Here is a 144,179-nt window from a genome sequence, read left to right on the forward strand (position 1 = left end):
CTCAAACACCTTTAACCTCTGTTCCTCTCTCAAAGTGAGAGTCCAAGTTTCACAACCATACAGAACAACCGGTAATGTAACTGTTTTATAAATTCTAACTTTCACATTTTTTGAGAGCAGACTGAACAATAAAAGCTTCTCAGCCGAATAATAACACGCATTTCCCATATTTATTCCGCGTTTAATTCCTCCCTCCCCACCCAGTATCATTTATATTTGTTACTGTTACTCCAAGATATTTGAATTTTTCCACCTCTTCAAAGGGTAAACTTCCAATTTTTATATTTCCATTTCGTACAACATTCTGGTCACGAGACATATCTAATCATATACTTTGTCTTTTCGGGGTTTCCAAACCTATATCTTTACTTGCTTCAAGTAAAATTCCCGTATTTTCCGTAATCGTTTGTGAACTTTCTCCTAATATAGTTATGCCATCCACATAAACAAGGAGCTGATGTAACCCGTTCAATTCTAAACCGTCTCTGTTATCCTGGACTTTCCTAATGGCATATTCTAGAGCAAAGCTAAAAGTTACAACAGTACAGTTAACTTATTACATCATCATCACTGGGAATAAAATCGCCACCAGTTCATCACGTAGCAAAGTTTCGCCAGAGGTATAACCTCCCATATCTTAGATATTGTAGGCTGATACTCTCTATAAAATGTTATACATTTGTTTCCAGGATTATCATTTGTGTTACTGTACGGAATTAAATAAATATTCCTTAATCGTCTCATAGTGTTTTTGCTAAAAATGGATTAATGACCATTGTAGAGTGAATGAGATATACAGAAACAGAATGGGAGTTAAGCAACCATTTTTTTTTGCTTTACACTTTTAATGTGACCTACTATACGTGAAATCCTCTAAGCACATACTTTCCTAAATTGTGGTTTGCGAAATTTTGCAAGGGGTTCGCCAAAATTTTTCCCTAATGGCGGATTTCGATGTTATTGTTTTTTATTGTTATGGTATTATAATTAAAAGTTACACCTGGAATATCGAACTGTAGCAACTATAACTCCGTGTGGATGGTGACATTCTTGTTAATAGTAGTGTGAAACCTCCTCTACTGAAATGCCATTTCCACTCATTTCCAATTACAGAAAAGTTAAAAATCTTTGTCATTACCTAATTAGATTTTAGTTAAGTTTTAATAAAGACTGATGATATATAGCTAAGTGTTAAAAGTGTAGGCCTATATAGAGAATTCAAGAACCATTAAATAAAGTATTCCCAGTATTAGTGAATAAAGTCATATCAGCTTTATTACGTTTTTCATCCACATATTTGTGCCTACCAAAATAAAAAAAATGAATCCAGAAACAGAATGTGCTGAAAATGATCCTAGACTTCATCTAACTTCTTTGGTTCCTGAATTCAAAACTCTGTGCCATCGAAAGCCAGTGCATCCTTCTCACTGAATATAAAATAAAGAAGTAACTCTAGAATGAAAACTTTAAGGTTAAAAGAAAAGTTTAAAATATTGAAACTACCCTACAATTTGATATTATGTCACTATATAAAATATTTCAATGACATCAATAAAGTAATTCTTAGTGTATGTTCAAATTAAAATGTCTGAACTCTAATAATATGACTTTAAAGATGAGAAAATGTGCTACTGTATTAACTTACCTATCTAATTTTAATGAAGGATGGGTGGAGCGGAGTAAAATTCTCTCCGGCACTGGGACTCGAACCCAGGTTTTCAGTTTTACGTGCTGATGCTTTATCCACTAAGCCACACCGGATTCCAGTTCCAATCCCGGATTGAATCCTCTCAGTTTAAGCTCCACCTCTTAGTTTCCCTTAGTGGCCAATCCTCATTCACTGTGTCACAGATGTGTGACAGTGACACAATGTCCAACACACTATTTGCAGAGGTGCACTCATTAATAGTGACTAAGTGGCCGGGATCCGACGGAATGAGCGCCGTCTTAAATTACTAAGTGATTATTTACGCATATCATATTATTGTGATGTACCGAAGTACGTATGATATGTCCATGCAGGAATTCTGCATTACTATATGATGAAGGATGGTGGGTGGAGCAGAGATAAATTCTCTCCGGCGCTCATTCCGCCGGATCCCGGCCACTTAGTCACTCGTAATGAGTGCACCTCTGCACATAGTATGTTGGGCATTATGTCACTGTCACACATCTGTGACACAGTGCATGAGGGTTGGCCACTAAAGGAAAATAAGAGTGGAGCTTAAACTGAGAGGATTCAATCCGGGATTGGAACTGGAATCCGGTGTGACTTAATGCATAAAGTGTCAGTTGGCGAGAATTTTTCTCCGTTCCTCCCATTCTTCATCATAATTATGGTAATGCAGAATTTCTGCATGTAAATATCACACATACTTCGGTACATCACAATAATATGATATGCGTAAATAATCACTTAGTGGTTTAAAAAGGTGCTCATTCTGTCAGATCCCGGCAAACTTAGGGCCGAATTCATAGTCAACACATATCGTAAGGAAACACTTAAGCAGTTGCTTATAATAATTTCCAATTCATAAATCCCACTGAAGTGAACACTTATTCAAATAAGGTAGCTTGTCAGTTTACTCAAGTGTTTCCTCATATGCATTGTAATCAGCTGATTCGGTATACAATAGATGATGATTATGATTTAATTTAATTTATTGAGTTCTGTAATTAAAATGAAAATGAGTTTCGGCAAGCAAAAGATATATCAGAGATATGGAAAACCCTTTAGAGATGTATAATGATCAACAATTTAAGAGGAGATACCGTTTCGACAAGAACACTGTTGTGAATATTTTGGTGTCTCTCATTTAAATTCACAGTACAACCATGAGGCTTACCGATTTCGCCACTGCTGAAAGTACTGGTTGCTTTGAGATTTTGTGATACAGCAGCATTTCAGGTAGATTTAAGTGGCATTTTTTTCGAAAAGTATTCACGTTCCAACAACGTGTTATTTGCATTTTTGTTTGTATTCTACCCAAGGAATAAGCTGTTAAAATTTGCGTAATTATATAATTTTCACTTTGTTTAGCATAAAAATAACTGAAAAATAAATGAAAATGATTTACTTACAGGAATATTTCCGGAGTTTGCATTAAACTCAACTGCAAATTTGTTCCATGTCAATTTCTTCTTTTGGAGAGAACAATTATCAATTTTTTTTTACTTTCGACGATATCTCCATATTTCATAACTAGTTATCTTGGCTCACTTCTTTCTTTTCTGTAAAATCCTTTCTGGACATCTTGTATAATTTTTAGCTCTATAATATTTACTTCTGTATTTGTGTATGACAATAATACCGATTTAACAATTTGAAGGCGCTGGAAAACAATTGAATGTAGGAAAGCGCACACGTCTAGCCATGTTGCCATATTTCTTTCGATGTCAAGGGAATGCTCAGGGCATATGAATGATTAGCGTCTCTGCAATACGATCTGAAATAAGTGCTAAGGAAATGCTCATTACTTAAGTGTTTCCTCATTTTATAAGTGACGACTATGAATTCGACCCTTAGTCACTGGTAATGAGTGCACCTCTGCACATTAGTGTGTTGGACATTGTGCCACTGTCACATATCTATGACACAATGCATGAAGATTGGCCACTACAGAGAAAGTAAGAGATGGAACTCAAACTGTAAGGATTCAATCTGGCATCGGAACTGGAATCTGGTATGGCTTAGTGGATAAGGCGTTAGCACGTAGAGCTGAAAACCTGGGTTTGAGTCCAGGTGGCAGAGAGAATTTTTCTCCACTCCAACTATCCATCATATGGTAATAAACGGAAATATCATATGTACTTTGGTACATCACAATAATATCTAATTTTAGTTTTAATGTTTTAAATATAAAATAAATATGTACTTATTTGAACTTACGTAGTTATTATATTTTAAGAGTTGTTGCGTCATTTTTCGATGGGAATCCTAAAGTTGGCTTATTTACAGTAATTAGAGCGACTTTAAGTTAATTTAAGGTTGTTAAATTTTATTTATATTAATAAGGAGTTCGCTCAATTCAGATTCTTGTGAAAGGGGTTCACGAGTCTCAAAAGTTTGGGAACCACTACTCTAAGGGTTGTCAAGACGTGTAGACATAGGAATGTGAGCCTTCGTGAAAACAAGAAACAACAGATCCCACCCAAATCATACTTCGCAGCTTTGATACATAGGGAGTAACACAGATTACAGATTCGTAGTTGGAAGTCTACGAAATACATGTCTGAAAAACATCTGCCAATAACAACAATTCCAAATATGTTGATTGTCATTACCAGGGAAAGGATTTATATGTAAATACATATTTACTTATAAAGCTAATATAATTTATATTTTGCATTATCTTTATGTTTCACAATGTGTAGGGTTGAAAAATCCTACTTTTATTTTCCATATTTTTCCATATTTTAGAGTTTAGTACATATTTTCGTTAATTTCCATATATTTTCCATATTTCATATAAAACAGTCCATATTATATTAGGTTTAACAATAAAACAAAACAAAATTCCATTAACTTTTAAAAATACATTTCAGCAATAGAGATTTAAACACATGTTCAGTAATCCCTTTAACATCAGAGTTATTTGAAAATTAGCAGTCCTATCAACAATGGGAAAGTAAGTTACAAAACTGTATTAATTTAATTTAAAATTTTTAACAGACTTCAGTTGTGCAGCTCAACAGTTAAATGCCAGTCAGAGTACACATAGGTTCAGTTTTGTAAATCATACTATAAAGACGGTAAATATGCCAAAAGTACGTCATTCAGTCAATTTAAAATCAAAACTAACAAGTTACATTTCAGAATTTAAAGAAGATGGTTTATCAACTGACAATAAAATATTATTTTGTAATTTGTGTCAGTGTGCAGTATCATCTACACAAAAGTTCCTGGTGCAACAACACATTACAACTAGTAAACATCAGGCCAACAAACAACTAAATTCCAAGCAGAGACAATTGTTTTTAACACAACCAACAACATCGAATGTAAGATCTGAGTTTAACATCGACCTGTGCCGTTCTCTCATCTCTGCTGATATTCCTCTCTACAAACTAAAGAATAAGGTCTTCAGGGAATTCCTTGAAAAATATACTCAACATACAATCCCGGATGAGTCAACACTTAGGAAGACGTATGCTCCATCCATCTACGATGAGACAATACAGAAGATAAGAGATGAAATTAAAGATAGTTCAATTTGGGTTTCCATTGATGAGACTCCCGACAAAGAAGGTAGACTTGTTGGTAATGTAGTTATCGGTTTGTTAAGTGAACAATATTCTGAACGAATTCTTTTACATTGTGATGTTCTAGAAAAGTGCAATAACAAAACTATAGTTAAACTGTTCAACGAAGCTATGGGTATCCTGTGGCCAAAGGGTATTATGTACGATAATGTGTTATTCTTTATTAGCGATGCTGCCCCTTATATGGTCAAAGCTGGACAAGCATTATCTGTTGTATATCCTAAATTGACTCATTTTACTTGTGTGGCGCATGCATTTCATCGTGTGGCAGAAGTGGTCAGAGACAATTTCCCTAAAGTAGATTTGTTGATTTCATCAGTGAAAAAAGTATTTCTCAAAGCTCCCAGTAGAGTTAACGTGTTGAAAGAAATGTACCCTGAAATTCCATTGCCACCAAAGCCAATTTTAACTAGATGGGGTACATGGCTAGAAGCAGTTGAATATTATGCCGAACATATAGACTCTATTAACAATGTTCTCCTTGCATTGGACTCTGAAGATGCAGTCTCAATTGATACTGCGAAAACAGTTACCTGTGACATAAGTGTGAAGAATGACTTAGCTCACATTCAGCATACATTTTCATGCATCATAAAAACGCTCAAAAGTCTCCAAAATAGGCACCTTTCACTATCTGAAAGTTTTGAAATTATAAATAGTACTGTGGAACAACTGAATCGTGGTAGAGGTAAAGTTGCAGATGCAGTAAGAGCTAAGGTGGACACTGTACTTTCAAAAAACCCTGGATATGAAGAACTACAAAAGGTTGTTGCTGTGATGAGTGGTGAATCAACAGTGAAGATTAACTTGGACTTATCCCCAGCAGACATTGTGAAATTGAATTATGTACCAGTTACTTCTTGTGACGTCGAACGCTCTTTTAGTCAGTATAAATCTATCCTCAGAGACAATAGAAGAAGATTCACTTTTCAGCACTTGAAAGAAATGTTTGTAACGTATTGTTATGGTAACAGACAATAAAAATTGTGTTTTGTTGAAACTACATTGGAAGATAAGGTACGTCCATTATATTTTTTGTTTAGTTTGATTAAAATGTACCAATATTTAACGTACATAGTCATTTTTTTATAATTTTAAGTCCATATTTAATTCCATATTTTGGTAAAAATCCATATTTAATTCCATATTTTGGTAAAAATAACTACATATATATTTACATATTTCATATATTTTTAGTCCATATAAATCCGTTCCCTGGTCATTACTGATTCGCAGAGTAAAATTTTAAAACGTTTCCTATTAATTTCAATTCTAAATAACATTATTAAAACATATATTTATAGATTTTTGTAGAGGAAGCTCTGCCTTAAAGTCGTCGCTGCTACTCTTCACTATTTCTACTCTTAGCACTTTCTCTGAATCCAATATGAGTAAAATAAGTTACAACATTGTCTGTAAAAAGACGACAACCTTCACTGGTGACTATTACAATGTCTCAGCTTTGATTCCATAAAATCCGAAGCCAGTCACATGATTCATAACACTACGAAACACTTGGCAGATGACTAATGATATTAAAACCAACCATGATTAACAACTACCGAGATCATGAAAAGAGTTACTTCAAATGATGCAGCAATTTATTTCCGACTTATTGCAAACCTTAACAGGAATTTGAGTACAAAAACATGAGGTCATTAGACTTTCGTCGAAAATAAACATCACATAAATGAACCAGTGTTCATATTTCAACCTTTCGTGCATTCTCCATGTTTCTCTGTTTCTCAGTTCATGTAGTTATATGTGTTATTAACATATCCAAAACGAAAACCTTGTTCAAAGTGAAACATTTTCATCTACAAGAGATTATTTTCAACACGCGAGTTAGCAAGGATTAGCCATACTGAAACTGTTGGTATTTGCCACCTTGCACATTACTGGTAACGAGTAAATGATAAATAGTACCTATGAGAGACAATTTCGGGATTCTCAGTATTAACGCAACTCAAGCAAAATTAAGTTTTCGCACAATAAAGAAAATGCTCATCTCTGATTGAGATTCTGACTGATAGATATCGTATATCTCTTATTATCGGGCAGGACATCTCACTTGACGATATGTATCAGAGGAAGAACAATTGTTTATATACATCTAAAGTCTGATTAGTGTAACATGTAGCTAGTCGGTGATGTATGCAATGGAGGGGGAAAGGAATTCACCACCCTATTCTATTATCTCCTGGCCTAGCTGTCTCATAAGTAGTGCCTTACTGATATTACTTGTGAGATTCAGACCTGTTTTCGGACAGTTGACTAAACAACAAAGAAAATGCAAATGCGATTAAAAATATGCGTTTTCTGCACTTTTTCATACTCATTTAATATGCCAATAGTTGTTACTTAATGCTGAGTTCTTGGCAATGAAACCATTAACTCTCGTGCTCTCCAATATTTCTCACAGAGGGTTTAGAGCAATATTTCTCAACTGCCAGGTCGCGGCCCGGTACCAAGCCCTGGCATCAATTATACCGGAATGCGAGATATTCTCCTGGAATTTGTCAGTTTACTTATCTAAGCATTTGTCACGAATAAAATATATTTTATAATGGAAATATTCTTAGAAGAATAATTTTCGTAGGTGTGTCGAAAAGTGCAGATTCAGATCGTCTTTAAACTCTAAATTCTGAAATCTAAGTAAATAATACAGTGTAGCAATGTCAGTGACCAAGGCACTTATCTTTTAATGATTGGGAATTTTTCAGACTTAGAAATCTTTCAACATTCGGAAAAGGGAATACCGCTGTTTATGACCGGTCATAAAATTGCCTGCAATCGATTACAACAATGAATGGGCGGCAAATCCTCTGTTCTCAAAACTGAACGAAATAGCATCTGTGTTGTAGATGTCAGTAACTAAATAGCTAAAAAAGTATAAATAATTTTTTTTTACTTAAATTTAACATTAAAGCAGTCTCTATTTGGTTCTCGACACTGAATAATCAGTCAATACTGTCCCTTCACAATTTTGCTTTGCAGTGTGTAAATGCTTGTTTCACAACCGAAGTGTCGTGATTTTTTCTTAAGTACTAGGCTTACAGATTTAAATATTAATATGAGTAAAAGACAAAGGTCTTTGCTTAATATCTGCATTAAGAAATTTCATACTGATGGTTTTTGTGACGCAACAACTAGTGCTGCAACCACTTCAAGTCCCAATAGTGATCTCCAGCAAAAGGAGAGGGACACTATCAACATACAGAAGAATAAGTCTGCGTTCACTTGCAAGTACATGGACAACTACTTAAAATTTGCTTCATACAATGCCCTAACACTGACCAATTACCACGACGTCAATATGTCATTTGTGCTACTGTTCTAGGTATTGAAGCTATGAAGCCATCGCGACTTTTTCAATATCTCAATACAAAACTTCGATTTAGTCAATAAACCAATTGAATTCATGCGTGAAAGAAATCCACATAAACATTTTTCACCATCTCAATACAAAACTCCGATTTAGTCAACAAATCAATTGAATTCTTCACGTATAAAAGAAATGCACATAAAACAGTAAAGGAACATTTCCTACATTTCAACCACTGATACTTCACTTCTGATGGTATCCTATAAATTTTAATACAATTAAAGATAGCAGAATGTAAAAACCCGTATTGTATTGGCAAAGAACTCATTAAGCCTTCTTTGATTGCTGCTTGTCATGAAGTATTAGGCCAGGCTGCAACAAGTAAAATGAAAGGCATTCCATTGTCGAATGACACAGTTGAAAGGCGGATATCTGATATGGCATAATTACGCCATACATATTAAATTTTTAATACTTATGTTAGTTAAATGTACGAACTTTAAGGAAATTGAAAGGACATCACTAAAGAAATAATTCCAATTTTGTTCAAGTGTTTTGACAGTCATGCTCTGTGAGAAATCGAAAGTATGCAACTGCACTCTTCCTTGCATACTCAGGAATTATATTTTATTGATTATAGTTCACGTTAACACTTTGTTTGTTAAAAACATAAAATTGTTTAGTCACACGCAGAGAAAATAATGTACTGGCATCGATATGTAGATGACATAATAGTCTTATATAATGGAAACAAAAGACAAATAGAAAACCTACATCAACAACTCAACAAAATACATCCCAAATTAAAGTATACAATAGAAACAGAACATAACCAAGCTATAAACTTCTTAGACATCACCATAACAAAAACAAATAACAGACACGAATTCAAAATATACAGGAAACCCACCACAACACATATACATAATTCATCAAACCATCCCATACAACATAAACATGCAGCTTTCCGTACAATGACACACAGATTAATTAATATACTAATGAACAATGACAACTACACTGAAGAATTAAACACAATAAAATATATAGCACAAGACAATGGATATAACCCTAACATAATAGACACACTATTAAAAAAAAAGGCAAAACAAAAACAGAACCAACACAAACACCACGCAGAATAAATACATAACATTAACATATCACAATACCAATACTCACAAAATTGCAACTTCATTCAGAAAACTAAAATTCAAGATAGCTTACAAAACAAATAACGCAACACAGAAATATCCAAATAATCACATTAAACATTCAAATAAATATAATTCAACTGGGTTTTACAAACTAAAATGCAATACTTGTCCATATTTTTACATAGGACAGACAGGAAGATCCTTTCATACAAGATATAATGAACATATTAAAGCTATAACCAAACCCTACATCACATCAAATAACGCAGAACACATTATCAACAATAATCATGATTACAATAATATAGAAACAGATATGGAAATTTTACACATCACACCAAAAAAGTTCACAGTAAACATCTTAGAACAATACGAAATATATAAACATACAATAACACACCCACAACATATACTTAATACACAATTATAGTTCAATACCCACACATTATTCGATGTCGTGATACGTCATAACACACAAACAACCAGCCCCCCCCCCCCCATTAGAGCAACTCACCCCCACCCCTACAACTGACAAATGCACATCGCAGAATTCAAGATCACCAGTAGTTCAGGAGACACTGATGAAGATGTAAAATCACGTCGAAACGGGCCGTCTGTCCCAGGTATATATCTTTTTTAAAAATTTTAACACTTTTTAACGTGTGACTAAACAATTTTATGTTTTTAATTATATTTTGTTGTACAATGTAACATTCCCATCCTTTATTATTGAAATTTCGTAGAAATAGTATATTAGGCCTGTATCTTGATATTTTTTTAGTTGATTAATCTTTTAATTGTTGAAAATAATAAAGTTGACATGGGGTTTTATAAAATATTACTTCTCTTCTTACCAAGACAGTCAGCAGTTTCATTACGAGATAATCCACAGTGTGCTGGTATTTATTGGGACACTATCCTTATGTTAAGCTTCATCAGATGGTGTATAATGTTCCAACAATGTTATTTTTTTTACTTTTAGGCGGCTGATTGGTTGTTATAGCAGTTACAGCTGCTTTATAATCTTGAGTGTAACAGCTTGTTGAAAATAAGATGGTTTACAACAGATTTTGAAGTGTCGAATAGATTGCTTCAACTTCTCTATAAAAATTTTTAGTTCCATAACCTAAAGATTTATAAAACGAGAAAAGTGGACATGTAGCACCGGCACCTGCTCCATTTTGGTTGGACAGTAGAGATAAATCAATGAAAACATGATGCCATTGTTTGTTAGGTAATCTACTGCGAATAGTTTTCAATGCTAGCAATTTTAGGACATCTTTTGAGTGGCAATAAGTAAGAATATTATTATTACCGGTATATTCTTTGCTGTTCATATATTGAATTTTATGCAATGGAAGATGTTCAACTTAAAGGAAATGAAAATCATTACGTTTAAATTTCATAATAATAAAATTATTCCAATAGAAGTCATTTTATCGTCAATTTCTATATTAGGTTTAATTTTATGTACAAGCAATTTTTTGAATAGTTATTAGGATAAAACAGTTATTTCATCTCAAACCTTCCATAATGCTTGGGAATTATAAATGAAAGGGGACAGCACCATTTTTAGTAACCATCATAAATCACGTCCCAAAATTAGTATTTTTTAGGAGTGCCTGTTTTGAACACCTTAAATTTCCATTCATTCAGACTACTTCTACAATAATTATCGCAATTCCGTTAACCTGTAAAAAACAATATAGTAGGCTAAATTTTAATATCATTTATTTAAAATAGTTGGTCAGTTTTGTATCATGACTCCAATAAATTTACTCAAATGTGAAAGCATGTCTTCTCTACACAATATTAATCATTATCAAATTAACGTCACTAATAACATCACTGAATGAATAAATGAAACTAGAAACTAGTTCGATTAATTAAAATGTCTCTCAGTGAAACATACAGCAGAGTCCGTATAGGTCAGTTTCTATCTGATGCTTTTCCAATTCACTGCGGGCTAAATCAGGGAGATGCACTATCACCTTTACTTTTTAACTTTGCTTTAGAATATGCCATTAGGAAAGTTCAGGATAACAGGCAGGGTTTGGAATTGAACGGGTTACATCAGCTTCTTGTCTATGCGGATGACGTGAATATGTTAGGAGAAAACACACAAACGATTAGGGAAAACATGGAAATTTTACTTGAAGCAAGTAAAGCGATCGGTTTGGAAGTAAATCCCGAAAAGACAAAGTATATGATTATGTCTCGTGACCAGAATATTGTACGAAATGGAAATATAAAAATTGGAGATTTATCCTTCGAAGAGGTAGAAAAATTCAAATATCTTGGAGCAACAGTAACAAATATAAATGGCACTCGGGAGGAAATTAAACGCAGAATAAATATGGGAAATGCGTGTTATTATTTGGTTGAGAAACTCTTATCATCCAGTCTGCTGTCCAAAAATCTGAAAGTTAGAATTTATAAAACAGTTATATTACCGGTTCTTCTGTATGGTTGTGAAACTTGGACTCTCACTCTGAGAGAGGAACAAAGGTTAAGGGTGTTTGAGAATAAGGTGCTTAGGAAAATATTTGGGGCTAAGCGGGATGAAGTTACAGGAGAATGGAGAAAGTTACACAACGCAGAACTGCATGCATTGTATTCTTCACCTGACATAATTAGGAACATTAAATCCAGACATTTGAGATGGGCAGGGCATGTAGCACATATGAGCGAATCCAGAAATGCATATAGAGTGTTAGTTGGGAGACCGGAGGGAAAAAGACCTTTAGGGAGGCCGAGACGTAGATGGGAGGATAATATTAAAATGGATTTGAGGGAGGTAGGATATGATGATAGAGACTGGATTAATCTTGCACAGGATAGGGACCGATGGCGGGCTTATGTGAGGGCGGCAATGAACCTTCGGGTTCCTTAAAAGCCATTTGTAAGTAAGTAAGAAAGAATGAATGAATGAATGAAATTAACGTCTGCAATTGACAACATTATAGCACATGTGAATAGATGGTATGTTACCTCAGTTGCTATATACTGCTGAACCCTGCTATCGAAATTGATATACTTCATAAAAATTCTGTGTCAATTTACATAATAAAAACTGTATTTAAGACAAAAACAATCCAATTAATACAGAATTATAGTTCATCCACAAAAAACACGAAACAGCACTTTTTATTTTTTTATTTAAATAGGTTATTTTACGACGCTGTATCATCATCTGAGGTTATTTAGTGTCTGAATGAGGTGAAGGTGATAATGTCAGTGAAGTGAGTCTGGGATCCAGCACCGAAAGTTACCCAGCATTTGCTCAAATTGGGTTGAGGGAAAACCCCGGAAAAAACCAAAACCTCAACCAGGTAACTTGTCCCGACTGGGATTCGAACCCGGGCCACCTGGTTTCGCGGTCAGATGCGCTAACCGTTACTCCACAGGTGTGGACGAAACAGCACTTACACATCTAATTCTGACAAAAAAAAAAGCACATAAAGACGTCAGTAATTTTTTTTATTTCTTCACACTGCCGTGATTTTCCACTAGAGGACACTTTTGCCAGGGTGATAATCTCATTGATAGGTGGCAGGTTTATGACAGAAGATGAAACAGGGTTTATTATCATAACTTATTACATTTAAGCATGGTAAAAGAAGAACATATGAATTACATGCACATCCAAATTTAAAGAGGCCGCTTAACGGGCTTATCTGCAGAAATACCCCGACAATATTTTTATATTGTTTTAAAGAGCAAGCTTTGCACTTGTTTTCAAAACACAAAATAAAAAATCGGATTTTTGACCCTTAATCACTACCTGGTTCCCTTAAACGAAGTTTTACAAGTAGTTTAAGGTTGTAGCAGAAAATACGAGACATAATGAATCAGGAAATTAGAGAAGAATTACAAATTTTATCAACTGAATTTGGATGGAAATGCCTCCAAACAACAATGCATACACACATACATAGGATTGTTCTGTAACAATGAAGAGTCATTTAAAGAGTCTGAACCTAATTACTATAACAGAGTGACGGTAATGATTTTGTGACGTGAAAATAATTTTGTAGTCATTCATGGAGATATTTAGTTTTCAGTACAACAGAAAACGTGCATGTATTTTTTTAAGAGACTATTCGGGTGAAAGAGTGCTTAGTAGATTATTTGCACTCTGCTTAAATTAGCACCACTAACAGAGACTTTACACCTAGGCAATTCTGCTTACGCGAAAATGGCTCATGTTCTTCTTGACAGCTAAAATCTCGCGACCTCCATGAATTAAGTCACTTGAAAAGAAGTATACCGACATCTATGAGCTGCTCAGAGTCGGCACAAATAATAAGTTAAGGGTCCAGTCATTGAGAGAAAAAAACACAGTGACATGCGACAAGAGCAATGATGATTACAAGAGCAATAATGATGAAGAAAATATCATACGAAAATCGTTTATTATACCAACATAATGCAAAACATAATTTGAACTTATGGGTATCTGCATAGAATTTCGGAAATATCTTTCTGTCTTCAAGAATGTTTTTTCCATGGTTCAAATTTAGTCGTTTTCAAACTTCTTAAATAATCATATAATTTATGGACGTTTGTCTCATCACATTATTATAAAATGCACCATGATGTAAATCATTGGGAAATTATATTTAAAAAAAAAATTATTTGAAGATCTTAACAACAAATTTAATAATGCAATTAAGAAAATTAATTAAACTAAATAATACTCAGACACGATATAAATGAGCGAATTAAGTTCTTAACAATGTTGTAGTTCTGTTCAGTACCGAAATTTACTTACATTATAGTATGTCGAACATAATCTTCAGACCCAACAGGCCATGTTTTCAAATTCAGAACAAGATGTCCGAAACAAAGAAACAAGATACAATATTTGAGCATTAAATCCATAATCAAACAAGCATCGTATTTTCACATTAGCTTTGATAATAATATTCATGCGAATTCAGTTTTGTAAGTTCAGAGAAATACCATGGTTACGATTAATAAGAAAGCAATAATTAAAAATTAAATTATTAACATACCCAATTATTGACGCCTGATGTGGCCAATAAACTTCACAATGTTGAGGTCATTAGATGTTGTAAGAAGTCCAATCTTGGAAAATATTTCCACACTACATTTTTATGCACTGCCAAAATTATTTCCAATTTCGCGAAAGTTACAACTAATAAAACTGCTGTGTTCAAAATGTTCTCATGCGAATCTACATGTGGAATTAAAAATCACATTAATAACAGAACATTCATGTTTAAATATTAATAGACAAATACTAACAATTGGATGATGATGATGATGATGATGATGATGGTGGTGGTAGTGGTGATGATGATGATGATGATATTAATAGACAGGGATTTGTATTGTGGAAGAGTAATGGATATTGTGAAGTGGAGAGCAAAAATTAGGACGGAGTCAATTGGTTCACTGAGAATAGTTGACAGTCTAATTCAGTAGCAATGTGCCTTTACTCCTAAGAAATTATAAATACAAATTTTCTGACATACAATGGCAACCCAATAAAAATGAACTGTTTATCAATGAGGGAACAATTGAACGAGCATTTCTGTGCAGGACCCAACCTCTTAAATAATACATTAAATTTAATGTAACACTTTCTGACTAACTAGAGAAATGCAAGCCTCATAGCAAAGCATACTTTAAAGGTTATTCCTTAGAAATTGTACCAAAGTTAATGAAAGACAATGAGTTACATAAATGAAGTCATAAAGACTAGTTTGTAAAGTAATATTTCAATGACGAAATGAGAATTTTATCTCTCTTTAAATGATGCGTAACGGGATTCCATACTGAAGTCTTATCTGAAACACTGAATAAAAGTATTAACCAACTCACTACTTTTCGGGGTTCTACTCATTAGGTACAAAGATCAACAACTAAGCAGGTTGGGAAACATTACAGATTGTTCTAAATTGTAACAAATGCTTCGGCACAATTTGAAAACAAGGAGTGATTACATACCACTGAGATTTGTAATCGAGAACAGATAATCTTGCAAATGAAAAAGAAAGTATAGTTCTTGTAATTTCGTATGCATGTATCACTTCTTGCTGCCTTTGTCTTTGTCCTCTTCTTTGCGATCCTTCTTGTCCTTGGATAAACTGCCCACTGCCTGACGTATAGCTTCACTCTGGGGGTCTACTCCAGGCAAGTTCTCCAGAACACTCTGCAGAAACTCGGGATCGTTCATCACTTCGGAATAATCTTCTTCTCCTTCCACTTCCATCGGAATCTCCTTTTCTTTCTTTGCAGCTGCTTCTTCTTTGCCGCCTGCTTGGTCTTCTATAAAACAGAAAAAACAGTTCTGTGCAGAACTCACAATCTACTTTCCTTCAAAATAACACACAGTAACAACAATCTATTATGATTGATAACCATAATCGTAACATTATTTTTCAAACACTACCAAGAAGTGGAATGCTCTGGTTACAAAAATTACATCTCTTGTCACAGATAAGGAAAAAAAACATGTTTTGACTAAAAAGGCTATTTACAGTAGAATTCCTCGTATCTGAAAACTATGGGACAAAACCCAGTGCCAGATAACCAATTTTTTCAGTCAATTGGAAAAAAATATTATAGATTATTCAAAACATAATGGTACACTTGTGAAAAGTTGCTGCCACCTTGCAAATGCTGTTTTCAAACCCAACTAGATCGCTAACTTGCTATCTTGGAAGCTTTAGGGACTAAGGCAAGGCTGTGAATACACATGTGGCATATGACAGGAAGAACTTGGCTGAGAGATCAAAACTGTGCATGCTTGGACTTGGTTAATAAAAACCTAAACTAATCAATTCTTATTAAAGGAGAAAAATTCGCTCCGACAGTTGACGTTGACTAAAAAAACACGTCAACACATAATATGTCGAACATGGAGTATGTCCACTAGAGGAGAGGGATTCGATCCGGTGCTGTGGATTGAATTCGGCATAGTTCAGTGGTTAGAGCACTTGGTACGTAGCACCAAGGACCCAACATCAGAACGAATTTTTCTCTTTAATTACAATTGTTACAATAACAAATAAATTCTGCAGGACCAAAAAATTAATCTTTACATAAACTAACCAAACCTAATCTGTCACAGAATCATATGCAAGATGTATAATCAGAGTACAAAGGAACTTCTTGATTTGATCTCGAATGTGCACGCGAAAATAAATCCAGCTAAGAATCACGCTGGCAGTGCATGAGCAATCCACACATGCGCAGTTGTGATCTCACAGCCAAGTTCTTCCTACTGTGAGACACTGGAGTGAATACCTTTCCTGCCATTTATCAAGCAGGCAAGAAAAGTACATAATAGCTGTTACTACACCCTAAAGCAGCACATAAGAAAGAAATTACCCCCAAACTAAATTCAGCTTGTTTTGCTATTAGATCTATGCAAAAGATAGTAAATATCAATACCTTAAAAACAATATACTTTGCATACTTCCACGCGGTAATGAGTTTTGGAATAATATTCTGGTGAAATTCCACAGATAGTAACAATATATTTCTATTACAAAAAAGAGTAATTAGAATAATAGTAGGTGCGAAATCTAGGGAGTCGTGTAGGACTATTTTCAAAAAACTACAAATAATGCCCATGGCTTGTCAGTATATCTTTTCATTAATAGTCTTCCTCGTATGTAATCGTGAAAACTTTGTAACTAATTCAACAGTTCATAGCATAAATACACGTCAAAAAAAATGACTTTCATACTCCATCGGCAAGTCTATCGTGCTATCAAAAAGGAGTGCGTTATATGGCAGTAAAAATTTTTAATAGCCTCCCTATCGATATAAAAAATGAAACTCAAAACATAAAATTATTTAGGGCCAAATTAAAGAAGTACCTAATTTCTCACGCCTTCTATTCTGTAGATGAATTCATGACATTCAATAACACTTCATGAAATTGATACTAAAACTATGTGTTGTACTAGTAGACTATATTGTAAATCTTGTCTGTATATATTTCATCTAGACTGTGACTATAAATTAAGATTTTATAATAGTATTAAGTTTTTTGACTTGTTCCATATTCTAGCTGTAAGCATGTATGAATACCATGGAATGTTAATAAATACAATACAATACAATAATATCAGCATTTTGTAATAATGTCACACTGAATATATATATATTGCACATCTACATAACATACAACAGAAATCTGTGGAGCAAACACAGATTCTTGTCTGCTTTAAAAATGGCGGTTTCCGACCTCATTTTCGGATGTGAAGTTAGGAATCTAGATGGCCATTTCTTTATTTTGTTTGTGTACACATCGATAATACTGCATCTAACAGTGATAGCTTCAAACGCCTTATTAAAAAATGTAGGTTGTTACTTATATTTGCAACTTATTTATTGACTCTTCCTTGAATTTCATTTTTCTTTTCTTATTCAAAAGCGCCGTTGTTTTGGAATTGCCGGTTATCTGGGTGCTGGATACAAGGAATTCCACTATATTTGGACTTCTCTACCTGAACTAAGTCTAAATGTAATAGCTTTCCAAAAAAACCACATGCTGGACTGAAATATATTTTCAAAAGATTCCAGTGGGCTTGCAGAAAAGAACCAGGTACTAGAAAAGTCAAATTTCTTTTTGAGTGCTCATAGCCTCTCTTTAGTAAACCCTTTTATTACGTAACAGGAGCATAAATACGGTGACATATTTACCAAGTCATGGGTGTCACTGATGATCTCACGTGTATGAATGGGAAAATAAACTTTTCTCTGAGACCTTAACTGGATGGAACCAGATAGAAATGTCTTGGTAACTGTTTCTTCGATCCTGAAGCCTTGAAGAGAATTAACTCAAACACCTATATAAGTATAGACAGTAAAAACTAGTTATTTCGAAATCGGTTAATTTAAAGTAGTATACTTTGGATTTATTATTCTCCTGTTTGATATACAGGGATTTATTATGTTTTATAATATAGGGTTAATCTGTATTTCGAATGCATATGAAGACCCATCCCAAAAACACTACTTTTAATTAGAAATCATTAAATACATCAGTGTTACGTTTATATTTGAACACCTGGAATCTCACTGTTTATCGTAATATTGTAAGTCAAGTAGCCAGATTTGGGCTTCAGGAATGGTTAGGAAAGAAAACACTTGAGTTGAGCATGTTTCTTTTTTCTTTTTTCTTTTTTTCGAGATCCAGTCTTCATAATCTATATTATTAACTGATTGAGAAGAGCTCAATCACAGCTTCATAGCTATCAATGAAGTTCATTGATTGTTTGTAGCTGCGTTTTTTGTTTAATAGTTAGAGCGAATGAACACTTTTGTCCTTGTACTGGTACTGAAGTGTTATTTATCCTTATATTGCGTGTTCAGTTCAAAGTGTGTCATGGATCACCGTATGCTGTCATGTGGCTAGCCAATGAGTCTAGAGAATTCAATCTTCCTACACTTCCACAAAGGCGTATTACCTATGTGCCAGAGAAGTTGCCTAGCAAGTACGGCGTTCATTCTGAAGAGTACGTACTGATACGTAAGGTAACACTGGTAGTGGCGGGAATGAGAACTGTTTGGAAACACGTACTGAGGTCAGTTTTTTCTTACTATTGGGATATGGCGAGAGGATTAAGACATTACTTACGTATTTGTTGACATTAACTTCGACGGTCAACATGGACACGGAACATTTGATTTGTGTTGTGGAATGTTGCGGTACATAACCGATGATAACAAATACCTTGTGTACGACTTGCCCACGCAAAAGAGTTCGAAAGAGGTTATGGTAGCACACAGACTTTACAGACCGCCATCTGTTGCTACGACATTCAAGTTATACCGTATGCATACTCAAGTTCAGATTGAACGCCTTGAATAATAAGCAACTTCTCTGACATAAAAGCTGAAACTCGCTTCAAATTGCTGACTCACAACAGTAACATCATGACACACTTTGAACACTCAGTAGTTATCCATGTGTGACATAAGTAAGCTGTATCGTGTGCAATCGTATCACTGTGTAATGGCTGAAAAACTTAAGTCTGTATCAATGGCAATTAGCAAAAAAACTTGAAATAACTAGAGAAGTGGACAAAAAGCCAAGCAGTTCAAGGAGAGAAAGAGGCGAGAAAAGAAAAAAAGTATTAGGGATATTAAACATAGTGATTTGGAGGATAAACCTATGAAATGGTCTCATCACATTCATGCAAACAATATTCCTACTGAATAATTTCAAGGGAAAAATTGTTCCGGGACCGGGTATCGATCCCGGGATCTCTGGTTGAACGTACCAGCACTCTACCACTGAGCTACCCGGGAACTCCACCCGACACCGTTTCAACTTTTCCCTTTATATCCACACAACTCGCGTGGGCTGACGAAACGCCAGAGACCCACAATGAGTGCACACAATCTCTGTGTGACTTGGAATGTGGTTTTCCGTTAACGCACACAGTGACGTATATACTATTATGCAAATCTAGTCTTTCAGGTGAAGCTCCCTGTAAAGCAGATTTGAATAATTTCAAGGGAAAAATTGTTCAGGGGCCGGGTATCGATCCCGGGACCTCTGGTCCAGCGCTGGTACATTCAACCAGAGGTCCCGGGATCGATACCCGGCCCCGGAACAATTTTTCCCTTGAAATTATTCAAATCTGCTTTACAGGGAGCTTCACCTGAAAGACTAAATTTGCATAATATTCCTACTGAAATTTTTAAGGGAAAGTTCAATGAACTCACTCTTTAACTTTGTATAGAAGAGTTTTAATGTTCTAATAACTGATTCTAACTGTTTAAGCAACGCCATAATATAACATGACAAACAACATGTTGAGAGGTGCTGTATTTAATGATGACACTGTGGTAAAATGGCATGAAATTGTTGCCTGAATAATCATTCAGTATGTATCTAAGAATAACTTTAAGATGGATAAATCAGTATTGTTTTTTTAATGTACTGTACACACTCAAAAAAAAAAAACACTCACTGTGAGAGTGAAAAATGTAATTCTGGGAAAATATACAAAGACAGGGTCACAGTGTTCTTTTGTTGCAATGCTGATATTACAGAAAAATTTGGTCCCCTCATTGTAGATAATGCTTATGTGTGTCTACTATTTACATAAAACCACTTACATTTGCAACCAAAATTACACAAATTTATACTCATACAAACATTGGTGTGATACCACATTTTGACTACTGCGACATCCTACTAATAGATTTAAATTCTAATTTAGCCCAAAGATTACAACACATTCATATGCCCACATATGTTTCATTTGCAACACCTTGAAATGCTCCAATGGGTAAGATTACAGGATCGAAGATATATCCATTCCTATTCATATTTTCCTATATCACATCATCAACACTTCTTTGCCTAACTACCTCTCAGCTCATTTTAATTTCTTGTCCTCATATCACAACCTAGGCACTTGTTCTAAAAATGACCCTTTATTATCTATGCCTAGCCATAAAACAGCTCACTATTTTTCAGATCAACAATTCGTTTCTGAAACTCCCTACCCAGCTCCCTCAGAAACTATCGGATGATATTGCAATTTAAAAGTAAATTATTCAAAGATGTGACCAGTGCTAAGTCACATAACTCCTAACTTCAGATTTAATTTTCCAGTACCTTACTTTATTTTATCACGATTGTTTTATGTACTATTATCACTGAAATTATAAATCTTAATTTTAATCCTACAAATTGTTAGTACGTATTTTACTCACTATTTCTGAAAATATGTTTTCTTTCTTCCTCATTCATGTTTAATTCTGCCTTGTGTGTATGTATATATATGTGGGTCATTCCATATCAAATCAACAAGGCACTCAAACCGACCGACTCAGATTTCTTTCAAAATTTGAGGGTTTGTTTGACCTGCCATGCTAACTAAAACTGCCGAGTTTCATATGTCCTGTGCTTTTCATTTTCTGTCAGTGGCGTTTCAAACATGAAGAAAACTCACATTTTTGTAAGCACGCCGCTTCAATTAAAATTATATATCTCAACAACGTCTCCAGATAAATTTACAAAAATTGGGTGATACATTCTTAATATATGATAGTTTTTATTACTTATATTGTTTTCTGCATGTATTCAATTACACTAAAAAACATGGTGAAACAATTTTCATATATTCATATTTAAAAATGCGGGGGTTCTATTTTAATGAAAAAAATATATAGTACGCCTCAATTAGTGATATAATGAACTGATAAGTTTCAACTTGGAACCTTCATAGGTTATAAAGATAAAAATTATTATGTCACAGCAAGCGTAAGCTAACCGTATAAGTCGCGATAATTATGTCCCACACATTCGTTGTATTTAATTATATTTGATCATATTCTTGAATGTCGCTATGTAATTTAACATGTAGTACATAATTCGAATTTTTTAAATTATTACCTGAAATAAATTATTGTCACATGGATTTTGTTAAACCTGAAGTTCTGTAAGAAATGCTTACCTTTCATTGCTGAGATGAAATAGCCTGATCATCTTTCCAGACAGGATGCTGCGTTGTTTCAACTGCATTTTAAAACTGCTTAGCAAGTATAATACCCATCCTAAACAGCAGGACTGTATGAAACTTGTGTTCCAGGCACTGCGGTGGATTTTGCAAATCGAAGAGCAAGCATTTTTTCCTCTTCAGTATAGCCTTTTTTAGTCACATAAACGGTATTAATGTTTGGGAGATGATGCCTTGTCCAGTCGTACAATTCCCTAGGTGTAGTTATTTGTTTATCGGATGGTCTCTGCAAACTAGCACAAGCCGCAAACCTTTTAAGTGTCCCACCTACAACGTCGCATGCTCTTTTGCCATGCGATATGCAAAAATAATGCAATTCTGTTGGAAATCCAAAATCTTCTTCATGTAATGTGAGGTTCAGGAAATTTTTTTCTATTTTTATACTGAGCAGAGAATCCATCGGAGAAATACATAATTTTTGTGGTGAATTACAGATGTTTGTTTTAATGACTCCATTAGATATTTTTGAAACAGATGTACAGCTGCAGTGTCATATTTCGGGCAGTGTGAAATTATTACCAGATTTTTAATAGAGACTGTATCGGATGACGATTCATTATGATATATTACGAAAGTATGAATGGTTGTCTGCACATTAGTCCTGTGATATGACTGAATTTCATCTTGGATTACGAAATAATAGTTTTCAGCGAAGTCGCATAACACAACAAGCAGGCATGGCTGAGAAATGATTTCATATCACGTAGAAACTTACTTTGTTCAGATGATATAAATGAGTGAGTCAGTAAATCACCAAGTTTCTCCAAGAGACGGTCGAAAAATTTGTCTGTGGGTTTCATTATAGTCTCAAGTGTTGATCGGTCAGTCGTCATCCACTGCTTGTAGGTCACTGATTCACTGCAGTTTTATACGAAACATTTCTCTAAACTCTCTCTTATTTTGAATGGTTCAGGACATTCTGTACATTTCCTGAACAAGCAATTTATATGAGGAGGATTGCACACCATTGTAGCCAAGAAATGTTAAGTTGGAAAGTATAAAGAAAAATTTTCTTGAAATCCACGAAGACCTGAAACTTTAATAAATTGCTTCCGGCATAAGTTTTACATTCTGATAGGACACAAACACAGACAGTATAGTCCACTAACTCCAGCTAGAATACAATTTCTTTGTCAGGGTTAGAATTTTTAAACACTGCATATAATTAATTTCTGCTCATGTGATTTACTCCCTGATCCTTTAATCACAACAAATATTTCTTACCAGGCATCATTCTGCTTATCTCGTCAGAACAACAGAATTCTTTAACTTTATCGGCAACAGCCGCGAGCAAGGGTTTTCCAGGTTTTGGATTTGGTGAACACAAAATTCCCTTTCCCTTTGCCAGGACTTCGGCTTTCCGAATTATGTATTCGAAAGCTGAAAGAAACTCTTTTTTATATTATTTACGCTGCAGCTTTTAGGTAGTAGTATTAAAATGATAATTTTGTTACTTTTACCTGAATTTTGAAAATTTTTCTGCAACTGAGACAAAATTTCAGAATCAGAAAGGTGCTGGTTCCTCGGCATCTTTATATCGAAGACTTTGTCTTTCACAATATTTTCAAATTTCTGTCTCTTATATTTCTCTTGTTGTAGCCTTTCTTGTTTAATAAGGAACACACCTTGGTCAAAAAGACTTGTATTTAATGAACTTACATTTGCTGTAGAGTCGACGTATTCTTCATTACTAGAGTCATTATGAGGATTCTGCGTAACAGCATAATATTATATTTTTATTTCTTTGCGACACATAGCGCACACCTTTTGTTCCTGTTTTAAATCAGGAAATACATTACGCATCCAAGATATAACATTTCTTAAATTTTTCCTCTAATTACAGTGCCCTGATTTCTCGAAGGGATTGCAGCAAACACAGGCCTATAACTTAAAACGCGACTCCATTACATCGCACAAAACTACCACATACTACAAAAACTAACGACACTGCACTTGAAACAGATTGCACGTTTTGTATAAATTGAAGACTGTATTGTATAAACTGCCACTCATGACAGCCTGACAGATCGATGACGCAGCTTATCAGACAAGTAGGAACTCGTGTGCATGCAGTGTTGGTGTAAGACGGGGTTAAGTGCTACAAACCAATACATTGATATATTTTTTTACTGATATTCCTGAAACGTTTCCAAAATGAAACTTACACCAAGGGGAGAATACTCTTACCTCTATAACATATATTTTTCGCGAAATAATTTATGTCCTGCATTTATAGATATTCAATGTTAAAATGTGTTTCACGTGACTATTCAATAAAGAATTCATTACTTTGATGCAAACCTATTTTTATTGAAACGTATGATCCCTTAGCTTTAAAATAAGCCCAAGTTTAAGATTCTACCTCAATTAGAAGAGAAGTTATGAATTATTTTTGTTGACATAGTATGCGACATTTTTACATTTTTTTTTCGTATTGACAGAATTGCTGTAGGGATATCGTGCATTACTGAGGGCTAAAATTTTACATAATTACTTAACTTAAGGTTCTTTACCATCCTACCAAATTTAATGAAAATCTGAGGTGGTCGGGTTGAAAAGTCCACTTTTTTGTGTTGATTTGACATGGAATGCCCCATGTAATATTCCCCATGTTGTATAGTTATAATTTATGTTTGAATTTGTAATTTTTGTAATTTGTTCACTTACAACTTGCATATTCACTAAGTGTAGGGTGACCAGACGTCCTCTTTTGTCCGGACATGTCCTCCTTTTTAGGCCTTTGTCTGGGGTCCGGGCGGATTTTAAAAAAATAAAAAAATGTCCTCCTTTTCGTAACTTGTATGTCTGATATTTTGAAATTATCTGATTTGACGTCTTTTCCATGTAATTTTCCTGAAGGTGGCAACAGCATCGACAGAATATATTTTTTCTGAATGATCATAACTCTCTTTGCATACAAAATAATATTAAATTCACATTTTATGGGGTCTTTTTATGTATTTTGAAAATATAGTTCCCTTGGCTTTCATATGTAGTTAACTGTAAAATCATTTTATATTATTAAGTTTTATTACAAGTATACTGTAATAAAATAGATATCGACATAATTTTAAGTATAATATAGGCCTAGGCCTAAATCTAAAAAGGGTAGATATTTTCTGTCCTTTATAATAATTGACTTGCATATGTAACTAACTGTGAAAGCATTATTATTAAGTTTTATCATATTATTTTTGTAATATTAACATACTTTTAAGTATGATATAAGCCTAAATCTGTACTGTAAATATTTTGTAAGAAAATAGATATTAACGTAACTTATAGTATAATATAGGCCTAAGCCTAAATCTAAGCACATTTTCTTTTCTCTTTTTTTGAACCATGTCCTCCTTTTTGAAGCTTTGTGTCCTCTTTTCTATCGATGTGAATCTGGTCACCCTAACTGAGTGTAACTTCTAAACCCTATATTATTTTGTAATTATTATTTAGTATGTTTGCATTATTTTACTCTACTTGTGCTTGTATAACTACATCAATCTTTGAGTGTTCCTTAAATATTAGTCTGTAATTATTAACTTGTATCAGCTTCTTTTGTTTCTGGCTAAGTGGAAGAGAAGGTCTGATGGCCTTAACTTAGCCAGAATAAATAAAAATATTATTATTATTATTATTATTTTTAAACTTTCAAACTACTGTTGAAGATAATTTCAACTTGCATCACAAACACAGTATTGTGTGTTCCATTTGTAAGATTTGGCGATGTTGACTTTTCCTGTCAGAGAATAACTCATGCTGGCTCCAATACATATTTTTTATGGGTTTTCATCATACAAAAGTTAAATGTTCTAGAGTAAGTTATTCAACTTAGAAATTTGTATAACCACTATCTTGAATTAGTTACATATAAAACATTTGTGTTAATTATTGTAGGAAAATGTGAGGTTTTGTTGATTTTTAATCTTCAAATTTCGTATAATAATAGATTTCTTACTTACTATTTTAAAATGATATGTCAGTCACAAAACTGTTTACCAGTTTTGAAGTACTGAAGTGTGTTAACTTACGAGCATCCTGCATCGACATCTGCATGGCAAAAGCAATCTGCTCTTCCTCTGTCATATGAGCAAAGTCAGGAACCGCTGGGGTGCTTTGCTCCTCCTCACCACCTTCCAGAGACATGGCCAGAGCTCGTTCCAACATGGCTTCTTCATTGGGAGCTGAAAAATACCAACAGTTACCATATTGTAGATGAACATCTTACACGAGAAGTGGTTAATTACTGTGGTTGTCATTATACCAAGGTTTAGAAAAAGGGTTGGGTAACAGTAATGTTAAATGATTTCCACCATTGCTATGACCACCATAATTTCCATTAGCACTATCACGACAATTTCCAATGTGAAATATAGTATTAGGTGTTCAAACAATCTTGCAGAAAGTCTTAAGTGGTTTCCAGAACATTTAGATGGACATGTCGTAACTTAGAAATAAGTAAAAGAGTGTTTGCTGCCAGATCAGAGAACACATTGGTAGAGTATGAAGAACGAACATAAAATGGAGGGATAGTGTAGATCAAGATGTTACAATTCTTGCAGAAAAAAACTGAGGACAATGGCTGTTAATCTACCAGTGATGGGTTGCTGGTTTGTGCAACCACCACCTTTATTGTATTTTAACTGAATCGATACTGAATTGTTACTTCTCCCAATACATATAATAATCCGTGGAGTTACAATTATTTAAGGATCCGGGGCCCTATTTCACGAAAGTATAAGTTATTATTTACTATTGTCTTCAGTTTTGACAAGACTTGTGCAACATGCATTTCACAAAGAATTAGTACACTTGTATAAAAAAAAAAAAGATCCAATTACAGAGAAAGTGCACATGTGAGGTCATCTTTCAAGCAGTGCTGATACATACATGATCATGGTGCGCAATGGATCTAAGATTGCTGCCCTCGCTGACATTAAAGAAAATAAATACCTTTTGGTTCATTTTCCGATAAGTGCACAAAGCAAGATAAAGCAGAAGCATGGATGAAGATAAAATTATGTAATCATGTGCTCTTGGATTAGTTCCTGTGGGTAAAGATTTCACATATACGAAGGACACGTTTTGACATAACCTGAAGAAACTACAATGGTAAGTATTGTAAAATATATTGATAGTACCGGATAAAATTTATTACTGTTTTTCTCATAATTAGTTTTAACCGAATATAGGCTTAAATTGTATAATACATAATGTTACCTTGTAGCTAGAGAAGTTTTCAGATCTTGCTAAGTTTTAAATGTTATGTTTTATTTAAGAACGCTCGCAACTGCAGAGGTTATATCAGCGTTGCCGGATGTGCCGGAATTTTGTCCCGCAGGAGTTCTTTTACATGCCAGTAAATCTACTGACATGAGCCTGTCGCATTTAAGCACACTTAAATGCCATCGACCTGGCCCGGGATCGAACCTGCAACCTTGGGCATAGAAGGCCAGCGCTAAGTTTTACTTCTACATCAAATTTATACATTTCAAAGTATATAACTTTTGGAATCAAAGTTTATACCCTCCCCAATTAAAACATTTTGTGCAGACTATGATTGATTTAACTATCCAATTTTCCTATTGTTTAAAAATTCTGTGAAACACAACACACACACTTCAGTGGTGAATTCCACAGTATCTGATGCACTATTATGGTTATTATATTACAAGTGATAGTAGTAATAGTATATTAAATACATAATTCATACGTATTCATTGCACGATGTTGTAGGCCTATGATTGGAAATCCCATGCATGTCATTCACACAGTGATATTGTCCTCCAGTGCTAAACCAATGAAGTGCAGCACTTATTGTAATCTTAGTGATTCACTTCTATTTGTAGCATGATACAGTCTACAGTGATAATGATTCACTTCTATTTGTAGGATGATACAGTCTGTGTTCAAATTGGTTTACTAATGTTTGAAGTTTAACTGAAGTCATTCTAAATGTCTCATTTAACTCCAATATATTCCGACATTTCTTTGCGCTTTAATGTTCTACACTAATGAACGAACACATTGAGATTTTCTTCTCCATCAGAAGAACTATCAAACACAGTACATCGTAAAAAATATTCATTTTACAATCACTTGTACGAGGCGTGTTCTTAAAGTAAGTTCCAAAAGGGTGTAGTAAGTAAACGGGAAGATATTTACAAACTATTTTTGTTGCATTGTATTCCCCACACTTCAATTACTTCTCAACATAATCTCCACCACTATTGAGGCATTTATTGAGTCGTGGCACAAGTCTTTCTATCCCCTCATTGTAGAATTCGCCCGCCTGCGATGCGAACCACTCCCGCACTGCTGTTTTCACTTCATCATCGCCATTAAAACGTTGACCATCGAAGAACTTCTTGAGGTGCAGGAAGAGATGAAAGTCTCTCGGAGCCAAATCCGGGCTGTAGGGGGGGGGGGGGGGTGGTCAATTTGTTCCCAGCCAAATTTCGAGATGAGATTTTGGGTGTTGTCGCCATCAAAACGACACCAAGGAACTTCTTGAGGTGGAGGAAGAGACGAAAGTCACTCGGAGCCAAATCCGGGCTGTAGGGGGGATGGTCAATTTGTTCCTCTCCTCATAAATTTTTTCATCGACAGCACGCACCAAATCGTCATTGATCAAAGATTGCCGACCAGTACACTCCTCGTCATGCACAGAGACGCGGTCCTCGTTGAACTTCCTAACCCATCTCTTGACCATTCCATCACTAATGGCATCATGACCATACACCTCACAAAGTTAACGATGAATGTCAACTGGTTTGATGTTCCTCGCATTCAAGAAATGGATAACAGACCGCATCTCACAGTCGGCAGGATGCTCGATCACTTTAAACATTTCACCTGATCACAACTAACCACACACACAGACTGAAGCTCTGAAACTGCATGCACAGCTTGCCTGAGGACTGAAGAAGAAAACACGCATGCGCAAAATAACGATTGCAGCGATGCGACGGCTATAATTGAAAACGGAACTTACTTTAAGAACATGCCTCGTACATAAATTAACCTACCTCCGAAGGTGGATAGAACTATAATGGCATCTAACAAGTGTAATATACAAACTTGTACTTTTCAAGAAATGCCTGTGCAATTGTAGAACTAAGGCCTGTAATCCTGTACAAATTCACTTGCACCTACATGTACTTCAGTGAAACAGAATTTATGTCGCTTTCTAATAACTTGTACAATTGTATGCCTGTAACTTGTAAACTGTACTTTCGTGAAATAGGACCCAGCTGCTAGCCTTATGTCCACATGCCGAAGCAGATGTGGACGATCATTCAACCGAAATGGAAGTATCATATGGTTAGTATGATGATCCCCGCCAGCCACTATAGCTGGCTTTCATAACTGGATTTCACTACCTATCGTAGCTCTCCAGATGCATCACAATGCTGGATGGGCACCGGTCCCATACATTGGCCAAAATGTCATGAGAAAATTGTTTCCTCCATGAGGAGTTCTAGGCAAGATGCCTTAGACCACGATGCCATGGTACAGGACACTTCTTCCAATAACACTTTAAATAATTCATTCAGCAGCAACACAACATTAGTTTCCATTGAGTCCAGCAATTACTCCGCCCCTCAGTTGACAATAAGAATTCACTCGTTTCTGTGTGCGAGCATTTAGCATAGCTTTTTCAGAAATGAGCCCCTAACCTGACATTTTTTCGTTATACTGAAATTGAGCACAAACATAATTTTCGTTATATTGAAATTGATCAAACACAATATAAAAAACGTGACAATAAAACAATCAAGTCATGCAATGCAATAACAATAACACAGTACAAAAGTGTAAATGCAGTGATGGAATATTTCTTCTTTACACTGGGCTTCTTCTAGCATTTGTCTACTTATTCCCCCCCCCCCCCTTTAAAAAGAATTGTTTGCATTTTCTTTTTGCTGTTGCGATGAATGGCATGCTTTACCTAAGAATACTCTCTGTACAATGAATTTCTGGTCATCCAGACTCTTGTGAGATAACAGGATTAACAGGTACAATACATTGTAAAGAAGAAGTCAACAAAATCAGTGCAAGCTTGTCTCGAAAGACACTAAATCCCCAGAGCATAGAAAAGTCTAAAACTGTCTTCTAACGGCACATTTAATATTTTTTTCAGCATGTGGACAAGACATAGAAGCTCATCACAGGCACATACATACCTGTGTTGGATTGATACAATTCCTTTTGTGACAAAATAGGCATTTTCAAAACACTGGCCTAGACAAGGAAATATTATTAAGAGAGCAGGAGTAAACCTGCTCACTGAATTAGGCTAAAATATGCATTTGCAGAATTAAGGAAAGGAAATACACAAAATAAATTCGTTCAATCAGTCATATTTTGATGGTGATATTTTTCCTTTTCATTTGACAAATTCTTTAACATCACTCCTTATGGAGATTATAAATTAACCGTATTTAATCGCGTAATTTCTCCCCTTTTTTTCTCAAAATTAGGAGGTGAAATATCGAGCAGGGAAAAATTATGCGAGGACTACACATTATCGAGAATAATCTGGTCATAAGTAACATAAAACAATTCATGCACTAATCAAATCAATGTTTAATATTTATACCAACATATATGCACGATTTTGTGGCTTTTCTTTGTACCACTTTATGTCAGGTCTAATACCTTTAGCCTGGCCTTGACTAATCTCAGATAATGTTGTTAAACTTCGCGTGTAAAATAATCGCATCAAAACTAATGTAATTATGTGAAGAAAATAACCGTGCATGTATTCTACACTCCACTACCTTCATCAGGGAACAAGTCAACATCGACATTTTTCATTATTTCAAACTTCTTAATGTATCCAGCTGTTTGCTGACAACATAAACTCCACTATAGTCCACTGCAATCTATTCAGTTGTTGTTTTTCACGAGAAATGAGGGGTATTTTGATCGGTGTTCATTATAGATGCCTGTTGCTAGTAGCCAGAGTTGGGGGTGTAGTCAATATATACTGCAAGGCTGTGTCTTCTGCAATTGATACTGATGATTTTAATTTACTTCTTTTGTGGTTTATGGATGGACAGTATAGAAGAATGTGTTCCAGATCTTCATCATGATTATTATAGAAGTGATATTCCCACATTTATACTTTCCATACTTGAAATCTTCATGAAAGATGCTCTTGAAGAGAAAAGGTGTGTCCAATTTTATTTAATGGAAGAGAGGTAAATTACGCGAAGAAAATAAAATTCTTAAATAAAAATAATAATAGTAGATGATGATGATGATGATAATAATAATAGTTATTATTATTATTATTATTATTATTATTATTATTATTATTATTATTATTCTTGGCGGTAAGGTTGAGGGGGTGATTATGCAAATAAATACGGTTTTGTTGAATTGAAAACTCTTAAAGGGAGTCTTTCATCTTCCATTCTGTGAACATAGTTATTCTAATTTCTCCTGCAATCTATTTCTAGAGACTGAAAATAAATTTGTTCATTCTATATTTGCTACACTACATAAAGCATTAAAAATGTTTATTCTTTCATTTCTTATTTAGTATGCAATATCTTGAACGAAAGAGGAAAGCCAGAGTAATTACAAAGCTTTAAAAGTGTATCACTATGTAATATAACATCCCTTCTGAACTACAGAGACAATTCACAGACGTGGCTAACGAGAAAGACAGGCTATGGCGCGACATCACATTCGTAGTCATAACATGGCCAACAATGAACAAGTTTATATATAAATGCACGTTTAACATGAGTTTAATATAGCAATTCCTTTGTTTTTTTTAGAATTTTGAACATGTATTTATATTAGGCGATTGTCAAGAGGGCCATGACTAGACCATGACAACCACGTGACTCCGAATCGTGCCGAAGCCTGTCTTTCTCATTAGCCATGATTCACAGATAACAGGCAACAATGTACAAATCGTAAAATTAAAATGTCCACAGTACTAGGGAGAAAAATTACTCCATAGCTTAATCCCAGTCTCAGTACTGAAAATCTGTTATGAAGCTGAAGCTGATCAAACTGGGGATATCTGATCACAGCATCCTTTGGAAAAGAAATACAGTGAATGGGAAATAATTTATTACTTTTAATTTTGCTTTCAATTTTGTTGTTAACCATGTGTTAAATACATTTTATGATTGCCTTCTTTATTAGCAGGAATTAGAGTAAACAAAAGTGGGGGGGAAATGGAATAGGATGAACAGCATGTCCTAACGTACCACGACTCAAGTCCCTGTGACAGTTTGAAACTTAAATACAAATTTGTTTTGTTTATAATTTTTTTCTATTTCAATTAAGTTGACAATATAAAATGTCAAAATGATTCTGCTCTGAATAAGGAAAAAAAAACATTCAATGATCATTTTTCGTCCACATACAAACTCATCTCATCGAAAATTGATATAGCTGACAACTAATTTTTCATCTAATATTTTGTCTACCAGTGTCTCATCCTCAAAATTTAAATACACATTAAATGAAGAATGCAGTTTCCATGTGCCAGGAGACAGCCAGTTGTTATGCAACACAAGAAAAGTAAATTTTTGTGAAGTGGGAACACATTCTTGACTATCCAAAAAGAAAATAATGTTAAGTTATATTACCTTAAGTTAGAATAACAGAAGCTGAAATGAAGTAATTTAATATAAATAAATAAGAGTTTTGCATTTTTAACAAACCCATTCTCATTCCTGCAGGATGCAACAAAGAACAAGGATCAAGACATTTTGGTTGTTATAATCCTTGACTCACATCTTTACTAATCATCTCACGAAAAATTTTCACTTTGATATTATTCCAGTCCTTTGCTACAATGTCTGATGTTTATTAAGATAAATGTGTTATAATATTATTTTTGCCATGAACTCTGAATTCTTTAATGTCTGTCACCTAATAATGTTTTTGTTTTTGTTTTCTAATGCACTCCAATATTTTTCATAGATGCTTTTACGCTGTAAACTTAGACATGGATCACAATCACGTCACAAATGTCCACCTTATAATGTTATCTCTAACAACAACATATCTGGAAACTCGCATTATGCAGAAATACGTGTAAAGTAGAAAGTGAAAAATTTAGAAGATAATTCACGGGTTCTCATTTAAAGGGGGTTAAGTCAAGATATGTAAACTTCTCTCCTTTAGTACTGAACATAATCAATCCCTTTGTCACAAAATACGGAGCACTGTAACTGCATCATCGATGAAAGAATTACTTAACCCCTTTGGACAAGAAAGAGGTAATTATGGGAGTTAAAATCTGTAGGGATCCTGTTTTTGCCAATTCATACTTAACTCCCTTTACACGAGCACTGTAAATTATCTGCACTAATTTCTGATAAATTATGAGATTTTGCAAGGAAAAGAACTATGAGACGTTTATCACTTTGTACTATGTCTTCTGTCAAGTGAAATTATTGGCTTCTCATTCCTGTTTCTGGAAGAGGAAGGAAAGAAAATACTGACTGCCAGACTTTCTTCAAAACATTTTTGAACTCTTTTTCATAATTTTTCTAACTATGTCCATCATGTACAGAGAAAAACAATAAATGATAATTAATATTTGAGGAGAAAAATTCGCTTCGGCGCCGGGGATCGGCTATGTAGAACCAAGGACCCGGGTTCGATACCCGGCGCCAGAGCGAATTTTTCTCCTCAAATATTAATTGTCAATATTACAGATATTATTCTGTCTGACAAATTAATAAATCTATAATAAATGATAAACTGACAATCTTTTTCACATTTGAAGTTGAATATTCTGATATTCTGAGACAACTACAAACAAAATTAATTTTTTATAGATTCCGTTAAAGATAACAATATAAAATATTTTCATAACTTTATCAGCAAATAAAAATATGATTTTATCAACACAGTACTTACGAGGAGTTAAATTTATCATGACAAAGATATCCAGAAAATACAAAAAATTCCATTCTTCTTAAAAATTTAAAATACACTGCCGAGCAAAAAAAACGCAACACTTGAATAAATTTGAAATATCAATCTGTAATACAAATTATAACATTTCTGTTTGCTTCTATGGACCTGTTTGTGTTAGGCAAGTGTTAATTCATGTTTTGGGAAGAAAAGTATACCCATTGGGTCGTTTGTGACACCCTCTTTGTCACTTCCTGTCGGGTACTGTATATTTATTGCTGTGCCATTAAAATTTACAACCCTAAACCCAAGCAGCTGAAACAAAGTTACAACACTACAGTTTTCTCTTTTTGGTTATAATGGAATTCTGTGATATTGAACTCAGTTTTAAACAACATTTAAGAGAGTTAAGATACCGTTAACCCCCGAGAATGCCGCTAGAGTAGCCATGATAGAAAAAGATGACCGCAGCTTACGTTATGTGGCTCAGGTGTCGCATACATGGCTCCGTAGCTCTTGAAGAGTATCTGGAGCATGTTGACGGACATTCCTTCCTAAAATGTCCCACAGATGATCAATTGGGTTAAGATCTGGACTGCGTGACGGCCATTGCATGAGTTGGATCCCTACTTCATTGAGGTACTGGAGGATGTATCGCGCCACACGAGGACGTAATGAGCACGTAATTGTCACCAATAAATGATGCAAAAGGAAGAACATGTTGCCCAAGAATTTCTTCAATGTAGCGATGGGCAGTAAGAAATCCATCTTCCACAAAACAAGATTCGTTCGAGCAGTCAAACTGACGTCTGTCCACACCATCACTGAACCGCCCTGAAAAGCTGTCCTTGATGAAAAGTTGCATGGAGAATACCTTTCTCCAGTCCTCCACACTCTTTCTCTTCCATCTGAGGATCTGAGGCAGAATCGGGACTCATCTGAGGACAGAACTGTTTCCCACTGTTTGTCAGCCCATTTCTGATGTTCCCTTGAAAATTGTAAGCGAGCTTGACGATGTTGTTTTGTAAGTTCTGGGCCAAGGGCAGATCTTCTGGATATCAGGCCAGCATCATGTAACCTCCTCCTCACAGTCCACTCACTGACATTCACATCTCGCACTTTTTCTAGTCGATTTCTGGCTTCGACCGCAGTGGTGTGACGATTACGCAGCACTTGAAGGCGCAAGTACTGGTCATCTATAGCAAGAAGTTGACCTTTTCCTACCATATCTCGGTCTTCGAGAATATGAACCAAGTTCCTTGTACCATTGCACTGTACGTGAAAGCGTCGACAGAATTGTATGAAACACCTGAGCCCAGTGGCGATTTCTCTTAAGGAGCACAGGAGCAGTGCACCACCTCTTCAAATAACACATGTTTTTAAAGTTATATCAATGAGCTGCAATAGACTATGTGAGCAACATAATTATTTATTATAATACTATGTAAAAATAACACTGCACGTGTACTGTTCTTGTTGATGCCTGGGACTTATGTTTACCGCTCGACACTTGCGGCACACTGTTCCATTGGAGCATGCGCAGTAGTAGTGTTTCACTGGCAGGCTTTGGAGCATGGGAGGGAGCCAGTACAGTGTGCGTAGGAGGGGTTAGGAGCACTTTCAAATGTGTTCTCAAGCTGTCTGCAGTAGCTGTTGGCCCGTTCTATCATAAATATTGTAATGAATAGTGTGCAAAATCTTTTAAATATGTAATTTTCTGTAAGACCTTTACACGAAAAGATAAAAATAAAGAAGATGGGTAGACGTACACAGGAATTAAAATTATAAGTGACGAAGAATAGCAATAGAGAAGTGACAAGAAAATTCAACATTCGGACTTACGAAAAATACAATATGTGGCTGCAATATAAAAGACGCTGTATTTTGTTTTCCTTGCCTATTGTTCGGCGGCGAACATTCATTGACAAAAACAAGTAGGCTACGTGTTATGAAATTTATTTATTTTTCTGTTTGAATTTAGGACTGTGCGTAGTAACTAAATAATTTTGATTATCGTTCTGTAGGTATGATTGATTTGAAGCACATGAATGAAAGAAATAAAAAACACGATTCTTCAGCTGCACACTCAACAATAATGTTAAATTAGCAGTGTTGGGTCAAACAAACATACAGACACAATTGGATTCAATGAGACTGTCGAACTTCACAATGATAAAGTTACCAAGAACAGATAAGTGCGTGCGGATTTGTGGAGCTTCTGAGTTGGTTTTAAGAGGTCACGAAGACGGAAACTCATCTTTAAACGCTAGTATTTTTCTTGGCCTCGTCAATTTTAGTTCTGAATTAGACGCACTCTTAAGGAACATTTGGAAAGAGGAACAGTGTTTATAAGCACATCAAACACTATACAGCACGAAATCCTTGAAGCCATTTTGGATGTATGCCATGATGAGATTTCAAAGAAATAAAGAATGCTGCTGACTTTTAGCAGTTAAGGCTGATGAGACGACACACGTATCGAATGCTTGTGAACGTGTGAACTGTGTTATAAAATGCAATATAGCGAAAACAATATTATTTACGGTGTGCTGCAAAGAAATTGAACACTTTACTTTACTATTACTGGACCTTCATAGGAAACTGATTAACTGCAATTTCTTGACTAACAAAATTATGTAAATCTATACCTACGTAACATATATTAATAGTTATGTAGTAGTTAGTACCTATAATAATAATAATAATAATAATAATAATAATAATAATAATAATAATAATAATAATAGGGTGTAATAATAATAATATGATAATCATAATCATAATAAATATTTGTGCACCACCAGGATTATTTATCACCACACGCCACTGCCTGAGCCACATAACGTAAACTGCGGTCATCCTCTACCAACGCGACTGCTCTAGCGGCGTTCATGGGGCTTAACGTCATCTTAACTTTCTTACATGTTGTTGAAAACTGAGTTCAATATCACAGAATTCCATTATAACCAAAAAAAGAAAACTATAGTGTTGTAACTTTGTTTTAGCTGCTTGGGTTTAGGGTTGTAAATTTTAATGGCACAGCAATAAATATACAGTACTGAACATAAAGTGGCAAAGAGGGTGTCCCAAACGATCCAATGGGTACACTTTTCTTCCCAAAACATGAATTAACACTTGCCTAACACAAACAGGTCCATAGAAGCACACAGAAATGTTATAATTTGTATTACAGATTGATATTTCAAATTTATTCAAGTGTTGCTTTTTTTTTTCCTCGGCAGTGTATTTTACTGGACACATATATATACATACATAACGGCTATATAGCTATAACATCACTGTGCCTTCAAAATCCGTGATGTGCATTTAAACAGATTTTTCAGGAGAAAGAAAAAGACTATCATTTTTACTTTCCTTGATTTTAAAATCTACTTTCAGTATACAGTGATGCCTTATTACAAACGCTGCAATTACGAATTTTTCAGAATAACGAAATAATTTTTTAGCCCCAGCCATTTTTTAACTGCTTGTATACTTTGTGACCTGGTAGAGTGTAAGAGAAGGCCCTATGGCCTTAACTCTGCCAGTATAAATAAATAAAAAATTATTATTTTGCTATTAATGTACATGTTAAAAATGTTCAGTTTAAAGAATGCATAAGTAATGAACTATTCAGTTTAATGTAATAATTCATCCTGCTTAAAAAAAAAAGTTATTTTAACGAAATTAGACCTAATAAGCAGTTAAAACTTACTTAAAATAAATTCGAAAGAAAATAAATGAGTTATCACCAGGCATCAGTCACTGTTGGTTTCAGTGAATTTTCTGAATTCACTTCTGTAGACGCGATTGTTGTGGTTTGAATTTGTATTTAAATGAAACGTTTTAATAAAATCGAACTTTCGAAGGCAGTTTGTTCCTAAACGTATTGCAGGTATGGCAGAAAAAAAAAAAAAGACGAGAAAACAGTTTTTGCTAGACGAGAAGAGAAAAATCATTGAAGAACTAGATAGAGAAGAGAAGAAAAGCGAAGTCACAAGAAAATTACAGACTTTTTTATTACATAAGTTAAGTCAAACTGTTTAAATAATACATATTACAACAGTCTAGTACATACAGTCACGAAGCTCGATACATAGGGAATATACATCTAATGACAGTTGACCTTCAGTTGCTAGCCATTAGGATCGCTACTATTGCCTCATCACAGACAATGCAAAATAGAACTGGCACAATCTATTTTTCCTAGTACTCTCAGTTGCTAACAACTTGAAGCACTGTATCGTGAGAAATGCAAAAAATCACTTCAAGTTCCGTGACTGTATGATACTAGACTGTGGTATTACTGTATCATTCTCAAAGTTAATATTTTGAGTGATCGATTCAGAATCTAATCTCGTAGATCGTAATATTTCGAGAAATCGATCTGACAAGATGGCTGTAAATGTACCACCTAACCTAAATAACCCTGTTCAACGTACTTTTTGCTCCATAAAACTTAATTTTTGGTCCTAACAAGGCCATGATGAATGAAAAATATTGTAAAATATGCAAAAATAATTATTCAGTTATTGAATATGCATAATTATCATTATGATACCGATTCTTATTGAAGTTGGAATATAATATAGATATACAAGGGGGGACCCAAAAATAACCGGAATGTTTTTTTTTTTCTTTTCCCATTTTTATTGAACTCTACATTCACAGTACTTTAGTCCCCTTCAAAGTAATGTCCATGTGCATTAATGCACTTGTTCCAACGCTTTTGCCACTGCTGAAAACAATGCTGGAACTCTTGAGGCAGGATACCGTTCAAAGCCGTTAGCTAGTTTTCTTTGGCATCATCCACATCACTGAATTGCTTTCCTTTCAGACATTTCTTCATCTGTGGAAAAAAAAGTCCGATAGAGCCAGATAGGGTGAGTAGGGTGGATGAGGCACAAGAACCATGTTTTTGTTTGTCAAAAACTGTCGGACCATCAGAGCTGTGTGGGCTGGAGCATTGTCGTGGTGAAGCAACCAGTTCCCATTTTTCCACATTTCAGGCCGTTTTCGTCGCATACTCTCTTGTAATCTTTGTAACACATCCAAATAGAAATACTGGTTCACTGTGTGTCCTGGTAGAACGAACTCTTTGTGGACAATGCCATTCACATCAAAAAAACAAATCAACATTGTTTTAACATTGGATCGCACTTGATGTGCTTTCTCAGGTCATGGTGAATTTGGAGTTTTCCACTGCCTCGATGCTTGCTTTGATTCTGGATCGTACCCATAGCACCAAGACTCATCCTCAGTCACAATTCTTTTAAGAAAATTTGGATCGTTCTGCATTTCACTCTTCAAGTCGCGGCAAACTCTCATGCGGTTTTCTCTTTGGGCATCTGTGAGCAAGCAAGGAACAAATCTTGCAGACACCCGTCTCATGTGCAAATCTTCGGTTAAAATTCGCTGGACCGTGCTCCATGCCAGGTTCGTTTGTTCAGAAACTTCGTCAATGGTCTTTCAAGAATCTTCATCAATTGCACGTTTGATTTTGGCAATGTTTTCGTCATTTCTTCCTGTCGAAGGATGCCTGGGGCATGGCATGTCTTCAGTTGACATGTTGCCAGATTTGAAACCGGAAAACCACTCGTAGACCTGTGATTTCTCCAAAGCATCATCATTATCATCATTAAAGGCTTGCTGAAGCATCCCAATGGTCTCGGCTGCAGCTTTCCCTAACAGAAAACAACATTTCACACACACACTTTGTTGCTTGTGGTTGGCCATCTCACTAATCGCCAAAGACTTCAAATAGGAATGTGAACAACACAGCACCACAAACAAACCACCTAACTCAGACTGACGCCAGCACACTGACGGTCGCAGGAGACCCCAAACTAACACCACCTAACAGTATAACTCATAACTACAAAGCATGCACCCGTAACAGTTCGGTTCCGGTTACTTTTGGGTCCACCCTCGTACAGTATAACTTAGCCCAGGTACAGTATGTTATTCCATAATATGGGACACAATTTGTAGGCAAATTTAAATAATTTTCGATTTTACGAAATTTCACTATAATGAAAATAATTACAGTATCACCTCGAGTTCGTTATACTGGAATTTCACTGTAATTTCAATCATTACATAAAAAATGATGAAATTATATCGAAAGTCACGTTGAAAATTAAGGGAATTAAAAATGATGTTCTCCTTTTCTTTCTCCTGAAAAATCTGTTTAAATGCACATAGCGGATTTTGGAGGCACAGTGACGATATTTATACTTCATGATATACCTATGTGGATATTATGGTAGTCCAAGTTTTAGGCTCATATGACAGCAGAAAAACCACGTTGTATCAGCAAAATCCTGGATGTAACAGCTTATAGAGGACCAAAGCTGACCAGCTCAACTGCCGGTTCACTCCACGTGCTGCCTCAGCAGAAGTGAACGATTATCCAACCAGAACTGGGCTATTGTGTGGTTAACACAATGATCTCCCAAGCTGTTATAACTGGTTTGCGAAACTCGATTTTGGTACTTATTGTAGCTCCCTGAAAAACTGGTCCACGTAACTGAATTTTGCTACTTATTGTAGCTCCCCAAATTCAACACGATACTGGGTGGAAACTGGTCCCATACACTGGCCGAAATTTCATGAGAAAATTTTCTTCCGCATGAGGACTCGAATCCAAGCTCATTCCACAATGTGAGTCATAATGCCTGAGACCACGACACTATGGCACGGTATTTCATTTAATACAGTATTGCAATTTATGGATAAAACATTTCACAGGCAGCAGTGGGTTGCTTTTATTTTCAGCATTCTTTCAATTAAAGAAAGAACTGTGTTTTCTTTATAATTCAAAATTTGTACAGTATTTAATTCGTCATTTCTACATGAACTAACTTAACCTGCAGACATTCTGAAAGATATGAAGGGGTGAGAATGATATAGTCCTTAGCCACACACACAAGATTTAGCAGGAGAGAGTATTGAAAGTTCAGAGTCCAATGCTATTAGGTGCGGTGTCATAATTTCTTCAATGTTTACTTACGTTATTTGGTGAGTATATTTTATAATAGTTTACTAGTAGCTTTCCATATGTATGAGAAATTAATTCGCACAAAAAAAATATATATATTTTTTTTAAGTGTGACTTTTACTATCTCATTCTCACTCCTTCATATCTTAAATATGGAAGGCTTAAATTATAATTGCTGAAAGGCACTTCCATACCTTCTTTAATGGGAGTTGGAGCAGGAGTGCTGCCATCTGCTGCAGATGCCACTTGAGCACGTCTTGCCTCTTCTTCCTGCCGCTGTCTTTGTTCCTCCATAGACACCCGCAGAGCCTACAGCACAATCAAACTTGACATAATTATGATGCACTGCTTACAATTCAAAAATATATATATATATTTATTCAATGCAGTGGCACTTGACTACTGTAGAGTCATTGGCCATACATGGCGATAAAAACTAAAATGAAAGAAAACGAAATAAAGTGAACAATGTGCAAGTGAAACTAATAATATTTACAAAGCAACAGGCAATGAACAGAAGTGAGGCTCTATTAAATAAATCTTTATGAAAGAACAATCTGGCACCAGCCTCAAGATTGATTAAATACAATAAAAATTTAATTTCACAATCTCTGTGTCTAAGATAAAACTGAAATAAAAATGGAGTGTGACTTGCATGTGTATGCACAAACTTACCACTAAATTCTATAGCAACTAGTGGCTTGTGCAGCAAATACTGCTGCAAACTAAGTTCGTTAGACGTTCAAATAAAAATTTTTCAAATTTATTTTTAATGAAGTATACTTGTCTTTTTGATAGTTATTTGCTTCCATAATAATGAAACATACTCCCTCTGAATGGATTTTTTTTAGGCCAAATACTTTTTCTTGAACCTATCCAACTTCAGTTTTTGAGTTTCAACGCAAAAACGCAAGTATCAATGTCAGGACTATAGCAGTAGCTATTTCAGGTCATTGTGGATTATAGGCAAAAGTTAAAATAATGTCAAGTTTGCTAAGCTTTCGAACAATAGCATTTTCGTATAGCTGCTGCATGTAGAACTTGAAATGTAGAGCGTAAAATCATTTCATCCTACTAAGAGATCTTGCTGAAATGATCTGGAAACTACAAAAATTTCTAGGCCTCTTGTTTGATCAGTAAGTAATACCTTTTGATCTTTCCTTAGGAACTGTAATTTTTGCGCTCTCTCGAGCCAATACTGAAGACAATGAAACATATCAATATCTACACTACACCGCCATTAAGTATATGAAAAAGACCCAACCCCCGAATATTTGATTTTTAATAACAATATTATTATCTTACTTAAGTTTTGTAGTTATATATAACAGTCACTCAGTAAATTATAGAAATGAAGATCTAAATTAAGATGTTCTCTACATTTACTTACTTAACCTCAAAACGTTTCACTTTCATGTCATCAATATAGCATCAATATTATGTACAATTAATTAAGAACAGACGCATCATGATATTAACTTACTTACTTATAATAATATTTAATTTCTAATGGTAATAATGTCATCAAACCACCTCAAGTTTCGTAGATTTGAATATCCAATACACAGCTGTACTCAGAAAATTATACACTACTGAATCATTTTTTAATAACAAATTGACTTGAGCTCTAAATATGTTGGCAATCCTGCAGATCATGGCCTTCGTGTAATAGCCTATTGTTTATTGTAGTGTGTGTTTTGTTCTGAAATTCAATCAAGTCGGCCGTGATTGAATAAAATTAGTTCTCAAAACTGACAACAGATGGATTTTGGAAAATAGGAAAATTATGTAGGAAAATTGATATTTCACTGAAAACTATTACTTTTCCGAAAAACTTTGGATGCCAGGCATGAAAATGAGGGGTCACTCATTAAAATCCGTTCAGCCGTTTTCCTGTAATTTCCATTACCAGTTCAAATTATATATATAGATACCACTAAATTCTATAGCAATAAACTATCATATACTTTTTGTTATGTGAAAACCTTTTCCTACCTCATTCTTGAATTCATCATGCAATTATTGGTTAGAATAAACAATTTTCAAACCAGGTATGGTAAAATTTTGTAAACACGAAACAAAGAATTGTTCAGCCCACTGTTGTGTAGTAATGGTTAGCATGTCCGACTGTGAAATGAGTGGACTGGATTCAAATCCTGGTTGGGATAACTTATTTGGTTGGGGGCTTTTTCGAGGTTTTTCCCCTCAACTAATTGAAGCAGAATTGCTGGATAACTTTCGGCATTAGATCTTACACTCATTTCGTCTTCATTAAATTCAACTTCATCTATCATCATCAATAGTTTTTCAAGTCAACCAGGAGATGCAGCAGACGTAGTACTGTGATTTACATACAGATGCCGTGTATCTGAGGGTACTCCTACATCTCTGGGAGACAGAGAGGCTTTCAAAGCAGATTACATCAGACCTGGGAGCTGTATAGTAGAATCGAGAGATGACACCATGATGAATCACGATATCTATAGTAATGAGATTTTCAGGTCAATACATATAGAATGCAGCAGGACGTAGTACGTGATTTGTAAATAGATGGTATCAATATGAAGAGGTTGCAGAATACTGTTCCTGTTCACGCGGATTCAGTCAGAACTGGTTACAGTAGCTGAATTGATAAGATGACACCAAGCAATGAATCATTTACACACACGAATATGGTTCTAAAGACTTCAACAATCATCCCATAATAAGGAGGTCGGTAAAATAAGCCTTAGGCTCAAGTGTAAGTCTTTAGGCCCTCCTCAGAAAGAAAGAAGAATTGTTTAAATTTTGGTGTAAAATTAAACTTCATTTCCCGAATAATCATTACGTGAGAGTAAATTTTAGACTTCTCATTAGGAATCAGGACAAGCTAGTTATATAAAATCACCCTTTTTGTTTTGGGGCATGACAAAAAGATATACAGGTTGGACCGCTCGAATGTACCTAATTTCAATTGTATGTGACTGGTGAACGGTTCAAGATAGAACCTTACAGTAACATTTATATGAAAGGAAAACTCAACAAGTTTCAAATCCTGTCGGTAGATGGTGCGCAGATAGTTTCTTTTCGTAGATTGTATCGATTGTAAAAATGGTGACACCGCAGATGAAAGCGCAAACTGTGTTGTGATTTGCGGAGTTTAAATCAATTGTTAGAATTCAAAGGGAGTATTGGCGAGTGTTTAACCATGATGCTCCAACTGCTAAAAGCATTAAGAAGTGGCATGATACATTTTTAACTACAGGATCGGTGTTGAAGAAGTATGGTGGTGATCGTAGAACATCCAATGAAATGGTTGCAAATGTTCAAGCCGCGTATGAGCAAAGCCCGCGGAAGTCATTAAGAAGAGCTTTGCGGGAACTTCAAGTACCAAAATCAACACTGCAACGAATTGTCCACAAACGTCTCAAACTGTACGCATACAAAGTGCAGTTAATGCAACATCTAGAGCCAGATGACAAACCCAAACGAGTGGAATTTGCCAATACAATGCTAGGCCGATTTCTTTCTCTGGGGCTATGTCAAAAACAAAGTGTACGCCATCCCAGTAGAGACCTTCGTAATCTTCGGGACCGCATCATGGAGGCTATTGAGAGCATTCCAGAAGACATGCTCCAACGTGCTTGGCAAGAAATTGTTCATCGCCTCGATATCGTCACAGTGACAGCTGGAGCTCACGTAGAGATATGGTCATGTGCATATCGAAACTTGTTGAGTTTTCCTTTCATATAAACGTTACTGTAGGTTTCTATCTTCAACAGTTTACCAGCCATATACAATTGAAATTAGGTACATTCGAGCGGTCCACCCTGTATAAAAAGATGGAAGATCATTGAAGGGACTTCTCGATCTCTAATATAAGACCGGAACAGGCCAATCTTTGGCCTAATTCCTTGGAAGCTACATGATGATGATGATGATGATGACAAAAAGATAAATTTGTTCTCCTCTGTGATTACACACTATAGTAAGATTAAGATAATTTAATGACTTCTAACTATAGAACTTAATTAAATGATTTATCGCTTTCTATTTAAACTTGTGTCATTTTACCTCTATTTCTGGAAAGTATGCAGTTAAATGGGAAAAGTGAGAAAGTTTCCTTACCAATGCAAGTTCAGGATCTTCATTTGGATCAACTCCAAATTCAAAACCAGATCCACCGAGACCAGCTCCTCCCATTCCATCTTCACCCTGCAAAGAAGCAAATCATTACTCATAAATAAATAAACACATGTTTTAGTAACACTAGTCATACAATACAGATGGCAATATATGATTTTTGTTCTGCAATTCAATCCTTGGTGCAAAATTACATGAAAATTCTGCATAGGTTACCTATTCCCATGCAAAAGTCAACTCTTTTTAATTAGAGGATTCAGTAACTGATCACATGCACCACGATCTTCAAGATCTATTGTGCATTCTCCATCTTAACCTTATATCTTTAGTAGAGATTATTATTCTGTTAACTGAAATATCAAGTAGTTCCCAAACATTCGAGGTCTTAACTGTGCTATTGCTTGGAATTCATGTATATGTATTTATTTACACTGCAAGTGGGCAAGCACCCCGTGGCAGTGGTATACACAATATAAACAATACACAATAAAATTACAATACACAATACAATTATACAATACATACAATACACAATACATTTAACAATTACCTATTTCATCCATCATAAAACAAATAACGTGTATAGTGTCCATTTAACAGATCAACAATCCATTCTAGGCAAGTTCTATTTCGTTCGCGCATTTTGGAATATGAAGATGCTCTAATTTAGTTCTTTATAATCAGAATGTATGAGTTTCTGCAACCTTCAGCACTCTGTGATTAATAATCAATTTGTCGCCAATGGTTTACTTGACAGGTCTGTAAACCCATCTTCATCAGCTTGAATTAATTCAGACAGTTTCACAGGTCTGTAAAGTCATATAAAGGAAGGCTCAGCACCTACATCAGCTTGAATTAATTCAATCAGTTTCATAAATGACTCGAAGCATTTCAATACCAATTTAGATAATACCATAGAATATTTAAGAGTTTTCTAGCACTGTATTGCAATGTCTTTTTTTTCCAATTTTTTTTTTTTTTTTTTAATTTCCCCATACTCGTCTTAATGCCAAAATTAAATTATTTTATGAAGAAATTCCTACAATATAATAGTCTTTCTTTACCAAAAATTATTTTCTTTTTCCATAATTTTCCAACAGTATCTTCATCTTTTAACAGACAACACTTTTTTTTTAAGAAAAAATGGATGTGTGTAAACAGTAAACCCTAGTTTTAACCTTCACTTTTAAGGAATGTTTTGACAAGTCCAGAAGAAACTATCATGAAAACAATGTAGCTGATTCTCCATTTAAGGAACCCCAATCTAAGGAATAAAACTGAATGGATTTGCAAATACAGTAGAATTCCTCGTATCTCGCAACTGTGGGACAAAGCCAGTGCCAGATAACTGATTTTGCCGGATAACTGGAAAATACGTATATAGGTTATGTAAAGACATATTGTACTGCACAAACATTCTTTTCCATTTTGAAATTTAGTAACTGTCATATAGATATTTAAAAATAAAGTTTTGAAATATGTACAAGGTTTATTTTTACTACGGAATACAGTAATTTACATTCATCAGTTCATAATTATTGTAATACAGTAATACATAATAGAGTAAAAAATACTAATAGTTTTCGTAACCTTTATGACAATTTTAAATGGCGGCTACGTGACATGAAGAGCAGTGTAGCCAATGTCGCAACTATGAAGACGAAGTAGAATTCAATGATTTTAACCTTTTTAAAATGTCTGCTTGTTTATATATACCTACTATCTATCACTCGAATGAAACTTTTACGCACTGTAGGAATAGAGAATTTCACACTATCCCTTCGAAACGGGCAAGTTCAAATGTTAAATTTAAAGATATCATCTCTGAGTATTGTTTGCAAGGCCCAACTGACATCTTACCGATGCTACTCGATCTACTCCAGGGACATAACGGATTTTTCTGTCGTGTTTTCATGGGTGAACAATGTAAAGAGTAAACCTAATATGCAGCATGTGCAATCCACAAAAACCACTCACATCTTTTTTCGATTCTTCCCTTTTGCATGAATGACTATTTTTTTTTTTGGCCTAGCCAAAAGTGCCATTGTTTTGGTATTGCCGGTTATTTGGGTGCTGGATTTTACTGTACACAATTCTTAGTGAAATTTCGAACCTGTTCCAAACATTTGTGATCAATTTCTGTACAAGGTATAGTGGCGCTAGTGGAGGTATTTTGTCACAACTGATTTCTTAATTGACAGTAAGAAAACTGAAGCCAAATAAATTGAATTACAGTAGGTACTTAAAATAATTATGTTATTGTCAGTTTGTGAAAATACAATATTGTTAATGGGGTAACACTGACCCATTAAGAGTAACTTTGGTCCAACAGAGAATATGTAGGCTATTTAATTTTTTATATCTCCCATAAAATGTAGTATATGTTAGTAGTTTCAACTATACTGTGTAAATGGCAGCTTCAGCCAGTAAAACATAAATGTTTGGTGGTGAGAAAAATATTCTGGAAACTTTTATATGGTGAAAAGGTATTTTCAGCAGTAAAAATTTGGCATGTACCAAGAAAGTTGATAAATATGATTGGCAAAGTAATTTAAGTTTAAAATTTAATAAAATATTTGCTGTATAGATTATGTTTTAAAACATAAGAAAGACTAAAACATATAGATGTGCCAGAAACGAGGTCATATGCAAATTATTCAGAGAAGAAACTAAACCAATGCTTAGATGAGAACACGAATGGTTTCAAAACATAGACAGCAACAGCTGTATATTGTGGTACTCCATGTAGCATCATAAAAAATAAACTCTAATGCAACCAGGCTGGCCAACAATATACACAAATGAAGAGGACAATGTATTTGCAAAACATCTCGAAAAGATGGCAGAATTTTGATTTCCAATAGGCAAACAAGATCTACGAATCACAAAAAGCTATCTTGACAAAACAAGACGCACAGTGATTAATTTCAAGAACAATATGCCTGGTTACAAGTGGGCAAAACTTTTTCTAAAATGTCGTCCTAAATTGATAGTCAGATTATGCAGCAATATTAAAAAGGATCATGCAGCCATTGACGAAGAGATTATCAATAAATACAATAACACAATATAAAACACACATAATTTTCACTATGATCTCCAACTTCCGTGTTTTCCTAACAAAATATGCATTGTTCTTTTTTAAATTGTCATGTGAGTATCATTTCAGTGCATTTTATCATATCAGTTTGGTAAACAAGCACTCATATTGGGATTACAATGGTCCAAGATAATCCTAAATACAGTGTACATTATAAGTTGGAAAGTTGGGGTAAAAATACGCCATGTTCATGTCAAGTTAACATTAGTCCAATATTTAAGAAATTAACTCAGATAAACATAAAGCAACATGTTTGCAATTCTTTAGGATCCGTTATTACTTCACGCAGAATTCCTTCTAAAATGTTTCATTAAAATAAATTAACAAATACATCAATTACAAAAGTTTACTTTTAGAACAGTAAAAAATTTGGGCCTATGTTACCTCAGTTCACAGTATTGTTTGCGAAATTTGTTATTAACGTATATTTGCTATTATTAAATTTAACAGATATTAAGAATATGTAATTATAATGTAAGTAAATGGCCTAATAGTGTTTTAATTTCTGCTCTCATTCTTGCTTATATTAAATGATACTATCTCACAAGAAAAACCCGTATTTAACGGGGAAAACACAGACCTCTAGAGATTCGTTGTATTAATTTAAAAATGCATAGAAAACATTCAAATGAACCTGTACCTGAATTACTGGAGAAGAGATAAGAGCATCAGATAGATGAGGTCCTGGTGGTACCGACACAAGGTGGCTACCAGCACCATCCTTTCCATTCAAAGCATTTATGAAAGCTGTGAGTAATTCATTATTTGATACCTAAAACACACACAGTTCTCAAATAAGCTTTATTTTCCTCACATAAATTACCTACTTGGATAACTATCAATTATTATATTTAATGTATTGCAATTGCAAATGAGGTCAAATACGAAAGAAAAACCGGAAAAGTATAATAGATGTGACATGTTTAAGAGTAAAAAACGACTGCTGCCTTCTCCTGGAAATACTGTATTAGACTTCATTCTTGCATATAAAACGTGAACATTTCTCATAAATGTGCCAGTCAATGGATTACTCCAATTCCACACAGATATGTACAACAAAGCCATAATGTTATTGTCAATGATTTAATACAATTGCCGGTTCTATTTACGTTTTATTTGCTTAGTTCATGACATTATGCCAGTTACCATGGAATGTCATGGTTCAATTTTTAATGGAAATGTTATCAACTGGAGAGGACAAAGGGACTGCAACATGAACATCTCTAGTAGTATGGCATACTATTTCTTTCTCATGTCCACTGATTCAGAGTCTGAAGTAATAACAGTATAAGTGACAAAATTTTATCATGACAAAGCTTTTACGTTGAATTATTGTCGAGTATTTTTTTATTTTAATAGGTGAATAACATTCAGCACTGAAAAGACTGCACCCAATGGAAGGTCTGCCATGTTATCAAGTTGGATTCAGCATCACTGCCACTGTGTCTCTCACTTGTGCTCAAAAAGCCTGTTTTCGATACAGCAAAATGTAATTTCCCACAATATGTACTGACTGTTCTCTATAGTCGTTAGTCCATATTCTATCTTTTAAAATGTTTAGTTCGCGAGTTATAGATTAGCATCACTTCGAATAATCTTTACATGTCCGTTAAACACAATAATAAAATAAAAAGAATAGAAAAAAAAATAAAGTAAGTAAAAAAGACTGAAATAGAAAAAACAGACCTACAAGAGTACTGGGCTGGAGTGAAGTGCGGGTATAGTGCTTGTGGGGTTAGGTGTAATGTAACAGCAGTTTAGTGTCAAAAGGGGTGTTTACTTTAAACATTAAGACATACATCGTAATCTATCAGGAGTCAATAATGTGTTTCTGTACTTGTTGCACAGAAATCAGTCAGAGGTTTGTGTGTCTGTCAGCATTTTCTTACAGACTATCAAATTCACTGCGTGTGGGAGACATAATCTACAATGAGTACCAGTAAGTCAAGTGATCGAAAAATAGGTACAGGACAAGGAAGGGAGTATCATATATAAAGTTTATTTATCTAAGAAGTGAGTAAAAACAAATTTTTCAAAGAGTCAAGATTTTTCAGCTACAATCGGCAGTAAAGCGTTTCTATAGTCCAACAAACATGTACAGAAGCAAAACAATATGAAGAGTGTGGTGCACTATTATTGTATCTGCCAGGGAAGAACACAATACCTATGCCAAGATGCATGACGAATTTAGACTATTTTGAAAAGGATGTCTTACAATAAACAATTTCTGTGTTTTATAACCAGGGGAAAGTAAATGAAGACTTGGTGTGATATAGCTTATAGGTGGAGATGGGACAAGCTTACACTACGTCAAAATTTATATCTAGGGACTCTATCAGGGGAAAGGGTTTTTCACCTGCTACAAATCTATGAGACATGAGAACTCCTGGTTTATTAACTTCAATCCTGGAGGAACCCATGATTAGGATATTAAATTCTTTTAAAATCTACTGTCCTCAATCAGGTTTGAATTCGCAGACCTTCAATCCAACTGATAGCACAGTAAATGTAAGACTACCAAGGTTAATATCAAACTACTTAACCCAAGAAATAAAAGGCAAGATAAATTACCAAAGACCAGTGCCTTCTATAAATAACATTTTAAAGTTAACAGAGTTTAAATACAAGAAAACAAATAAAGGTACCAATTTCTCTTGGAAATGTACCGAGTAGTTCATACTAATGATTTAGATAAACTCATGCAAAATATAAAAAATATTGAAGAACAGGACCTTGCTAGAATGAAGTGCTTCAGCCTGTTATAATTTATCTTATATACGGCCACAGTGACTTTGGTCATTGTGAAGCTGAACCAACTGATGATGACAGTGACGAACTAGTAGTTTTGTTGCATTACTCCTGGCCAGCATTCTCAATTAATGCAGTAACACGCTATGTTTACTAAGAGTTAAGATTATTTACTTTTCTCTTCTTCAATCACAGTATTATAAGTGAGGTTATAAATACTTCCATACTGCTTATATATATTTGCTTTCACTCTCCTTTCGCGTGTCTCGAAGATTAACAACATTTAGCAACAACACATGAGAATGCTATTGAGTATTCCCTATCTGCTACTAAATTCTGCTTCATGAGACATAATGAAAATTTAACACATCAAATACAGTTATGTGATCTACAAGTTTCGATGCACTGTTCCAAAGAAGACACTTCAGGTCAATTGATGGTCAGGGAAGAGAAGGGGAGGAACAGCATGCATCATGTATTCTGGAATGCACAAATCCACTCATCCTATCACAATAGTTAATCACCGGGAAATATCAATTGTTTCTTCATTATTGTTATAAATGCATTAAAATATTATGTTAATAATTCCCTTTGAAGAGGAAAGAAGTGGGTATCCTACCCCATTATCTCCTGGCTGAGTTGCCTCGTAAGTGATGAATTATTGGTGTCATTTAGAAGTTTCAATCAGTCTTCGAACTGTTGACTAAACAAACATACAATTCCCTTTGCATAATATAAATATTCAATTTACATCAGCAAAAATAAGAGAACGTGTTACTTTTATTTTTGTTATTGTAATGCTGAGCGTTTAATTCTGAAAATAACATCTTTCATAAAGCCCTTTTCAAAAGAACGAAACAGTTACTGAATATAAAGTAACACAGCACAACACAGTTATGAAACATAGACTAACATGACCAACATATATGTGGATCAATATGGTTTATAAAATAAGTCTTATAAAAAAAATGCATGTACAATAAATAAACCAATGACAATTGCTGGACACTAACGTAAACTACAACAAAAACAACTCAATCTACTGAAATCGACTTTTTTTTAACATACATAGCTGGGGTAACATCATATGATTAAATGACAAATGACATCACAAAGGAACTTCGAATATTTAGTATGAATGAAAAGAAAAAGACGACAAAAATAACGGTCACAAATTTAAAACAATACAGAAGAGACATTCAGATAACAGTTCCACCTTCAAAGCATAATTACAAGCAATTTCAAATTCTCCGGTCAACTGAAAGAACTAGCATACAAGCTTGGATATTAACTGAGAGTCTTAGAGTTCTTCACTAAAATTTGAACATTAAGTCTAAGATCACATGAAGGACCTTACTCAACTGGAATTAACAAAAAGGTTATTCGAGAATCATCTAATTCACCTATAATTGATTCCCTCCCATGTGGGATTTCTCATTAATGAAAAGGTAGATGAAATAGTTAAACTTGGTTGTTGCCATATGGAAGCATTTGAAGAAATGTTAATACATGATCAAGCATGGTCACTGATAAAAACAGAACATTTAAAGAAATTCAAATTCAGCCGAACCATGAATTCAGCCAAACCATGTCAGTCATCCTGGCGAGGCTACATTATTTCCACTAACAAGGATATGTCAAACTACACTAATATGATTAAAAACGAGCCACAAAAAATTTAAGAAAATTATCAATGGAAGGACAACCTTCCCCACGTGCAGAAACTGTAACCAGAAAGAAGTCAACCCTCAGCATATTTCCTACTATCTAAATCTTACCAAAGAAGACTTACTGTTCAACTCACTGAAAACAGTAAAAAAAAAAAAAAAAAGTTGCACTAAGCAAATTTTATAGAACTTATGTGGATTGATTTTCTGGGAAAGAAACAACAACAAAATAAAATAATTGAAGATGACAGTTTAAGTGATGTTATATTATAAACTGAAAGAAAAAGAAACGGATGTAGACACAAAGTGACGGAAGCACAGATCAATGGGGTCGAAACAAGAGAGTCATGCTCAAAGTTGTTGAAAATTCTGACGCTGATAATGATAGTGATTATGACGACATATTTAAGTTGGACTTCTTTCACTGCTACTTAGCCTTCAGGGAAGGACACAGGAAGAAAGAGAGAAGGGAGAAAGGAAATGAGAAGAGAGTGCATCACACTGGGACTGTTAGTGATCATTTGGTGATGGTGGTGGTGGTGATCTATAAAAATATTTATATAAATTAGAAATATATCCTGCTGATATTTGGTACAGAAGTATAGAATTTAAAGACAAGACATGTCCCAGAGGCTTACGACTGACATTAGGGTTCACAAATTGGACTAATGCACCCAAAATTCTGTTAAAATCAACAGTTCAAAGCAAAAAAAAAAAAAAACGAAAATAGGTCGAAACATGTTAACAAGGTACGTTAATATTTAACTCAAGAAAGTTCTTATCATACATATTCCTAAGTGATACAGTGTTAAAAAGTTGTGTAATCAAGATGTAAAAAAAAAAAAAAATAAAAAAATAATAAAAAAAAAACTCTTGATTACATATTCATAACAGTTTATATCACTTAATATTTGTTATAGAAACGATTTTCTTCTGTTAAATTAAAACTAAGTTGGTATAATACCTTAGTTGACTAGTAAGCAAGGACCTCACTAGTTCGGAAGATGGCTAACAGTAAAACCGAAACTAGGCAACTAAGATAATGCACAAACTTAGTTTCAATTTAACACAAGAAATTTGTTTCTATAAAAGTGTGAAATCAAGATGTATAATTAAGACGAGAAAAGTTATATAATACGCAAATATTGGTCCACGTGAATCAAGCAAGGACCTCACTAGTTCTGAAGATGGCTAACAGTGAAGCCGAAACTAAACGGCATTTCTTGCAAGTTGAGAGGGCGCGAAGACATTCTTTTCCCCCTCCCTATTCCTCAGATACCGTTAGCGACCGAGCAGTAGCTGTTACTTCTTGTACCTGCACCCCCTACTCTGTACACAGAACAAAATAAAATATTTACTAAAGTACACTAGGGGATATAAAATGCAGCCATACAGATGTTTGACAATGACTTGTTTCAGTATATTTTAGTGTCATTGTTATAATATTTTCAACTGGCTACAAATAAAATTAACGAATGTTGGTTTGAATGTTGGGGAGCGACACAGTGCAGATTGTCCCAGTGTGTATGTCGCAGTGTAGCAACTAGCGGTGGAGAAAACATTTATCTTTTGCCCTGAGTGGTTTGAGATTTGTTTCGTCCTTACAGTCTACTTCGTAGTGTTTTGTGAATATCGGTATAGGAAATAGTGTACTTAGTATAGTGTTAATTTCTTATATAAGTACATAGTTTTTTTATTTACGATTAGGACCGTATTTTATCATAGGTTGTAAATTATTTAACGAACATTATGGCTTCCAGCAGTGTTAGAAAACATAAAAAAGGTAAACCAATGCGAAGTGATCAGCAGAGATGTGTGTTGAATTTATTTCAAACGTTATGTGCTGAAAATCCAACTTACAGTTTAGAAAAGGTGGCTGAGATGACGGGGAAACTGACGGGAGTGGGAAAAGCAAGTGTTTATCGCATCAGAAGAGAGGCGAAGATGAATAACAATAAATTAAAGAGTCCGGTGAAATTTCGCAAAACTGTTCCACTATTAGAAAAATACGACGAATTCACAAAATCAGCAATAAGATCTAAAGTTCACCAATTCTTTTTTCGTCAAGAACTGCCAACTTTGGACAAAATATTAGCTGCGGTGAACGGTGATGAAGATAATAGTGATAATAGTGATAAAATAAGACGTAAAGAGGTATGTTAATTCAAATTAATTCTCGATTTCCACACAAAACAGATTATGAAAGTCTATAAAAATATTTCTAGTTCTAATTTTATTATAATGCATGTCATAATACAGGCTTTGTATTATAATGTTATTATTCATAATTCCACTTAAATTCATTGCATAGTACTAATAATTTGTGTAGCTGAATGTAGAAACGCATTACTACTGGTTCAGTAGACCTATGCTTATTAAGATCGAAATACTTAAATTTAATATGTCAGTTGTACGCCTGTTTTAGTATTTATTTCTTCTTACGTTACAAGTAACTGTCGTATATTGAACTCATTAAATATTTTTAATATGCAAATTATTGATATAGACAGTAATAAAAATAGAATTGACTTCTTGGTATAGACTTTCGAAATATAGATTTTGACACTTTGTGTTGTAAGTCAATTAGTCGAACGTTTTTACGACGGACTGTAGCACCTTCCCCTTCTCTGACGGTAGAGAGTGTGAGGGGAAAGCCTCTCAACCAAACTGAAATGGGGATTAGTCAACTAAGATATATACCAACTTAGTTTCAATGTAATACAAAAAAGTTGTTTCTATATCAAATCAAGAAAAATTTTATAACGGGAAGACATAAAAATCTTAATAAAAAAATAGGCACAACATAGATCATAAACAAATAGTAATGGGTGTCTCTCCTTGTGTGTGAGCATGCACTTTTGCATGTGCATGTGTGTGTGTTTGCGTGCGTGGGTGCGTGTGTGTGTGTGTGTGAGAGAGAGAGAGAGAAATCAATACATTCATTTTCCTATTCTGGAGTTCTACATGTCATAATCAGGATTAATAAGCTCTATTGCATGACTGTAAAAAAGAAGAGATAAGACAAAATGATATGATGGTCTATTACCACCAACTTAAATGTACAATCTCTGCCTCATTCAGGAAACACTTAATTACATTATCAATCTATTGAAATAAAACCAACTTGCCTAGTTCTCACCTGAGGACTCACCTCCTCACCGAAGCTCACTATATCAACATTAACCTTCTCTTTCTTGAGTCTCTTTGCCAGCTTCACAAGTTCCTTCTCTTCAGTCTCAACTGGACTCCCGACAAAGGCAACAATTCTCATCTTGTGGTTCTTACCTTGACGATGTTTCAGAGCCAACTGCAAATAAAGCAATGTGACTCAAGATATATTGTGCAAGTGTAGCAAATTTCACATAAATAATGGACACAAAAGGTTATTTTCATCTTAGTAAAACTAAATTATGGCTATGGAAATGATTATTTAACATTTATAGTTTGACAACTTCAAGTGAAACCCCGTAAAACACGCCGACTTCTGGAATCTCTCTCTTTCTTTCTTCTCTCTCCCTCGCTCCTCGTCATTCAGTCACCAATCACCATGTAAATATCTGAGAGGGTGTGTGTGGGCATCGCGACCAACAGAAGAACCACTCTCCAGTATTACCACAATAACAGATTCTTCATTTTTGCCTCGACTGTCAGCTAGGAAGGTTCCATTATGCTAGCACTGCAGGCAACTATTCAACCTTTTAATGCTTTTGTTAGCAGGTTTGACAAACTGTGAGTGGACCTGCAAGTACATAGTGCATAGTGCTCTCTTCCTCCCCCCCCCCCCCCCGTGCTTTCTCACTTGCTCCTCCCCAAGACATCCAGCGCTCACGTAGTAACTCGGTCAGGGTTTCAGTTCGATTTGTCAATCTATACATGTGAAATATTTCTATCTAAAAACAATCATTACAAAAATTTAATTTCATCTATAATATATCCTTTGATTGAGGTTCTGGATAATGTATACATTATTACCAGCCAGTATATCTGATTTGATGATATGTGTCGGAGGGAGAACAATTAATTGTTTGTATACATCTGAAGTCTGATTAGTGTAATATGTAGCTAGTCGGTGATGTATGTAATGGAGGGGGAAAGGAACTGGTCACCCTACCCCATTATCTCCTGGCCTAGTTGCCTCATAAGTGGTGTCTTCTTGGTATCACTTATAAGGTTCAGATCTGTTTTCAGACAGTTGACTAAACAACAACTATATTATAAGTAAAGTTTAATAAAAATAAAATAACAGACTCTTTGTAAAGCAGTGAATTACGTAAGTTGCATTCACAATTACGTGATACTTGTCTGACAGCTCAACGCAACATTACGACCATTACCATGAGTAAATCAGAATGGTACGAGTCAAGCAGTAATATATCACTGATCATGATGCAACAGAAGTTGAATTGGAGAGAACTTTTATTTTCGCAAAGTAACAGAATTTTAATGTTTATAGAATAAATATTAACAGAATGGGTAAAATAGTATGCTGACCTGTATCATTTACGGAATTATTTTGTAATTATAAAAATAACGTAATTGGGCAAAAGAATTCAGTCTTTATTAATAGCGAATTAACTGACATGTATTTCGATTTAATTTAAATCTAATTACTTTACAAGTTTCAGTAATAGCATTTACACTGTTTAGTACCGAAAATGTGTCATACATTAAAAATGATTCAACATGAGTAAAATATAAAATTCCTAGCGCATTAAATATACTTATATGTATGAGCTTATGAAGTGCAGATAATTAAATTGCAAAGGTACCACATGTATGTAGTTAAAATAAGATTCGGTATCCGATAAGAACATTTTGAGAATCAAGATATGATACATCCTAAAAATTGTTATACTTGAAGGCTGGGTAAACCTACTAACAGAGGAACAAAAAGTTTACAGGCCTCTTTCTCCAAAGATATATAACTAAAAGCTTTGTAAATTTAAAGTAGATATGTTATACTTGTAACTTTACTCAGATCTATTCCAGCTACAATTTACAGTACTTCCCAAAATTTAGAGCATCCCTTTTAAAAAAAGTAAAGAAGTCTGCAAAATCGATAAAATGTTTTGTTTGACAAAACTAGCTATTGTAGCAGATTATGGATGACTTAACAAATGTTTTGAGGCCTGGTTCAACCACATAGCTGCTTTAATTTTGTTTCCATCATCTTTTTACGTTTCCGGAAATGTAGCATTTTTAAAACTGAGTCATGTATATAAACATAAAATAAATTTGAACGAAAATGAAACGCATATTAATAGTTTACTTAAAGGGACCTACGATTAAAAATAAATTTCATCACGAGTTTGTACAAAATGTTCAAACCACAAGGCTAAAATATGGTTCTTTTACGATTTTTATAATAAATTTTATATTCTTCATTTATAACTTTAAAGCTATAGCAAATACGAGATTACTTGAATTTTTTTCTTCAAACAGTTCCTAACTTCCTTTTCAGTCTTATTTAGAATGTTAACAAAACTCCCCACCCTCCTACAGCTATTTATATCCCTTGATTCGTCACTCTTTGTCTGTAACGTGTTAGGCTTTGCAATGTGAAAGCGTAATAATTTGAGTTTGGGGGGTGGGGGGGGATACATTTCATAAAGTGAGAAGTTGCAGACTATAGTACAATATAATATATTATTTATTTTTATTTATTTATATTTTGGACAATATAATACATTATTTATTTACATCATAAAGATAGAGAAATCAACGCCAAATTGCAAGATTAATAAAAATCAACAGACACAACAATAAAGAATTAGGGTAAAATTATCAACGTTTTCATCCATTGTCGCCAAGCAGATTGTTGTTGTTTTCTCATGTAGAGTAACAATATAAATGTGTAAGAAAAACCAAGGGGTGGACGACCTCGAGCTACAGCATCCAAGGTCGACTATAATATTATGAGGATGGTAGCAAAACAGCAACATGCAATTCTCAATAGCATTCAAGAGGAGGATACAGCCAATTGTTTCATCCAAATAATAAATCATTGCCTGCCGGAGAAGGGTTACTGGTTAGCAGTAGTAACCCACAAATTACTCTTACTACAGGCAAATTTCTCTGTATGACACTCCTCTTTTCCTCACATTACTTTAGTGCTGCCCCCTGGCTAAAGTTGTTGTTGTTTTCTAATGCCAAGCGTTTGACAATAAAGTCATTTGACCTCTTGCACTCCAATATTTTTCGAAGATATTATCATGACCATCCACTGAAGCACAGATTTTGAGGTGTTCCGAATCCATTTCTTGGTTTGAGTTGCACAATGGGCAGTTAGGAAACTGATATAGACTGGCTAAAGAGAGAACAGCATTTTTTAACCTTTTTCAACATGTGGCACACTAAAGGTGTAATTTAAAATCCCGTGTAACACTTATGTAGTCTAAACCAGTGGTTCCCAACCAGGGGGGAATTTTGAGGGGTTTAGGAGGAAATGAGGACTATAAAATACAATTAAACTGAGATAAATGTATATGCATTAATATATAAAATAAAATATTTCTGATTTTTATGCATTATTTTTTAGTCAACATAGGGGGGAATCACAGTGTGATTATGCATGGGGAAAAAAGGTTGAGAAGCACCGAAACAAAATACAGATTATTCACAAATAAAATTAACATGCTTCTTTGCATTTTTATATGAAATTTATGATACAAATGTAAAATTTAATGGCAGAAAATTATTAAAATGCAATATTAGTGTAATAATGATGGTATTATGCATGTTTTGTTATTTTGTTACTGTATTTAGTACAGTAAGTATGAAAAAAATATATTATTATATATTTTGCCGATGTATTTAGTTCACGAGTTTTTTCATAAAGACAAGTAAAATATGGTATCTCTCTTTTCAGGTTAGTATAATATTCTAACTTACTAATCCAGCAATCCTAGCTGCGTGTCAGTCATTCTCTTCTTGCCGCTCGCATAATTGCACTTAATGTACAGTATTTGGTGAAATGTGGACTCAACTTTTTTTTACTATTCTTTTAACTTGTATTTTTCCATCTTTTTGCTACGACAACCTTTATTGTTTTCAGTTTTTCGCAGCACACCAGCAGATCATTTGCGGCACGGATGAAAATGACTGGTATAGAATATAGATCAGTAGTAGTGTGAAATTTCGTTTATTTTAAAAATGTTGCATTTAAATGGACAGATTAGATCATTAGGACATTGCAAACTAATGTAGGTCTGTTGTAACTTGTAGCACAACGCAAAATAGAAATAATATCTGAAACATATGAGTGTGAGAACATATTGGACTGGTCATTTCTTTCCTCTCACTTTATGCAAAGGGGGAAGAAAAAAGTTAGGAACAATTTCGCTTATTAAAATTATTATATTTTATGTGTATCATTCCTGGCTAAATTGACTTCTACACACTGATTATGAACAAAATTCAACAGTTTAAAAAAAAATTACTTCAACACAGAAGAAGAGATGGTATGTCCAAAGCCATATATATCATAATCCACAGTTAATTCCCGACTTACCAAATCGTCTGTAGCTGCATTTAGATTGGCAACAGACCATGACTGTTTGGCCAAGCACCTGCATTGAATTGGAACATATGAGTCCCCTAACTGCCCGTTGTGCAATTCAAATCCAGAAATGGATTTGGAACACCTCAAAATCTGTGCTTCAGTGGCTAACCATGACAATATCTTTGAAAAATATTGGAGTGCAAGAGGTCAAATGACTTTATTGTCAAATGCCTGGCATTAGAAAACAACAACTTTTCTGGCATAGGGGATTTTGTAGCAGCACAATACTTTCTCTAATGAGAAAGTAACAAAAGAAGTTTGGCTGCAAATTATGGGCTGTGAGTTTTCTAAATTGGCCACCATGGTGCAAGCTGGGCTTTTAAGCCAGGGACTGATATTTAAATTCCATTCTACTTTGATTTTATAACTTGTGTTGGACAAGCCTGTGGTCCAAGCAACACAGGGTTGTTTTCTAAGTACTCTGGTTCCCCTGTGACATTAGCTTAGGCAGCTCATGTCATATTACCTTTTCAAGAAAAGCTACAGATGAATGGCATAAAGCAAAAGCATAACAGATGTTAAAAAAAATAAAATAAAAAGCCAGCTAGCAGGGTGAGGTTGCTATGCAAATTCAAACTAAATCAGAAACAACTACTGAAATTCATGACCTGCCCATGTATCATAACCATATATTCAGATGATTTCCAATATAAATTTTTACTGGCCTCACTATCATTTGAGACAATGAATTCTGCCAACTTCAGAAATATACAAGATTTTTTTTAGTCTTAAATGTTGTATTAAATACTAGATTATTTAACATTGATTGAATTGGTGACAATGAGATGGTATTTGACAAGATGGAGGTGAGAATTTGCCAGACTATCTGACATTTGCCTTACAATTGGGGAAAACCTCGGAAAAAACTACAGCTACAACTATATGCAGTAAAACCTAATTTATGTTCTTATGGAGTCTGAAGAAAAAACGCATAAGTGAGAAAAACTTATATAACCGAAATTATATTTAATAGCCTAATATCTGAAATAGCATTTGAGAACGAGTTAAGTCAATTTAGTCAAATTTTCACAAGAAATTTATATATAACTTCACTATACTCAAATTTACAAAACATTCTTGAAGAATGTAAGATCATTTGTAGAAAACCTTAGCTGTTTAGAGTCAAAGCGGACTGATGCATTACATTTCAAACACCAATCCAGTTAAGACATTGACTTATGTTGGTCTTCTCATATGATCTTCATTTAATAACTCGTGATTAAAAAAAAAAAAAGTAAGTTATTTTGGACTGCTTGCTCCAAAAAAATAAACCCATGACCTCAAACTGTGATAATTCTTCCATAATTTGTTCAAAATAGGCCACATCTTAACAATGAACACTTGGTGTATTTTCGCATTCTTACATTTTGATGCCAAACCTAATTTCGAGCAAAAGTGATTTAAATATACTGTATAAATAACGTTTAGTATCTCTTAAGGTTTAAAATATGATCATATTAGTGTAAAAGACGTATAACCGATATAAATTAACATGGAAACTATACGAAATTTGCCAATACTTCAGAAAAATACAAATAATTGTGAAAAATGTACAAAAGAAGTTATAACAATTTAAACTATCACACATTCAACAAACACAAAGACTGAATATGTTTTTCAAAGTCAAACTTATACTATAAAAACTGTGACATGCGATTAATTCACACTTAAGTACCGGTATTAGAATAATGTACACCAGAGTACATGAGAGAAAGCTACTTCAATAAATGGGAAAAGCTACATTCTCAAAATATTTGAAAGAGTGAAATTATATGACATTTGAATGTAATTTTCACATAAAAGTAAATAGCATAGTCTGAATTCATAGGTTTAATAAGACAAATATTTTTGTTATTATTTTGACTAGGTTATAAACTGTAGGACATTAATATTTGAGGAGAAAAATTCGCTCCGGTGCCGGGGATCGAGCCTGGGTCCTTGGTTCTACGTACCAAGCGCTCTGACCACTGAGCTACGCCAAATTCAATCCACAGCACCGGATCGAACTCTCCTTCTTCAATGTTTCCCTTTGTGGCCTGACTCCAAGTTAGGCATATATGTTGATGTTTTACGTCCAAGTCAAGTGCCATTATACTCAGCTGAGTGACTTGTTTGGCTGTGATTCCGCAGTTAAGTGCACAGTGATCTGTGCAGAAAATTGCACTGCTAGCTATGAGAATATTAAAGGAGGAGAGTTTGATCTGGTGCTGTGGATTGAATTTGGCGTAGCTCAGTGATCAGAGTGCTTGATACGTAGAACCAAGGACCCGGGTTCGATCCCTGGCGCCGGAGCGAATTTTTCTCCTCAAATATTAATTGTCAATATTACAGGTATTATTCTGTATGACAAATTAATAAATTAAAAAAAAAAAAAATCTTTAATATTCTCATAGCTAGCAGTGCATATTTCTGTACAGATTACTGTGCACTTAACTGCGGAATCCCGGCCAAACAAGTCACTCAGCTGAGTGCGCCCCTTGTATAATGGCAGTTGACTTGGACATAAAACGTCAACATATATGCCTAACTTGGAGTCAGGCCACAAAGGGAAACATTGAAGGAGGAGAGTTCGATCCGATGCTGTGGATTGAATTCAGTGTACCTCAGTGGTCAGAGTGCTTGGTACGTAGAACCAAGGACCTGGGTTCGATTCCCAACGCCGGAGCGAATTTTTCTCCTCAAATATTAATTGTCAATATTACAGATATTATTCTGTACGACAAATTAATAAAAAAAAAAAAATCTTTAATGTAGGACTTTTACTACTTTAATGATATAGTAATAGTTCTTGGTAATGGTACTATCTTTAAGAATGAATGTATTAAAAAGTTCCTCCATACAGAGTGTATCTAAATTCAATACTCAAACTTCTATGGGTAATACAAGAGAACAAAACAAATGTTTGTTAAATGACCATGGGTCGGAAATTAATATTGAATGACAAAACCAGAATAAAAAATAGAGTTGTAATGTTACTTATGACATCATCCCTCAAAACCATTTCAATTTGTAATTATTTACAAAAACTGTTCAAAAGTGCAGCATCCTGCATCAGTACAAACTCTGCAACAGCGTGTCATGCTTGTCATACACGTTCAAAGATTCCAGGCATGTATTGTAGAGTATCAGCAGCTGCAAGCACCAGAGTGACAAGTTCTTCCTTCGATTCAATTGGAGTCTCATACACCAAGCTCTTCAAGAGCGCCCACACACAAAAGTCAGGTGGACTGGCCGCTGTGGACGCATTGGATGGCCTGCTTGTTCTCCCGACCTCACCCCACCTGACTTTCGTGTGTGAGGGCACTTGAAGAGCCCAGTGTACGAAACTACAAGTGAATCTAAGGAAGAGCTCGTCGCTTGGGTGCTTGCAACTGTTGATGCTCTACGGCACACACCTGGAGTCTTTGAATGTATACAACAGGCAATGATATACTGTTACAGAGTTTGTATTGATGAAGGAGATCGACTTTTGAACAGTTTTCGTAATTAATTACAAATTGAAATGGTTTAAGGAATGAGTGTCATAATTCATAAGTAACTTTACAGCTGTATTCTTTATTTCTTACAGTTTCTGGTTTTGTCATTCAATAATTAATTAGTTTCTGACCCATCGTCATTTAACAAAAAACATTGTATTATCCCTAGAGTCCCGTGCTGTGGCATCGTGGTCCAGGCATCCTCCCTAGAACTCATGTTACAGAACGCGCACTGGTTCGAGTCCTCATGAGGGAAGAAATTTTCTCATGAAATTTTGGCCAGTGTATTGGATCGGTGTCCACCAAGCATTGTGATGTACTTGGGGAGCTATGATAGGTAGCGAAATCCGATAACGAAAGCCAGCTGTAACAGCTTGGGAAATCATTGTGCTAATCACATAATACCTCCATTCTGGTTGAATAATCATCCACCTCTGCTTCGGCATGTGAACGTGAGGCCAGCAGCTGGTTGGTCAGTCTGGGCCTTTCATGGGCTGTAGCACCATGAATTATTATTATTATTATTATTATTATTATTATTATTATTATTATCATCATCATCATCATCATCATCCATAGAAGTTTGAGTACTGACTGTACCACATCTAGTGACAAAGAGTTAAGTATGAATGCATCTCATACATTTTCAGCAATTTGTTTTCTGTCCATTGCAAAAACTTACATGCGCGATGCGAATTCCAGTCAGAAGGTTGATATTACCCTGTGGCTGCACCTGGTGAAGCTTGGACAAAATTCTACCTACATCTGATGTCAAGGTTGCCAGCACTTCAACACTGAAACAGATATATTAAATGCAACTTCAAACTATATTACATTTATATCACACATTTAATCCTTTATCATACTCTTTGAGTAACACTAGTTAAATATTTAAACTGTGTACACAGAATTTATATGACTATCTTCATCACTGCTACTAAAAAATAATAGGATGGATCAGAGTGATTTGGGTATACTGGGGTAAATTGGATACAAGTTACAATTTATTGGATAAAACTTTACTTAATCTTCAAACACATGCCAATTTAATTTATATTGTCTATCTCACAATTGCCTATCATGGAGTGTTAAAAATTTGTGTTGATCACAGTAGTACTGCCTGATAAAAAAAAGTTTTTCATTTATCAGTCTATGAAATGACACATCACATTCAAAGCAATATTGTTGGGAAACCAGCTGTGATAACCAAATTCATGCAAGTGTACATGACACATGTTTAGAACATGTTTTTAATAACTGTAGTAATATATAATTAATAGTTTGTTAGTAAATTACAGTTTAAAAAACGTGGGGTAATAGGGTATAATTTTAGGTTAATTGGTAACTAAGTAACCTAGTTTTTGTTTCAGATCATGCCATGTACACAAATTGACTAATATCCTAAGTGTTTTCTGTCCCTGCTGAAATTTTTTATCTTGTTAAGTCTAATTAAAATTTTTAAATGCCTACCTACCCTCTACATTTTGTTTTAGGATACATACACCAATCTATGGTTGGGATAATTTGATTTTATAAGGACTTTAAAGCATGTTTTACTTCAATAATACACATTATACCCATATTTCCCTATCCATAGGGTAATTTGAGTATAGTTAAACTTAGGGTTGTTATTATTATATGAAGAGGCCAACAAATCTGAAAATGCAATAGAATCATTCGAGGTCACAGTGCTAACATATAAAAACTGACTGGAAAATTGTATCATGGTAGCAGGCTATGTGTATCGAAACTAAAAAAAAAGGCTGTTTTTATACCCAAATTACTCCAACCCACTCTATAGGTCTATGCTACTCTTTCTGTTTGCTGTAATTAAGCCTATGTTTATTTATATTTTTAAACTTAGTATTTGTTACATATAGAACTACAGGGTGATTCAGTGACTATGTTACAAACTCTTAGGGATGATAGAGGAGACAATTATGAACAACTTTCGGTAGGAAACTATGTTCAGAAATGTTCTGTTTGGTAGTTACAAACCTAGATATGTTAGTCAGTGTAATCTGCTAAAATCGAACTCAAGGCCATTCTTTTGAAGTTTCGTTGTAGAGAACCGTTACTGCAAATGTTGGTGATTTCCCATAAACATGGTATAAGGTAGATGACATCATAAATTGTATTTTGACTGATTAAATCTTGCAACTTTCCTCTCAACTTGCTGATCTGCATTTCATTTATGGAAGAGCAAAAGGCAATGGAGGGAAAGTTACAAGGTTTAATCAGTCAAAATATAATTTACGATGCCAACTAGATTATACCAAGTTTATGAGAAATCACCAATGTTTGCAGGAACAGATCGTCTGACCTTTAGTTCGATTCAAACTAGTTGCACTGACTAACATATCTAGGCTTGCAACTATCTAACGGAATGTTTCCAGACATAGGTTCCTATTTGGAAGTTGTTCATAATTGTTTTCTCTATCATCCAGAAGTGTTTGTAACATAATCATTGAATCACCCTGTATATTCGAAACAGTTTTTTTTTTCAGCCAGAAGCAATATTAAAGCTTGAAAGACAAAAGTCTGCTTAATTGCACAATACTGGAGTGGGCATATGGTAATTTTGTGAAGTTGCCAGCTATTCACATATGCCATTTTTGGACTATTTTTTTTTTATTGGGTTATTTTACGACGCTGTATCAACATCTAGGTTATTTAGCGTCTGAATGAAATGAAGGTGATAATGCCGGTGAAATGAGTCCGGGGTCCAGCACCGAAAGTTACCCAGCATTTGCTCGTATTGGGTTGAGGGAAAACCCCGGAAAAAACCTCAACCAGGTAACTTGCCCCGACCGGGATTCGAACCCGGGCCACCTGGTTTCGCAGTCAGACGCGCTGACCGTTACTTTTGGACTACTCTTACATCATGTAGACAATGTTAACCCTAATACTCATACCTATGTTTCTTAAGCAATGTGTTGGTTTTTAATAGTTTAGGCATAATATAGAAGGGTTATGGCATAGGGATGTCCTCACAGCATCTATATGAAATAGATACTGTCTTTGCAGGTAGACGAAACAATAATACACAATTATACATATGTCATTTTAGTACTCACCTTATATCTAATTCGCTGTCTTCATTTCTACTGTTGAATTGTCAATGTGAAGTTTTGAAGTAATAGAACAATAATAACTTATATGGATATTGTTCGTAAATTTCAAATTGAAGTCATATCGATAAATTTTTATCAACAGTTGAAATCGGTTGAAATGGCTTACATTATCGAATGTATATCTTATAATGAATTCTAAAGTCGAATTTTTTAACACTCTAGTGGCCTACAGTGTGAGTTATTTATGATTGTGATTGACACTGCATGCACAAAATCACATGTGTGGATGCTTGGCATTATCTTGGCCAATTGTAACTTATAACCAAGGAGTGATGTAAGGGGTCGTGAAATTGTTATTGGACAGGATATTGCTGAGCCTCCACACATGTGAGTTCACCCACACAATGTCAATCATAATCTTACATCTAACTCAGTATAATGGTTATGATGATAGACTACTAAACAGAAGGTTTCTGGATCGATTCTTGGTGATCCCTATATGGTAAGTATAATTAATACAGATATTTGTGCTGATATAAAGTGCAGTGAAGGTGGAAGAGAGTAGTAAGAAATGAAAAGAAATAGAGAAGGAAAAGGTAAATAAAAGAAAAAAGAAAGAGTTTTTATCCCCACCCCTTTAAATCCACAACCTCGTAAGACACTTGAGTTAATGCATAACTGGCATAAGTGAAAATCTGATTGGCTCCGGTATTGTGCACTTGTTCCCAAAAATCATACACAGCTCCAAAAAGAAGAATAGGTACCCAAATAATTCAGGCCGGTGGAAGGTTGTGCAGATTAATTAAAGATATAACTTGGAAATAGGACATAACAAAGAAAGCTCTATCTATAAAACATACTTTTTACCAGTAATAAGTTATGCTGATGAATCTTGAGTAATAATCAAGACAGAAAAAAACAGATTACAGGCACCAGAAATGAGGATAACGCAAAGCCTTAGGGAAAGACCAGAAGAGACAGAATCAGGACTACAGAGATAAGAGCAAGAACTGGAGTTATATCTTTACAAGAACTCACCGAGAAAAAGAGACTGCAATAGGCCTAGTCTAAGCATGTTAAGGGAATGACACCCGAGAATGGTAATTATGTTCCCATCACGACAATGCCGATATAATATAAAATTCACATTTTCGAAGTTAATGTCTAGTTGAGAGCATGTATTTAGCCTATTGTTAAAAAGTGGTGGTCAAGCAATGAAAAATCTGTTTTTATGTTTATTTGATTTTTGTATTTTATCTGTTTTATGATAGAATATACTGAAGCTGTAAAATGTAATATACCTTGTCAAATGGTTGGTTCTGCTTCTTCTGAGTCTATTTTTTGATGTCCAATTGATCAATGGGCACCAAATTTAAGGTCAGATTTGTGAATATGCAATTAATAAAAGGTGGGCGGTTTTGGGATTTTCAAAGAGGCCATTGTTGAATATTGAACAATTTAGATCTTTTTCTATTCAGACACAGCATATTGTCAGATAAATGTGTGAGCAAACAGTGAAATTATAGAATAAGCGGGTTTTCGTAAGGTTGAGGATCAGTGATGGGCTGAGTTTGGTTTCATCAGGCTTTTGTTTATGTCTAGCATATAACCTACGTTTTTTGGTAGATATGTATACAGACATAATTGTGCTACACATTTTGTGAAAAATAAGTTGTTTTTCCTTAGATGTTGTTCACTTTTAGCCATTTTTTAAATTTGGAGTTTGTATTCTTTCATGAGGTTTTAGAAATTTAAACTGTTTTTTCCACCATTTTTTCAGTAATTTTAGTTTCTGAAAAACCATAAAAACATTACCAGTTTTTAAGAAAAAAAAAAGCTAATAGAGGCTGTCACAATACGCAATAGTTTTACCCTGAGAGTTTACCTAAAAGAACACAGGACATGAGAATAAAGAAAAAGAAAGGCCATTAGGAAGACCAAGAATGAGATGGTTGGATCAAGTGAAGGAGAACTTGAAGACAAGGAATAGAGTGGAACAAGTAGAGAGTGAAAGAAGTTGGGAAGATAGGGATGTCTGATTGAGGCTAAATAGGATGACCTGAAATGACGGAAACATCCAATAGAAAAAGAAATAATTTTAAGCAAATTAAATTGGCAGTGAATTTAATGTGGAATTATGTCCATACAAGGGATATGGCAAATTGGAATTTAGGTGTTTTGTACTGATTTAATAGGAACTTAATATTGATAAACGCATTTTGTTTATGTGGATAAAGTGGTTTTCACATGCTATATTGTAATGATGTGCTAGGTTATATTATGGTATTGAGGTTACGAAATGCGCCAGTCGAAATGGGACGCCATTTTCGTGTGGGGAATATTATTAGATATTTTCCATGTCTTACATGATGTGCGAATATGTCTTGTACCTATAGGATGATTTGGACAAGATAGAGTATCCACCGGCTATTGAATGAATATTGCATACTTTTATCACTGCCAATATGACGCTATAAACTAATTTTCAACACTTTTATCACAGACACAACACATTTCAATTCTTATTGTGCTATATAACTTATATATGGAATTATCATATTAACACATTTAATATTTCGCAAAACACATACTTAACAAACTAAATGTAATTATTATGAAAGTCGACATATTTTCTTTCTGAATGCGATTAACTTCCACTAGATGGCTCCCGACACGAGAAACATGGATGACAATACATGAAAATGAAATGATACTAAGCAGGAGGAATGTTACTACAGATGTGTGCGGTATTAGGTGACAGGTTAGGTTAAATTAGGTGTGTATTATGAGAGGTTAGGTTAGATTTGATTAGGTGTGTAGTATTATGTGAGAGGTTAGGTTAGGTTTGATTAGGTGTATAGTATTATTACTATGTTGGCAACACTGAAACGCACCCCAGTTTCTGCTTCAAATTACGTTACATTAACGAAATTTGGTCGTATTCTTCATTCATGCATGACAATTTTCGTATATAAGTAAGGTACGTATTTAGGGCGGGTTGGGTGGACTTACAGCTCTCCCAGTGATCACATCAATTTCTACTAATCAATACTATAAATCCAAGGTATTTTCAAGGTATTTTAGCACGTTCCTACAGTGCTCCGGACATAAGTAACCTCACCGTGAGTGGTATTTTGGATTTACTGCAGGAAAATGAAGACGTTAAGTTTTCGGTACATGAGGGTTTTAGAAGGTTTCTTGTCAAGGTTATTATGTAGAATTGTCTGTTTTGCGATGATTTTCTTGGTTTCTACAGTAGCGGATTTTGGTTTGTATGTTAAGCAGTGGAAAGGAATGTCTTTCTTCTTAAGATATGACGTAATGCGTGACGTAATATATGACGTTTTGTTGGAGTTTTGAGATTGGGTTCATCTTTTGTATAAGTTTCAAGCGTCTGGTTGGTAAGTGTCCGTGTAGCTTAATGGTTAAGACTGTGGAGCATGGAAGTAAAGGACGGTCGAGTCTTGTTTCCAGCAAGGTAAGTTAAGTTGTATTAATGAAAATGTAGGCTATGTAATGTGGGTATAAAATTAGATAGTAATAGTAGAAATAAAGTAGCGGGGTGCGGAGAAAGGCGAAGAAGAATTGAAGAATGAGAGTGTAGAAGTGTGTGTGTGGTTTGGTTTTTTGGGTGCCATTTCACCGCTGCCCCTGTATGGATGAATGCCCTTTAATGTATTGTACAATTCGTATAACCAATCTATTATTTCGTTTTATTGCAATTGACGCTAGTAAATTACCTACAAGAAAAAACTAAACTAATTTTGAAGCCAGCCACATTGTCAAATTTTTGTCAATTTCAAATCTGAAAAGATCTTTCAGCCGAAGCTACTGTTGAAGGAATTGAAAAAAGAATTATTAATCCTTAATGTTACATATAATTATCAGTAGGCCAATGCCGAGGCACATTCCAGTACAAATCATAATAAGACTGAGCTAAGTTAAGCAACATTAGTTCCTAAACATTAGGTTAGAGATAAAATAGCAAGAAAAAATCAAGTACATTCCAGAACATTCTCAACTTCGAGCTATAATCATTTTAGGGTCAAATATTTTCAAAACTAAGGATTTTATATAACTGTGCCTACACCTAGGCTATAAAAATATCACTTGGATATAAAAAATATCACTACCGCTTTAAATTGCGTAGTGCTCAAAATAACGTAAAATACTAGGTGACCCCCATCTTCGCTTAATGATGGAGTAGTCTCTGATTCTGAATTGTAAATAGCCTATAACAATACTGAAAAAATTAAATTTTAGGACGTATAGGCCTAATGAGAAAAAAAAGCCCGACTCTTAAAGCTTGTGTCTCAGCATTTTTAACTGTGCCTAATAATACAACAGGTTATTATTCGTCACACGAACATTTTTTTAAAACACTTACTTAGCTAACGTTAAGAGACCAACATTATTCTCCGGATTTGATCTCGTCTTGGAATGGCATACTAGGTTGACAGCATCCTGTTGTGCTTGTAATCTAGTAGGAAGAAAGTCTCCATTCCGCATATAATCGCTGTTGTCCACACTAAATGAAAGAATAAATCATATAATGAAAACCGTAAAGTTATAAATTATATTTTATAATATTATTGAAAGAAATTGATCAACTTTGCTTTGTCATCTTCCGAGCCATGGCTAAAAATTTCATAACCTAAAACATTAATTTCCAAATCCAGATTAATAACTGAACATGTAATAACAGAGAACACCACCACATCTTATGAATATGTTTCAAAACTGTACATAGTATTACATATTAAGGGAAAAAATAATTCAATTATTTCCCAACTCACCATATCATAGTACTCTCAAGCACCATTTTGACCGATTTTATATCACGTGATCTAGCATTACCAATACTTGAAACAAAATGTGCAGTAAAGCCAATAGTTCAACCATAAAAGTCTCAGAACTTCGAAGTTGGCAGTATCGGTAGTCAACAATAGATGGCACTGTAGGGATCATTCTCGACACAAGTCGTAGACTATAATCACAGTCTAGTATATACAGTCACGAAGCTATATACGTAGTAAATATGCATCCATAGATAGTTGCTCACCACTAGGATCGCTATTATCGCCTCATTATAGACGATGCGAAATAGTACCGACACAGTCTATTGTTCCTGCACTCTCACAACTCAAACTTCGTGACTGTACGAGTATATACTAGACTGTGCTATAATTTTGTGACATTAAAAAAATCGATTCCGAGTTTTTTCACTGAAAGATATGGGCATAGGGTTACCAGATGAAATATATGAAAACCAGAACATTTTATCTAAAAGAATCGGCATTCTATTTAAAAAAAAAAAGAGCAGCATACGATAACGTTACACGTGACGTGACGCTTATTTTCAGGTATTTTATATAAGATATATAAAGACTGTTAATTACAATTAACTACACATTACAAAATATGCTTGTAGGTAACTTACCTTGATTATTGAAAACTGAGTTCTATTCAGTCAATACTTAACATAAAACACAATAAAATATGTTATAATAACATTTACACAGATTTAAAAACAAACGTTTTCGCCAATTTTGATTGGCATCTTCAGGTCGTGTAGATCGAATGGAACATGTTATAAAAAGTGAACACTTGATATATGACGTTAAAAACCAAAGTTACAACTGTAATATCACTTAAAAACAGAGAATAGAATATAGCAAAAAGCCTCCACGATGTGTGTAGAATCACTGTGTTGAAAGAGGCGTGTGTGAACCAAGGAAACAGCAAAACTCTTCTGTCATTGTAGATACAGTTTTCAAGATAGATTTGAAGATGCTACGAACAGCTCGGTCGTGTGGCCATTATGGAGAGCAGGAAAAATCCTGTGAATTGTAAGGATAGAATGAAAGAATGTTTAGAAGCATTTAAGTATTATTTAAATCTTCTAAAACAATACTTACAAAAAATGGAAGAACGTTTTGAAATCCATGAGGACGGCGACACGACTGATCTTTACCTTGATTAATTTCCTGACTGTTGGTATTTCGGTCATAACCCAATTTGTTTGAGCAAGGAATGTGTTTATAATCAAGCAATTATTTTTTTTTAATACTTGTGGAAATCCATACAAGATAGATGTCTTTAATTAAATTTACAAACATAATTCCTCTAATAGTTCCCAGACATGAACAGTTCCTCTCTTTGGTCCACTGAGAATCGACGATAGAGGAAAGCAGAACAATTTCTTATTTTCTACAATACCTGGCCGGATTCAGGGCGTGCACCTATAAAAAGCAGAACATGTCAGGTGGAAATCCGGACGTCTGGTAATCCTATCGGGAGTAAGGGACAGTGGTGCATAAAACAAAGGCTTTCCTGTTCAACAGTCATCCCCAACTTCTCGTGTTTTAACCAAAGACGTTTTAACTAATGATACTCTCGGCGTCCGAACCATGGCGGTATCGTAACTATCTATAGGCCTATCAAAGTAGGAGAAAAAACAACCACACCATGCCTGGCTGGAGGTTAAAAGGTAGTAATAATAGGCTTAACGGCTTAACCCTAAATCCTACCATTATTCTCGCTCTGCAATTTGGCTGGCAATCAAACCGGGAATATTTTCATTACTCGACAAAACAACAAGGAATGATGTCGGACTGTTCCTATTGACAACGACAAGGCTGGAAACAAGTTTCGATTAAGAATCTAAATTTAAATTGCTACTTCGAATGGAAGATGAGTTAGAATCAGAATTAATAGAAATGAAATTGATGTTATTATGTCTAAAACTAAAAACACATGGTGAGGATTAAAACAAATGGGAAATCATATGAAGATTTAGACGGGAGTTGGCCTACCAGGAGAAAGTTGGGCATCATCAGACATTTTAGTTTTAATTATAAAAAGACAATTTTCAGAATAAAACGTTAAATCATGATTGAACATCGACAAGAATTTAATCGGTTTTTTTTTTTTTTTTTTTTTAGAAACTCCTGAAGTCACGAAATACAAAGTTTTGGGAAAAATCGTTTAAATGAAATGCATGAGTTAAAACTTGGAATATTTGAAATGGAAAATGTTGATAAAACATAACGAATATCTCTGTATGCAAAATAATACTTTTTAAATGGAATATAACTCAATATTCATATTTGAAAAATATATTTGGCATATGGGGTTTCTCAAAATCTGGTAAACATTTAACGAAACAATCTCTTTATTTCATGATATACTCGTAATTGAATATTTGGTTCAAAAATAATACCAATTTGATTCTCAAAATTAGTATTCAGAAGCTAACTTCACAATTTTGGCTTCATGAGAACAAATTTAACGTACATATATGAAATGTCACTACGGGTGTAAGTAATAAAGTTCTTAATGGAATAATTTAATACAATAATACATTACACAAAATACAACAACATTATTCTAAAAAGTCCTAAATTCAGATACAAAATAATTAATTTACCAAACACAGCAGCTTTGGCTACAGTTTTTTTCATTCTGTGTCAGCCTTTTCTCTGACTTATGGGCCTTCTCAACTAAACCTAATGTTCAAGCCAACATGTCACGACAGAAATACCGTTTGACTTGTGGTATTTTTCTATGAAATGATAGGGTAAACATTGGTAATTTCGTGGCAGTGGTTATTTCGTGATACTTTTTCTTTGCTCTTTTGTGAACTAACCAATGGTGTTACGAGATCCAAATTTCCGCCAAGGGATTGCATATGTTGTCCAGTTTCCAGAAACATACAGCTAAGATTTGTGTGACTATAGTAGTTGCTTCAGTGAGCATTTATGTTTGGAGAAAGCAAGTTTGCGTCGACTTCTCAGGCGTACAAATTTTGTGGATGTTTGTAATTACATTACAGGCTTATTACTAAAGGTAAGCATATGATATTTGGTACAAAGATTTATAGTGTCTTCATGAAATTTTAGGAAATGTTTTTGGAATTTTAGATATATCTGTAGTCGCCATATAGGCTTAGCTTTACTGATAGAAATCTTAGCTGTTTGAGGCGAAATTTTGTTGAGCATTAAGTGTTACATTTTATACTATTTTAAAAATTATATTACTATAGGAATTTTAGAAATCTGAAGATAAGATGTGATGACAAAAAGAAAACGGAGACGCAATGGGTTCAGTGTAGCTTCTGTTTGAATTGTTATCATGCTAAGTGTCAATGATAAGTGCTAGATGACTTACTTGCAAGAATTGTAACAGAAGATGGAACATGACTCCACCATTTTGGACCGCAGACAGAGGCAGACAATGGAGTGGCATCATGCAAATTCACCAAAGAAACAGAAATTCAAAAGTACACCTTCGGCAGGAAACATTATGGCTACTGTGTTTTTCGATTCAGAAGGACTCTTGCTTGTGGACATCATGCCACACGGAACCACCATTAATTATGACGGGTATGTTGCAAATCTCAAGAAACTTCTAGTTCGACTGAGTCGTGTTCGACGACATCGGGAGAAGCAGGATATTCTGCTATTGCACGACAACGCACAGCCATATGTCAGTCACAAGACCACAGACCAGATCAGAAAATTCGGATAGACAACACTGAAACATCCGCCTTACAGTCCTGAACTGGCACCATGCGATTACCATCTCTTTGGTAAACTGAAGGATCCCTTCGCGGAACGAGGTTAGAAGATGACTCCCTTGTGCACGCTGCTAAAGAGTGGCTCAGACGTGTTGGTCCAGACTTTTACCGTGCTGGTCTACAGGCCCTCGTTCCTAGGTTACGTAAGGCAGTTGAAAGGGACGGGAATTATGTGGAAAAGTGACATTTTGTTCCTTAAGGATGCATCTACATTCTGTGAAAATAGCAAAGCTGTAGGATAAAAATATAATTTTTAAACAAATGTTATGCATTACTTTTTTTTTTGTGTGTGTTCAGTTTTTTAATAATAATAATGTATTTATTTAATCTGGCAGAGCTAAGGCCAGTAGGCCTTCTCTTCCGCCCAGCCAGACTCTAATTCTGGAGTTATCCTGGTAATATAAGCTATAGTAAAGTCCGTAATAAAAGTGTTCACCCTTTCAGGGCAAAGAAGATCCCTTTTCAATTTCAATTTTTACTTTGATTTCATTCTTATTATGTGTTGATATGTATTTCTATGTTTTCTTGCTATGAATATTAGACAGAATTACTATGTTTGAAGTCTTGTAACAATAAATGAGAATTTCATTTGACTTTAATGAATTTTTCCACAATTCTTCTACCTCTCACGAAATTATCAATGCAATATCACGAAATTACCAAGGTTATCACGAAATAACCAACCTTTCAGCTTAAGCTGTAAAAGTGGTTTTTGGCACATATTCAAGAACGTATCAAATCTTTTATGTCTCCAGATTTGTACAGCAATTTATCGTCTCTTAGATGGAAAAATCGGAATAAGGATATATTTATACATTTGCATTTTAAATTAGAGTTCATGAAATTATCACGAAATTACCAATGTTTACCCTATATGATATCTAACCCTACAGAATAGGAATTAGCAATGAACTCAATTTTCTTAAAATATGACTTATGGGGTTTTTCAAAAAAAGATGTAATTATGATTGTTAGAATGAAAATTCCTGACATACACACGCACGCACACACGCACGCAAGCTGCAATTTAAACACCAATGAAAAGATTTTAAATCCATAGCCAGTGTTGCCAGTTCATCGGTTTTCCCGTTAGATTTGGCGTTTTTCAGTGTTAGTTTAACGGGTAAAATTTATGAAATTTGTTTTGCTAATAGGGATTTAGCTGTATATTTAGCACTCAAAGCGGCAAAATGATATCATTTTACATTGACAAAATAGCAGTTTAGTGACTTCTGCACTGTTTCATAGCGGGTTTTTAAAAATCGAGTTGACAACACTGTATATAGCCGCCACGGCGCGGTGGTCTAGTAGCTAGAGAGCTGGAATTATAATCCTGTAAACACGGGTTCAATCCCCCGTATCCCCGATTTATAACCTGTGTTGTACAAGCCCACGGTCCAGGGGTTTTCTCCGGAAGCTCCGGATTCCCTGTGGTATCCCAACAAATCTCCATCATAATCTCATCTCAGCGCGGGTGTAGCGTAGAACAGAGTGCTATGGCGCGTATTATCTCTGTAAATTGATCTACATAACTAGCCTCATAAGAGCGAATAACGAACATCAAGTATGATCCTTTTAAAGAAATTGTTCACAAACCAAGTATGAAAGATTATCTCACAATTGCAGTCAGTGGTGTAGCGTGAATTCCGAAGCAGGAAAAGCAACGAAGATTAAGTTAGTAATAATTATTCATAAATTTAATTATTGATAAGGATATAATTGTGTATCAGTAATTAAGAATCATTGTGTTTGGATAAGTAAACGTAATATTCTGCTAATAAGTCTTATCGTTTATAGCGCAGTGTATTATTTTTAAAATGTTTAGGTTTAAAAGTTGTAGGTCTATAGGCCCTATTCTTAGTTTCTGTTATTATGTCATAAATATCATTTCAATATCCATTGAAACGCATAAATAAGTCTCCATATAATTTAATAGTTACCGGTTCATATGTATTTAATTAAGTCATATAATATGCATATATATAATATACTAATACATATGTAATATTTTCATTATTTTTTACAATATGCATGAGCCACCGGCGTAGCTTAGGCGATAGCGCGTTTGCCTGCTGATCCGGAGTTGTGCTCGGGCGCGGATCCGATTAGGCTCATTACCTGGTTGGGTTTTTTCCGTTGTTTTACCCTACCGTAAGGCGAATGCTCGGCCTCATCTCGCCAAATACCATTTCGTTATCACCAATTCCTTGGACGCTAAATAACTCATAGTTGATACAACGTCGTTAAATAATCAAATTAAAAAAATTACAATAGAATATAGGGCCTATAATCCATTAAAAAAATATTAATATTTTAATTAAATTGAGGTAGCCTATATAATTTTAGTTTTAGTTTTCTTTATTAGCGTGGGCACCTATTCGGAGAGGAAGTCTGTTCCATTACTCTAAGCGCCTCTTGCTCCTTAGTGGTAGTACCACAGTCTAGTATATACAGTCACGAAGCTTGAATTGTGAGGGCGCTAGGAACAATAGGCTGTGCCGGTACTATTTCGCATTGTCTGTAATGAAGAGATATTAGCGATCCTAGTGGTTAGCAACTATCCATGGATGCATATTTACTACATATTGAGCTTCGTGACTGTATATAGTAGACTGTGGTAGTACGTCGATGCAACCCGCAACATATTGCTCCTTAGCTGATACAACCCGCAATATATCATTATTGGAAAAATAAAAATAAATGAAGTTAGAATATCATCGTATATGCATTACATTCAAGATATTACTAATGGCTTGAGCTGCCACGTTCTACGTAATTACAGAGATTCTACGAATCTCCTCTCCTACCTTCCCTCTTATTTCAAAGAATACTCTCATTTAATTAAATAATTTTATCTATCTATATTTTAATTCTAACACTGTCTCCTTCTGAAGTAGGTATCTATAATAAAATCAAATTTTAAAATATTTTAGAACCTATTTTAATATTTTAAAATCTACTTTAAATAGTTAAACGTGTTTTTTACGAGTTCAAATATCGAGTCTTTCGGTGTTGGATTCTGGTCTCATTTCACTAGCATTATCACCTTCATCTTATTTGTTGGCGTATAGGCACACGTTCTTCTCTCGAACATGAAAGCTGACTGAATAGCGATTATGCTTTGTCGTATTAATCAGTAAAAGAATGGTGATAAAATTCTCGTGGGAAAAAAATTAAGCCGGAAAGAAGGCGGACACAAGAGGACAGAGAAAGCAAGTGTCCCATTCAGTGGCGGCTCGTGGGTATTGAATTAAGGGGGGCTGCATACAAAAATAAACCAAGCAACTTATTTTATTTAAAGATTAGTTCCATGCGCCTTGTCTTGTAGGTTGCAAACTTTTGAATTATCTTCTTATTAAATTCCGGTATGTCGTTTAACATAATCTTTACAATGGAAAACATAGCTAATGCGGTCACTTCTCTCATCGTATTTCTAAAACAGGATTTTACTCTCTTCAAACACGAAAAGCAACGTTCTGGTTCGGAAGTTGTCATTGGTATGGTGATAGCTATGCGTAGTAGTTTCACAACTTCTGAAAATGAGGCCTGCAAGTTCTCAGATAGAAGAAACTGCAAGAACTTGGCTGCGTCACTGATATTTCTGAATTCTTGTCTCTGATACAACACAGTGAGTTCCGTTTTTAGTTTGTCTTTATCGAACATTGGAAAAAGCTTCACACATACATTTAGGTCATTTTCAGAAAATGAGCTTTTGTAGCATTCAAATTTTTCTTGACACAGATGAGAAGATAATATCAGATGTTAGCTTGTGTGATAATGAAGTTACACACTTCCTTGGCTGCCGCAACCCTTGTCTGAATCCCTTCGACCTTACGACGCTTTTTAGGGTTTTCATTTTCACAGATCTCGCTGCTCAACTGTGCATTGTCCCGTACTTGCCTCATTTATGTGATGTTCTTAGATGTTTCAGATTCCGTTATGATTTTAAAACATTCTATCAATGGCTCCTTCTTCTCATGAACAACATTTACTGTTCTTATTTAAAACTCCATTTTGTTGCCCCAGCTGATGGAATTGTCTTTCAAACACATTAATCTAATACAGACTGTGAGGAGATCGAGAGAAGAAAGCAGGGATACTGGATACATTAGCAAAAATATGCGAGCCCTTGTACGTATTTTGTTTAGCGGCTCTTTCCATTATGAGATTCAACTGATGGGCACTTAATTTCACATTTCTCCTGAATTGTTAAGGTTCTGAACTGAATAGACTGTAAATAGTGTACAGAATTAAACATTGTTGCACTTGTTATACTCACAACATTAAAGAAAATGTATTTAAAACTGCGCGCTACTGACAAACTGCTGCAAGTTTTGCAGCGCCTGGAAACGGTGGATTCATAGCGTGGGGCAGCAGGGGGAGGGGTAAAACTAACGCTCAAAGCTTCCGAGACGAGACTGGCAGCTCCAGGGGAGGAAGTGGCTTCACCCATAGTCCTTGTCTCTGGTTTCGTTCTGGCAGCACCAGGGGAGGAAGTGACTTCACTAACGATTGCGTGCATGTCAATGAGCGACATTTTATAAAAAATTCGAGCCGCTAAATAGAGACTGTATAATAAATGTATTTCACAACATAAAACGAGACAAGAGCCACAAATGTCTGGGGGTGCTGCAGCTCCGCAGCCCCCCTTCGAAAGCCGCCCCTAGTCCCATTACTTTTATAGGTCCGAACCTCGCTTCGAACTTTGCCCGTAGGAATGATTGATGCCTTCTTATCTTTCGCCTTACGGTGCGGCAGGCTATCGCAATTTCGACTTCAGAAAGTGTGAGTTCGGGTATAAATGGCTCAGCAGTTTCTATTTGAATATCATCCGAGTTGCTTTGTTAACAATAATTAACACGAAATTTGATTATGCATGACTAATATTTATTCATATTTCCACAAAATTTTAAATACCAGTTTTCATAAAGAAATACAGAGTAATAGGCTACACAGTGTCCATAAAGTTCTTGTACTCAAAGTTTGTGAATTTATTACATGCACTTAGTAGGCTATTACTCGAGTATTTATTAATTACACAAATTTGTATATTACTTAGTCTACATAGTGGATCATATCTTTCGCAACATCACTTGCTGGAAATGTCTCCTTCCCTCTTGCGAGCAGAAGTCCACACTCTTGCACAAGTTGTTAACATTGCGAGATTGATTGTATCTACTGTACCCGTAATTACTTGATTAAATTAATCCAATGTACGTAACTATTTGTATTATTCAAGTAATCCCACAAACTGGTGGACTCAAATCAGGGGAGCATGGTGGCCCAAGATTTTTTGATATAAAATATCACGAAAACGGCATCTTGGTATTTCTATACGTTCACTACAATTGTGATACGTTGCACTATCCTTCTGAAACCAACATACAAGTTTCAACAGAGCCACAAACTAGTGAGCAATATCTCTGTATACAGCACCATCTACTGCGGTCTCGGAGATAGCAATTTCACAATTCTCCGACGTGTTACGAACGAGCGGTACCTCGCGAAAGATATTTTTCGTCTGTTCTGAGAGTCGATGTATCCATTTAAGCGAAACTATCCTACGTTGTCATATCTCCACACACCTCTGATACGATTTACACGAGAAGTAGGCCTATACCTCTAACAAAAATATCCTCTAATGGCACGGAAGATTCTCTGAATTGACAAATCGTTTATTACATTTCAGCATTACTATTGCGTTACATCATCTATTCGCAGTTTAATCTGTTCTACATAGTTGCCAAATGTCTCACCTTAAACCACAGAAGACAGGCTGGAACCTCATAATTGACACCAATAAGGTATCACTCATGAGGCAATTAAGCCAAAGATAACGGGGTAGGGTGGCCAGTTCCTTTCTCCCTCCATTGCATACATCATTGACTGAAAATATAGTTACATATTAAGTACATTAATCAGACTTCAGAAGTATATAAACAATTTTTCTTTCTGTGACACATACCAAATGAGCTGTACTACCTGATAATATATGAGGTCAGAACCTCAATCAGAGGTAACTGTTACAGTTAGGACCTAATTAATCAAATTAATAAATTATCGAATTCAATTGTAAAGAATTTTGAAACTTTAAAGAATACCTTTTGCGTGCAATCCAGGAAACGAATAATTGGTTGAATAATAAACGATTTAAAGTTTGTAGGTATGTCTCTTAAATTATGGTTCAAGAACGCAAACTACAAACAACATCATTTGTAGGCGTAGCTCAGATGGTAGGTGCATTTGCCTGCCACGCGTGAATGTGGATTCGATTCCCGCTTAGGCTGGTTTGGTCTTTTCCGAGGTTTTCCCCACTCTTAAGACGAATGCCAGGTAATCTATGATGAATCCTGGGCCTAATCTCGCTATCCAATTCCATCGACGCTAAATAACCTAGTTGTTGATACATCATGGTTAAATAATCAACAAGAAAAACATTCTCAATATAGTAAGGCAGTGGTTCCCAACTTTTTTTTGACTGAAGACACACTTTAATGAACGCCTATGAAATCGCGACACAGTCATTTGCTTTTATTAATAATGATAATATAATAATAAGTGCTTTTCCTCTGGAGAAAAAGGTGGTGGAACTCTATGTAGAATATTTATAGCGTACCAGGAGATTATTACTGTTCACTGCAAGGGAATTTTATAGTTTTTAGCCTCTTTTTTTCATCCAACTAAGACTTTCAACGTCTACATACTTTTGTTTATGTTTACCGAGATTTTCATGTTATATTTGCTTGATATCTATTGCTGAGTAGTATTGGATTGTAACTAAGTTTAAATTACCATTATTACATGTATTGCTACTGTTATTTTCACTTTTCTGTACTCTGTAATTACACTGTTGAGTGGATGAAATAAATAAATAAATAAAGCAGAATTCTATGAAAAATTACATTAATAACATAATTATTCACATATATATTTCGGTTGCATGACGAAAAATGCAACAAAAAGGTCCCGAAACGCCGTTCCAGCTCGTTCCACCAGAAAAAAGCACGAATGACTTCTATGTAGTGTTGGACATCCAGTGTTATAGATACAGTAGGTTGATGTTAACACGCAATCGAAAATTCTAAGAAAAAAAAGCAGCAACTTGAGTGGAATTAGAAAAAATCAAAGGTAATGTGTAAAAAAAATCCCAACCCTATCTATACTGTTAGATGTCCGATAAAAGACTTTTATAATCGTTTTTGAAAACTCACATATTTAAATTAGTGTGAAGTCTGAGATTGGTGGGTTACACGAAGTTTCTCTATACGTTGCGTGGCCTTATGGTTGACAGGCCAACACGTAAATAATCTTCAAGATGCAGTAGTCTATTTCTTTGTTTAGACTTCACTATTTTAATGGTTGAAAATGTTGATTCACACAAGTATGAAGTTGAAAACGGCAGTTTTAAGTGTCTTTTTAGTTTATTCGACACCATCGACGGATTTGACAAAACATTTCCGGGTGAATGTAGAGTATCCAACGCCCACTGAACGAATATTTCACTTTTATCACTGCCAATGTTGCGCTATAATCGTATATGCAAGGTAGGCTATAACAAAAACCTAAACTAACCAAATCTAACCTGTCAAAGAAGCAACAAATTATACTAAATATGTATAAAATTGGCCCATGTCTCTATAGTGGGCGGGACATAAGTAACATTGACCCATTTCCGCATATAAGACACTTGGGATTCTGTGTATATTCATCTCCACGCCACATAAAACCTACGAAACGTAGGCCTAGTACGTTTTTGTGAACCCAGAAGCGAATTTTCCCTCACGTTATTTGAATTAGCACTGCTGTTATCTAACCCAGAATGTCTTTTACGAATAAAAAATTTGTTTATGATAAAATCTAAAGAAACCTCTTTTTATAAAATAATCGCACTGTCACCCGTCCACATATACAGTATTATACTGAAACTGACCAATATGTTCTGACTTCTGACGATTCTAAACTCTTGTTATTACTATGAGTAAACGAATTACTAAGCATTGTTGCAGGTGTTCACTTTCATTCGAATTATTGTTCACGTTTCATTGGTAAAGTCTATCTCAAAATAAAATGTACCATATCAAAATACTTCGTTCTAAATAAAAAAAATGCGTTGCAAAAAGACTTCATGGATAGTATAAAATTTATTTTCAATTCCAAAATTTCACGACACACTCCATGGGGCTACGCGACATCGGTTGGGAACCGCTGTAATAAGGAAATGAATTATTACGAAATGTGTAAAACGTGTGAGAAAGTATGTGTGATGTCTGCGCGACATTAATTTACTTTCTGGTTCATATTAGTTGAATAATTTAACAAAGTCAAAATTAAAAAGTTAACTAAATAAATAAAAACATGTATTCTTACTCCAAAGTTATAATAAATTAGATTATGATGTATAAATAATATCTCAATGGGGGCGCGCGGTAGCGTCGTGGTTAAAGCGTAACGCTACAAAGCGGAAGGTCGCGGGTTCGATTCCTGATGAGAGACATGGATTTTATCTGTTGATCTAATCTTTCCAGCAGCACTATGGCCCTAGGATCTACTCAGCCTCTAACAAAAATGAATACCAGAGTCATTTCCTTGGGAGTAAAAGCGGCAGGCACGCAGGATTGATATCCCTACTACCATTAATGCCGTTTGTCTGTAAAGGTGGGAGCCTTAACCTCCCGCTATCCTCTGGACGGATTTGGCCTGTCATGGGGTTGATTTTACTGTATAATGATAACGATAAATACTAATGCAGAATGGATTTCGTACATCTAAGCAAGCTAACAATACTTTCTGAACTGAACTGGAAATACAGCATTAAGAGATATTGCAACCTAGACTTTACCAATTGGCGCGGTGACCGGTGTAACCTAGAGTATCGAAGGGTTGCCAATGTTAACCGATTGAGTAGGTCGTTAGGGAGAAAATCTCAATTTTTGCACAACAATTTAAAATTGAAACATGCCTCTTCTGCTATTCTTTAAAGTATTAAATAGATACACTAAATGACTGAGACTACCAAAGTAGGCCTAATAGGTAAGGTAGCTGCAATCTATGCACAAATTAAATTAAAAATTGAACCTTCTGGAACAAGAACCGTACTACAACATCTTGAATTTGAACTACAGAACACATTTTAGATCTGGTATAACAGCATTGCACAGAACGATATTCAAATGTTTCTAGAGGGCGCTGTATTGTTAGTGGGAAATAATATTTTGTGAGGAAAGATATGTGTTATTAAGAAGGCCCGGGGGTTTAACCACAAAAACATTACAAAAAGTTAGTGGTGACAGGGTTATACTACAGTTACTACAGATGTCTCCAAAAAGCGTATCGTCATTCGTGCTCTCGATGCTGCCCGCCGAACACAGTGTGCTGTAAGGTAGAGAAGGGGGAGAGCCTCGTACCTCAACATATGGGAGCGATCAGTGGGGGATCGCGGCAATGTCTGCTTATGTTTACAAATTATATCATCAAAAGAATAAGAAGTATCATACTTTTGTATATTATTTTGACATACCATGAAGCTCGAGCCCCGTCGTTGATATTGACACAACCATTGCAAATTCAACCTCTTCTGTTCTATGGTGCCTTTCAGTACCTGGAATAGATCTTCTCCAGTTGTATTTTGTAATTACATCTAGAAGATATTCAGACACAGTAAAATGTTCATTAACTCCTCGGATGAAAATGGCTAGGTGAGCTTTGTCATTTCTATCTGTGCTTTTGTCCAATGCATGTGAGTAAGCTACAAACTGGTTAATTGTGGTTTCAGCTTCAGATTGAATTACATTTACAATATTGAAATTCCTTCTCTGAATTGTAATTGGAAACAATTTAATTTTCTTAAACTTTGACTTTGTTCTGGATATAGTATTTTAATAACGTCCTGTATGCACTATTTTACAAATGATGCTTCTGTAAAGGGCTTCATTTATTTTCCAATTTTCCAAGCTAGAACATAGCTAGAAAGAAGCTTTCTCTGTTTAAACTGAAGACACGTGTGTGATTTCTGTTTGTATTTTCTTGTTTTATATTTATCAAAATATTTGTGGGCCTACGCATTTCACCCAAAATGAAATGAAAAACATATGTTTGTCGTGCGGAATTAAGTGTAAACGTATTGTAATATACTGATTATTATGTGCAACCAACAGTTATACAGATAGACCCAAAATAAATTATTTTCACATGTCCAACATGCCTGAAATTGTATGATATTCTTTCTGAAGGGTCGAGTATTGTCGTCGCATGTTGAATTTTAACACACCCTTAAGAATTTTCGAACAAATTAAGCATTTTACATTCTCCCCACTAACACAAAAAATGTCTCTTCCTATCCATCCTTTAATGTACTACGTCAGCCGTGGCGAAAAGGCCATGGTGCGCCGAGCCACTGTGTAAGCTGCAACGTGCATAGCACCTATGGAGGGAGGCGGACAACCGAAGGGGAAGTTAATGTTTAGGACGTGTAACGAAGAAAGAAATGAACAAGAAAACATAGGACACATTATCACAACCTAAAATTAACTGTCTTCAGAATGTCTCTGCGACAAAGTTTCAAAATCATGAATTATGTCACTTACTGCCAATCGTAGTTGATCACGAAGGTATTTTCTGTCAGTCGTGATCTAAATTTGATTTTTACTATTTTCATTGTTGAAAATAATTTTTCACAAACGTAAGTTACAGCGAACATGGCTTCAACAGAGCAAGCGAAAGAACGAAGCTTCAAATATTAATTTTTTTCCAAAGATTTGAAAAGTTCAATATCTGTCAAGTCCTTACATCTAGCTTTCATTTAACGTCACATTGTAAATCTGTGAGTTTAAATTGAAAATCTAACCGCATTATTTGTACTTCTGCTGTAAAAGAATCGACGTACAGAGATGATAATGATGATGATGATAATAAAAACATTGTTTGAAAAAAGAGGGCAGAAGATATTATGTATTTATTTATTTTTACTTGGTTATTTAACGAAGCTTTTTTGTAGGTTATTTTACGACGCTTTATCAACTTCTTAGGCTATTTAACGTCTGAATGAGATGGAGATAATGCCGGTGAAATGAGTTCGGGATCCAACACCGAAAGTTACCCAGCATTTGAGCATATTGGGTTAAGGGAAAACCCCAGAACAAACCTCAACCAGGTAACTTGCCCCGACCGGGAATCGAATCCGGGCCACCTCGTTTTGCGACCAGGTGCGCTAACCGTTACCCCACAGGTGTGGACTTCACGACGCTGTATCAACTACTAGGTTATTTAGCGTCGATGTGATTGGTGATAGCGAGATGATATTGGCGAAATGAGGCCCAGGATTCGCCATAGATTATCTGACATTTGCCTTACGATTGGAAAAAAAATGTCGGGAAAAACTCAACCAGTTAATCAACCCAAGCGGGGAATGAGATACTCCGGTGGCTATTTAGATTTAGACTTAGGTCTATATTATACTTTAAATTACGTGAATATTTTATTACAAAATATTTACAGTGTAGATTTAGGCTTATATCATGCTTAAAAGTATGTCAATATCTATTTTATTACAGAATAATTATGATAAAACTTAATAATAATGATTTTACAGTTAGCTACATATGAAAGTCAAATAAAAGAGAACAGAAAGAGTATATTCCGTCGATGCTGCTGCCATCTACAGGCAAATTACATGAAAAAGGCATCAAGTCAGATAACTTCAAAATACAAGTTACGAAAAGGAGGGCATTTCTTGATTTTAAAAAAATCCGCCCGGACCCCGGACAAAGGCCTAAAAAGGAGGACATGTCCGGACAAAAGAGGACGTCTGGTCACCCTATCCCTGATGGTTTTCACTCAGTGTACTAACAATTACATGCGCTACACTCCTCCCAACACAATCCGTCGTTTCATCTACGAACCTACACTTTACTGTCGGACACGGTTTTTATAATAACCTGTAGTACGTTTTCGTAGCACATCTTCAAGTATTCCTTACGTAATGTTGTTTCGGATGGCAATATTTTACCAGTGTACTTTTCAAGGAACTGAAATAGTAATTTTCCATTTTCCAGAACGGGATGTTTGCTCCCACCATCATGTTGCACAGATCACGATAAAAAGTATTGTGTCTGTCTGAACTAGAGTTGGGTCGATTCGTGAACAAATCGTTCATTCGAACGACTAATAATAAAGAATCGTAAGAATCGATTCGTGGTATCAACGAATCGTCGTTCAAAAGAATCGTAACGAATCGTCGTTCAAACGAATCGTAACGAATCGTCATTCAAAAGAATATGAAGGAATCGGTATGGTATCGTAACCCACGATTCTATTCGTTGTTTGATGTAACCTGTCAACGGACATTTCCGAACCGTGTCGAATGCTCCCGAGCGAGAGTGAAATCAAAATATGTACTGCATTTGTTAAGTATGGAAAATAATGAACGCAAACCTGAAATTTGCATAGTTAAATAGAGATGTAATGCAAAAAATGTACTTCATAATAAGGTTCAGTTGATAAATTATAATTTAGAGACATTATCTTGGGTAATTTTGTAGACTAATGGAGTTCATACTGAATGGTTCCAGCCAATGAGAAAGAGACAATCCAATGTCTCGCCTCTTATGCCATCTATGAGAGAGATGTAGAACGTTTTTGTTCTACGCGTGGTTTGCAAAGGAAAGTGTCTTGCGACGATTCAAAAGAATAGTTGGAATCGCAGACTGGGAAGAATCGTGAACTCGTTGACGATTCAAAAGAATAGTTGGAATCGCAGACTGAGAAGAATCGTGAACGAATCGTTAGAATCGATTCGTAATGTGAGATTGAATCGTTGGAATCGACTTCTGAAAAAGAATCGTGTTGCCCAACTCTAGTCTGAACTAAAGTTAGACGTTGAAGGCATTTTCCTCCCTCTCTCTCTCTGTTTATGTAATGCAGGCTCCGCCTGGTCGAGTCAAGATCGCGAGAGGGCATACAGGCCTGCTTACGGCTTCCACTGCGGGCAGTACAGTTGTACACTGCAGTCTATCAATGGTGGAGCCTATAGAGGTCGCTTGGGGGCACCGGTGCACTGCATTTTGCACCAGGAAAATTGATGTGCTAAAAACATGAATCTTAGCAATGTAATGGTTGTTGTTGTGCGAACAATTAATTTCATAAGGTCTAAAGGACTTAATCACATGGAGCTCAGGGCACTACTTGATGATATTAACAGTGAGTATGGGGATTTACTCTACCATACCGAGCTAAGGTGGTTAAGTCGAGGAAAAGTTCTGGAGCGTTTTCTCGCACTTAGAAATGAAATTGCCTTATTTATGGATGTACATGGGAAACTTGATAGAGGCCTTGAAAGAATATAATAAGAATAATGCAACAATTGTGCCAAGGCTTCGAACGTAGATTTCAGGATACGAGAGAACTTGAACATCAATTTAAGATATTTTCAACACCTTTTTCAGTGAGTGTCCTGGACATTCCTGCTGGACCACAATTAGAAATACTTGATTTACAAAGTGATATTGAGCTAAAGGATAAGTATCGAAACAGAATAAGTATTAAACATTTCTATACTTGTTTTCCACGAGAAAGGTTTCCTAAACTGCACAATCTTGCTGCAAGAACGTTGTGCATGTTCGGGACAACCTACGTATGCGAAACACTGTTTTCTTTAATGAAGTTTACAAAGTCACGTCACGGAAGCCAATTAAGTGATGAACACTTGAAAGCATATTTGCGATTGGCTGGTACTAAAACAAAAGCTCCGCGAATTGAAAAGTTGCTTACTAAAAAAAACTGCAAAAATCGCCGCGGATCTCTGATGTATAAGAAAAAGTACTATTATTAGAGAATTGTATTTGAATAATAACGTTTGTACTGTTGTTTTATTTTGTTAATTGAATTGTATAGCAGTGAGAAGAAGACAAACAGTGAACAGTTTTATTTCGTAGTATGTTGATCTGTATAAAAGTGTATATTTTGTTTTGTTTCATTATTGTGCAAACATACAAAAATTTATTTCGTATATAGAGTTAACTGTACCAAATTATGTAGAGTAATGTTTTGAACAGTGAAAGTGTACTTCAGTTAAAAGTTGAAATTAATTTATATTCTTATCACAAATTTAGTTCACATACAAGTTCTTAGTTCCGCCACTGTGGAAGCAGCTACCATTGCCCTCAGCCGTACGTCAGGGCTTGAGGGTTTGTACGTACGCACGAGAGTGTAGTCACTTGACGCTCCCTGATGTAATGCAACATGTTTTTTTTAATACTTCTTAGTTGCAATAATTGTTGTTCTATCCTATTTACACTACCATATGGTATGGTAGCCACTTCTTAGTTTTGTTCCACACAACTTACAAACAATATTCCGACCATCAGAGAAAAAATAGTCACTGGCATAATTTGCCACAATTGTATCTGTTGTACTCGTAACGTTTCGGACGTCCTCGCTTACCGTACCCAATGACGCGTGACCTACAACAGGCAGCGCATGTTTGTACTATTCTACTAACTCAGAGAGCTCCTATGCCTTGTGGACCCTAACTTGACGAATTTTTGGCTAAACCCTCGGGCCTTAATTATTAAGGATGCAATATTATTATGCTAGAAATGAAAAAAGGACGTAACGTACAGTCTCCCCCAAAAAGACTCTTGTCATGCGAAAGTCTAAGTTCTATAGCGCGGTTCACACGATATCGACATAGCCATGCAGGAAGACATCTAACATGCGTATTTTCACCCTATTCCAAAGTACACACAGTTATCTGTCCATTTCTAGTATAGGTCCCTGATTACGTATGGAAGGAACCGTGTGACAAAATATCACTTAACAAAGGGAGAAAACAGTTTATTATGAAACGATAAATATGGAGCCATGACAAAGACAACAAGAACACTATAAGGACCACGAGAAGGATAACAAGGACCACGAAAAGGATAAAGACAAGGATCACGATATGAACCAGGATCATGATATGGACTAAGAGAAAGACAAGGACCACGATACGGACCACTGCTAAGACAACTGTTACAAGGGCCACAACAAGAACAAAGATAAAGAAAAGTACGATAAGAACCACGATAAGAATCACGACTTGAACCACGACAAGCTTCACAATAAGGACCACGATATAGACAATAAGGACAACGATATGTACAATAAGAACCACGATAAGGATCACGACATGGACCACGGGGAAACACCACAATAAGGACCACGATATGGACAACAAGGATCACGATAAGGACCATGACAAAGACAACAAATGTGATGATAAGTACCATGACAAAGATAACAAATGTGATGATAAGTACCATGACAAAGACAACAAATACCACGATAAGGACCATGACAAAGACAAAAAGAACGATAATGACAATTACATTAAACAGGACCACGATAAGGACCACGACAGAGATAACAAAGACAGCGATAAGGAACATGACAAAGACAATAAGGACACTATAAGGATTAAAAAAGGACAAAGACAAGGACCACGTTAAGGATTGCGAAATGGACAACAACAAACACCACGACAAGGATTATGATAATGACTACGACTTGGATTACAAGGACCACGAAATAAACACAAGGACCACGATATAGACAACATGACCAAGATAAGGACCATGATAAGGACGAAATAAAGACAAGGACAACAAAAAGGACCACGGTAAGAATCACGAAGTACCACGACAAGCACCATGAAAAGGATCACGATAAGGACCACGACAAGGAAAATAACTATTATTTAACAATCTGCTGCCTATTATTTAACAATCTGCTGCCATGTTGTTATGGTTGTTTATAGAAACAAATTTAATGTTTTTATACTCTTCTGATTTCCTAATTATGAGTAAGGCCTACAAGGTTTTCGTACTTTCCCGTACTTACATAACTTCTAATCAGGCGATCGGATTTCACGATTGTTACCCCCCCCCCCTTACTCTGTAATGGTAACGAGAGTGAAGAGAGCTCTTCTAGTGTGTCTATCGTAAGAGTATCGTCTTCAGTGAAACTTATAGGCCTATTTCTCAATTTTTCTCTAATCCTATTATGATTGTTATTTGAGAAATGAGCATATAGAGCTGGATAAGCTTTCCACAATGCTTTCGTAACTTCGGCGCTACATGCTATCCACTGAGGCCTTTTTTCCTTACTGGGTTATTTTACGACGCTATAGGCCTATCAACATCTCAGGTTGTTTAGCGTCTGAATGAAATGAAGGTGATAATGCCGGTGAAATGAGTCCGGGGTTCAGTACCGATAATTACGCAGCATTTGCTTGTATTGGATTGAGGGAAAATCCCGGAACACCTCAAGCAGGTAACTTGTCCCCACCGGAATTAGAACCCGGGCCACTTGATTTCGTCGAGGTCTAAATACAAGTCCAATTTTCAGGATATCTATTTCTAAATCTTGGAAAATATTGTTTAATTAATTTATTGTTGGAGGTAAGATAAAAGCAATAGGTATTTTGTCAATGAATGAGTCGAAGCGGTTCACAGAACTACCTTCATAGCATAATGCAGTGTAGACCTACAATTGGACGAGAAACAACTACCGGTATGTAATATTAAAATTCATGTGGTCGGTTCGAGCTGTATTGACATTTATTTATGCATTATGTTTACTGCAATAATACAAAACAAGAACATTTCCTGTTGAATTAATGTTGTTCCTATCTGAAAAAAAGTTAATTTTTAACTTAAAAAATTTAACGATCAGTTCAGCGGAAAATTTAACAAGTGTTTCGAAAGAACAGGTGCGAATCGGCTGAATAACACTGTTGCCTGAAGAGACTTGGGAAACCAAGAAAAACCCATAATAGCCGGCCCCTCAGATCGAACTTCGGACCTCCCGAATAGATGGCGGACGTGTTAACTATTAAATCACCATGCTCAGTTTTAATAATATGAATAATATTTATTTATTTACTCATTTACTTATCTACTTACCTATTTATTTATTTATTTATTTATTTATTTATAGTCCGCCGTTGTGGCTACTTGGATAGCGTGTTGGATTCCCAACCAAGCAGTTCGTGGTTTGATTCCCGGCGTAGGCAATGGAAGAGATTTGTCTTCAGTCCACGGAATTGGGTTTTGTATGTCAGTTAAATATTGGTCTGTAGCTGTGTACCCACCCTTACACCAGACTGAACTGTAAGTGTGTAGAAAAAGAGAAGGTTAACAGAAGAAGACATAAATTATCGTTGTTACTATTAGTGCTACATAAATATTATTTTAAGAAACACAGGAAAGGAATATGGATAAATTATGAGCGCAGGAACGCATTTCGTGACAGTTAAATGATTCAGCTCCGGTGAGCTCAACGGTAAAATACTAATTTTTACTCCATATGTAGCCTACTATTTTTTTTGTTCATGGAAAATACTCATCTTTACGACAAAACTCTTAAAAATGATATTATGTTCTGTGGACAAAAATGAATTGAAATGTATAAAATCAGAGTATTTTATGTGGACCAAATAAAGTTTAAATAATCAAGTAATACGATATTGCTACAGAATATCAAATTTTCTGTGCGTAAGGATTTGTTTTAATCCTACCTCAGTCCCCGATTCACTCAGGAGTTAATGTAATTGCATATAGCATTACGCCCTTCTAGAGAAACTACTATTTCAAATGGTGAAAAAATTATTCACATCGGTTAAGTAGCTTCTGAGATTACTTCATACTCGTACAAACACACAAACATTCTCTAAATTATATACCGGTATTAATATTGATATATATATATATATATATATATATTTATATATTTATATGTAGACCTACATTCCCATCATAGAATATTATTTCCGTATAAAAATAGTGTTAAATGAATATCATCCATTTGTTGTGCAAGGCCGCCTTAAATAGACCAGTCATTTGTTTTCATTTCATCATAGCCTATGTCTGAGGCGGCACTAATAAAAAGCATTGTTATTTTAAAACTCGTATATCTCGTTAAATATCAGTCCTATCAATATTTTTCATAGAATAAAACTTACAGGAAACCGTTCTTAAAGAAACTTTTGTTATGTTACATTTTTCATAAAAATTAATAATAAGCGAGATATTTCGATTTATTTAATTCAGGCCCCCTTATTAGCCCCTTATAAATAAAGTGGCCTATTTTGAATGCCATATCCTAGGGCCGTATTCATAGACAATCTTAGCGCGGGCTTTCGGTGGATGATCAGCGAACTAACGTTTTTCGTATTCATAAATCAGTGTCAGCGATATGATATATGAATCCTGTTTAGCACGCTCGTAGCCCGGGCTAGCGAAATGTCTATGAATAGCACCCCTAAAATCTAAGTCGGAACTAAATTTATATACCAATTTTTATAGAAATCGGTTCAGCCATTACCGCGTGAAAAGGTAACAAACATCCAAACAGAAACACAGATTTATTTAATTCAGGCTCCCTTATAAGACCCTTTTAAATAAAGTAGCCTATTTTGAAAGCCATATAACCTAAAATGTAAGTTGGAACTAAATTTATACACCAATTTTCATAGAAATCTGTTGAGCCATTACCGCCTGAAAAGGTAACATGCATACATACATACATACATACATACATACATACATACATACATACATACATACATACATACACACACACATACCAGTACATACAAAAATTTCAAAAATGCGATTTTTGGTTTCAGGATGGTTAATTATACATGTTAACACCAATTCTTTTTGAAAAAGTGAAAATTACCAGAAAAATTTTGGTTACAGATTTATTATTAGTATAGATTATCATTAATCATTATTCACGGCGTGATAGCTCAAGGAGGGTCAAGATTTACCAGACGACTGCTGGCTTCACGTCAACATGCGTCAACGGGAGTGAAAAATCTTTGAACCAGTAGAAGTCTACGTGCGTAACGTCCGTGTGGTTTGCACGATGATTTTCACCAGCAGTTAAGAGTACGGCCACACGAGCTACATTTGTAGCAAGTTTTCTGCGACACTGGATGGCTACACGTGCAGCTACAATAATGTCGCTGCGATGTGCGGTGTGTCAGTATGTTTGTCATGTCGTTTACGTTTACATATTGTAGTCAGGTCATCATTTCTTGTAAACTGGAAATATTTGACTTCTCTGCCTTTGGTTTTCTTCGCATAATTGTTGCATCTGAACACGGCACAATCTGGCATTTTATAGTTTTTAAATCACATGTAGGAAAATCTGTATAAACTTTTTTATATACATTTCTTAATTTTTACAATAATAATAATAATAATAATAATAATAATAATAATAATAATAATAATAATAGCAAGCAATGATCAGCGATAAAGTCATTAATAAAGTGACATTCTTGCGTCTCTTTATTCGACAAAAAACTTTCAAGTTATTTAAATACGCTGTAAAGTTATTCTACAAAAATTCCCTCTCAGTAGACTACCGGCACGTAATAACAATCCTTTATTAGGGAAACTCCTGTGGGGGACCTTGTAACCCCTATCAGGCGCGTCCCTCAGGTGGCGGATGAGGGATCCCACCAGATATGATGGGGTGGTCCGAATAACTACGGGAATAAGGACCCGTGGACCAACAAGGAGCCCAATTCCTGGGGGCTTTAAAATACTGGGACACCCTCTCTCCAGGGGACATAAATATGGAGGGCCCAAGCCCAGGGTTAGAGGTGAAGACCTCAACGGTGGAGTGGAATTCTCCAACTACAGCGGAAGAGGCAACCTCCCTATAGGGGCTAATACATAGGGGAGCTGGGATGGAAGCTCTGAGATGGCAGCCCCATCACCATCCTTACCCTGCGCAGCGCCCGTAACGCGGCCAGGGGACATTTACATTACTGAGAACCTCCAGAACGATAGCCGGACGGATAACATGTTGACAACCCAAGCAAGACAACGGACAAAGAAACATGGATTTAAAAACTTGAAAATAGCAACATGGAATGTAAGAGGGATATGCAACAAGGAACTAGAACTAGAAAGGGAACTAGAAACTGCTAATATTGATATTGCCGTGGTATCTGAAACTAAGAAAAAGCTAAAAGGAACCCAAAATCTGAAAAATTATATATTGGTCTATAGTGGAGTAGATATAATGAAAAGGGCATCTGCAGGAGTTGGAATCCTCATCAAGCAAACTCTGAGAAATAAAATAGACTCCTATACTTTTATTAATGAAAGAATTATTATATTAAGACTAAAAGTAACAAGAGGATATATGACAATTATAGGAGTTTATGCCCCGGAGGAGGGCAAACAAGCAGAAACAGAGAGGTTTTACACTAAACTCCAACAGGAAGTGGATAAGATAAATAAAAACGACGTTCTTGTTATAGCAGGAGACCTCAATGCAAGAATTGGAAATAAAGAAAAGGATGGATGTATTGGCAATAACGGTGAACCAACAATAAATCAGAATGGAAGAAATCTTATAGATTTTGTAGCATCAAATGACCTTAAAGTGACTAACAGCTTTTTTCGCCACAAAGACATCCACAAATACACATGGAGCTCAAGAGGCTATAGATCAATTATTGATTATGTAATAGTAAATAAAAAGCTAGCTACATTTATTGAAGACACGAGAGTATATAGGGGATATATTAATACAGACCACTTCTTGCTAATCTCTAAATTTAATATGCCCCCAAAATGGTACAGAAGTAAAACAAAATTATATCAGAAAGAAGAGGTATACAAAATCAACCTATTAGAAGACATGAGTATCCGACAACTCTATCAGAATAGAATAGCCCTACAAGTAGTGGAAACACCTATGAGTTTAAATGTAAATGAAGAATGGCAATTATTGAAAACTATTCTAACACAGGCTGCGTCAGAAGCCCTAGGTAAACGAAAGAAAAGACGTACTAGAAGAGGACTTAACATTTGGAACGACGAATTAGCAACAATAATAAAAGACAAAAAAGATGCATACTTATTATATATTTCCCACCCCACGGATGAAAATCGCATTAAATATAACAGACTCTCTGCAGTTGCAAAGAGAGAAATAAGGAAAATTAAAAGAGAAAGCTGGGATAAATTTGTAAATAATAATATTGAGTATGATATTAATGGCAGACAAGCTAAAGCATACAAGATTATGAAAGAACTAAATAAAGAAGAAAAAGATACTATAAACTGGAACCCCATTTCTGAGATACAATGGCTAGATTTTTACCAATATTTATGGACTAATAAGGATGATGAAGAAAACATACAAACGGCTACATGCAATGAATATGTGGACCCAATTTCAATAGATGAATTGAATAATGCTCTCCAAACAACCAGAAATAGAAAATCGCCGGGATCAGATGGTTTAAATCTGGAATTGTTTAAATATGCGCCACAATGCTTTTTACAAAGATTTTTAAGTTTTTTAAATATATGTTGGAAGTTTGGTCACATAACAGAAGAATGGAATATAGCACTAATTACTCCCATTTTTTAAAAAGGGAACAGGAAGAATTGTGAAAATTACAGAGGGATTAGCCTTCTTAACTCAGGCTATAAAATATATGCCAAGATTATCTCTCAAAGACTAAACAAAATTGCAGAAGTGCTATTAGCAGAAGAACAGAGTGGGTTCCGCAAAAACAGATCATGTATTGATAATATCTTCGCCATAACGCAGATTATAGAAAAACATGTCGAATTTAATATTCCCACATATATGGCTTTCATAGACTTTGAGAAAGCATTTGATATGATTAGCAGAACAAAATTGTGGATGATATTAAAAAAGAAAGGAATTCCTGAGCATCTAATAAGGGTGATACAAAGTATGTACAAAAATACAAAAATCAAAATGAATATCAACAAGATTACCACCAACTTGCGAGAAGTTAACCAAGGGGTCAGACAAGGGTGTCCCTTATCACCTACTCTTTTTAATTTGTACCTAGACGAAGCCGTAAGAGAATGGCAGAACAATTTAAAAACACATTATTTTATAGATAATATCATTTTAGATTACTTACTTTTCGCAGACGACCAGTTGGTGTTGGCTGATTCTGAAGACAACCTACAGAGAGCAGTCCATCTGTTGAGAATTGTTGCTAATAACTACAATCTAAAAATATCACACAGGAAAACTAAAGTATTTGGCTTCTGCGGAAATAATACAATAAGAACTAAAATTGTAATAGAGGATAAGATGATTGAACAAGTAAATTCTTTTACTTACCTTGGATGCGATCTCTCTTACATATCCTCCACAGACGTAGAAAACAAGTTAAATAAATTTTTAAGACTTATTGGTACAATTAAACGTACACTCATAAATAAAGTCGACAGAAAAACTGTACTCAAATTTTACAAGACACTGGCAATTCCGACATTGTTATATGGTTCAGAAACGTGGATTCTGACTAGAGCCCAACAGAGAAGAATTGAGGCCGCCGAGATGAGACTCTTAAGGCCACTAGCAGGATCTAGACTACAGGACCATAAGAGAAACGAAGATATACGTCGAGAACTGAATATCGAGAGTGTAATAACTATAATTGAAAAATATAGAAATAATTGGTACGACCTATAACAAGAATGCCCAACGACAGGATACCTTTCAGAACATGGTGTTATAGACCTACACGAAGAAGACGAGTGGGAAGACCAAAGAGACGTTGGAGAGACCAGTTTGATGGATAAAATTCTGGAGGCGGAACAGGCCATCGGCCTAAACCTTGAAGTTATTGATGATGATGATGATGATGATGATATTAGGGAAACTTAATTTTAGAAACAACGAATAATTATAGTAATAATAAAATAAAACTTAGGGGCAAGCATCTGACATATTAGGCCTATTTGTGACCAATAATTGTCCTCCTTAAACGAATTAACATTGCTGTTAGTTACTGGGAATTTCTTATTATGAAATCCATATTTTTAAACTTTAAATTTATATTAATATATTTATTTCCGCTTTAGTAATTCCCAAAGGAGACTCAGTGAGTCAAAAAATATACAAGTCAATAGACTTTTATCTACTAACTGATAATAAATAAAGAATAAATGTCATGCAAAAGAAAACAAAAACAAAATGTAATAAAAGTACAAACAACCATGTAAAATGAATGGTCATGGTTTTAGGGTACGGCCACACGATCAGTTTCAGCATCATTCTTTCTTCACCCACTCTTTTCAAGACAACTTCATTTCTTGTTCTGTCTATCCACTTCACACGCTCCATAACGGAATTTATTTTAGTTACTGAAAAAAAAAAAAATAGAATACAATATTGTATAAGTTATAGTTTTTAGTTAAAAATTTGAAATCTTCGGGGATGGGGGGGGGGAGGACAGCCCCGGGCCAACCACTGAATTCATCATAGTTGGGTGGGCACCAGTCCTATACATAGGCCGAAATTTCATGAGAAAATTTCTTCCTCATGAAGATTACTCTAAACTGCAGAATTTATGTTTTTATAAGTCAAAATAATTACCAGATAACAGTTTTAAATTGCGTTCTGCCAAGTACTGGTCGACTAGTGAGTGGTAGGGCCTATGTTGTTCGTATTTTAATAAATGTTACAACAAGTAGAGCTCCCGCGCCATGGGCAACCCAACGTTATGGAAATCAAACCGTATGTTGTTATAGTGACAGATATTTCGTCCACCGGCACTTGAAAAGCAAACCGAGACTGAGATTTCGAAATTAAAGGCTGGTTCACAATAAACCGGGAACGGAAACGACAACGAGAACGAGAGCGGAAATAATGTTAAAATAAATGTGTTTAAATGTGAGCATTCACAGTAGTCAATTGTGAATGCTCACATTTAAATACATTTATTTTAACAATATTTCCGTTCTCGTTGTCGTTTCCGTTCCCGGTTTATTGTGAACCAGCCTTAACAGGTATGGAAATGCGAGACTTTGTAATTACTAATTAGTTACGTTCTCGACGAGTTTCGCAGCTGAAAGAGAAAGTGCTATAGCCAGCGGCGATTGTTTATCTACAATCGATGTTTATATATCGACTGCAGCGAGATAGTAAGTAGGTTGTATCTCGCTGGTCGCGATTAGGCGTTATCAAGAGATCCAAGCGAAAGAGTGATGATGTGTCCGCGTTTATCACTCACTACTCGAGACGTGACCACGGGTCGGCGAGGCAGCTATGGAACTACAGGCTAACGGACCTTTGCGCTTCCGAAAATAACACACGCAGCATACCATGGCGGAGTCCAATAACATCGTGCGGCCTCGGGGAGTCGCCGTGCACCGTAAGTATATCACGTGTGTCGGTAATGCAGCACACGGACATGCCGGTCCGACAGTCTATTCTATTCATACCGATATCTGGTTGCTAATATGCCTAGCACTGTAATGATATGTAAATAATTAGTTGGCTCATCTTCAATAGATTACGTTATTTTTATCGGTGATGCTGAGAGAAATATATGACACATAACTTCATTTTCATAGCACGTAGGCCCTATTGCACGTTCATAGTAAACAGTTTTCGAAGGTCAGTTTTCTTAAATAAATTAGTACATTTAATCAGTGTGATTTAATCAGTCAGTGGGAGGTGGAACCGAAGCAAAAGAAACAATAATTCAGATCTTAACTAGCGAGAGAGCACTATATTTTGTAAAAGGGGACATAGGAAGGTGGGGTTAATTGAAGAAGTAGAGCTACTAAATGTTAATTAGGCATTAATTAAAAAAATGTTAACATTGTTATGTAAAACATGGTGAATATAAACCATTCTTCTATGTAAAATTGTCCCATAAAGCCGATGTAAAGCCTAAATTTAGTAGGCCTACAAGTAATTAAATTATACGAATGACTCTTCCAGCAGCTTTTCTAAGGTTTTTAAAGGATACTGATGTGAACAGCCCACCTACTTTTCAAGAGCGGCTAGGTAATTCTTTTAATGAATTTCACACAGTTTTACGAAATGCAGCAGAGTATGATCGAAATACAACCAATTATATTTTATATTCGATTTTGCGTCCAACAGTTGTATTCATTGACTCACCACTAACAGCTCTAGATTAAGTTAACACAGATGCAATTATCGATTTCAGATTTCACTTTCACTTAAAACCAATTGAGAATTTTCTTCATTAAATGCAACGGATGCATTTTCCATTGACTCCTCAATAGGCTACGTCTTTTCTTTTTAAGAAAAGTAAACAAATTCTACTGTTGTACACTGGAATATTTATTTATATTTACTGTATATGCTATACTATTTTAGTAAACAAAATTATTATATTTGCTAAACAAAACTAACACTGAAAACTACGCTAATAAAAACACAGATACATAACTTCTTAACTGAAGCAATCAAGACTGAAAATTCAGATGGTTCAAATTTCAACAATCAAATTCGGCCGATAGACGACGAACCTTCAAGGAAACAACTACTTGAAAATCTACATAACAAAATTTGTTTTAGTTATTCGAAAGTAATATAAAATTGAAATATAATATTGTATAAATTATATTTTATAGTTTGAAAAGTCTGCACTCTCGGAGAGTAGGGGACATCCTGGAATCCGTGGGGAGGAGAGGAAATTTTTCCTGGGCCAACCCTTGAATTCATCGTTGCATTTACGAGTAATTACCTTAGGATTATTGTGTATTACGTTTAAAAGAAGTTGTTCTTCATCAAATAAACAAGTTTATAATAATTCTGGACAAAGACAGAAGCTTATGAACGAAGAAGTGAGGAACAGAAACGAAATTATTTGTATGTGTAACAGAGTATACACTTCTAATCAGAAAGAGAAATCGGCCTGAATGATAGGCAACGAAGTGTAACACAAATGCGTATTTTCACACGACGGCATGATAACGTTAGATAACATGAGTGTTCTATTTACGCTTAAGCATGTTGCAGGATTGTAGCGTTTCTGGTGTGTACATACACACTTACGAGTTTCTACCATTGAAGTTTATATTTCCAGAAAATAATTTCCTATACATATTATCTGAGGTAAGAGCGGTTTGCTAGGATTTAGACAATGCATTCTTGCTACAGAGAGAAAATACAACGCGTTCTGAAAGAAGTATACTAACAAAATAAGGAATTAAAGTGTAAGGTTTAAAAATAACCGACAGAAATGTGGATATCCTTGAGAAATGAAGATGGTTAATGAGTTTTTGATGATGTCAGCGCCCGCCATAAAGCTTTGTTGGTCGCCGTGTTAATAAAAGTGACAACTTCTATCAATCGAAGTTAAACAAGTCAAATTGCTTATCAGATTAGATAACTTTAATATCTATCTATGCCTCGCCTGCAGGTTTTCGAGGAAGAATGCGCAACATGTTTGCAGACGTCATTGCGAAATTAATTAATGACAGATATAGAATGCCTCGGCGCCAGTGGTGGTCGGTTTGCGTTCACCATGACCAGTTGATCTGAACATGTTTTCGTGACTTTTTCCAGAAATATATCGAGACATTACCTTCCAAACTATACTCCGGGTCAGCTTACTTCATACCCTAAGGGTGAAACCTAACCATTTTTCCCCCATTACAACATATGCTAGTGGATTGTGGTGATTTTCTAGTTTGCAGGTTGAATTTTCTTTTGCCAACTTCGTTTAGAACTTCGATACTGACAAATACTTCAAATGGTAGTGATTTTGTAACTGGTATGTTGGCAACCGAGACAAATATCGACAATATTTGTCGGTACTGGAGTTCCATGAAATTGGAATTGTACTAGATTTCTGACCCTGTTACTGAAAACTACCGGTAGTGAAATTTGAACATACTAATAATTAATTAATATCAGTATTAATATTAATGCATAATAGTTATTTTATGTGTTGCGTTGTGATTATAATTCAAGACTATAGTCAGGTAAGTTTTCGGAGTTAATACTAATAATTTCATGTGGTCAAGCAAAATACATTTTTAGGTTAGGTCTCGTGAGTTAATTGTTTTGTCAAACCAATGAATTTCGTATTGCCAGACAAAATACTTGACATGTTGATCCCTTTCTCGTATAGTTTGCCTACGAAAATATATTACAAATTATTTAATTATTTAAATTATTTAAATTATTTAATTTAACCTTCCAGCATAAAGTACGGTAAGTAAATAAAGTAATTTAGTACGAAGGATCGTGTGATATCTGATAACAGTTGGCAACACTGACAAGACGGCAATATTTGCTGTTTAGGAACTGTTCTTATGTGACCCTCACTATAGCTACGGTCGAATCTTTTCAATTAGCATTGCCTCTCGAATAATAATAATAATAATAATAATAATAACAACAACAACAACAACAACAACAACAACAACAATAATAATAATAATAATAATAATAATAATGTGCCAACCAATAGCGAGTAACTAATAACAGTAATAAGAAGTGAACGCAAGGATTACTATAATAAATCAACAATACAGTGACGATGATATAATAATAATAATAATAATAATAATAATAATAATAATAATAATAATAATAAATATTACATTATTTTATCATGATGCAAATTATAAACTCATAGGGTAAATTAATCATAAGTTATTACTTGCTACCCAAATTTGTACTTTTAATGCATCTGGAGACCAGGGAAAGAGGTTTAGAATTTCTGTTGTAGAAAAGATTGTGACTTCTCATGCCTTTCATAGGAATGGGATAGCTGACGTTGTTTATGAAAGATTCATAGATTACATTACTTTTGAAAACTTTGAACAATAATGTTATCAAGAACTTGATGTTTGGAATATCAACTCCGATATTTGAAATAATCACAGATTGGAGTTATAGTGCACTGGGCAGATATCTGTACAAACTTAACGACGTGAATTTACGTTGGTTACTTTCAAACGAATCAGTTGTACGAGTAACAGATTGTCTGTCTCACTAATATAAAGCATTAAAAATGAATTAGGCTTAGGGAAATAATAAATTATTGGTCGTATTATATCCTCCATTCTAGTTGCATGATTATATTCATGCTTGTGAAAGAAAAGTTTACTATAAAAAATACTCTGGGATCTTTGACACTATTTGTTCTGTTAATTTGATTATTATTAATTATTATTTAAATTGTAGTTGAATTTGAGAAAAGTAATTTTCCCATTTTAACTTTACTCTAGATTCAATAATATGCTAGGTACTAGGAAAGTCCAGGAAAACAAAGAGGGTTTGGAATTGAACGGGTTACATCAGCTTCTTGTTTATGCGGATGACGTGAATATGTTAGGAGAAAATCCATAAACTATTAGGGAAAACAAGGGAACTTTACTTGAAACAAGTAAGGAGATAAGTTTTGAAGTAAACCCCAAAAGACAAAGGGTGTATGATTATGTCTCGTGACGAGAATATTGTACGAAATGGAAAAATTCAAATATCATGGCACAACAGTAACAAATAAATATAAATGACATTTGAGAGGAAATTAAACGCAGAATAAATATGGGAGATAGCCAATATTATTCGGTTGAGAACTTTAATCATCCAATATATTGAAAGAAACTGAAAGTAAGTTAGAATTTGTAAAACAGAACGTTATATTACCGGTTGTTTTGTATGGCTGTGAAACTTTGACTCTCACTTTGAGAGAGGAACAGAGATTAAGAGTGTTCTAGAATAAGGTGCGTAGAAAAATATTTGGGGCTAAGGGGGGATGAAGTTACAGGAGAATGGGAAAGTTACACAGCGCAGAACTGCAAGCATTGTATTCTTCACCTAACACAATTAGGAACATTAAATCCAGACGTTTGAGATGGGCAGGGCATGTAGCACGTCTGGGTGAATCTAGAAATGCATATAGAGTGTTAGTTGGAAGACCTGAGGGGAGAAGACCTTTAGGGAGGCCAAGGCGTAGATAGGAGGAAAATATTAAAATAGATTTGAGGGAGGTGGGATATAATGGTAAGGACTGCATTAATCTTGTTCAAGACAGGGACCGAGGGCGGGCTTATGTGAGGACGGCAATGAACCTTCGGGTTCCTTAAAAGCCATTTGTAAGTAAGTAAGTAAGTAAGTAAGTTTTCCCCATAATATTGGTTTTGGAACCATTAACATTTGTACCATTCTTTTCAGACCATTTATAATAATAATAATAATAATAATAATAATAATAATAATAATAATAATAATAATAATAATAATAATATAATAGTAGTAATAATGTTAATAAAACAATAACTAAAAAAATTATCATTACATTTAAGCTGTAGACGATGAATTTTTTATAACGTAAAATACAAAACATCGAGACAGAAACAACATTACCGACATAACTCGTAAGCAAGCAAAACTACGTTCCTATAGTCGCGACGCTGTTATTCCCGGCGTGACTCTTCCTCTTTGCTTACATCTTAGGAAGTGAAGGCTCTATAAAGTCTAGGTAGATAGTATCGTTCGCCATTTTTGTTCTTTCGTTGCCGAGCTACCATATGAGGAATCTATTTGCCACACCGTTAAACATTATCATGTCGTAGCTCCTGTGCTAATAAATCAAACACACTGTAATTCAGCGAATAATTGAGCGGAAAATAACGTCTTCGTGTGCTTTCTGCGAACGCCAACGAAAGAGCCAAAATGGCGGGCGATTATATTAAGTATTCATCGAGCCTTAAGAAATGAATAACGTCTTTATAAGCGAATCACAAGACGCACACGTTTAAATGTAGCCGACCTGCAACGCGATTGGCTGCCGGAAATTACAGCGACGGGACTATAATAAAAGATCGCTGCGGAATAGGGACGATAATTTTGGCCAGTGGTCCCCCTCTTTATGAAAATGAGTCTGTAGTAAACAATGGAAAACATCGAATGAACTATCTTTAGATACATAATTATTAGATAAGCCTACTGCCTATTAGTGTAATATGTTACTAGTGAACGATATATGCAATGAAGGGGGTAAGGAACTGGCCACCCTACTCCATTATCTGCTGGCTTAATTACTTTATGAGTGATTCCTTATTGTGTCACTTATGAGGCTCAAACCTGTCTTCGGACATTTGACTAAACAGCTGTCTATGATCAATAAAAACGAGATGTCAGCATGCATAGCAAAAGGCTTGAGTTACTGAGCAACTTTCTATACTGAGTAAAACGACCACCTCTGCTTTCTGCTGTACCTTCCGCAAACGGTAGCCGGTTTACTGGACATAAAAATTGTGTGCTAGCAAACTGCGGAGTACGCATCCAAGAAGGGGTCATCACTTTGAAATTCCATTGTAAATTAGGGTAAATCTTATTTTCGCTAAAAATTGGCATTACCTTTTGCCGTGGAACGATAGAATTGATTTTTAGATGTTCTTTTCCTCGCCATCCTTGATACAGAGATGTATAGAGATACAAAGGTGCATATCAGGCGGGACATAGAACATCTTTGAGCACGTCAGCCAAAATAGGCCTTCCGTGCACCTATGACAGAATAAGTTGCGTGCCAACTGTGCTATTCTGCTAAGCCTGTACCACCATCCGCTACATCACGCATTCCTTCCCAGTCTTTAAATCCGTATACCACACTTCTGGTGATGGTCTGCCGTACCTCACAGTTCTACATAAGTAACTGTTATGTCTCCATGAGGCAAGCAATAATCTGAGTGGCTCCGATGCCTCTTATGCAGATTTATGAGTCGTCTATAGTCTACCACCACTGCCATATATCTTTGGACAAACCAGGAGGAACACCTACCATGGCGGACGACCGATTCGGTTTCATACAAACATAAGTGGTGCCCTATTTTTCAAGACGGAGATGATAGCCTAATGAAAGGATATTTGTAGAGAGTGGTGAAATAACGGAAAAAAATCGACAAGTACATAGCTTTAATATGGTACATATATTTACGTAGAACTACGTATGGGTGCGATCACCTTTCGGAAGGTGCATAACTTTACTATGCTGAATATCTTTACGTAGAAGGAAGACAAGGAGAAAAAGTGGAAATATAAGAGAAGGAAAAGGGAAGGCAAGGAGAACAAGATGAGAAAAATAGAATAAGGGGAATAAAAAGAGAATAAGGAAAATATAAGAAGAACAAGGGAAATACAAGGGAGCATGGGAGGGGGGTTGCAGTTTTATGTGACGGTCAATTCCCAAGTAGGGTTACCATGAGAGGAAATTCTATAGGAGGACACGGAATCTAAAATAAGAGGACACTGCCGAAAAAAAGACTTTTTAAAAACTGGTATGAACAAAATTAAAGATAAAAATAATGACTCATCTCAATTTTCTCACTAATTGCTGGATCAGTATTACATCTGTACTTATTGGTGGAGCCCACTTTATGCAGAAGAGCCTGAAGAGACAAACTTCTATCTTGTAAGTTTTAGAAAATAACTATGGAATTGTTTACAGGACATGTCCTTGAAATTATATTTCACAATGATGATACCTCTGACTGTCTCCGTTCTTTCGTTTTTTTGCCCATTGAGCAGATATTAGGGAAACTACTTTCTCAACACTTCCAGTGTGACTTGGGATAGAGAAATAGGATTAACATATTTTTTAAAGTTCTGAGAAAGTTTCAGTGCTCGCAGAAATATTGGAATTGAAGAATTTACACCATTGTTTATCTAAAGTTAAATCTTTAACTTGATTGGCATATCTTTGTACATTGCAGAATTGATCAAATAGCTTAGAAGCATGAATAGTGACATTTTTAGAGTGTAAGAATTCAATGCATCATATTTTATGTCTTTATGTGCTCCAGCTTCAACCATTGAAAGCAATTAAATTCTGTCATAGGTTTTGACCATTTGTTTAGATATTGTATGCAAATTTCATAGAAATGGATTACATTTTATTCTGTATGGAACCCATTTTCAGAAAATGAATTTAATGACTGTTTTACTTTTAGTGGCAAGGACTCATTTTTCAGCCTATCCTGCAAAGAAACGAGAACTGACATGAGCAAGTCATAGACTTCCACTACAGAGATTTTAGTGTGGAAGACGTACATTATCGAATGAAGAAACCAAATATGCAGTTCTGGGAACTCATTTTCAAAAAAAGACCCCATGACTGAAGCTACGACACGATAGAAGTTATTCCCCGTCATTTGTCTCAATAGCAGGGTGTCTCGGCTCTATTTCTCGCTCCTCCGACAAACTCTAACAATAGTATTCGTCACATTATTCAATAGTCATATTAATTCTAGTTGAAATGCGAAATTCCGAACATTTCAGAATTTTAAAAAAATGCCTGCCGGACAGGATAAAATGATTAAAAATGAGGACATGTCCTCCTTTTGCCGGACGGATGGTAACCCTATTCCCAAGTAACCCCTCCCACAATCTAGAAATGAGAAAGACGAACTTCCACGTAAAAACGGTAGACCCTCAATAAAAACCCTCACAGCATTGGTTTTGTCCACAAATACAATTCCGCCATTGCCGAAGTTTGAATTCGGGTTCGCTCTCTGCCAATTGAGCTACTAAAATCACTCTATTGCTTTAAATACCGTAGACCACAGATCATTCCAAATGCACTAAATAACTATTATGTCGTTAAATTTACAACTTTTTAAGAGAGCCACCGGTGTAGCTCGATCGCTGAGGCGCTTGCCTGCCGGTCAGTAGTTGCACTCGGGCGTGGGTTCGATTCCCGCTTGGGCTGATTACCTGGTTGGGTTTTTCCTGAAGTTACTCCCAACCGTAAAATGAATGTCAGGTAATCTATGGCGAATCGTCGGCCTCATCTCGCTATCACCAACCCTATCGACTCTAAATAATCTAGTAGTTGATACAGCGTCGTTAAATAACCAACTAAACAAATAACTATTTAAGAGCGCAGTGAGTCAAGTGGTAGTAGAGATGAGCTTAAACGATATTTTCAAGTATCTGTGGCAACTGTGACTGTGACAATTAAATATCTGTGACTTTTATCTGTGATTTTGTCACACCGATATTTTATATCGATAAGTAAGCATAATATGCATCATCCATGATATGCATGAATTACACCGATATTTTGTCACACCGATAAAAACTAGCAGGAAATATTGAAGAGCAATGAAATGTGAATACGATTTCTCTATACGCGTCACACATCAGTGATTTATATGGGAAAATCCAACAAATAAATTATGCATATGTACCATTAATAAATAAATAAATGTCAAAGTTAACCTCATGTACCAAGAGGTTATATTATAGATATTGAATCAATTGATCATTTTTAAATGTAGTTGGATATGGAGAAATTGAGGTTATGTGATTATCCTAATCGTTTTAAAACTTGATCCTTTTTATTGTATATAATATAAAGGATAATTATTTTAAGTCGTGCATTAACATTATAATATTCAGTCATAGAATAAAAATTAACGAAACATAAGTATTCGGAAAAACATTGGAAAATAATTACGAAACAAAACAGTTGTTCAGATAGGATTTTACAAAAGATAAAGTAGTACTGGTAATCAATGGTATTATTTAAATCGTGTAATCACTACATCATTTATAATAAGATGGTGAAACTAGCGCTGAAGTAGTTTTGGCGATTTCGGACGTGAAAATCATTACATGTCTAAGGATTTTTTTGTGGAAATGCAGTTGTTCGGATTAAACTAGCGCTGAGGTAGTTTCGGTGATATCGGAAGTAAAAATCGTTGAATTTGATTTTTTGTGGAGATGCAGTTGATCGTATATGCAAGGCATAGCAAAGCCTAAACTAACCAAACCTAATCTGTCACAGATTCGTATATGCAAGGTGTATGCGCGGAGTACGAAGGGAACTACCTTAACGCTAGTTTAGTTGTTGATCATATATGTCTAGGCATAATAAAAGCTTAAACTAACCAAACCTGACCTGTCACAGATTCGTATATGCAAAGTGTTTAAAGGGAATACGAAGAAAACTACCTCAAGGTTAGTTTAGTCAAATAAGTTGCCCACCATATTAGCCAGTTTTGTCTCGCTCGATTTTAATACTATAGGTACTGTTGTCGGCTTCTGAGAAATGCTTCGAAAGTTCGGAAGAGCATAACGTTCAGTGACATTATTAAAATAATGTTGTAGGCCCCTTTAACTATTCTGTTTGTAATTAAAAGTATAACTGAAAAAATATTGTTACTGCGTAAAAAATGAGTGGAAAATATATATTAAGTTAATATAAATTCACAGTTATATGAAAATGTAAAGATCTCGGGGAATACATAACATATTTATAAAACATATAGGCTACAGACTAACTATGAAAACAAAAATATCAGTCTGATGATTATATTATTATAATGCCGCTAATAACTTTGCAACAAATCATCACTTTGCAAAAAATAGGGGAGAGTCGGGTAGTATCGGACATCGGGTAATATCGGACAGTGCGTTTCTTTCATCTACCACCATATGGTAGTACCTGAATGACATAGTTACGTTTGTCTATGCGACATCACGGAAACGTAACCATGTCAATCAGGTACTATCATCGTGTGGTAGATGAAAGAAACTCACTGTCCGATATTACCCGATGTCCGATACTACCCGACTCTCCCCTAATATTGAACAAAATATCACGAAAAAATAATCAAATGTCACCGCCCGATTGCTGTTACTGTATCATGCGCATGCGCAAACCCACGACGTAGAGGAGAAAGTTGTGAGAACGTCACAGACTCCCTGTTCCTAAGAGATAAGAGTACCGAATCGATCACTAGTGATATTTCAGTCACAGACTACTGAATACGGAGCAGATTTTGATAGCGATATTTTGTCACAAATATTTCGCGTCATCAGTCACAGGTTTATCTGTGACAAAAAATACCTGTGACAAAATATCGGTTTGTGAAATATCGGCCATCTCAAAGTGGTAGCATTTTATCTGAAACTTTAGCGGATCAGGGTTTGATTTCCAACAAGGAAGTAGAGAGTAACGTTCCTCCCACGAGAACTATATGCTAGTGTCCCTTGTCTTTGCCTTAAGCAATGGTTTTAGACACTCATCACATAGTGCGGAGTGTTTCTACATGTGAACGTCGCGTGATGATTCGTAATCCTCACCACTATCAGTACCGCCATCACCACCACCATCACTACCACTACTACAATGAAATTACAGCTTAATGTTGGGCAGAAGCCTCCTCCAACTTCTTCCTCCAAAATCTCCTGTCAAATGCCATCCTCCTCCAGGCTGCAGTTTCAGGCATGTTCCTGGAATCAGCTGTTACCACGTCCAACACACTATGCTTAGGTCTTCCTATCGTCTTTTACTATGCAAAGTGAACCGTAAATGTCACTAATTCTGGTGGATGATTCCTTCAGTAAAGAGTAACAAAAAAAGTCAAATATCATTTTGCTATATTTTCAATAGTTTTCCAGAAAAAGTGCATTTTAAAATGCGTGAATTATGAGATCGTGCAACGTTGTACTCAGTAGCTCTAAATAACACCTTGTTCTGAATAGGGAAGTGGAAGGTCATTGCCGCGTATGTTGCTTTTTAATTCGTAAGAGAAAATATAGATGATACGCCGTTTAATTTATGTGTTTGTTCTGTGTTAGAGAACGGAGAATGAACACTGCTCACTTCATGTTAAACAAAATCTTGGAAAATTGATAATAAACTGTACAACCTAATTTTCATTAAATGTTCAGAGAACACAGATATTAAGATACGCTGAAGATTGAGAAATATTTCTACACTCCCATTTCAATTGAATATTCTATAGAACAAAAACAATAATGATGCTTATTTCATGTTATAAAAACAAAGATTTAAAGCATTTAAAACTCTACAGGCAAAAAATAAAAATATGGTATGTTTATTTTACGTTAAAACGAATGAAATTGAGAGTATTATTATTAAACTCTTTGGATTTAATTTTAATTAAATATCGGATGAACACACAATAAAAAAGCTTATTTTACGTTTTATAAACCTACTTAATGATTTAAAACACTCCGTTTGTGGTATTAGAAATAGTTCCCTCTCACTTTCATTTTTAAAGTTGTAACCGGTAAATTTACATACAAGAAATCAAATTTCCGAGCTGTTTTTAAAAACGATTGTGTTATGTTTACATGTCTTGCTTTCTCACCCGTCGTCTCGATCACGCCTGTTCAAGGTACCTGGGCCTACGTATAAGCCTAGATCACACACGCACACACACACACACACACATACACACACACGTATATAACAGATTGCTCATCCCTATGTTAAAATCGGTAGCACTTTGAAGAGAACAACCGCCAGGATCGCCACCCGTCCGCCGTAAACGAACACGAGATGGCAATACAGTCGCTAATGTAATTCAAATGGAAGTTATGACGTGATTCCTTATGTAACAACTAGATGGCAGCATAGTGAACCTGACAACAGTGATCTCATCTCAACATGAGCTCAATGACTGACAAAAGTTGTTACCGTCAAACCCTATAAGGCCGAGCAATCCGGGTATATATGATCTAGGGTATAAGTTATGTCTCCCACCAAGCAATAACCCTTATAAAGTTGCCAGAGTACATTACGTTTTAAAATTCCTTTACAGAACGAAAAAAAAAAATTACTTGTTCGGATGAAATTTCTGCATATTTAAAGGCCAAAACTAAAATTCTTTCAATCATTTATTATCATAACACACTGCTCCCTTAAAGTGACTAAGCATATTGGACATTAATTCAATAGCTTTCACAAAATACACTATTAAATGTTTTATATAAAATAATTTTTATCGAAAAGGAAGCAAAAACGAGCAAAATTATATTAAATTTTTTTGTTTGAAATATCTCAAAGAATAACCATCTGAAATGAAGGGCATTACTTACTCTATAATCAACGTGATACATGCCAAGAAAATGTTAAAATAACGGTCACACGCACAGTCGGGTGATAAGGAGATAAATTTTCAATTTTTCTGGGATACAAACACGGAATCGCTGTGTGTGCAGTTAGCACCAATATGCATAAATGCTTAATTTCTGTGTATTTTGTTTTATGTGTTGAGTGTTAAAAGTATGTGTTTGTATACACATATTCGTCATATTGGGCCAATAAAATAATCCCGTTATTTGGCAAACTAGATAAGACATACAAATACTTTGTTATAAATAGGGCGCCTCTTATCTGGGGTTTTAAGTTCATATGAGATTCTTTGTATATCAACATTGAAGTGTTACATAAACGTTTTCAAGTTGACGTCATGCGGAAGAGAAGTTCTGAAAGAAACAAAGACAAAACACTGAGCACCAATAATGTAGTTTACTAACGTGTGTGTTCTCTTACGATAGAAGGCTGTTCAAATATTTGTACCATTGGTTTATGTTACATAGGCACAGCTGATTTCGTGTCTGTCTTCGGAAAATATCCTTTGTAGAACATTAAGAATGTGCATAAATTATTAATTTTGATAGATATTATGTACTATAGTGCATAAGATATAGGATATGCATAAAACAATACAATTCTTTTTCTACTTCCGCATTCGGCTGACTGAGGAAGTATTCTCACGAAACATGGCTATTGTCTGTTTTACAATATAATTTATTAGTTATAAAGTTACTCAAATGCATATATTATCACTTACTTACTTACTTATTTACTTACTTATTGCTTATAAGGAACCCGGAGGTTCATTGTCGACCTCACATAAGCCCACCACAGGTCCCTATCCTGAGCAAGATTAATCCAGTCCCTATCATCATATTATCCCACCTCGCTCAAATTCATTTTAATATTATCCTCCCATCTACGTCTCGGGTCGACCTTGTTGGCGAGTTGGTATAGCGCTGGCCTTCTATGCCCAAGGTTGCGGGTTCGATCCCGGGCCAGGTCGATGGCATTTAAGTGTGCTTAAATGCGACAGGCTCATGTCAGTAGATTTACTGGCATGTAAAAGAACTCCTACGGGACAAAATTCCGGCACATCCGGCGACGCTGATGTAACCTCTGCAGTTGCGAGCGTCGTAAAAAAAAAACATCTACGTCTCGGCCTTCCCAAAGGTCTTATTCCCTCCGGTCTCCCAACTAACATTATATATGCATTTCTGGATTCGCCCATATGTGCTACATGCCCTGCCCATCTCAAACATCTGGATTTAATGTCCCTAATTATGTCAGGTGAAGAATAAAATGCATTCCAGTTCTGCTTTGTGTAACTTTCTCCATTCTCCTGTAACTTCATCCTTCTTAGCCCCAAATATTTTCCTAAGCACCTTATTCTCAAATACCCTTAACCTATGTTCCTCTCTCAAAGTGAAAGTCCAAGTTTCACAACCATACAGAACAACCGGTAATATAACTGTTTTATAAATTCTAACTTTCAGATTTTTTGACAGCAGACTGGATGATAAAAGCTTTTCAACCGAATAATAGTAGGCATTTCCCATATTTATTCTGTGTTCAATTTCCTCCCGAGTATCATTTATATTTGTTGCTGTTGCTCCCAGGTATTTGAATTTTTCCACCTATTCAAAGGATAAATCTCCAATTTTTATATTTCCATTTCGTACAATATTCTGGTCACGAGACATAACCATATACTTTGCGTTTTCGGGATATACTTCCAAACCTATCTCTTTACTTGCTTCAAGTAAAATTCCCGTGTTTTCCGTAATAGTTTCTGGAGTTTCTCCTAACATAGTCACGTCATCCGCATAAATAAGAAGCTGATGTAACCCGTTCAATTCGAAACCCTCTCTGTTATCCTGGACTTTCCTAATGGCAAATTCTACAGCAAAGTTAAAAAGTAAAAGTGATAGTGCATCTCCTTGCTTTAGCCCGCATCTGACAGAAACTGGCCTATATGTACTCTGCTGTACTTTTCACTAGTAGACATTCGAACCTTTACGGGGGCACACCGTAATTCTGACCATTGGTAATTACTAGCTGTACTATACTAGTATGTCTTCATTTATCTATCAAGATGTGATTTATTTGGTTGTGTGTCAATCCATCTGGAGAAGTCTAAGTTATATTTATGTATAGGCCTATCCTTATGGGGGAATGTTGTATTTTTGACAATTAAAATTTTTGATGTGGCAAAGTTGACTAATCTAACTTCATTGTCATTACTAATTACGTGTAGGCTCTCTTTTCCAATAGTCGGTTTAAAAATATTCTCCCGTCCTACTTTAGCGTTGAAATCCCCCAATAAAATTTTCATGTGATATCTACATAACTGATCAAAAGTGTGTTCCAGTTCCTCAGAGAAGCTATCCTTTATATGGTCGTCTTTCTCTTCTGTATGAGTGTGAGCATTTATAACTACGATATCTCACCCTTTACCCTTAAGTACTAAATACGATAACCTGTCACTGATAAATTCGACCTTTTTTACTTCTAATTTTATTCGTTTATGAACAAAGAAGCCTGTTCCTAATTGGTGATTATTGTTTCTTTCCCCATAATGCAATTTCCTATTTGTGACATGCCATTTCCATCTAACCTAACCTCTTGTACTCCCACAAAGTCTATTCTATATCTACGTAGCTAGTCTTTTGCTACTAATGTTACCCCTCTTGTTCTATAAAGACTAGTTCCGTTCCAATATCATAACCTTATTACTGTGATCGTGCTAGAGAATCAGTCCCATTCCGAGGCTTATTTTGAGGTGTCGTAACAAGCTGTTTCTGGCTCTGTACAGCATAGAGAATGAATTAACCCTGTTCTGTGGTAGTTCTTAAATAATTCTTCACTCTCTTTAGCGCTGAAAACGACCGTTCTGCCAGCAGTTTTTCCCTGATTTACACAACAGCATTCAGAGCGCTGCTCTCATGTTTGGATAAATGTCCAAAAAGCCTTTTATTATTATTTTTCCTGATCAGGGTCCACTCCGAGGTTGGGGCCCTAGGCAGAAGTTTATCGTTGACTCCAGCACAGTTAAGGAAATCGAATTAATTTTGAGCGTCCAATGTCGTTAGGAAGGACATTGCATTTTTTACTAAACTTCAATTAATTATGTGAATTATTATTATTATTATTATTATTATTATTATTATTATTATTATTATTATTATTATTATTATTATGGATTTATATAAATTTAAAGTCAGATATATTACTGTTTGCAAATGATGTACTATAATATTATTAGCAGATTCTGAAGATGGCCTCCAACGTTCTGTTTTCCAATTACAACTCATTTCTGAGGAATGCGGAATGGAAATTTCAGTTAATAAAATTAAAGTAATGGAATTCATTTAAAAAATCATCTCCGCAGCAAAATTTGCTGTAGAACAGATCTCACGTTTTAAATATTTGGGTTATCATTTAAGCTATGAACAAGAAAAAGATATCTATACAAAACTGAATTGTTTTAACTATGCAATGAATACCATTAATAACATTCTCAAACCTTCTCTTGTCCAAAAACATACAAGAATTAAAGCCTATAAAACATTGGCGAGACCTATTCTCATGTAGGCTATGGAAGTGAAGCTTGGACCATACGTAATAATGTGGTGAACACCGAATCACTGCCAATGAAATCATGTTTTAAGAAGAACCGCTGGTTATAATAAATTTAAAAAAGGAGAAAAATTTGGATATTTTGAAAGAATTTAACATTGACCCAGTTTGAGAGAAAATTCAAAATTATAGACGGAAATATAAATCTCATATAGTCAGGATGCCTAGAACAAGGATACCATGCCAAGCACTAAATTACCGTCCTTTAGGAACAAGATCTTTGGGCCGTTCGCTGAAACGATGCAGTGAGACCGTAACAGGCCACCAAGCTTAATACGTGATAGAAAGAAGAAACATTATGAATTTATGGTCATAAAAACTTACTTACTTACTTACAAATGGGTTTTAAGGAACCCGAAGGTTCATTGCCGCCCTCACATAAGCCCGCCATCGGTCCCTATCCTGAGCAAGATTAATCCAATCTCTATCATCATATCCCACCTCCCTCAAATCCATTTTAATATTATCCTCCCATCTACGTCTCGGCCTTCCTAAAGGTCTTTTTCCTTCCGGTCTCCCAACTAACACTCTATATGCATTTCTGGATTCGCCCATACGTGCTACATGCCCTGCCCATCTCAAACGTCTGGATTTAATGTTCCTAATTATGTCAGGTGAAGAATACAATGCGTGCAGTTCTGCGTTGTGTAACTTTCTCCATTCTCCTGTAACTTCATCCCGCTTAGCCCCAAATATTTTCCTAAGCACATTATTCTCAAACACCCTTAACCTATGTTCCTCTCTCAGAGTGAGAGTCCAAGTTTCACAACCATACAGAAGAACCGGTAATATAACTGTTTTATAAATTCTAACTTTCAGATTTGTGGACAGCAGACTGAATGATAAGAGCTTCTCAACCGAATAGTAACACGCATTTCCCATATTTATTCTGCGTTTAATTTCCTCCCGAGTGTCATTTATATTTGTTACTGTTGCTCCAAGATATTTGAATTTTTCCACCTCTTCGAAGGATAAATCTCCAATTTTTATATTTCCATTTCGTACAATATTCTGGTCACGAGACATAATCATATATTTGTCTTTTCGGTATTTACTTCCAAACCGATCGCTTTACTTGCTTCAAGTAAAATTTCCGTGTTTTCCCTAATCGTTTAGGTAATTTCTCCTAACATATTCACGTCATCCGCATAGACAAGAAGCTGATGTAACCCGTTCAATTCCAAACCCTGCCTGTTATCCTGAACTTTCCTAATGGCATATTCTAAAGCGAAGTTAAAAAGTAAAGGTGATAGTGCATCTCCCTGCTTTAGCCCGCAGTGAATTGGAAAAGCATCAGATAGAAACTGGCCTATACGGACTCTGCTGTATGTTTCACTGAGACACATTTTAATTAATCGAACTAGTTTCTTGGGAATACCAAATTCAATAAGAATATCATATAATACTTCCCTCTTAACCGAGTCATATGCCTTTTTGAAGTCTATGAATAACTGATGTACTGTACCCTTATACTCCCATTTTTTTCTCCATTATCTGTCGAATACAAAAAATCTGATCAATAGTCGATCTATTGCGCCGAAAACCGCACTGATGATCCCCAATAATTTCATCTACGTACGGAGTTAATCTTCTCAAAAGGATATTGGACAACATTTTGTACGACGTCAACAAAAGTGATATTCCTCGAAAGTTACCACAGTTGGTTTTGTCCCACTTTTTAAAAATAGGTACAGTTATGGACTCCTTCCATTGTTCTGGTACAATTTCCTTTTCCCAAATAGCAAGTACAAGTTTATAAATTTCGCTATATAATGCACTTCCACCCTCTTGTATTAATTCTGCTGGAATTTGATCGATACCTGGAGACTTGTACTTTTTCAGATTTTCTATCGCAATTTCGACTTCTGAAAGCGTGGGTTCGGGTATAAATGGCTCAGCAGTTTGTATTTCAATTTCGTCCCGATCATTTCTATTTGGCCTATGTACATTTAGTAGTTGCGCAAAATAGTTTTTCCATCTGTTTAGGATTGATGGAGAGTCTGCAAGCAAGTCACCATTCTCATCCTTGATCACGTTTATCCTTGGCTGATATCCGTTCTTAAATTCCTTTATACCCTTATATAAATCTCGAATGTTTTTATTCTTACTATTTGTTTCTACCTCATTCAGTTTTTCCTTCAAGTAACCTCTCTTTTTATTCCTAGGTGTACGACTTGCTTCCCGTCTTTCATTGAAATAATTATCTCTCCTCTTCTCAACTGGATCCTGTAAGAATTTCAATTTTGCCTGTTTCCTTCTTTCTACTACCATGCAACAATCTTCATCAAACCACGTTTTCTTTTTCTTAGTTTCATAATAACCTATGCTCTGCTCAGCTGCAATTTTGATACTATCTCTGATATTTTCCCACACGCTATAAACATGTAATTCTTTCTCAACTTCGTCGGAACTTTCTAAAGCGGCAAACCTATTCGAAATTTCGACCTGATAATTTTGCTTAGTTTCCTCGTCCTTTAATTTCAAAATATTGAATTTAGTAATATTAACTTGTTGCTCTACTCGCTTGGCTACTGATAATCTTTCTCTTAATTCTCCAATCACCAAATAATGGTCAGAATTACAGTCTGCACCCCTGAAAGTTCGAATATCTACTATACTAGTATGTCTCTGTTTATCTATCAAGATGTGATCTATTTGGTTGTGTGTCAATCCATCTGGAGAAGTCCAAGTATATTTATGTATATCCTTTTGGGGGAATGTTGTACTTTTGACAATTAAATTTTTCGATGTGGCAAAGTTGACTAATCTAATTCCATTGTCACTACTAGTTGCGTGTAGGCTCTCTTTTCCAATAGTTGGTCTAAAAATATCCTCCTGTCCTACTTTAGCGTTGAAATCCCCCAATAAAATTTTCATGTGATATCTAGGTAACTGATCAAAAGTATGTTCCAATTCCTCATAGAAGCTATCCTTTATATGGTCGTCTTTCTCTTCTGTAGGGGCGTGAGCATTTATAACTATGATGTCGCACCATCTACCCTTAAGTACTAAATATGATAACCTGTCACTGATAAATTCGACCTTTTTTACTGCTGATTTTATTCTTTTATGAACAAAGAATCCTGTTCCTATTTGGTGATTATTGTTTCCTTCCCCATAATACAATAAGTAATCTCCTATTTATGATATGCCATTCCCATCTAACCTAACCTCTTGTACTCCCACGAAGTCTATTCTATATCTAGCTAGTTCTTTTGCTACTAATGTTACCCCTCCTGTTCTATAAAGACTAGTTACGTTCCAAGTGCCAAATCTCAAAACCTTTTTCCTTTGCTGTGGTCGTGCCAGAGAATCAGTCCTATTCCGAGGCTTATTGTAGGGATTCGTAACAAGCTGTTTTTTACGGTGATGGGTTGTTAACCCTTCGCCCAACCCCCAAGCTGGAGGACCACCCCTTATCGGCTGTCCACGACTGCTTATTCAATATATTCGCAGCTACCCTCCATATCTGGAGGCCGTCTCCTCTATCCGCAACCTGAGGACGCGCCATGCCGATTTATGGTCATATTAACAGTTTAAACAAACGAACGAACAGACAAACAAACAAATGTACGCCAAAATTTCATTACAATTAAATTTAACTTAGTTTTTGTTGTTACAAATGTGGGAGGCAACATAACATATTGTTTTATTTTTTTAATTTTTTTGATAGGTTATTTTACGACGCTTTATCAACATCTTAGGTCATTTAGCATCTGAATGAGATGAAGGTGATAATGCCGGTGAAATGAGTCCGGAGACCAGCACCGATAGTTACCCAGCATTTGCTCATATTGGGTTGAGGGAAACCCCCGGAGAAAACCTCAACGAGGTAACTTGCCCCAACCGGGAATCGAACCCGGGCGACCTGGTTTCGCGGCTAGAGGCGCTAACAGTTATCCAAAGGTGTGAACCCACAAATTGTCTTACACTGTTTCTGTTATAAGGATCAAGCACTTTTTGGTGATTTATTTTACGACGCTTTATCAAGTGCTATGGTTATCTAGCGTCTGAATGATGTGAAAGTGATAATGCTAGCGAATGAGTCCAGGGTCCAGCGCCGAAAGTTACCTAGTATTTGCTCTTAATGGGAGGAGGGAAAACCCGGGAAAAACATCAACCAGGTAACTTGTTCCATCAAACACTTGCAAAAGGAAAAATAAAATTGTGTCATGCAGGAAATGCATACTTTTTCATACATTTTGTGCATGCCGCAACAGTTCGGTTTGTCATATCAGTTAACTACTTTCAAGCGTTGCATTACGTTACATAACCACATTTTTGTGTTATACGTTGCATTCTATCTCCGTTATCTCTCTCGATAGGCTGACACATCCGAACGCACGCACAGACTCATAGATAGACACGAAACAGCCATTAAAACTGTAGAATTTTATTACTTCCACGCTGTGGATGTATTCTACATCTAGATGAACTTCCAGCTCATTTTTATTTTAAATAAGATGATAAAACATTTACAGCAAAATATGAGGATGTGCTACAATTTGCAGGATACCAGCTAAACAAACTGGCCAAAAATATCATATGAAAATATCTACTTCAAAATCTAAAACAACAGGAATGTATGGCCAAAATCTAAGAGATTAGCCTGCGTAGGTAATTACGTAAGGGAAAAAATTATAACAGGTTTCTTATTTTACATACTTGGGAAATACATTCTCAGAACACAAAAATTATTTAGATAACAAATTACAGAAATACAATAAAGTGGAATTTTTTTTTTTTATTAGTCAACTGTCCGAAGACAGGTTTGAAACTCACAAGTGACACCAATAAGGTGTCACTTATGAGACAACTAAGCCAAGAGATAATGAACTAGAGTGGCCAATTCCTTTCCCCCTCCATTGCATACATCGCTGACTAGATACATATTACACTAAACAGACTTCAGATGTATACAAACAAATTGTTCTTCCTCCGACACACATATCGTCAATAATAGATGTACATATCAGTCAAAACCTCAATCAGAGGTAAAAGTGAAGTTATTAGAAGACATTTGGTTAAAGAAATGACAATTCATACAAAACCGAGATTACATAAAATTAGCTCAAAATCATCTGTCAGATATCGCAGTGAAATTTATATTTCAAACCTCAGAAATACCCAAAAACTTAAAGCAGCATAGGTAGATATGAGGTCACTTTTAGACTTTAGCAGGCTGGATCATCAAATGAAGAAAGATATAATGGAAAAATTTTAAACATTGAAAACATAGTTGAAGAAATACAAACTTACTTACTTACAAATGGTTTTTATGGAACCCAGAGGTTCATTGCCGCCCTCACATAAGTCTGCCATTGGTGCCTATCCTGAGCAAGATTAATCAGTCTCTACCGTCATATCCCACCTCCCTCAAATCCATTTTATATTATCTTCCCATCTATATCTCGGCCTCCCCAAAGGTCTTTTTCCTTCCGGTCTTCCAACTAATAATCTATATACATTTCTGGATTCGCCCATATGTGCTGCATGCCCTGCCCATCTCAAACGTCTGGATTTAATATTCCTAATTATGTCAGGTGAAGAATACAATGCGTACAATTCTACGTTGTGCAACTTTCTCCATTCTCCTGTAACTTCATCCTTCTTAGCCCCAAATATGTTCCTAAGCATCTCATTCTCGAACACCCTTAACCTCTGTTCCTCTCTCAAAGTTAGAGTCCAAGTTTCACAATCATACAGAACAATCGGTAATAGACTGTAACTGTTTTATAAATTTTAACTTTCAGCTTTTTTGAGAACAGACTGGATGACAAAAGCTTCTCAACCGAATAATAACAGGCATTTCCCATATTTATTCTGCGTTTAATTTCCTCCCGAGTGTCATTTATATTTCTTACAGTTGCTCCAAGTATATTCGAACTTTTCCAACTTTTCAAAGGATAAGAAATACAAACACGTAAACAAAATAGGAAACATTTCTTACAACGTATGGGTAGCAACAGACTAGTATTTCACTAACAGCCGAAAGAATGTAGAGTTCTGGGACAACCGAGTTATTGATGGAAGGATCAGAACCATCTTTCTTGAGATAAATTCACAAGAACAGGACACAAAGCTTAATCCTAAATAGTTCATGATGATGATGATGATGATGATGATGATGATTACGATGTCGGCTTTTCAGATATAGAGCTAAAATCTTTTATTACAATTAAATCACGTGTATCATTCCCGGAAATAGACTTGTAAATACCGAATATGAACAAACATATTTCAATAGTTGGAAGAAATCGCTGCACATAGACCGACAGGAAGATAAGCCCGAAACCAGTTTTTCGATATCTGCTAAAACGTGTACTTCCCCGAAAATCTATACCAATATTTTGTAACATTGAAATGCTTTTTGTTAAACTTCATATCAACAAAAAATAAAATCACCAGGATATGAGGGGATGAAATTATGCACTGGAAGAAATTATAGAAACGGAACTATTTTTTTTAGTTGGTTATTTAACGATGCTGTATCAACTACGAGGTTATTTAGCGTCGATGAGATTGGTGATAGCGAGATGGTATTTGGCGAGATGAGGCCGAGGATTCGCCATAGATTACCTGGTATTCACCTTGCGGTTGGGGAAAACCTCGGAAAATCAGCCCAAGCGGGAATCGAACCCGCGCCCGAGCGCAACTACAGACCGGCAGGCAAGCGCCTTAACCGACTGAGCCACGCCGGTGGCCCGGAACTGTTGTCATATAATTATACACGATATAGACCTACCTGTAGGTCTCAATTTAAATACAATGAGAAAGTATAGCTTGAACATTAATTGTCAATGAAACAAAAATAACGACAAAAAAGCGACGATACTAACGAGGAGCGAAGCATAGGCTAGAAAGGGAAATAACAAAACAGTCATTTTAATTTTTGATTCTTGGTAAACAAAATATAAATTGTAGTAAAATATTGTAAAATATAGCAATATTAAAGACATTATCTAAAACATTTTGGTAAAAATATATGCAAGTTTTAAATAAAAACAACGCCTATAACGTTGTACATAATATGTAGAGATGGTAGATTTCAGCATCTTGAAATAAAAAATTTGGCACTTTAAATATCAAATTTAGCATTGTATAGCAATTTTAATGCTAATATTGAGCATTTGTAGGGTTTTGGGCTGGAACATGTTTTATGGAAACTCTACGGTTAGAAATTCAATGTCATCAATTTGGTAACAGGTGCATTTTTTTTTTTAAATTTTATGCTTAAAATTCTTGAAAATAATACATGAGTAAAGGGACATATAACTTCACAGTGAAATTGTGAACATTAAGAAACATGTGATATGGTGTAATTTTAGCCCGACCCATCTTTTTACTCAGTCACTGTGGGTGAACATTGGACCTGAAGAGATCGCATAGGCAGCCAATATTCTACAACCCGCATCATGTTGAAAACTCGAGATAAGGTAGATGTAACAACAAATAGGGTATCAGATAGGTCACTTTCCTGAGCTATTCGTGCTAGTAAAAAATATCTCGTAAAATGCAATTTTTCTCTTATTCAGCAGAAGTACATGCAGTTCGCAGTTTGTGCTCAATTTCGGATTTTATCGATAATTAAAAAAACTACAATAGTAATCTACATTTAACATGCTTTTAAACGTAAAATTGCTTATTTTGACAGTATTTGGGAACATTTCTCATTTATCGTGGTTATGAAAATGTATCATTTGGGTTCTGAGACTGCGTGGCAAGAAACGATTGAAGACGCATTGACATATTTTTTTTTTTTACTTTTTCCCATCCTTTTCCCTCTCGCGTAGCTCACATGCCACGTCTCGCCTCTATCTGTAGGCCTACTCAGATATCAGTATACAATGTGGTCACGTTGAGGTCTAGTGTTGACATAGACAACAAAATTTCCAACTTCTAGGACGTATTTACAAAATACTGAACAATAGGCCTAATTTAGAACTAAACAACGCATTTCAGGTAAAAACCTATTTTATTCCTGAAGAGATAAATGCATATTAAGTTGTACAGGGACATCATTTTATTTTTACTAACATTTTTAATATTAACCTGACTATACCTTTAGAGAACCGGAAACACCGTTTGCAACCCCCTTCCACGACTTTAGTTCGATGATACTGGAGTAAAACACAAACAAATCACTTTACTAGGTAGCTATAGGAGGGTAGAAAAGTAATTCATCCATTTACGTAAACTAGGAAATATCGCGATTTTGAGTTCGATAATTTTCATTAGGTTTTTGTTTAATCAAAATACAGTACTGTATTAAGAATAAGTGTTTTTACTCACGAACAGAGTTATCCATGCGAATGTATTCATTATGCAGTGTATATTATACTGTCTACAGCACATCAGCGTACAATATAGAGAATGAAGTTAAATTGAAAAATAATCATAATATGGATATTTAAACACATTTTTAAAAATGGTGGCCGTTCATTTCGATACAGGCTTCAGTTCTTTTGTGCATATTATCGCACTATAGACTATTGCATCTATTTCCAATTACCAGTTTCGTCCTTCGTACTAGTAACTCATGTGAAATAATTCTGTACCTACTCTATAAAAGAGTACCTTACGTAGTGTAAATTCAATCTTCACTTTTGCCCTACCCGCACAGATAAAATTACTCAGACATGCTATCTACTGTCCGTCCAAGTAGTTATGTCGCAGGATCGTAGAAAGGGGGGAAATCACGTGACAGTTAATTACTTAACGAGGCCCTTTTATTTAAGTTATTTTAAATAGTTGTATAATATTACGTAAACGTCCAATTCCTAACAGAAATTAATGTTTTAGAAAAGAGCTAAGACAGAGGGGCGAGCAGAAGCAGGTGGGGGAAATCGGGATGCGACGTAGGCAAACGGACAGTACCTGTGCGAAAATATGATTCAATATTGAAAGGTCTTTCGTCACTAGAAAACGCGAACATATTTCTGGAACGTACTATACTCACTAACTCAGTAGTGTTTACATGCGGCCTTGGTTCTGTATGGAGGAAGTTGGAACTTCATTAGTAGAAGGGGTGGGAGTGAAGTACATTCAAAAACTCAGGTACAATAAAAATTGAAGTAAAAATAAAATGATGTCCCTGTACTAACACGCTTCATGGATTGTTATAAGTAGGGACCGTATTCTGTCCGAGTGTGTACGGAGATAAGGTTTGTTGTTCATAAACTATATTGGCGTGACGTCATTATTTAGCGCGTGGCACAGGTAGGCCCTACTATCAGGGAACACTTTCATCTTGATCATACGTCGGCATTCTGTGACTCGCGAGCTGTAGAGGCTATACCACCACTCACAATGGACTTGTAATTCGTTGTACACAACGTAACTAATATCACTGATGGCCTGGCTTCATAGTATCAGAGCTGTGTATGCATAGTATTATGTCGTTAACAAGGCCATTGAAAATCCCACGGAAACGTGACTTTCGACCAAAATATCGATTCCTGTAAAAGGTAATCAATTATTGTTACAATTATGCTGAAACTTGTAATTTATTTCCCTGTAATTTCACAATTAAACATTGATAATAATATAACTTTCATCCATTCTATAATTAACCAAGAGGCACTATGGAGCAAAACAAGAAATATGAAAAATGTTATGGAGTTGATTGTTGACACCATGAACCAAATAAAATAAAAGTCATTAAAACATCGACAATTACGAAAACTCCTACAGGATATGGGGGAAGAATACCAGATTTGCCATATTATACAGCTGAAAGGTGGCTTAGCCTTGGAGAAATGCTTGTCAGTTTTTTGACAAGCGAAAAATAACTTCTGCTTTTATGAAGGAAATGATGTAGTAATTGTTGTTTTTAAGTATTGGTAATTGCCGCCTATGTTTGAAATATAATACGCTGTCTTAAGATTTCAATAGTTTAATCAAATAATAATTACAGTCCGCGTCACCGTTTTTGGCGTGTGAAATAAGTAATGGGAAAGTTAATTGCGAGTGTTTTACATTTGCCGCAGTCAGTCTGACAACTGTGTTTGGCAAATGACTGATGCGACGTGTATATGAAGTGTCACCATTCTCAGCTCCACTAGCAACATGCTCACAGACTGGGTACTATATATCTAGGACACACGCCAAAAACGCTGGCGCCAGCTATAACTGTTATAGGACACAGAAATTCCCGAGTTGGAGGATGCAAATTGGCTGCTAGATTTGACATTCCTTTTCTTAATTTGAGAACACTTCAACAAATTAAATCGATAGCTTCAAGGGAATAATAAAAATATAGTTCATATGTACAACAGCATCAATTCTTTCCTTTTACTTACTGCAGATTTATGGAATCAAAATTTATTAGAAAAGAATATATTTAATTTTCCTTGCTTACACTCATTTGGCAATACTGTATATGAGATATCAAATTGCAGTATTACATTGACCTCTTGAACGAACTACAAATAGATTTTCACGACAAAAGATTCGTTCAATTTAGGAAATTGAAACTGATTTCCAATTGCATGGAAATCTTTTGGTTTAGAAATAATGATAATAAGGCCTGAATTACAATAGGAAGTTGTATTTCTCTTAAATGACATGCTTTTTGGAAACACAGTATAACGATTCGGAAGGTGTTAATATTTTAAAATTGCTGAACAAATTAAAATAAGATAATCTGAGGTCTTACGCAACCAAAATCACAGCCATGTATGACTCCATATTATATTACCTGTGAACTATTTTTTACAAAAATGAACATTGCAAAATCAAAAAGAAGAACTCGAATTACAGATGAGTATCTCACTTTATAGTTAAAATGAGCTATATGTAATTTTACTCCTGACTAATCAGTTCCAAATATAATTTTTCTTCGAATTACTGTCATAGAACTAGGCTATATCATAATTTCGTCATTATTTTATTATGAAAGGTAACAGAATAACTGAGACTATTGCATCTATAGTGTGCGATAGTGTACCTCGCTAAGTATTGATAGTACAACTGGGCTTAATCGTTTACCACACTATATTTTGATCAAAGTGTAGGCCTACATCTACAACAATAGACTCTAATTATTCTGTGCTCTTTGTTTTGTTCTTCTGTGGTTACAAGGCAACCATCATCATAAAATGACAATCGATACAAACAGCTATTAGAGAGGTGGACTTTTTTTCTCTGTATGCAACGCTTAAACAACGGGATTCGTGTGTATAAGTACAGAAAAGCAATTCACATAATTATAGTTACAGGCTGTTTATACATCCATCGCTTATGCATGGTTTATTAGTAACTTTTTCTCTCCCAACTCTGCATAAGTCTCGTATAAAAATCAAAATAATAATAATAATAATAATAATAATAATAATAATAATAATAATAATAATAATAATAACGGTTTATTTAACCTGGCAGAATTAAGGCCATACGGCCTTTTCTAACACTTAACTAGGAATAAAACTGCGATACAAAAAACACTATAAATTTACAATATTATACACGGTTTATTAGTTGAACCGTTAATAATTAATCAATGTAGTAAGTATAAGAGATATTTATTAATATTGAGTAATATGTGGTGTAAGATAATTTTAGATATGATTTTTACAGCCTCTTATCAATTTTAGAGCCTAATTCATAGTTTCATTGAGCCGATTATAGGCATCAAAAATATAATTTTTAGAGTCTAAACATCCGAAGTCTAGTTATTGCAGTTTTTATATTATCCATAGTCAAACGGACCACTGTGTAGTTCTCATATAGACAAAACTTACAGGATACAATGATAGATCACTGAGAAAGTAAATGCTTAATGAAGTTCAGCTCATGAAGTACTTACTCTCCTTACTATACGAAAAAATGATTATGACTATCTTCTTCGTCGCATGTTAACGATATAAATGAATGTGTTTATTTCAAAATCTGATGTGATGTAGGACGCAATTACGGCGTGTTCCGGTGGGGTCTGCTGCTGTCCCTGGTGCTGGTGACCTTGGCGTCCATAGTGTTGGCGCTGGTGCTGGTGTTGGGCGGCGACAACACAGTGCCGCTACTGGCCGCGCTGATCTGCACGCTGCTTGCCGTAGGCGTCATCTCCTGCGTCTTTCTGCAGTGGCTGCATCGGCGCGCTATGCGGCGTCGCGACGAGGGCGCCAAGGCTTGGATCAACCGCACGCTCAGCGAGAACCAGGTGCAATAAGGGTTGCAACGTGACTTCTTTTGTAGTCGCTTTTGTAGTTGTTGATGACAGCATAGTGAAACTGATGAAACTTGTCTTGGAAGTCCATTAGGCTGATCAATCTGTTATGTATGATCAGGGGTAAAGGCCCATTCACAATAAAAATTAAACATAACCGTAACATAAACACAGAAGTTTGCGCCCAGACTACTAAATGGGATCATTCACAATGATTCACATAAGCATTGACATAAACATTACCGTAAGACGTTAACATGAAAGTTTGAAAACTCCAAACTTTCATGCTTATGCTTACGTGATTTGCAAACAGAACACAATCGTGGAGCGCTGAAGTATACGACAGAATATGAGGAAATGGCGTCATTGTTATGTTTCCATGGTTACCAAGTATGTTTGCGGTTATGTTTATGTTCCCATTGTGAATGATGGTATGACTTCTTGATTTTACCGGTTCGTTTACATTCTTAAGTTAACGCTTACGTTATGTTTAATTGTAATTGTGAATGAGCCTTAAGATGCTCTGTATCGGTCCCTCACTAGGAAAGAATGAGGGGTGAGATGCGGTCCCTTATAAATAGGCTTGTAATGTTGGGTGCGTTCTGGTGGTTTCAAGTTGACTATCCGTTCACCAGTCAGTACTCTAGCATGCGTAAACAGTGTACCTGCTGAGTAATAATGTCGAAGGTTAAAGGTTGTCAGGCGCATATTTTTGCAGCGGAATTTGGTGAGTATTTTGAAGTGAATGACGGGAACATTACATGTAAATTATGTACCGTAATACAAACATTTTTTTAAATGTTATTTTATTGGGTTATTTTACGACACTGTATCAACATCTCAGGTTATTTAGCGTTTGAATGAAATGAAGGTAATAATGCCAGTGAAATGAGTCCGGGGTCCAGCACTGAAAGTTACCCAGCATTTGCTCGTATTGGGTTGAGGGAAAACCCGGAAAAACCTCAACCAGGTAATTTGCTCCCACCGGGATTCGAACCCAGGCCACATGGTTTCGCGGCCATACGCGCTGACCGTTACTCCACAGGTGTGGACAATACAAACATACGAGGTGACAAGCAATATTATACAGGGTGTTTAAAAAATACGGGTCATAATTTCAGGTATGTATTTCCCACATGTAGACAATCAAAATAGTTCATTACAACATGTGTCCGGAAATGCTTCATTTCCGAGTTATGACCTTCACAACATTGAAATTCACCGGAACGTTTTTCTTTCCGCAGGTCGTTGCCGTCAAAGGAGACATTAAGAGGGCACTCTGACAGTTCATTCCGAGGCGAAGGTTACATTCAGTGTTGTGTAGGCGTTAGACTGTGCGACATGTATTCAAATCAAGAGCTGGCAGAGATACACTTCATGTACGGTAAGGCGGACGGCAATGCTGCGCTGGCTCGTCGTTTGTACCAGGAGAGGTACCCACAGCGACAATGTCCAGATCGGAAGACATTTGTACGTCTCCATTACCGTCTGTGCGAGTATGGAAAATTTAACTCTCCTGGTTTGGGAAGGGGACGACCAAGATCTACAACTCCAGAAGTAGCCTACAGGAGGAGATTCTGGAGGCTGTGAACATGACTCCTTCTATCAGCACACGAAGGGTAGCGTTGCAAGTCAATGTTCCTCATACGACTGTCTGGAGACTGTTGAAAGAGTATCAATTGTATCCTTATCATTTGCAACGTGTACAGGCCCTGTCACCAGCAGATTACCCTGCACGAGTTAGGTTCTGTCAGTGGTTCTTGCAGTAGTGTGGTGTAAATCCGAACTTTCCTGCCTTAGTATGAAGCACAGTTCACACGAGATGGCATAACAAATTTCCACAATCAGCATGTATGGGCGTATGAAAACCCACGTGCAACTGTTCCACCTCATCACCAGGTGCGGTTCTCCCTCAACATGTGGGCCGGTATCATTGGTGATCGATTAGTTGGACCCCATGTACTTGTAAACAGACTTACGGGGCAGGTGTACACAAACTTCCTGGAAAACGCCATATCTCATGTTTTAGAAGATACTCCACTGATCAATCGTCAACACATTCACTTCTTGCATGATGGCGCTCCTGCACACTTCAGTCGTACGGCTCGCAGGTACTTGGATCGAAGGTTTCCTGATCGATGGATAGGTAGAGGTGGCCCAATTGCTTGGCCTCCACGCTCACCTGATCTGAACCCTGTCGATTTCTACTTGTGGGGCCATTTAAAATCATTGGTTTATTCGTCTCCGGTGCCTGATTTGGAATCCCTTCGGAATCGAATTGTGGCATGTTCTGAGGACATACGCAATACTCCTGGAGTTTGGGATCGTGTTCGCAGGTCAATGAGACATCGATGTGAGGTCTGTATTCAACAGGAGGTGGACATTTTGAACATCTTCTGTAATGACAACGACCTGCGGAAAGAAAAACGTTCCGGTGAATTTCAATGTTGTGAAGGCCATAACTCGGAAATGAAGCATTTCCGGACATATGTTGTAATGAACTATTTTGATTGTCTACATGCGGGAAATACATACCTGAAATTATGCCCCGTATTTTTGAAACACCCTGTATACAGGGACATTGTAACACAAGAAAAGAAAGGAGGATACTGAAACCCATGAATAAATCATGATAATTATTTTGCACGTAGCCTACGTAAAAATATACCTTTGTAATGCTATGTAACGTGTATTTACATTTAGAGCTGTCCAGATTTGTTAATTTTCACCTTGTTATTCGCGTGATACATCGCAGAACCAAGTCGATGTCGTCGTACTAGCTCACGTCCCCGACTTATCTACCATACTGCAGTCAACTTGTGTAATCGGTCCCCAACATTACAAGCCTACAAGCCTACTTATGACCATTGAAACGGCTTGTCACGACGGAGATAGTTTTTCAACCAGGGGGATACGCAACGAACAACCTACAAACAGGCATAGCCATTGAAATTACGATATCCTTTTCATTCAGTTTTTTTATCTCCTCTTTCATTTTCTTTTCAGTCTTCGCTCCCATTTCTTGTCTCATTCTCCCTCATAATTCTATTTTATCTTAACTATGATCTTGATCTCTTCACTTTCACTTTGTTCATCTCTTTCTCGTATTTCGTCTCTCGCCTTCCTGGTCTCATATCTTCCTCTATACCCTTCTTCTTGGTTTTCTTCTCATCCCTCATTTTCACTTCCTTCCATTTTCTTATTCTTCTTTTTCCCCACTTTTCCCTCATTATCCCTCCCTTTTCATTCTCCTCTTTGTCTCCTAATTAATCGTCTATTTTTTTTCGCCTTCCTCATATTATTTTTAGTTTTCTGGTTGTTTTTCTTTCTATCAGTTCATTTTCTTGATTTGTTTAGTCTTTTCTCTGATTCTATTTCTCTCTGTCCTAAATTATTCTTATTATCCGCATTTCATTACTACTACTACTACTACTACTACTACTACTACTACTATTACTACTACAATACTACTACTACTATTATTACTGTTATTATTACTATTATTATTATTATTATTATTATTATTATTATTATTATTATTGCAAGCGTTGTTGCTCACCGGGCACATTTCTTCTGAACCGGACAGTCTTCCTCTCTGCCGGCTTATTCTTAATGAAGGTTTTCGCAAATGCACGCATCCGCACTTTCACTGCTCATCCTCAGTAGGTCAAGAGTGAATGTGGCACAAGAAATTCTGAGAGTCACGCATCTTGCGACCCATGAATCGCTTAACGTCTTTAAAATGTTCGTGTAGGCCATTACTTTACAATTGAATTGTTTTCATTATGTTTCATGTGAGCCAGCTGTGGTTTACAGACCGGTTAGGGCACACAGCTTTGACGTTGAATGGAAGTCGTGGTCGTGGGTCAAAATTCCGCATAGGTCATGCACGTCTGGAGTTTTTTAATTTCATGTCCTCACTGTCTTGGGTGGAGATCTGTGTCACTGGAAATCCGCCATGATTTCATATTACGCCGTGAAGCTAAAACAATTAAATAAGGGAAAATGCGACAGAGATGTGAACAATCCTCGATGTAGCTATGCATGCTAGGCGCTCTCCAGACTCATACCGGCTGACTACTCTAAGGTTACGTACAAGACGAAGTCTGTCTGGTTACCTAGCTCCTCGCTTGTAACCTAGCTGGTCGCTGACGGGGTGATCAAAACGAAGGTTGTTTGCATCTGCCAGTCAGTGTATCTGAACTTACTCTGATTTCTAAATTGTCTTTAAAAACAATAACAAATTATAAAAGTGCCAGGATGAACCGTATTGGATCTCCTAAGCGTACCTTAGATATTTTGGCACTTTCAGTAAATAATTGCACTTTTCTAGAAAGCGTCTGCTGTCATAATAAAACCCTTTCATTAAATCCTATACAGTTCATTCTAATGGAAATATAACATTGACTATTACACTCTTACTACGTCATACTACTTTTGACCAATAAAACGGTACGAAAGGACGTATTTATATAATAATAATAATAATAATAATAATAATAATAATGATTTATTTTAGCTGGCAGAGTTAAGGCCGTAAGGCCTTCTCTTCCACACAACCAGCAAAAAGTGTATATACATATGCATGAACTTACAAAGAATTCAACAATTTGATTTAGATGAGAGTTACATGTATACAAGAGTTATTTACGAATTAAACAACAAAATACTATGAACTATTAATTAAACACTGAAATTTCGACCAATCATGGCTGCTTATCGCACAATTTTATCGCGTCCCTAGCATTTGTTTAATTTTATCGCGTCCCTAGCATTTGTTTAATTTTATCGCGTCCCTAGCATTTGTTTCTTTGTTTGCCAACATTTGAAACTGCGCTGGTCTGGACGTCAAAAAAAAAAAAAAAAAAAAAAAAAAAAAAAAAATATATATATATATATATATATACAATTACAAACCACTCCAGTCGATGCACAGCAGTTTCAAATATGACTCACATTGGCATTCAAGAACAAGAATTAATAAAAATCACTGATCATACCTATCCATCTTCTGAAATCCGATTTACAAATAAATGAAGAGCACCATTCGGAAATCCTGAATAGGTTGAATACACCATGTAGGCCTAAATCAACGAGTTCCACTTCTATTATGCACACGTCCAATATAACATCAATTGAATCACCAACCACATTCAAATTTGAAAATTGTACATTCAATAATTATTCCTTTTAAAATTATTCATGTTTATTTTTTATGTCATCGTTGTTAATTAAAACTTTTCTAACACTTGTGTATATTAGTTAGGTTATGTTATAGCTTCTGCTATATGATATTATGGATAGTCACGTATCAGAGATTGTTTAATATTAAGATTTATTGAAAATCATCTGTCAAGTGACGTTGATTACTGGGATTCGGATAATTGAAGTGGAATGCAACTGTCTTAATAAAAATGAAACTGAATCAACAAAGCTTTCTTGACTAGTAACCGTCTACAGAGTTCAATGAAGATTCCATAGTTGGCACAACTGCCATCTAGCGTAATGGTGCAATAATACGTCATTTGAAGACAGGTTTATTTTCGTAAGTCAATTAATATTTTATTGTATTGGAGTACTTTGTTACTTATAATCTTTATATACTTCCTTCTAATCGTGTAATAGTCAATTAAATCCCACTCGAGTTTTGATTTTCTCTAGATAAATCAAAACCTCTAGTGAGATTACTGTTGATAAAATAACATGTATTAATTACCAAAAGGTCAGTACCGATAATTATATTAAGTTCCTAAAATCGTCACTTTCTGTAAAACATCAATTTTTCATTTAGAAATGTACTTATTATTGGTATCCGTTTCACACCACCTCATTCCAGTACCGAGGTCAAGAAAGCATGGGGCTCTACTTCCCTGCCCCTCAAATGCCTTTATGGTATGTGAAGAGGCTACATTTAACTTTATCCATCCATTTCAACTCCTACTTCAGCTCATAATTTCACAGTAAGATATGGGCTTTGGTAGTCGGGATGGGCCTGATTTCAAACAATTCATTATATGCGTCGAAATTAATAGCAGTAGGCGTTTAGCACGTGGGGAAGCGTGCACGGACTCTCAGGACGCATACACAATAAAGGCAGTTAGGTCGCTGGTAGCTGGAAAAAATGAGGGGATCCATTCTACCAGCTACCAGCGGGCTAACAGCCTAGGTAGCAATCGACTGAACAGTCTTCGCTTGCACGTCTCCACTGCGTAACGTTTAGGCATTCCTTCCAGCAAGATAGCCTGCCAGGCTACCAGCAAGGATTCGTCTTGTACATACCCTAAGGTTCGATATGTATCCAGGTTTCAAGCAGGCAACAGAATGGAGTGATAATGTAGATTAGTGGTCGGCATTTCTTGACTCGCGACCTCTTAGGATACAAGCAGGGCGGAATGTAGCTTGACTCCTTGACTTTTTATAACAAGGTGGAACAAACACGGCAGGCCTTCTGCAGAGCGAACTTCGGCGAATATCGAACTTCGCCGTACTCGACAAACTTGAACCGAATATAGCGCCTGTAGTGCACGACACAAGTAGGGACTTTCTTTCCTTTGTGTACAACTGTCTCAGTGTGTATTCCTTCCTTTTCAGCTGGAGCTGGCGCCGGAACTTCCGCCGCAGCCGGAGCCTAGCGCCCCGGCCCTGACGCCGCGCACGTCATGGGTTCACTGGATGCCCTGGAGGAAGTCGGGGCCGCCCACCCGGAACACCGGCACTCCGTCCTCACGGAGCACGGGTCCTCCCTCTTACAGCATGGTGGGGCGCAACGGGAGGTCGTCCTGATACCCTACATGTATACGTGCTGCGCTATAAGCAGAAGCTGAAATTATTATCCGTCCAAGGGATCTTCTTACCTGGCAGTGATGGCAGCAGATATGGAGTTATTCAAGGATAGATTTAAATTACGTATAGGTAGTCAATATGGATGGCCTCAAGTGTAACAGAACAAAGAGAAGCAGATCACTGTAGAAGAGCACACCACTCGTTTTACAGCGTGAATATGAACTATAGGGACAAACTTCAGAACGTGATTCCTGACAGAAAAAGTAACAAAAAGTTAATGTGAACATATGTCCGGAAATGCACAATGAGTCCGGAATACAGCATAATTACTTTACATTCAATTGCACGACTCTAGGCATTTAATTTCGACAACTTTACAAGTGCCTCCCGTGAGCCTCAATCCAAACGCCCATGCGTCCCATCATGGATTGACGCAGCCGTTCGAATGTTCCAGTCTGTATCCGAGTAGCATCACAGGCTGTTTTGATACGTTGTTCAAGTGTCTGCACATCAGGAACTGCCTCAACATACACGACACTTTTCAAGTTCCCCCAAAGGTATTTAAAATTCAAGTGAGTTTAAGTCCGGTGGTCGAGAGGGCCATGCAACAGAATCTCGTTCGATCCATCTTCTGTGGAAAATGTTGAGATGCTAACTAACGTCATCATGCATCAACCACATACTCTATCGTAGTGTCAATGATACATTTTTTTTCATGTTATTGGGTTATTTTACGACGTTGTATCAACATCTAGGTTATTTAGCGTCTGAATGATATGAAGGTGATAATGCCGGTGAAATGAGTCCGGGGTCCAGCACCGAAAGTTACCCAGCATTTGCTCGTATTGGGTTGAGGGAAAACCCCGGAAAAAACCTCAACCAGGTAACTTGCCCCGACTGGGATTCGAACCCGGGCCACCTGGTTTCGAGGCCAGACGCGCTGACCGTTACTCCACAGGTGTGGACTCAATGATACATCTTCCAGCAAGAGAGGCAGAGTGTCTTGCAGGATTCATAACTATCTGGCCAATGAGGCGTTGTGGAAGGAAGACTGGTCCAGTAGGTGGTCACCAATAATCCCATTCCAAGTATTGATGCTAAACCTAACTAGTGTTCTTACGAGGAAGTAACATCATAAATAACAGTGCTGCCGTCTGTCATGGAACACATGCAATTCCGGATATTTGTTCAGATGTACTTTTTTTTGCTTCTTTTCCTGTCAGGAATCACTTACTGAAGTTTGTCCCTATGTAGGCCTACTGTAGTTACCAATTATGACTAAGAGTTATAGTAGAATTGACGTTTCTTTCGACTTCTTAAAGTCGACGCATGGCTTACGGGTCTGCTGTCATGACAGCATTGCCAACTTAATGTTACTGCTAGGAGCCGTTCAGTCGGTTACGTGCGATATGTTCGATAATGTGTATGTGAAAGGAAGAGCAAAGGCGTAGGGAAATTTTATCGTTTTTATTGGGAAGTTCAACTCAAATGTTTTCGTCACTGATGTGAATGCCACTGGTGGTTGTCTGTCGATTCGGATTACGCAACATAAGAATAATTAGCTCTATAAGATACAAATTGTTCAAGAAATCAAGCCAACTGACAAACTCAGCGAAAAGAATTTGCAGTTGAGCTCCTAGAACACATTTACGAAAACTTAGATTTTTTTAGTAATGTTATGTTTTCTGACTTTCTATTTGTGTGAGAAAATTAACCGGCACTGTGTCCGAATATGAGGCTCTCAAAATCCCGTATAGTCATGCAACATTATTCGAGACAGCTCTAAACTAAATGTATGGTATAGTCTTATGTAGGATATAATTGGACGTATTTTTTTTCCTTGAGTTTATTGTCACAGAACCTCCGTACCTAGACATGCTATATATTCCCACAGCTTACACACAAACAGTCCAGCATAGCCTCCCAACAAGCTGGAGCACAGTCTCACTGAAGCATAATTATGCGTACAACACTGGACAATACTTTGCCGAACCGTTGCATTGGACGCGGCGAAACAATAACGTGGCCTTCTCGTTCTCCCGACTTTACTCAGATTTTTTTATTTGGGGCTATGTCAAGGATATTGTGTATTCCACTACGGCACGGTGGCTAACTTGAACAACTTACGTGATCGCATTGTGGGAGCAGTAGCAATTATCACACCAGATATGACACAGATAACCTAGGCTGAAATTGAGACATTACGTCATAGTATTCTTTAAATATTATTATAGGAGTGATTCAAAGGGTCGTGCAGAAATTTTAAGAGGTGACAGAGAGGAATACGACGCAATCACTGATTAGTGATTACTTTACAAGCGCACACCCGCGACGACAATCATCACAAGAAACGATCACTAAAACTGAATGCTGATAACGGTTACTTCTAAACTTCATAACAAATTTAATTTATTTATGAAAAATTGTTGCACTTTAATATCAATTTGTTAACTGATATTAGACTGAAATGTAGTCTAATCTAACCAACTGTACTGTTAATTGAATTGTTAATTCCGTACTATTATTATTTTCTCTTGGTAATGTACTTACGACCATTACTTTTCAGTCACAATAGTTGATAGATTTGAACTGAAAAATGCGGATCATAGACAAAGATGTATAGTTACCGTTGCATCATGTATGGGGGATTCACCGACCTCAAATACAGGAAAGAAGAGGGGCATTGTGAGTTGCATCATTGACATGGTCATTGCGACAAGTGACCATCTCTAGGATTTGAAATAACCAATTTTTGCTTATTTCCTAGTTATTTAAGACCTAGTTGCTCTTTCAAACAATTAATTAGATCTACTTACAGTATTTTTAATATGAGGAATTTCTCTTTGAATTATTTGGAGATGCGAAGCCTATTATTAATCTTATTGCCTCTGGCTTTATAAGTTGAGAGGGCAGAAAGTGTCTTGCTCCCCAAAATCGGCGTCTATGTATGATAGTAATATTCTTCATATTAAAAACATCAGCCGTTTAACGTCCCTGGGGGCTCTCTTGTTCGCCAGCCCTTCGCTACGGCCCTGCCGTGATGGCAAAAAAATGGCATACTTTGTCTCGTCCAGTGAGGTCAATCTATGTCAGTGGCGTGCGGTGCAATTTTATGTGAAGGAAGCAATAATACAAATTTTTATATGTATAGTACAAAACTGATAGCAGCCAACTCACCTAAATATTATATTTAAAGATCAAAGCAATTCTCCCCTCTTTAGCAGCAAAATCATCGAAGATCAGGGCCTAGAAGTCATTACTGCGAATGGCTTACAGCAGGCTCCGCCAAGTCGAGTCAAGATCGCGAGAGGGCGTACAGGCCTGCTTACGGCTTCCACTGCGGGCAGTACACTTGTACACTGCAGTCTATCAGTGGTGGAACCTATCGAGGTCGCTTGGGGGCACCGGTGCACTGCATTTTGCACCAGGAATATTTATGTGCTAAAACATGAACCTTAGCAATGTAATGGATGTTGTTATGCGAACAATTAATTTCATAAGGTCTAAAGGACTCAATCACAGGGACTTCAGGGCACTGCTTGATGGTATTAACAGTATGGGGATTTACTCTACCATACCGAGGTAAGGTGGTGAAGTCGAAAAATTCTGGAACGTTTTCTCGCACTTAGAAATGAAACTGCCTTATTTATGGATGTACATGGGAAACCTGTTACAAGCCTTGGACATGAAAGAATATATAAGAATAATGCAACAATTGTGCGAAGTTTCGAACGTAGATTTGAGGATATTAGAGATCTTGAACAACAATTTAAGATATTTGCAATATCTTTTTCAGTGAGTGTCCTGGATATTCCTGCTGAACTACAATTAGAAATACTTGATTTACAAAGCGATATTGAGCTAAAGGATAAGTATCAAAACAAAAAGTATTAACCATTTCTATACTTGTTTTCCACGAGAAAGGTTTCCTAAACAGTACAATCTTGCTGCAAGAACGTTGTAAATGTTCGGGACAACCTACGTATGCGAAACACTGTTTTGTTTAATGAAGTTTATAAAGTCACGTCACAGAAACAACTAAGTGATGAACAATTGAAAGCATGTTTGCGATTGGCTGGTACTAAAACAATAGCTCCGAGAATTAAATAGCTGCTTACTAACAGAAAACTGCAAAAATCGCAGCGGATCTCTGATGTTTAAGAAAAAGTACTATTATTAGAGAATTGTATTTGAATGACAACGTTTGTACTGTTGTTTTATTTTGTTAATTGAATTGTATAGCAATGACAAGAAGACAAACAGTATATTAATCTGTATAAAAGTGTATATTTTGTTTTGTTTCATTATTGTGCAAACATGCAAAAATTTGTTTCGTATATAGTTAACTGTACAAAATTGTATAGAGTACTGTTTTTCAGTATAGTGCAATTAGCAGTGAAAGCGTGCTTCAATTAAAAGCTGAAATTAATTTACATTCTTATCACAAATTTGGTTCACATACAAGTTCTTAGCTCCGCCACTGTGGAAGCAGCTACCCTTGCCCGCAGCCGTACGTCAGGGCTTGAGGGTTTGTACGTACGCACGAGAGTGTAGTCACTTGACGGTCCCTGGCTTACAGTAATTTCTTCTCTATAGAAGGTAATGATAATTTGGATAACCTCGACCAGGGCAGGCGCTCAGAAAAAAAGAATTTTGTGAATTTTAAGATTAGCTAATTCATAGTTCTCACGATTAAAATATAATTTCCGCAATAAGTTTCTTCTTTTTCCCTTTATTAACAGGGGAAGCAACGCTTCCATGTACGGCACGCCACTGCTATGTTCCGTTCTTGTAGTGAGCGGATGTTTAGATTTTCTGTAACTCGAAAGATTATAGACTCAAGAAACCGGTATAGGCCTAAATCTTGAGATAGGCTAGCCTATCTACCACAACAATGTGTAATGTAAAAGCGGCAACTGCGCGAAAATTATCTGTCTCCCTCACTCAGAGCGAGGCAATAACCTTCAGCCACTTTCTTAAAACACTCCAACTATAACGTGGCGTTTTTAGCACTGTCGTAGAATGAACGACCTCTATTTTGTAATCTCTTGCTGCTGCTGACTACGGAGTTTAATACGAACAATTCACATACTCGGTTCAAAAAGTTTCTGAAATGTATTTTTTCTTCGCCAAAATGAATGTTATGTGGTATATTTCTTTTTCTGGTGTTGGCTTCATTCAAAACGTCACTTCCGTGAATTTTCATTATCATAGTCATTGTTGTTTTTGTGTGGCAACTGGCGGTTGTTGTTCGTCGTATTTCAGAATGTAGGATACAGAGTAACGCGCAAATATCAAATTTTGTGTATCTTTTTTTTTTTTTTTTTTTGCACAAATCTCCATCAGAGACATTAAGAATGCCTGAAGAAGCTTATGGTGAACCAGCAATGAAAAAAAAAAACGCAGGTTTATGCTTGGCATAAAAGTTTTCTGAAGGTCGACCGGAGCGCTGGTTGTCTTTGATAATGCGATGAATGAATATCACACAAACAATAACAGCCAGTTAACAATGACTACGATCATGAAGCTTCTACGGAAGTGATGTCATGAATGATGCCAGAAACAGAAATATAGGATATATCTGTGACTGTACCACATAATATTATTCATTTCAGCGAAAAAAATATATTCCGGAAACTTTTTGAACCGAGTAGGCTATATATTTTTAACGCATTACTAGGCCATTGTGTGATGTCAAAATGATCTTTGATGCTGCTGTTGTGTAAAAAAAGTACCATTTGCTAAAACGATTATCCCAACTTGTTGAGTTGTGCCATAATGTGAACAGGTAAGAAGCCACCCTTGGCGGGTAATATTCTGAAAGTTGTTACTGTAAACAGTTCATCCACCAGTAAGACAGTCCACCAACAGCTTATGGATGGACATACAGAGCGGTTTTAACGGACTCTTCTAGACACTTTGAGTGCTTAAATTGCTGCTTAGATAAAGTTCCATGAACGTAACAGTTATGTTTTTCATGGAAAAGTTATTTAACTTACAGTCTTTGTTATATTTGACTTAGAATAAAATATTTGTTGATAATATTACAAAAGCGCTACAGTTTAGTGTATAAAGTTATGAATATTTATGCGTAAAGCATAAATTTCTATACATTATGAAAATACATAAATTCTCGTGGAACGTTGCTTTGGACGAATATCAGCAGAAGTGCAAGAGTTATTGTGAACATTACGGCCTACTTCGAAGGTCAGTGGGTTTAAAACACGATTTTTTATATGATGAACGAACTGTTTTATCCATGGTGCAGAAAGCAAATTTTCTTTGTCAGAAACTGCAACTTTACAGTTACAAGTTATAAATTTAGTAATGTAATCAAATTAATATTTACAATGAAATATGTTTAAAAATCATACAGATTTTATTTAGATTATTTGTAATTAGACATTTTCAATTTTTGGAACAGAAAATTTACATAGGAATTTTTGTATACTCTTTCAGCAGAAATTCTGTTCCATCGTTATAAAACAACCAGACAGTGAACGAGACGTTTTTACGAATGTGTATGTTAATTAAAATAGAATTGATATGTTGATCTTGAATGTTTTGCTGTAATAATCATTCTAGTCACTAGTTGTTTTGATTCTGAATTACTAAATGATGTGAAACATGCCAAGCTTTCATTAATTAAAACTAACATAGTAATAATTACGGCAGTTTTCCCGATGAGTGAGTGTAGACAAGCAATGACATAACTTAGAATTAAATTTTTCATTATTGTGATAGTCTCTCAAGTGATGTTATGGCAAAAAAGTTAAGAAATTTTACGCCTGTGGTCTCGAAAGTTACGGTGTATCGGAAAAATATGATGAAATGTAACAGATGTTAATAAATATTTCAATCACTGATTCAGAAAATTTAGTTTACTATGTCGCTAAAAACCTGGGTCTCCATCACTATCTTAAAATAACAAACACTTTTCACAACTGTTACGTTAGTCATTTTTTTACTTTTAAAAAGGGCAGAATGAACAACCGTGACTCGCAGTTTCTGTTCGAAACAACGCCGGGCATATCAAAGCCTTGCTGACCTGTTTGCAAGCAGACACTGGTTACGTAAATTACCTTAAGCAAGTGACGATAGATACGGGCCTTCGACCTGTTCCAATCGACTCGTTTCTGAGGCGCCGAGAATTTTGCTTCGGGAAATTAAACACAATATTTCTCGTCCATTCACATCGACCTCAGTGACTCATACTTAATCGATTATGAAGGTCTATATTTTATTGAATTTAGTGTGATCCCAAAATTCGCTCAATCTATTTGGCCATTTTTATGATTTATACCGGCCGTGGCGAAAATGTGACTCACGAGCACATTGTGGCTCGCAATGGTAGCTATGTAGCTATTTCTCTTGCTTCCTACCTTCTCCAACCACCACCCTCTCACTCACTGGAGTCAAACTCCGTTCCATTTGTATTTGTCTCTGACCTGCGAGTGGCGAATCTTCGCAATGTCTCTCTCTCGAAAACCATGTAGGCCTATCTCTAGAAAAACGAAAGTTTCAAGTAGGATGGAAGGACGCATTTTTTGCTGCCAATATGATGAGAATATTAAATGTATTAATTGTTCACAAGTATTACGAGGAAAACGGCATTATAGCTTCTACATTTTACTTATGAAACATTAAAAGGTTAAGTGTTGTTATTATTATTATTATTATTATTATTATTAATCATCATCATATCATCATCATAATCATAATCATCATCATCATCATCATCATCATCATCATCATCTCTGTACTCGATCCTATTTCAGCAGATGTACGAATAATGCGATTTAAACACACAGTCACAGATTTACAATGTGATGTTAAATGAAAGCTACGTGTAAGGACTTGACAAATGTTGAACTTTTCAAATCTTTGCTAAATATAAATAAATATCCGAAGCTTCGTTCTTTCGCTTGCTCTGTTGAAGCCGTGTTTGCTACAACTTACGTTTGTGAAAAATTATTTTCAACAATGAAAATAGTAAAAAACAAATTTAGATCTTGACTGACAAATACCTTCGTGATCAACTACGATGGCAGTAAGTGACATAATTCCTGATTTTAAACTCTGTCGCAGAGAAATTCTGAAGAGAGTTAATTTAAGGTTGTGATAATGTGTCCTATGTTTTCTTATTCATTTCTTTCTTCGTTACACGTACTAAACATTATTTTGTATCCTTATACTGTATAAAATTGTATTTAAGTGCTTGACGTAAAGAAAATGAAAATCCGTTAATAATTCAGACAGTTGCTTCTTCCAAAACAACCCCAATCCTTGTCTGAAAGTTTGTGCTATTGTGCATGTCACTTGAAAACTCGCTCAGTCCCTATACCGGTGGATAAAAAAAACTAGTCCGGCATTTTGAAATCAATCTTCAATTTTTCTAGGAACTAAGGCAACGGCAAGGTACGTAGGAGTTAAAGCGTGTGTTAAGGCCACGTGGAAGTTACGGCCTTGGACTAGAGTCACGCTTATGACATGTTATGTTTTTTGTCCTGTGACAAAGTGTGCTACATCTATCGTGTCAGTTTAGAAAGAACATAAAAATGGAGGAAAACAGAAAATATATTCACAACGGAACTATTAATGAGTTCATATCGAAATATCTCCTCAAACTACGCACATTGTTAGGACTTCTTTGCAGGTAGAAAAGTATAAAAAATAGCTGCCCGTATCGAACTGTAAGTTTGTGAAATTAAAGCTTAAATAAAGACTATCGAAAATTTGAGCAGCTCCCGGCCTGATTCTCTGGCACGACCACAGCAAAAGAATAAGGTTATGAGATTTGGTACTTGGAACGTAACTAGTCTTTATAGAACAGGAGGGGTAACATTAGTAGCAAAAGAACTAGCTACGTAGATATACTGTAGAATAGACTTTGTGGGAGTACAAAAGATTAGGTTAGATAGGAATGGCATATTACCTTCACTTTTTAACTTTGCTCTAGAATATGTCATTAGGAAAGTTCAGGATAACAGAGAGGGCTTAGAATTGAACGGGTTACATCAGCTTCTTGTCTATGCGGATGATGTGAATATGTTAGGAGAAAATCCACAATCGATTAGGAAAAATACGGAAATTTTACTTGAAGAAAGTAAAACGATAAGTTTGGAAGTAAATCCCGAAAAGACAAAGTATATGATTATATCTCGTGACCAGAGTATTGTACGAAATGGAAATATAAAAATTGGAAATTTTTCTTCGGAAAGGTGGAAAAACTCAAATATCTTGGAGCAACAGTAACAAATATAAATGACACTCGGAAGGAAATTAAACGCAGAATAAATATGGGAAATGCCTGTTATTATTCGGTTGAGAAGCTTTTGTCATCTAGTCTGCTTTCAAAAAATATGAAAGTTAGAATTTATAAAACAGTTATATTACCGGTTGTTCTGTATGGTTGTCAAAGATGAA

General features: G+C 35.6%; 2 protein-coding genes across 3 annotated transcripts; one reads left to right on the forward strand and one right to left on the reverse strand.

The window, feature by feature from the left end:
* Positions 1-15,182: 15,182 nt before the first annotated feature.
* On the reverse strand, positions 15,183-71,808 carry Rpn10 (regulatory particle non-ATPase 10). Of its 2 annotated transcripts, none has more exons than XM_069833844.1 (9): positions 71,699-71,808; positions 71,290-71,430; positions 64,511-64,622; positions 55,943-56,098; positions 49,017-49,148; positions 45,262-45,348; positions 41,349-41,463; positions 26,291-26,443; positions 15,183-16,041 (listed from the first exon to the last, which is right to left on the reverse strand). In XM_069833844.1, the coding sequence occupies exons 1-9, from the start codon at positions 71,722-71,724 to the stop codon at positions 15,800-15,802; spliced, it is 1,164 nt and encodes a 387-aa protein (XP_069689945.1). In that variant the 5' UTR covers positions 71,725-71,808; the 3' UTR covers positions 15,183-15,799. The 2 variants fall into 2 exon arrangements, with proteins under 2 accessions (XP_069689945.1, XP_069689944.1); XM_069833843.1 differs by having other exon boundaries at positions 55,931-56,098; positions 71,699-71,807.
* Positions 71,809-99,477: 27,669 nt separating this feature from the next.
* On the forward strand, positions 99,478-141,619 carry LOC138705168 (uncharacterized). The gene is made up of 3 exons (XM_069833845.1): positions 99,478-99,691; positions 127,711-127,964; positions 134,562-141,619. The coding sequence occupies exons 1-3, from the start codon at positions 99,643-99,645 to the stop codon at positions 134,751-134,753; spliced, it is 495 nt and encodes a 164-aa protein (XP_069689946.1). The 5' UTR covers positions 99,478-99,642; the 3' UTR covers positions 134,754-141,619.
* The last annotated feature ends 2,560 nt before the right edge of the window (positions 141,620-144,179 follow it).

The sequence above is a fragment of the Periplaneta americana genome, chromosome 8 (assembly GCF_040183065.1).
Source record: "Periplaneta americana isolate PAMFEO1 chromosome 8, P.americana_PAMFEO1_priV1, whole genome shotgun sequence".
Taxonomy (NCBI): domain Eukaryota; kingdom Metazoa; phylum Arthropoda; class Insecta; order Blattodea; family Blattidae; genus Periplaneta; species Periplaneta americana.

Excerpts from the sequence above, each read along its gene's own strand:
- Rpn10 (XM_069833843.1), bottom strand. The coding sequence starts at position 71,724 with ATGGTGCTTGAGAGTACTATGATATG. Across the intron at positions 64,623-71,289 it reads GGTCTCTTAACGTTAGCTAA|TGTTGAAGTGCTGGCAACCT; the intron begins GTAAGTGTTTTA and ends TATCTGTTTCAG. Across the intron at positions 49,149-55,930 it reads GTGAGGAGGTGAGTCCTCAG|GTATCAAATAATGAATTACT; the intron begins GTGAGAACTAGG and ends TGTGTGTTTTAG.
- LOC138705168 (XM_069833845.1), top strand. The coding sequence starts at position 99,643 with ATGGCGGAGTCCAATAACATCGTGCGGCCTCGGGGAGTCGCCGTGCAC. Across the intron at positions 99,692-127,710 it reads TCGGGGAGTCGCCGTGCACC|GACGCAATTACGGCGTGTTC; the intron begins GTAAGTATATCA and ends GATGTGATGTAG. Across the intron at positions 127,965-134,561 it reads GCACGCTCAGCGAGAACCAG|CTGGAGCTGGCGCCGGAACT; the intron begins GTGCAATAAGGG and ends CTTCCTTTTCAG.